Here is a 144179-nt window from a genome sequence, read left to right as displayed (position 1 = left end):
ACCTGCCTTTTAATTGCAGTATTTAGGCCACTTATATTTAATTAATTATCTGTATGCTTAGACTTAAGTCTATTATCTTACTATTTATTTTCTATTTGTCATGCTTTTCATTCATATCTCTTTTTTTTTTTTGCTTCTGCCTTTTCTTTCTTTTGCATTTACTGTATTTATATATTATATTTATTCTCCACTGTTGAATTATTAGCTATTCTATTTCTATATTTTTTAGTGATTACTCTAGAGTTTACAACAACCGTCTTTATCTTATTACTGCCTACCTTCAAACAATATCACGCTGATTTATGTATAGTAAAAAAGCTTTACAACAATATGCTTCCATTTTCCATTTTCTATCCTTGGGCTAGTATTGTCATGTTTTTGCTTCTACATGTGTTATAAACTTCAACCTACTTTTAAAATGTAAACATTCAATTATTTTTTAAAGACATTTTAATGTTTACCCACATATTCACTTTGTCCATGATTCCATCTCTTCTTACTTTTATTCTAAGAGAAAAACCTTAAATATATCTTGTAGTGCACATTTACTGACAACAAATTTTCTCAGCTTTTATTTGTTTTAAAATATTTATTTCTTCCTCATTTCTAAAAAATATTTTATTAGTGTAGAAATCTACATTATATCTTCTTGTTTCAGAACTTTAAAATGATTACTTGCTGATTCTGTCTTCAATTGTTTCTCTTAAAAGACTGTGGTTATTTTTTTCTTTACTCTCTTGAGGGTAATATGTTCAAAATTTTGGGGGGCTTTTTATTTATTAATTAATTTATTTTAAAATTGATTATGAATATTCATGAGATACAAAGCTGACTGTCACCACTCCTGCCCAGGACGTGATGGCCAGATCAATACTGGCAGCATGCTCATTACCACAAATTGTGATTATATCCAATGTCCCCACTCAATTAATCCCTGACCTCCCTCCTCATCTCCCTATCCCCCACTCCACTTTGTATCCCTAGGTGTTCCCTCTTCCTCTGCAAGCCCTGCTGCACTCTCTTTTTCACCTCTCTCCCCATGGGTGACAGGGACGCAAAGGATTATTTAAAGCCCATTTCTTCTGAGCGGTGAGAAGCCCTGAAGGAGTTAATTTCCACAAACCCATCTGGTTTCTCTCTATTTGATCTTTCCAAATTTAATAACTTTAAGTATCTCTATGATTATTATGATGATGTGGCTACTTTCATAACTTCAATAAAAATTAACAGTCTCTATAACAGAATATAATTTAAAACTTTGGTTATAAGATAGCACGTCTCTTCTAAGTTCCTGACCCCACTTCATTTGCCCTAATTTGGCCTAACTGCTGTTTCGTCTTGCTATGTCATCTTTCTCCCCCACAACGTGGGACATGACAACCTGGGAATGAGCCTTCCCAGTGCTGAGGGATCTATGCAAAGAAAAGAAAGACCTTTTCAATCAAAATATTGATCATCGATGCTTTTATGAGGAATGCTTTGATTGTAAAGGGAGAAATAATATCTTGCCTACAAAAGCAGTTCTCTAAATTTTCTCAGCCTTAAAGAGGGTGTCTATGGCTTGGATGAGACATCCTCTTTTTAAAAAATAAAATTATTTATTGAATCAAAATCAATTATATATATTTTGGGGGGTGAACACTGAGATATGTTCATCAAATCAATATTACTAGCATATATATTGTTACAAATCGTAATTATTCTTTATGCCCCTTGTCCAATCTCTCCCCATCCTCCTTTCTCTCCCCCCTTCTCCCTCTAATTGCCCTAGATTTCTTCTCTCCTTCTGAAAGAATAATGGTTACTCTGTTGATTTGTTGCCTAGATGATATGTCCAATGCTGGGAGGCGTGATCATGTCTCCTAATATTATCATAGAGCAGATGCTGCTTCTGTCACTCTGAAATGGGCTTTGTGGAGAAAGATATCCTCTTCTTTTCTTTGTCTCTGCTGGTGACTCTCCTTGTGTGAATGCATTCCAGTGGCTGGTGGACCATCTGCATGGTGGTTGTGGCATCTAGCTGCTTTCATGGCAGCCATGGTTATTGTGGTGGCTATGGTGGCCACCAAAAGGAGGTGATGTTTTTGGCATGCTCCTTGGCACTGGCAGTGTGACTGATTGTGCAGTGTGTCTGGTCCCCTTCTTCATGCCTCTGGTCCCTGAGTGGGCCACAAGGTACTGGCTCCATGTGCCTGGTTGTGGGAGGAGGGTCTGATCCTCTTCTCCATGCCCTGGGTCCCCAGGCTGGACCTGAGGTGCTGGCACAGTGTGCCTTGTTGTGGTAGGAGGATCCAGTCCCCTTCTCCATGCCTCCAGACCCTGGGTGGGCCCTGAGGTGCTGGTGTGGTGTGCCTGTTGTGGGAGGAGGGCACAGTCCCCTTCTCCATACCCTGGGTCCCCGGGTGGGCCCCGAAGTGCTGCCATGGCATGCCTGGTTGTGGGAGGGTGGTCCAGTCCCCTTCTCCATGCACTGGACCCCAGGGAAGGGCCTGAGGTCCTGGTGTGGCATGCCTGGTTGTGGGAGAGAGGTCCAGTCCCCTTCTCCATGCTTCAGGTCCCTGCATGGGCCCCAAGATGCTGGCATGGTATGCCTGGTTGTGGGACGAGGGTCTGGTATTGGCTCCATACCTCAGGTCCCTGGGAGGGAATCAAGGTGCTGGCTTGGTGTGCCTGGTTGTGGGAGAGACGTCTGGTCTCCTTCTCCATACCCTGGGTCGCCAGGCAGGCCCCAAGGTGCTGGCACCGTTTGCGTGGAATTGGGAGTGGGGTCCGGTCCCTGGATCCAAGCCTCCAGTTCCCAGGCAGGCCCCAAGGAGCTGGTGGTGTGCCTGGGCCAGAACTAATTTTTTGTTCTTTGCTTACTTCTAACATGGGGGAACTTCCTGTGGGAACCAGTACTTGAGCTGTGTGGTTGTTTAAATTGCTGCTTTGCTGCTGTTTCCCTACGGAAGGCTTTTTGTGCAGCTCAGGGTTTAATGGTTGATCTTATAGGTACTTCGGGCTCTCCAGAGACCCAGTGGATCTGTGTTCTGTGGAATCTTTGATCTGAGCCTGAGTTTTTTCATCAAACTGCACCCCATGCAATTCTGCATTCCTGACCATTATCCTCCAAGTGGTCCTGTGCTGATTGGGTTGCAGGTCTGCTGTCCTTGCTGTGTCCTAGTGTTCTCCCAGTGTGCCCGTCTCGCCCACCACCTGTGCTCCAAACACTTCCCATGGGACAGGCCCTGCACTGATCCCTTGTGATGACTCACCAGCCTCTGAATGGCTCCCTTTTTATCAGTTGTTCTGGCTCCTCGCTCCTACATGGGTCCATGGGAACCCTGTTAGTGGTCTTGCTGTCCTGGGGGCCACCAAGGCCCTCTTCTCTCCTGCTGTCTCTAAGTAACTCCATCTGAAGGGCACAGCTGCGGCTTCTGCCAGCTCCTGCTCCATGCGCTCAGCAGCTTGAGCCTTAAAGCAGTGCAGTCTGAAATGCTCTGAGCAGCTTTTTCTTTCTCTCATCGTGGCAGCTTTTTCTTTCTCTCATCGTGGCCTCTTCCACCTTCATGAACTCTGTAGGTCTCTCCTCCTCTTTCCCTGAGCTCCAGCAGCCCCAGTTTGGCTGATGTTACATTTTTATAGTTGTAAATTGGTTGATTTATGGGAGAAAGTGACACTGGGAACCATCTATTCTGCCATCTTGACCAGAACAACTACATCCTGTTTTTAGACAAAAGATTTATAATCGATCAAAAAATTTTACAAAGATTAGATGCTTTGAAAGCAGCAGTGTTCTGGATGAGTGAACACCAGCAAGCTCTCTGGACTCAAAATCAACTATTATACAGAACAGAACCCCACTCCAGAATTTGAACAACTGGCAGTTACACCCCAATTCACAGCACCAGCAATGATGCTGATACAACAGCTCTGAGAGATGATGACATCATCAGTCCCTACCTGGAATAAATTAAAAGGACTTGCCATGCTAAATGATACTAACTTTGCTTTAACAAAATGCTTTTGTCTTAACTGTGAAAACTTGATCTATAGCTCTTGCTTTTTCTTTTAATTAAATAAATAAAATGGAGGAGATGTGGAATGTACTAACATTTGTAAAGCAAATGTATTTCACAGGGCCTAGTTTCCAAAGCCATGTGGTTTCAGGTATAACCTAGCTTTTTAAAATTACATATAGAAATGTTAAGCTTGCAAAAGACAGGAAACTTTCCCCAGGCTAAAGTGTCTGTTGTAGATAAGAATTGTAACACAGCAAAATTGTTGGCTCAAAGGACAGATATCCTTGGTGCAATTAAACCTAATGATTGTTGCCATGACAATTATCTTACTGTTCTTTTTGTAAACACCTATGTTCCTTTTCTGTGTCTGTAATTTTCTGTCTTGGAGAATAAATACTGAGAGAAGACCCCAGTTCATTGTTAATTTTCCAAGGAATGCCTCTCTCTTGAGGGTTCATGGAAATTAACCCCTTCTGGGCTTCTCACTGCTCAGAAGAAATGGGCTTTGAGTAATCCTTTACATCTCCATCACCCAGGGGAAGAGAGGTGACAAACAGAGTGAAACAAAGCCCAATGCACCACCATGGTCTTTCTTTCCTTCCTTCTTTCTCTCTTACTTTCCATTTATGAGTAAGTACATGTGGTATTTTTCCCTCTGTGCCTGGCTTATTTCACTCAAATTATGTTTCTCCAAGCTTATCCATATTGTTGCAAATGGGAGAATTTCATTCTTTTTTATGGCAGAGTAGTATTCCATGGTGTATATGTACCACAATTTCCTCATCTGATCGTCCATCAATGGACATTTAAGTTGGTTCCATATTTTGGCTATTGTGAACAGAGTTGCCATGAACGTGGGAGTGCAGGTATCCCTTTGACATGATGATTTCCATTCCTTTGGGTATATACCCAGAAGTGGGATTGCTGGATCATAGGGAAGATCTATCTAGTTGTTTGAGAAAACTCCATACTATTCTCCATAGTGGTTGTACTAATTTATAGTCCCACCAACAGTGTAGAAGTGATCTATTCTCTCCATATCCTCAACAGCATTTGTTATTCTCATTTTTAAGGATTATAGCCAGTCTAACTGGGGTGAGATGGTATCTCAATGTGGTTTTAATTTGCATTTCCCTGATGACTAGTGATGTTGAGCATTTTTTCATGTACCTGTTGGCCATTTGAATGTCTTTCTTTGAAAAACATCTGTTCAGCTCATTCGCCCATTTTTTAATTGGGTTATTTGTTTTTTACTGTGTAATTGCTTGAGTTCCTTGTTTATTATGGATATTAATCCCTTGTCAGATGCATAGTTAGCAAATATTTTCTCCCATTCACTAGGTTGTCATTTCATTCTGTTGATTGTTTCCCTTGCTGTGCAGAAGCTTTTTAGTTTGATATAGTCCCATTTTGTTTTTCTTTTGTTGCTTGTGCTTTTGGCTCATGTTCATAAAGTCTGTGCCCAGATCTAGTTCCTGAAGTGTTTCACCTATATTTTCCCTTAGTAATTTCACAGTTGCAGGTCTTATACTTTTGTCTTTAATCCATTTTGAGTTGATTTTAGTACATGGTGAGAGGTGCATGTCTAGTTTCTTTCTTCTGTGTATGGATATACAGTATTCCCAGCACCACTTATTGAAGAGGCCGTCTTTTCCCCAGTGTAGGTTTTTGTTGCCTTTCTCAAATATCAGATGGTTGTAAGCCTGAGGGGTGATGTCTTGGTTCTCTATTCTGCTCTCCTGGTGCGAGTGTCTATTTTTATGCCAGTACCATGCTGTTTTGGTTACTATAGCTGTGTGGTATAATTTGAAGTCAGGTAGTGTTATGCCTCTGGCTTTATTTATTTATTTATTTATTGCTCAGAATTTACTTTGGCTATTCAGGGCCTTTTGTTGTTCCATATGAATGCTGAGATTGTTTTTTTCCATTTCTGCAGAGAATGTCATTGGTATTTTAATGGGGATTACGTTGATTCTGTGGATCGCTTTGGGTAGTATAGACATTTTCACAATGTTAATTATTCCAATCCAAGAGCATGGAATGTCTTTCCATCTTTTTGTGTCTTCTTTAATTTCTTTCACTTTGTGGTTTGTAGTTTTCATTATGGAGATCTTTCACCTCCTTGGTTAAATTGATTTCTAGGTATTTTATTTTTGTGTGTGTGACTATTGTAAATGGGCTTACTTTCTTGATTTGTTATTCTGTTAGCTCATTATTGAAAAATATAAATGCAATTGATTTGGGGGCATTTATTTTGTATTCTGCAAAATTCCTGAAATTATTAACCTGCTCTAAGAGATTTTTGATGGAAACTATGTTTTTAAAGATTTTCTCTCATCTCTAGTTTTCAGCTTTTTGATTATGATGTGACTTGTTTATTCTGATTATAATCTTTGAGACTATCTAGCCTCTTGGATATGTAAACTTGTGGTCATTATTTCTTCAAAAGATATTTTTTCAATCCCACTTTCCTGGATTTCCTTGTTATACCCCTTAATATGTTGTCACAGGTCATTGCAGCTTGATTAACTTATTTACGATCTGTTTCTCTATGTCCTTCAAATTGAAATTTTTCTCTTGTCAAGTCTTCAGTTCTAGTTTTTTGTTTCCTTTTCCAATGTATGATCTATTAAGCCCATCTATGTAATTTTTCATTTCAGAATTTTATTTTTCACCTCTAGGAATTCCTTTAATTAACTAAAAATTACCTTCCATTTCTCTTTTTATTTGAATTTTTCCCTCTAAATCCTTAAGCATGTTGTAATATTGTGATATAATAAGAAATATTATATTTCTTCCCCAATTTCCTAACAACAGGCTCCTACAATGCTTGTAGATAAGAGTGGTAGGAGAATCATTGGTTCTAATATTTGGTCTTTTATCCCAGTTCCAGATACAGACCTCTTAATACCTTTGTAATCTCCTGAGTGGCATCAGTGTCTGACACAGAGTTCCTAAATCTCTTGGAATTTCATGGGTGATAGAAGCATCTTTTGTTCTAATAAGGTAACCATCGGTAGTCTTCTGGGTAGCCTTAGGATGGAGGCTGGTTGCCAGAGAACCAACAATGTGTCTTATAAACCCTCTAACGGGTTGGAACTTTCAGCCAGCCCCCACCTCTGGGAAAGAGAGGAGGACTGAAGATTGAGTTGATCATCAATGGCCAATTATGTAATCAATAACACATAAGTAATAAAATCTCCATAAAATCCCAAAATAACAGGTTTGGGGAGGTTCCAGATAGCTGAGAACATGAAGGTACCTGAATGGTGGCATATCTGGAGATGGCATGGAAGCTTCATGTCCCTTCCCACATACCTTGTTCTGTGCATCTCTTCCATCTAGCTGTTCATCTGTATGCTTTATAATATTCATTATAATAAACCAGCAAGTGTAAGTAAAGTGTTTCCCTCGGTTTTGTGAGCTGCTCTAGCAAATTAATCAAACCCAAGGAGGGGGTCATTGGAACACTTGATTTATAGGCGGTCAGTCAGAAACACAGGTCACAACCTGGGACTTGCTATTGGCACTTGAAGTAGGGGTCAGTGTTATAGGACTGAGCCCTTAAACTGTGAGAACTGACACTATCTCCAGGAACATAGTGTCAGAATTGAATCAAACTATAGGACACCCAGCTGGTGTCCACTAAAGAACTGATTGCTTGATGGTGAGAAGAAATACCCTTACACATTATAGTGACCAGTTGAGAAGTATTGAGTAGTAAGTGGTATGTGAGAGTAGAAAAAATTGTTTTTTCCCTTTTACATGTGTACAATAGCTGCTTTGAAGTCCTTATCTTCTACTTTCATTGTCTCTGAACCTGTTTTTATTGATTGATTTTTCTCAAGTTATGGTTTATATTTTCCTTTATCTTTGCATGTCTAGAAATTTTTGATTAGTAATACAATAGTGAGAATTTGAATTTTTTGGTCTTTCTTTAAAGGGTGTTGAGTTTTGTTTTGCAGGCAGATGAGTGCTTTTCAGCAAAAATCAGGAAGAATTGTAGGATTTACTTCATTTGTTCCTCTTTTCTTAGGTATTACAGTCCCATACTATTCATTGTCCAATATCTAAAAACAGCCTTTTTTGTATGCATTTTCCAGTTTTCTAGTTGCTTATTGTGGGAAGGCAAGTCCTGTACCAATCATTTTGCCATAGTCAGAAGTCAAAGTCCTAAATTCATAACTGAATTACGGTCTGGCTAAATAAAACCAATCTTAATAGTCTGGCTTAATATTACATATACTCTGAAATTTGACCATGCTGCTTTATGACTATTTTTTATCTGTGTTACCATGAGAATTAAAAGTTGCATTTGTGTTTAGTGGAATCTTCATTTAATCAGCTATCCAGCAACTGTGGCATAATGGTTAAGCACATCCATTTGGAGCCAAAGCATCATGGTTAAAAACCCATTTCAGCCCTTATTATCTTGTGTAAGTTATTTATTCTCTATGCCCTAGTTTCCCATCTGTTGACTTGGGATAATCATAGTACATACTTCAAACAATTGCTTTGAGAATTAGCCTTTTTTCCCCCTACTTTTTGTCTTCTTATTTTTTAATTTTTATGTAATTTGCTTTCTAAAAACTTAGATTTAATCTTTTAGCTTATTAACTCACTCCTCAGTGGTATCCATTCCACTTTTCCAACTCTTTGGTGCTTTTGTATAATTTGACTCCACACTCACATACATACTTCTAAACTCAAACGTGGACGGGTAGTGGTGCCCAAGGTCCAGACTGAATGATCCACCTCTCAAAAGATTGCATTAAGTCAGAGGACCAGACCGACATACTTTCCTATTCTCTCTTCATTGTCTTTCTGTTACATATTCCCTTGTACCTATTATATATTACCAAAATAATGTTGCATAGCAAATAACCAAAATATCTCAGTGGGATACAACAATAAATATTTATTGTTCACCTTTACCTAGACTTTTGTCTTGAAGTAAGCTAGGCTGTCAGTTGAAACACCTGTGGGAACATGGCTCTCTTTTGCATGTTTCTCATCTCCAAGTTCTCATAGCACTGTTAGAGATACAAGAGAGGATAAGCCCAGTCACTTGAGGACTTTCCACTTATCTCTATTGTGTCTGCTACTACCTTACTGATCAAAGCAACTCACAGGCATAAGTGAGGGGAATACACTGCAAAGTTATATTGTAGAGGACATGAATATAAATGTGGCCATGGATATTATTGTTATCAATCTACCATCACCCCAACAAGCAAGTTCAAACTACCAAAGAAAGAAGAGGGCAAACCTTTAATTGGCTGTTTTTCTAAAACTGAATAAAACCCTGCCAAAAGGAAAAGGAAACAAAAGTGAGAAATTTAATTCACTTACAAAAAAGTTAATGTAATTAATTTCTTGAACATCTTGATATAAATATGGAGAAAGACATACCTGTTCCTGTTAAATATGTATAGCTCTTCTCTATAGAGCATGTCAGTTAAAAGCATGGGCTATATAATCAGAATGCCTGATTTCAAATCCAAAATTAGCCACTTCTCGTTTGTGTGACATTAAGAACTTAAATTATTTAATATTTTAAGCTACATTCTTTTATCTACAAAATGTGGATAATATGTTAGTTACATCAATGGACAATGATGATAATTAACTGCAATAATGTTTATAAAGGGCTTACTTCCACTATGGCCTATGGGTCATGATTTGCCCACCCATTGTTTAATTAGTGTATCCATCGCCTCCACTTTCATTTTAAGTTCCAGAAGTTCAGGAACTTTGTATCATTGTATGTCTGAAAATGTATATTTTTGTATCTCTTAGCCCGTGCCTGGCATATATTAGCCACCTATTAAGTGATTTTTAAAAAGTAAGTATTTATTGAACTCCTACCAAAGCACCAGTAAAATGCCTGTACATATTTTGAGGTCATCTCTGCCTACTCTTGCTTTTCTATTCAAAAAGTCAAAAAGAAATGCTACCTAAGAGTTAGGAAAGAATGAGCCTGATCTAATATAAACAATCCTTCTGCTATTAAGCTGTATTTTCTCAGTGATGGGATCATTTATGTTTCCTTTGCACCTTGCAGAAGTACTTTAAGTTATTCACAGTACCACCAGGCCACTTTTTAATCTTAATTATCTGGCCAAATTCTCACAGGACATTACAAGTTTCCTTGCATGATCATTTTACTTTGAACCTAATGGAAGGGTGGGTTCAGTTTATGGTCCTCTAAGTGTTTGAACCAGGACAATTTGTATGACTCTGCTACACTAATGATGAGGAAAGCAATGTATAATATTTGATGAAGAGGATATCCTGCCCTGCCCTATCCCCATCCCTGCCTTCACACACCCATCACGCAACTCTGCTTACCTCAATAAATATACCCTGATGGGATTTGTGTTCCTGAGGTTCATCCTTTATTATAGGGTTCTATTAACTTCTTCACCAGGACATTTTAGAGGGCAGAGTAGAAATTCATTCTCACCTTTAACTCTTTTTACAGAGCAAATAAAATAATTATAATCTTATAAAATGATCATTTTTAATCCAAGAGAAACAGGGTGCCAACACAAAATACCAACCTAGTTCTATTGCTATTCTTGCCAATAAAGCAAAGATTTTTACACCCATAAAAATCTTCTGTGCGTGTTTCTTTAGAAAAAAAAAATAGATCATTATAGTTTGCTGCATCACAAACGCTAAAGGCCCAGCATCTATAAGTGTGTCTTTGTGTGTATGCTTAAGCATGAGAGAGTGAAAAACTGTACTATAAACACATTAAAAACCACTAGATCTTCATGGAGGCAGGGTTGGCCCCACTTAACTGATCTGGGACACGGGGTAAAAATTACTAGTTGCCTTGTTTAAAATCAGAGCTTCCTATGTTGGCTGCAGATGCAAATTCCACCCAGAGAAGCAAAAACAATGACCCGATAGCTAAGACATTAGGGATGGGTGTTGATGAAAAGATTTCCTTGTATTATTTTCATCAAGTTTCCTGCTTGCCTCATCAATGCTTAATAGATTTTGGTGCCAAAAAGGAAAGATTACTTTTATGGAGCATCTTGTGGATTTATTTCCTCTAAAACATGATGATATTTCACCTCAGTGACATAACAGAGCATCAGCATCATCTTTACTGCAATTATCAACAGATGGACCCCGACGTGCGTAATCACACAATGCCCGAGGGAAACTAGCTTGAGGCAAGCTGAGATAAGCTCTCATCCATCTGTGCTAATCATCCTCTGAGTTCACACACGATGCCACCCACCACTATGTTGATATTCCTGTTATCACTGTTCCTGGAGATAGTAATCTTTTTTCCAATATGTGAACGGGACATTATTTCTATTTTATATTGGTAGCCCCTGTCTTCAAGTTCAGTCTGTTGTAGCAAGGCTTTTCTCCCTTGGCTTCCTTCTAACACTTGAGCAGCTCCATTTGTGTACACTAGGACTTTCAACCTCAGCATTTTTGACATTTTCAGCCAGATAATTCTTTGTTGGGAATAGTGGCAGTTATACTGTGCATTGTAGCAGGTTTAGTAGCATCACTGGCCTCTACCAACTAGATACCAGTCAGTAGAACCACTTTTCCTGAATTGTGGCAGCCAAAAATGTCTCCAGACATTGCCAAATATCACCTGGTAGGAAGTGGGGGCACGAAATCACCCCTGATTGAGAACTTACTGCCATATACCAAGTTGATTTTCTACCAATGGTGTCCATAGCCATGATCAATTCGGCCATATTTTATAATTTCTCATGTGCTTAAATAAGCATTTTTTCAATACACAATTTTATACATAAGGAAATGGAGATCCAAGGTGAAGAATCCAGTAGCCAGGATGACATAACTCATTGACGACAAAGTCAGGCTAGACCTTATTTCATCACAATGCTTCCAATAGGACCCTGCTCCCATTTACTCCATCATAGGAGTTGATGGAAAAAGCTGCTACATTTTCTACTTTTTGCTACACAAGAAACCCCCCATTAAGTAGCTAAGTATTCTGGTTTTCCATTCATTCATGCACTGAACAAATACCTGAATGGCCTCTTTGTACCATACACTGTTGTTGGCTCAGAAGATACAGGAACATTCAAATAAACCAGACTAAATCTCTGCCATCTTTGAAGACATATAAAATAGGTCAGGTGGTGATCAGTGCTGTAGAGAAATTCTAATCTGCAAAGAGAGATTGGGAATCATGAAGGGGCTGGGATTCTATGCAGTGTGGATAGGGAAGGCTTCTCTCATAAGACATTTGAGCAGAGAAATCAAAAGGCAATTTATCTGGATATTGGGAGAAGAGCATTCCAGGCACAGGTAACAGCACGTACAAAAGCCTTGATGTGAAAGTGTGCTTGGCAAATTCGAGAACTAGCAAGGAGACTATTAGGACATGAACAAAATGATCCACGAAGGGAAGGGGAGGTGTAAGGTTAGAATGTGGCCAGATGGTGGGTCATATGGGGCCATAGAGACAGGTGGTGATGTTGATTGATTCTGATAATAACTCTGAAGTGGAAAGACATTGTTAGCTTCAAATCCCAGCTCTGCCACCTCCTGTTATAAAACCTTGGGAAGTTACATTAAGTAACTCTCTGTGTTTCAGTTTCCTCATCTGTAACATTAGGACATTTAATGGCACTACTTGATAGGGTTATGCAAGGATTAAAAAAGTTAACATATTTAAAGTATTTAGAATAGTTCTTACAAGTACTTCAAAAAGCTATCAGTTTTACTATTGACTTAAAATTGTTATTCTTCCTGCTGAGTGTGGAATAGATTGGGAAGGGCTGAGCAATGGTAGAACAGGGAAAATAGGAACCTATTACAATAATCCAGGATTTTGGACCAGAGTGTTATAAAAGAGGTTTGGAGAAATGGCCTAGGATTCTAGATATAGTTTGATGGTAACAGCAATAAAAGTATGCATAGTTTGGACATGGGGTTTAAGAGAAAAATGAGAAGTCGAGGATGTCAGCAAGTTCTTTAACCCATTCTGCTAGTTAAGAACAAAGTTGTCAGTTATTAAGATAAGAAAGACTGGAGAAGTAATTTGTTTAGGTAAGAGGGTTAGAAGTTCAGTTTGGGGCACATTAAGTATGAATGTTTATTTGACATCCAAATAAAAATGTTGAATAGTCAATTTGGCTCATAAATCTGGAGGTCTGAAGAGAAAATTGAGCTGGACATGCAAATTTGGAAGTTGTCAGCATATAGAAGCTCTTTGAAGCCATGAGACTAGACGTAAACACCTTAAAGAGTATGTGTGGATAGAGAAGGAGACTGAGGAATGAGCTTGGTCCCCTTCAGCATTTGTAAGCTAGAAAGATAAGGGGACAGCAAAGAAGAGGGAGAAGAGGGTGGGAAATAAAATAAGAGTTTTTAAAAAGTGAAAGTGCTGCTCTGGAATCTAATAGAAGACAGGGTTCCAAGGCCTGCAAGGATTTCCCATTCTAGTAACGGCAGGCCAAATATATAAATTAGACCAACCTTACCTCTAAGAAAGACTCTAAAAGCTAGACAAAAGATAAAAACTATCTTCTTGAAGGTATCAGAGATCTAAAAAGAAAGGGAGAATGTTTAATTCTAAATAAATACTTGGAGTCACATTGTACTCTTCTATTTAATTTGAATGTTTGAATCTCTTTTGCAAAAATTACTGAACCATGTTGTAGGAAGAAACAAAAACCCCAAATTATGAGCCCAAGAGCTGAGACTTCTTCTGCCCTTCTTATCTGCTGATTCCCGATAAGCTGGCTGAGAGGTTGGGAAGCTGAATAGAATAAAGCTTTACAGGCCTATTAAGACACAAACTGGAGTTCCGAGCCCTCCAAATGCAGATGGGTGTGCAGATAGAACCTATGTGCTTAACGTGGCACCCCGCTGAGCTACATGCTAAGAGTTATGACAAACCCTTCCTCCTTCAGGGAATCTTCTCACTTTTTAGGACTACTCTCAATTTATTGCAGTAATTTTTAATACCATATTTGGCAGCTAGGGGGGAAAAAAAAGCAATTTACCATCAAAGGAGCAAGAGTTAAACTGATAGCTGATTTATCAGAAGACACAATGAAAGCCAGAGGAAGAGGCAATGCTGAAATCAAATGACTTACAAACTATAATTTTTCCAGCGAAGATATCCTTCAAGGATGAGGATAAAATAAAAATATTCAAATTAATTATAACAGGGAATTTATCAGCAGTGGAAGTTCATTAAAGAAATACTAAAGTGAGTTGATCAGAAAAAAAAATTTCACAGAAGCAATGAGGAAATGCAAGAGGAATACAGAGCAATGCAAAGAATAATTATGTGTTAAATAACTGAATATTTTTGTATAAAATAATAGCTGTCATATGTTGTAGGATTTTAAACAAGTACCATTAAAATACTCCAAAAAATAAAAATGTACAATTTGGAAGAAGTTAAATGAAATCAAAGACACCAAAGGTCCTTGCCCTATTCACGAAAGGGGCAAAAACACAAGTAAAATTTCACTTCGATTAGTCAAGAATGCATCTCATAATCTCTAGATGACCTTAAAAATAACAAAAATTATGTAAGTATGAGATTTTACCTAGTGTAAATATTTAAAACGAACTATTCTCCTCAATTCCCCCATTCTCCATTCCCTACTCAATTCTCACCCAAGATCTCCACTAATAAAAGTGTTTAAAAAAAAAAAACAAAAAACAGCATGTGATCAACTGTTTTAAATGAGGCACCTGGTTTGAGAAGATAAAGATTGAGAAATGACCATTGGATTTGATAATTTAGAGCTCACTGACAAGAAATGTTTAATGGGGTAGAGAGTGGTAAAATTTTAATTGGAAAGTGTTCAAGAGAGAGTGGAAAGAAATAAAAAACACAGCAAATACAGACAACTTTTGGGGGTATTTTTAGAAAAGGGGGACAGAACATGGAAAGATAGCTAGAATTGAAAGCATGATCAATGAAGTTATTTTTTACTGTGGTGGATAGTGTAGGGTCTGTGTGTTAATGGAAATGATCCCACAGAAAAAAACACTTAATTAGGTGGAGAAGATGGGGGTCATTTCTGGATCAATGATTTTGATTATGAACAAAGTGATAGAATTCAGTGCACAAGGAAAGGGACTGGCCTTAGATAGGAAGAGACAACTCAACCACCAAAACAGGAGTGAAGGCAGATGGCTGCAGAGGCAAATAGGCTGGTAGTAGTGGGTGGGGATATAGGTGTTCTTTTCTGATTTTATTTTTGCAGTAAAATAGGAAGGAAATGAAGTAGAATTGCCAGCTAGCACTAAAGGATCATCAGTATTAAGTAAGACTAGCTAACAGTGTTGCATGTTTTTCTTCAACATCTTAGGTGCAGTGTAGCAGAAACGTGGAGTTCAGCTAGTTTGGAATTACTTCAGATGAAAGAGAGGGAAGGGAATGGCTACACCATGCAATGTAAACAAGAAGAGAAGTGAGAACATCAGAGTGGTGAGGGACGATGAAAAGCCGGTAGAACCAATAGATAATAAATCCTGATAAAACCAAAGAATCACTAGGTAGCATTCAGGTACTTGAAGTAGTGACCTGGAAACATAGGAGTTGATGGGAGAGTGGGATCCTTCATATAAAACTACAGCAGGGATATAGCTAACCATATTGCTAGAGGTAGGGTATGGTCACAGGAATCAGTAAGTAATCTAATCAATCAATCAATCTTAGAATAAATCAACTAATATTTACTTAACAGGTTTTAAAAATCATTCTAAAATTCAAACCTCATCAATGCCATTATTGAAAATCCTTTAAAGACTACTCCTCCCAATCCTGACACTAACTTTCATGATAAATTCAACAAGAGGATGGCGTGAAAATCCTTTCATTATCTGATTTCTTGCTACTGTTCTGACAACAGAAATAACTTGGTCATCCACTCTTATCAAAGTGCATCTCAGATGCTACTTTTTCTGAGACACAGGCCTGACAACCACACCCCATTAAGTGGGCTTGGATGTAACATCTGAGTTTAAACACTATGTCTGGCATTACACTTACATATCATTTTCACTGTTTAATGGCTTCCCACAAATTGAAAGCTCCTTGAAGACATGAAGTTATTAATCTGTAATTCCTCCTCCCCCACTATCACTTTCATGTATTTGTGGATGAGTTTAATTAATAAATAAATGAATTAATAAATGCACATCCAATTTGGGGCAGGATACCGCAGTTAGAAATAAATACATAGATGTGCCTGGTGAGGAGTCTGTAGGGAAAAGCATGACAGTTGTAGGAAGAAAGTAACTTATCAACGCATCCTACTTTTTCAAAACATAGTAAATAACATGTTAATAACCCAAACCCAGTGGATTTAATTGGAAATTTATGAGTTAATTCCAAAACCTGAGTTGTCTTTCAAGTTAAAAGAGAAACTGGAGGACAGTTTCAGGATGGAGATTCTGTACAAACACCAGATAGGTATGTCAATAAATTGATTATTCAATATTTCTGTTAATTTTTTCCCTAATCTTAAAATGCCTGTATTATAATCTCAATTGTTTATATAAAATAGGCAATAAATATTTGGCATAAAGTGGACATAACAACACTCAATTGTACCTTTATTCAATTCTGTTAAACATCTTTTGTTTTTATGTACATCTGTTTATTGGCAAATAGGTAGTTATCTAATTAGCAACTTGTTTCATAAAGTCATTTATTACTGTCATGATAGCCATAATCAAGGGCATAGTACAAATAAAGTATGAAAAAGATTAAAATTAATTCATCAGCCAAATATGAGCTTTTACACAGCGGAGACATTTAATTGTTTCAGTTCTGGTATTGAGATTAGCCTCATTGACTTTCTGGCTTTGATTCAATAATCTATTATCTTATTTTGAAATAAAATTAATCTGGTGAGAAATAGTTATTGTATCATTTGTTTTGCAGGTACAATCAAGGAAAGGTATATTTATTTACCTACCACAGCCCCTGGCAAAATGAATGACCTTAAAGCAACATAGAATGTACTATAGTTTCTAGTCATTATGCTTTATTCCGTACTACATTTCTGTGTTGCTCTAAGTTTTAGGAGGACCAGGGTTCTGGGTTGTCTGATCATGTTATTTAGACAGAAAGTGGTTTCCTTTACATTATGGCTTATCTCAACAAACCATGATGCTTCAGAAAATGCTTACCTGCAAATTGCAGGAGAAAAAGATTTACCCTTTTGGTTGTTTGTTTGTTTTTTCAGAAAATAGAAAAAGGAGGCCGGCCCGTGGCTCACTCGGTAGAGTGCGGTGCTGATAACACCAAGGCCACGGGTTCGGATCCTATATAGGGATGGCCGGTTTGCTCACTGGCTGAGCGTGGTGCTGACAACACCAAGCCAAGGGTTGAGATCCCCTTACCGGTCATCTTTTAAAAAAAAAAAAAAAAGAAAATAGAAAAAGGGAGAAATGTATATTGAAAAATAATTAAAATATTACACAGTTTCATAAATGTTTTACAGACTGAAATTGATATATTAAACATATGACCATAAGGTGTACCTTGAAATAACGTGAGCTTTAGCAAATAATTTTAAAGTTAATGCAAAGTTATTTCTACTTCTTTGGCTCCCAGTTGCCTGCAAGATAAAGTTTGATCTCCTTACCTTGGCACTTGTGCCTGTGTTTTTCCTCTCTGACACTTCTCAATATTTCCCCCCCGGTTCTGGCATCCCAAACACTTCAAACCCTCCATCCTGTGTCAGGCTCCTTCCACTAAGACTGGCTTCTACTGTTGCTACTCAAAATATGAGTTATTTTTATTAAGGAGAAAATGTCTTTCCTAAGGAAAAAAAGAGTATGAGTGAAAGAGGAAACAACTGGGAAGTAGAAACACATGTGGTGAGAGGACGACCATAAATTGGAAATTAAACAGCAAAACTCAAAGGAATTTGATTTTAGCAAATTTTATTTCATGTGGTTTTAATTAATCAGAAGTACTTGATATCTGGAAACACAATGTTATACAAACTAAATTACATAGCATAATGTAAGGCTCTATAAACTCAAAGTGATCTTTTTGCACATAGAAAACTTTAGTTTTTTAATCAATTGGAAATGTGGGTGAACAATTAAATGTTCACACCAGATATCACTAAATCAATTTGCTAAATTAAGTATAACTAATGTCACTCGTAGGAGATGACTGGGTTTTCCTAGCAGTAACTTTTAGGAAACTGTTAGACAGAGGTAGTAGGAGAACAAATGATTGAGCTGACAGTTTTCAGTCTTGGGCTTTTATCTTCTGGTAATGGCCTTAAAACATGTAGACTATTGAGCAAATTCTGTCAGGAAAATGATGTGGTAGATTATACTTTTACATGGTGTGTTTGTATAACATGATCATGCAAAGCGGCTTTGAAAAGAAGGCGGCTCACCATTCTCTCTCTAGACCATTTCAACCATGTTCAAAACTCAAGGAACTGGATTTTAATCTAAAGATAGAATGTGTTGTCAAAATATTCTCATTATTTTATTCAGATATATTGTTATATGACAATTTAGTAGTTGAGGATAGGCAGACCCATGTTTTTCCTTAAGAAACTATTGAATAAAATGGGAAAAGAAATGGACTTTTTAATTTGACTTTTAAATATAATACAGTTTCTTTCACAGTCACTTAAGATTTCATTGATACTCACAAGCTGAGAAAACCACCCCAAAGTAAGTATTTCAGAGCTTCGCTGCAGAAGTATTTCCATTCAATTCAACTAGAATTTATTGAGTAAATGTGCTGGGCCCAGAAATGGATACTCTGAGAGAATACAAGAGAATTATAAGCATGGCTCCCACTCTCAAGGTTTATTTTCTAACTACAAAGACATGAATGATTATGTTTTACAAATGTTTGTGTTTAGCACCATGTACAGTGCTATAACGTAGATTAATGTAATGGCATGTTTGAGTGGACATTAAATGGACAGGAATTTATTTAAACCCGGGGGAAATCCTAATAGAAAAAAAGTGAATATGATTATTGAAAATATAAAGCATAAAAATTCTATTGTCCAAAATTATAAGAGATTAGATATCAAAAACAAACAAAAATAGCCAAGGAAATGTCGCAGCAGCTCCAGAAATCAAGAATAGGCCATTAAAATAAATTTGTATATGCCAATAGGTAAAATTATGGGTATAACAAAATTATGTAATACCAATCTTGAAATAGGTACATATAAAAAACAGGTAAGTTTTAAATAACTTATAGAAAAAAATACTGTGAAAAAGAAAATATGGAGGGATGCTTAATTTTGACTATCCTATGACCCCCTCTCATAAAACATGCTGAAAAAATGTGCCTTCTCTAAAAGAACTTCATTATTTCCACCCACCAAGTGAGAATATCATATTTCAGCAACTTAGTTTGGAGAGTTGAAATGAAATTTTTGTCCTATAAATGATCACTCTCAGGAAAAGCAGTTGAAAGAAAACTCAGAGATTCTGTTTAGAGAGTTAAAAAGGTGCTTCCTAAGGGAGAGGAATATATGTCCAAATGCAAACTTATTAAATTAGAAAACTTAGCTTTCGATTTAGACTCACGGGTATAAAAATAATAATGTCTACCAGGAATATATACATAATTTTAATATATATCCTATTGTATAGCTATTATATCTTATTTAAATAATATATATTTTTATTATAGGTCTTATGTCGGGGTAATTTCAAAGATTAAATAAATTAATATATATTTAATTATAAACACTATTATATTAGCATTATATATTAATATATTTATTTAATTCATAATATATTATTTTATTATTATATTACATATATATTATCCAGAAAGTAATTCTCTGGGGTAAGTTTTACAATTATCCTTCTTTCCAGTGAGGAAAGTGAAGCCTGGAGATAAAAGTAAAGTGCCCAAAATCACACAGCTGGGAAGTGGTAGAGCTGGAACTTCAATACAGGCAATCTGGTTCCAGAGAATGTGCTTTTAACAAGTATGTTTTCTCTCTATATAGCAAACAGTCTCTGATAAAATTTCTATTCCCACTAGTTTGCACCATGGAATCATTAATATTCATGCTATTCCCTTTACCTGAAATGTGCATTCCAGCCCCCTTTTATCACTAGTCAACACTTACTCATTTTTCAGATCTCAGGTCAAGTTTCACATCAAGCATTCCCCCAACGCTTAATCTAAGTCTGTTTCCTCTGTCATATTTCACATGGCTGATTATTTTTCCTCAGGTCACATATCAGTTCATATTAAGTAATGTGATGATTTGATTGAAGTCCATCTCCCTCACAAGATTGCATGATCCATTAGTGAAGTACCTATCACCATAACTGAGGAATAGTAGGAATTCCCAGTTTGAATAAATTAATGGAGAAATGAATGAATGAATAAATAAAGTAACTAATTAGGCATGTTTAAGTTCACCCATTCTTTAAAAATTTTATAAAATCTCCAAGAAGCCCTCTATGGTTTCCCCAGTTGGAATTGATTGTGTAATCTCTTCTCCTGTGATCTCATTGGCCTTGTACGTATACTTTCGTTGTTATCAGGGTCTGTTTTCTACTACCTTTAATTCATCCATGTCCATCTCCCTCTTTATAATGTAAACCTCTGGAAATCATGAATGGTGTCTTATTTGCCTTTTCATTCTCCACAGTATCTACTCAGTATATCAAACACCAGAGGTACTGAGTTTTTCACTGAACTGAATTAGATAAGATGATAGTAAACTTCATGCTAATCTATCCCTTTTTGGACCCCAAACTTGGAAGGAAGCATGCTGGAGGGCCTACATGCTTTGTTACAGCTAATTTGAAATGATGAAGTTCCGCAGGTACCTTGTCTGCACATGCTGTTCTACCACGTCAAAAGTCCCATTTAACAGGGAAACTCTCTAAGGAAAAAAATGGTCAAATATGCAGACTAAATACATTGTCTTATGTCTTTAAAACACAAACCACATGTTTTTTTATGTTCTAACAGACTCTGGACTCCATCAGCAACTTTCAATACCATGAACTTACAGTACCCCCAGTTTTGGAATTTCAAGTGCATTGTTCATATACGTCTTGATCCATGCTAGGAATTCTGACTCCTTTTGCAGAAGTGATGATGGGGTTTCATGATTAGCCTACACTTTCTCACCTCATCCCTTTGGGAGCCGAAACATCTGGGAGATAAAAATTCAGCTGGGCTCGTACCCTGAGGCTATGGAACAAAAGCACCATCTACTGCCCCACATGGAGGCAGAGGCCAAACCTACCAAGTGTGTTTCATTAGAACCATGTCTTTACCACCTGGGCCAACCCACACACACTTAACTCATTCTGCTATCCACAGGAAATATCATATTAGAAAACCAGCTCTTCGAAATCCCAAAGAGGGGCTGAAAATTTTTGGCAGACTCTAGTTTAAAACCAGAATTTGGAATTATGGAATTAAGATAGCAAATGCTATGCCACATGCAGTTAAAAGTACCGTTTTCAAATGATAACTGTTTAATATCATTATTACCTAATAGCACAATGTCAAAAAATAGAAGAGACTTGGTCACTGAATGCCTGCTGTTCAAGGAGCCAAGGACCAAAGAGACACTGGCCCACAGCCTGCACTGTATCCTTTGTTGTTTCAGAATCTATTGGTGCTGGGGGATTGCTCCTCAAGGGCTGTGACCGAGAAAATTTCATCCCATTTCTTTTACTGGGGCTTGTGATCCTGTGTTTTTACCTCCATCCCAAGGTTTAACAGATAAAAGTCTGCTGAACAAGGGGATGGAGTTAATCTGAAAGCATCTAATCTAACTTCCCATCCAGAACTAGCTCCCTTCCCCTATCCTGTACATTAAGACCCCCATAAACTCCCACAAGAGGCCCTGCCTTAACTAAAGGCTATAGCTTTACTTGTTCTTCATAAAGGGTGAGAGATATGATTTTCAAATTCTGAGAAAGGAACATTCCAATACTGGTTCTACTCCAAAAATAAATAAATGGATGGTTTCCTGTCATTTTAAGAAACAGATTTAAAGACCCAGCAATAATTATAACAGGTGTTATATGTACCTCAAATGATGCGTTATATAAGATAGAATTGGCATTTTATAGAGAAGGGAGGAATCTTAGATACTAGCCAGTACAATCACCTCATTTTACAGACTAAGGAATCAAGACTTAAAAAATTTGGTAGAAATTTCCACAGCTAGCTGCAAAACCTAAACTGAAGTCCATGTATGAGAGATTACCAAACCCATTCCCTTTCCACAGCCCTAAACTATCATGTTCTTTAATAGACTCTGAAAGAGGCACACAGCGGATTCAATCCGATGGCAGGTACTGGGCACATCACTTCCATTCATGAGAATAAGGCCTGTGAAATGGGAAACAGAGAAGCAGAAAGGCCAAGTGACATGCACAACGTAAAAAGGTAATTTGTATCAGAACTGCGACTACAATCCAAGCCTATTGGATACTGAGTTAAGAGCTCCTCCTGGTATGTTTAGAGATGGATATCTGAATTCCAACTGAAAATTATGACAAAATTTCTGAAGCCCAGAAAGGACAGCCAGTCAGGTAAGCCAGGAAGCTTTACTCAGTGAGGTTTTTAAAAGGCTTTTTTCTGCTTGGTGTGACACATGCTGTACAAACTCCTTTCATTATAAATATTAGAATCTGTAGTCTGATGTCAAGCAGAATAATCCTTCCAGTACAATCCTTCCAGTACCATGCATCACTCCCTACCTCAGTTCCATCTGTAGATGGCATTGAAAGTGCTTATCCCTGCTTTACACCTCAAATTGTGAGTCCTTCCCAGCAATCTAATAAAATTGTAGGATAATAGAAACTGCATAATGTTATTATAACAAGCGAGACGTAGCAGTATCTAGAGTATCATCTCTTTCCAACCAAGTACAAGAACCTCGCTTTTCAGCACTGATAATATCCTAAAAGCCAACCTGAATTGAGCTCCTTCATTTCCCAGTGCTCTGAGAACTGATAGAGATTACTGACTATGTTATTATGTGATTTATCTATATTTGGTTCCATAAATAGATTTTCTCAAGAAAACAAGAGTAATTGTGCATAATGGTGGTATCTCCCATTATAAATGTTTAATGAAAAATTCTAGAGAGTATTGGCTGAAAAACAAAGAAAAATTAAAGGGTGCTTTATATTTTATACCTTGTCACACATTAAAAAGCATTTTAAACTTAAAGAAAATACTACACAGATTTTAATATTATGAAGTTAGAAATAAATACTTAAAGTTCTCTCAGTTCAGGAACAAAAGTGTATAATAATGTTATACAAGAATACTCCATGGTACAAACATAACTAAATATTTTACTTTTAAATTTAAAATTTTTACATTTGAATGCTAATGACCCTGAAAAAAAATTTCCTAATAAAGTTGATATAGTTCCTGATATAGTTAACTCAAAATAATGTGAATCATTTTAATCTCTCCACTTGCAAATTACCAAGATTTAAAATGATTAGTAGCTATTGAGTTGTAGGAGTTTCTTATATAATTTTGGAATTAACCCCTTATGAGATACATGGTTTGCAAATATTTTCTTCCATTCAGTAGGTTGCTTTTTCATTCTGTTGATTGTTTCCTTTGCAGTACAGGTTTTTCATTTGATATAGTCCCTCTTGTCTATTTTTGCTTTTGTTGCCTGTGATTTCAGTGTCATATCCAAGGAATTATTGTGAAGAAGCTTTTCTCCTGTGTTTTAACCTGTTAGTTTTACAGTTTCAAGTCTTAATTTAAGTCTTTAACCCATTTTGAGTTAATTTTTGTGTATGGTATAAGGTAGAGGTGTAATTGTATTTTTTTTTATATGACATAGGACTTAAACAGACATTTCTCTAAAGAAGACATGCAAATGGGCAACATGTATGTGAAAGAATACTCAACATCACTAATCATCAGGGAAATGCAAATCAAAACTACAGTGAGATATCACCCCAAATCTGTTAGGATGGCTATTACCAAAAAAGAAGATAAGTATTGGCAAGGATATGGAAAAACTGGGAGCCTTGTACACTGTTGGTGAGAGTTTAAAATGGTGCAGCAGCAATGGAAAACAGTATGGAGGTTCCTCCAAAAATTAAAAATAGAGCTACCATATGATCCATCAACCCCACTTCTGAGCATATATCCAAAAGAATTGAAACCAGTGTCTCAAAAAAATATCTGCACTCCCATGTTCTTTGCAGTATTATTCACAATTACCAGATATGGAAACAACCTAAATGCCTGTCAGCAGATGAATGGATAAAGAAAATATGGTATATACATGCAGTGGAATATTACTGAGCTTTGAAATGAATATCCTACCATTTGCAATAACATAGATTAATCTGGAGGACATTATGCTAACTGAAATAAGCCAGTCACAGAAGGACAAATACTGCATTGTTTCACTTACATGAAGTATCTATAATAGTCATAATCATAGAAGCAGAGAATACAATGGTGGTTGACAGGGACTGAGGGTGTGGGGGAAATGGGTGTTGTCATTTAATGTGTCCAAAGTTTCTGTTATGCTAGATGAATGAGTTCTAGAGATCTGCTATACAACGTAGTGCCTACAGTTAACAATACACTATTGTACACTTCAAAATTGGTTAAAAGGATAGATTTCATGTTAAGTGTTCTTAACACACACACACACACACATATGAAAAAAAAAGAAAAGAAAAGAGGGAGACATCAGGCAACATTGGGGGGTGCTGGATATGTTTATTACATTGATTGTGATGATGGTATCACAGGTTCTGTGTGTGTTCAAACTCATCAAATTGTACACATTAAGTATGTGCAAATCTGTATTTCAATTATACATCAACAAAAAATTAAAATTAAAATAAATTAAAATTAAATTATTAGAATAGTAGCATCAAATTTTTGAGCAAGGTTTATCTTTAGATTTAAAGGTTTTAGATTTATGTTATCAGACCTCAGATGAATTGGATACAATGTTTTGATACTGCTTGCAGAAGAAAAAAAAGTGTGGCAAAAATATCTACTTTTAAAATTTAAAAGTATTGGTCATATTTAAATAATTTTCTTTCACTTTACATTAATTACATTTATATTATTTGCAATGCGGAATTGCCATTATGAAGTCCTGGTTCTACATACAAAAGGAATCAAAGTTACATTTTTAATTCCCACACTTACCAGTCATTATTTTCTATTGGAGAAATACCTTTAGCTACACTTGCTCAGGTAGGCAAGTGAATAGTATTCTGTAATTGTCATTGAGTACAAACCACATTCACACCAGTAGCTTCATAAATTTGATTTGGATCATGCTCATAGAAACAGGAATTTTTTGTTGGGGATGAAGTGTTGATGCATAATCTTCTCATTCATGAAAATAATGCATGGAAAATTAAAACAATAAAATAAAACAAGGGAAATAAATAAAAAGCAACGAATAATTTCTTATAGCTCCTGAAATTTCCAAATTTTATTCTTGTGAATTCCAGGCAGTGATAAGTACTTACAGAAGCTCATAACTGTCTCATGGGTCTGTTCTGAGAATTAAATACAATAATACATTAAGGCACATAGAAAATATATGGCACATAATAAGTACTGAATAAATGATAATAACAATTTTCATTATTTTTGTTATTATTTCTAATATTTTACAGCAGATACATTTTGTTAAATAGCCAGAAAGAAGGTCAAAAGAGGGGTTGATCTGTCTGTCGGAGAATTACTATTTACCGTTGCTCTTATGTAGTAAGCTTTTCTTTTTTTAATTAAAGCTCTGCCTTTCTGGATTATAAACACAATCATTTATACACACAAACCACTAAACTTCATATCAATACTGATTATGAGTAGTCATCAAGGAAATGTGTAACGAGAAAGAATAACTTAGAAAACTTAAAGTAACAACCAGAATTTTTAACAACAGCAATACCCCATCTCTTCTATGGTGTCTTTCAGTTTATCAAGCACATGCCCGAATACGTAACTATCTAATTTCGTCCGGTTAAAAAGCCAGTGAGGTCAGCAGGCCTGGCTGCAATACTTTCACTCAGATGCATGAAAGAAGGTTCACGGTATGTGTACAGACTCAGGATTCATCTAAATCTAGCAGGTAACAAGTGGGAGACCCAGGCTCAGAACTCAGATTTTCTCATTCCTGGATTCCCCGTTAAACCTATGCTGCCCGTTAGAAAGTACTTACATAAATAACTGTCTAGCAAATTAGAAAATAGATAGTAAATAAATGGTGAACTTCTAAGCATTTATAAATAGACAGAAAGATGTGTTGTTTTCAGCAGACTTTATAATTGGTGAAAGACAAACTTCTGCAAGGCTCAAACCTATCTCTTTATTGCCATGTGCAACATTCTTACTCTCTTGGTAGAAGGAAACTACCAAAGAGGTCTCCATTTTTCCCCCTTTTCTTTAAGAACGGAAGTTGTAAAAGAATAAGAGAGAATAAAGAAGTTTTGAAGAAAAATGTGAAGACATATATTTAGTAATTTAGAAAATCCTTTTCAAGGATTTTCTACTTTCTATTCAGCCTTCTCTCTTTTTTCTAAGGTTCTATGGTATGCTCATTTAACTTTTCCCCTTTTTTGTAAAACTCATGAAGTAAGTCTACTAAAGGTAAAACGAAAAACACTTAAATTATGATGAGGACATAGAATACAATACATAAATTTATCTGTGCCCATTCTCTTTTTTTAATCAAACATAAGTGGAGAAGGTAGTCTGTGTTTTCACAACAGTAGCATAACTTCTCCAAAGTGACTATTTTAATCCTGTCATTCATATAATACAAACAAATAGTCTGGTTGTTATTTTTAATATCACTAGTGAATTTGCTTGTGTTCTCGATATATTTTTCTGTAGGTCAGAAATTTGCTTGTGTTCTCCTTATATTTCTCTATAGGTATACATAATTAAGCTGTCACTACTTTAAAATGTTGAAATTACTTTTTTATTATATTATTCTTTCTGGGGTTTACTTTATCTTTACTTGGCTACATAACTTCTCTCTCTTATTTCAAATTCCTCCCCCAAATGTAATGCTACTTATAACATAAATAGAGTTTCTTCTATTTGGCTATTTCACTGTGGCTAAATCAGGCAAAAATATTCTGTCAATAATTCATGTCTGTCTGTGATCTATTTTGGAAAAAATCATATTACTTAGAAGAAACTGCTAGGCATTATCACTTTGGTGAAAAATTCAACCAATCAAGAAATTGCTTCTCTCACATGATAGTTTCTTTAACCTTTTAATCCAGTTCATTACATGAACAAAATCTACTTATAAAACATCCAACATCTGAGGATACTTCTTTTTCTTTTGTGTCTTGAGAGAGACAAAAGTAACCAAACTGCTTTGAGTTTTAAAAAAGAAAAAGAAAACCATGTCAGTAAATTCAGATAGTGAAAGTAATTAGTCACAAATTGTAACTCTGCAATGGGGCATAAAGATGAGACTTGAAATCCTTTGTAAACACTCTATGAACACGTTCCTCGGAACTTTTCAAGCTTTGCTGATCACACTGCTGTTTAAAATAAAACTGCTCTTAACACTAACTCAGAGGTCTAAAAAAAAGACACAATTCTTCATAACACCAAATCATCTTTATTTTTAAAACAAAATTTGCTATTGTGATTTCTCCTTAAGTAATGCGAGCAGAGATAACACTGAAAATCTTTTCCAAAGAAATGAGATTTCCTCTTATTGTGAAGATGAAAACACTCCCTCTTAGTCACAGTGAGTAGGGGAAAAAAATCAGTCATTTGATTGTTCCTTGGTTTTAGGTGTGCCTTTTAAATTGGATGACATTCACAGACACTCAGGATACAAGACAAGGACTTCCCTACACAGATCCTAAATACTAAAAAAATATAGATGTCAGAATCTACCTTTGGTCTTACTTAGTTAAAAAATATGTATTAAAGAGTAAATAGCATTTAAAATGGCTCCTGATTGCTCATAACAAAAATTAGCTATTTAAATTAGTCCCAAAGAACCAAACTGAATTTTAGTATTCTAAGCTAGGTGACATTGTCATTAAACTAGCATTTGGGTTATAAAGTATGGGGAAAGGTATCTTTGCAGTAGAAAAAAGCTTGCACGAATAAGTGCTCTAATGCAGTAGAGAATTATCTCAATTTTAAAGAGCAAATGATACAAGTATTATTTTCTAAGCATAAAACTCTAGTTTTCCTTCTCGGACAAATCACAGAATATGCTTGAAAAGTGTCTAATCTTAGACTTCTATTCATTTGATGGTTAAGATGAAATGAGAAGAGGAGATGCTTCTGCTTCAAACTCCAAAAAACACTAGAAAACCAGAGAAAGTTCAAATATGTATTTTGTTTTCCCAAAATAACAATCTTTTATTTTTTGCCAAATGACAAAATTAAACAGTGTAAATTTGTTTAAAATAATGCCTATTTATAAACAGCAGCATATATTTTTAGTGATCGATTTTAAATAGTAACATGTATTTAATAATTCATTTTAAAATAATTATATTCTCCACAGTTTTTGAAAGGCAGCCTGGAGCTGTTGAAAAATACCAGTCTATGAGTCAGAAGAGCTGAGTCCTGAGTGTGGCTCTCCTGGCTATTAGCTGTGTTACCTTGGGCAAGTCAGTAACAACTCAGGGTCGATCTACTGAGCAATGGATCTAATTACACGTGTCTTTGTGCACACTTGTTCTCAGAAACAAATGAAATATGTGTGAAACATTTTTGAGCTAGGGCCAACCTCACAGGTTCACCCAGGCTCAAAGATTGGTGAAAATAATAACTTAAGTTGGTCTAAGTTACATTTTGATTTACAATCAAGCAGGAAACCAACAAATCTAGGGTGACAAGAAGATCAAGAATGCACAGTGGTGTGATGGGATTCAGCAGGATCTTAGCAGCCTTCATGGAATAAGAGATCTACCATGTCAGAGAATCAGAGCTGTGGACTGGAACCAGGAGGATGACAGAGGTAAAAAGCGATATATCAATATTCAAGGATTTACCTTAAAACCATTAAAGGAATTTTCTGCTGTTTCATTATTCACCATGTTTTATTTCTCTCAGTACAGTTAAGCCCACTCACTGTTTCAGTACAGTAGAGCTGATGACTAACCCAGCATTGTATTAGTCATCATGGCATAAAACTTCCCAGTAAATTGGGTTGGAAACAAGATTTGCATTTTACCAATGACTAATTGTAAGCCTCTTCTCAAGTATGTTTTGGCTATTTGTATATCTGTTGAAAAAGTGTCTATTCAAATCATTTGCCTGTTTTTAAAGGTGAATTGTTTGTTTTTGTTTTATTTATTTTTGAGTTGTGAGAGTTCTTTATATATTCTGGATGCACATCTTTAATCAGTTGCATGATTTGCAAATATTTTCTCCCAATTTGTGGGTTGCAACGTCATTTTCTTGATAATGTCATTTGAAGCACAAAAGTTTTTAATTTTAATTAAGTTCAGTTAACTATTGTTGTCTTTTGTTACTTGTGTTTTGGGTGTCATATCTAAGAAACCATTGCCATATCCAAGATCGTGAAGATTTATGTGTGTCTTCTAAGAGTTTTATACTTTTAGCTCTTATATTTAGGTCTTTTGAGTTAATTTTTGTATGTGGTCTGAGACAGGGGCTGAACTTGATTCTTTTACAGTTGTGGTATATCCAGCTGTTCCAACACTATTTGTTGAATAGCCTATTATTTCCCCATTGAACGATCTTGCCTCTCTTCAAAAATCAGTTGACCACAAATGTATAGGTTTATTTCCAATCTCTCAACTCTGTTCCACTGATACATACCTAGCCTTATGCTAGTGCTATACAGTATTGATCTACTTAGCTTTGCAGTCAAGTTTTAAGTCAGGAAGTATGATTCTTCCAATCTTGTGCTTCCTTTTGGATATTGTTTTGGTTATTGTAGATCACCTGCATTCTGATATAAATTTAGGAGCAGTTTATCAATTTCTGCAAAAAAGGCAGCTGAAATCTTGATATATATTACATTAAACGTGAGATCAATTTGTAGAGGATTGCTCACTTAACAATATCATCTTCTAATCCATGAACACAAATGTCTTTCTATTTATTTGTCTTCTGTAATTTCCTTAAACGAGCTTTGTATTTTTCACTGTGTCTTGCACTTCTTTTGATATATTTCTTTCCCTAATTATTTCATCATTTTTGATAGTATTTTAAGGAGAAAAGTTTGTTTAATTTTATTTTTGGATTGTTCATGGCTAGTGTATAGAAATACAATTGCTTTTTAATATTGATCTTGTATACCGCAAACTTAATTGAACTCATTTATTAGGTTTCATAAATTTGAGCGGATTCCTTAAGATTGTCTATATACAAGACAGTGGTCCCTAAAAATAGAGATAATTTTACTTCTTTCCTTCCAGTCTGAAAGCTTTTTATCTTCTTTTTCTTGCTAAGTTTCCTGGCTAAAACCTCTGGCATAGTGTTGAATAAGTGATGAGTGGTCATCTTTGTCATATTCCTGGTCTTAGGGTAAAAGCATTTAGTCTTTTGCCAGTAAGTATAATATTAGTTGTGGATTTCTATCAGACGTTTTTATCAGTTTGAGGAAGTTCCCTTTTGTTCCTAGTTTGATGAATGTTTTCATCATAAAAAGTGTTGGCTTTTGTCAAATGATTTTTTTGCATCGATGGAGATAATCATATGGGTTTTTTTTCCCCTTTACATTCCTGGGATAAATGTCACTTGGTCAATGTATGTAATCCTTCTTATATGTTGTTGGAGTCAGTTTGATAGTATTTTGGAAAGGATGATTGTATCTATATTTGTAAGGGATGATAGTCTGTAGTTTCTTTTCTTGTGATTGGATCAGGGTAATAATAGCACCTTCATAGAATAAGTTGGGAAGAATTTTCTACTCTTTTCTTTTTTGAAAGTGTTTGTGATGAATTGATGTTAATTCTTCTTAAACACTTGTAGAATTCACCTGTTAAGTCCTCTGATCCCTCCCAGGCTTTTCTGTATAGGGATTTATTTATTTATTTATTTATCCATTAGTTCAATCTCTTTACTTGTTTTATATCTATTCAGATTTTCTACCTTTTCTTGAGTCAATTTTGGTAGCTTGCATTTTCCTAAGAATTTGTCCATTTCACCTAGATTATCTAATCTTTTGGCATGCAGTTGTTTGTAGTATTCTCTTAAAGTCTATTTTATTTCTATAAGGTCAGTAGAAATATCCCCTTTTTCATTCCTGATTTTAGTAATTTGAGTTTTCTCTCTTTTTTTACTAATCTAGCTGAAAGTTTGTCAATTTTGTTGATCTTTTCAAAGTACTAACTTTTGGGGTCATTGGTCTTTGCTATTATTTTTCTATTCTCTATATCATTAATTTCTTCTCTAATCTTTATTATTTTCTTCCCTGAGTTTAATTTGTTCTTCCTATTCTAGATTTTTAAGGTTAAAGTTTAGGTTATTGATTTGAGACTTTTCTTCTTTTTTATATAAATACTTACAGATATATGAGGGGACTTTAAAAAGTTCATGGAAAATTGGAATTAAAAGACAAAAATAAAAACCATAAACTTTTATTTCTCAACATAAACTCCATCAAGTTCAAGACATTTTTGCAAATGATGATACCAGCCATTTAGTCCATCCCTAAAGAATTGTGGGACCTGGGAATTTAACCATGTGAATGCAGACTTTTTTGCATCATTAAATGAAGAAAAATGGGTGCCCTTTAAAAGTTTTTTAAGATTAGCAAACAAAAAGAAGTCAGAAAGAGCCAATTCAGGATGGTAAAGTGGATGTCTAATGATTTCCCATCGAGACCATTACAAAATTGCCCTTGTTTGATGAGAGGCATAAACAGGAGCATTGTCATGGTAGAGAAGGACTCTCTGGTGAAGCTTTCCCAGGCATTTTTCTGCTAACGCTTTGGCTAACTTTCTCCAAACACTCTCTTAATAAGTAGATATTATTTTCCTTTGGCTGTCCAGAAACTCAAGCAAAGTGCCTTGAGCATCCCAAAAAACGGTTGGCCTGACCTTTGCTTTTGACTAGTCTGCTCTTGCTTTGACTGGACCACTTCCACAGCTTCAATTGTGCTTTGTCTTCAGGACTGTTCCAGTAAAGCCATGTTTCATTTCCTGTTAGAAGTCTTTGAAGAACTGCCTCAGGACCTTTATCCCACTGCTTTAAAATTTCCATGGAAATCCCTGCTCTCGTCCACAGCTGATAAGGGAGCAGCACTTTTGACACCCACAGAGCAGAAAGCTTGCTCAACAGCAGTTTTCTAGGCAGAATTGTGTAAGCTGAACCAGTTGAGACGTCTATAATGTTGGTTATTGCTTCTCCTGCTGATTGTTGGTCTTCCTTCAATTAGGGCATAAACATAAAGATTAATTTTTTCACCACAAATTGATGTGCATGGTCTGCCACTGAAGGCTTCATCTTCAACATTATCTTGTATCTTCTTAAAATCACTTATCCATTTCTAACCTGCTGATTTCTTTACGGCATTGTCCCCATAAACTTTTCACAAAGTATCAGTGATTTCACCATTCTTCCACCCAAGCTTCACCATAAATTTGATGTTTATTCTTGCTTCAGCTTTGGCAGAATTCATGTTGCTCTGACAGGGCTCTTCTCAAACTGATGTCTTATCCTTCTTAGTGTCTCAAAACAGATCCTACTACTCAGATGTGTTATTACAAGTTAGGAGAAGTTTATTTTGGTCCAAAAAATAAAAGGCACTCTCTGCCGTTTCTTTAAAAAGCTCTTTAACAAATTAGGAATAGAAACATATTTGCTTATATTGATATTTCAGAACTTGTGGTCAGTGCTGTAAATTGGCTCACTTAGCACCCATTCAAATCCATTCCAGTAGAATTCTTGAACTATCAAGGTCAGAAAGCTAAAGACTACATTTTTTATACTTTTATTACAGCTAGGATTCTATGTGGGATCTGGCTTCTGCCAAATATACATATTTGCATAAGACCTGGAGATAAGATGGGAGAGGGACTGACTTCTGTGAGTAGAGGTCTGGTTCTTCTGGGGAAACTGAGGCAGATGTCAGATCATCTGGTCCCAAAAGACATGGGTCTGAGCAGCAGGCAGCAACCACAGTGCTCTTCCACTAGAACAGTGCTGTGGTATGGTTAGATGTTTCCCGCTGCTCATCTATTCCTGATTATGCAGTATCCAAGTACAAGTGTCTGACTTTGTTGGAGATAATATCTTCTACTAAATCCTTTTTAAAAAATTTAGCTAGAGTAGAATCTATGATCTGCCACAGAGAACTATAAATGACACTGTTATAAATCAAGAACTTCAGTAAACATCATAATTATGGAGAAATACTAGACTCAGCCTATTTTAAAATTAGATGTATACTAAGCAACATTAGAAAACATAACTCTGAATGGAAAAAGTGAAAAGTAAATTTAAATTGTGAAAAGTTGATAAAGATTTGTGGTCATTTATGTAAATCAGAAATTCATACCCACACACATGCCAAGACAATTTCATCGTGACACATACATTCAGTAGCATGTATCAAATATGTAGTCAACTAAAGGAGGAGGGGAGAGTGTGACTTCACGAGCATAAAGACACATAGAAGAGAGAGACAGATAGATGAGAGAAAGAAAGACAGAGAAGGTTTCGCTCACCTCAGATCCTTGGGGGCTTCTGGTCCCTGTTCTGCCCTAGCTGCTGCTGCAGAGTCCAACTACATGAGACTCTGACCTATGTCACAAGACACTACCTGATGGCCCCTCACATCGTGTCCATTCTGCACATCTCTCAATTCCTGGCAACACAGAACTATACAAAATGTTGCAAAATTCGACCCCGTATCACACAAACAGGTATAATCAGAAAGGGGAATCCTCCTACACTATTGGTGGGACTGTAAATTAGTGCAGCCATTATGGAATACAGTATACACAGAACTGCCATATAATCCAGCAATCCCACTCCTGGGTATATACCCAAAGGAATGGAAATCATGTCAAAGGGATACCTGCACTCTCATGTTTATTGCATTTCTTTTTACAGTTGCCAAGTGTTGGAGCCAGCCTAAATGTCCATCAGCAGATGACTGGATAAGGAAAATATGGTATATATACTCAATGGAATACTACTCTGCCATAAGAAAGAATGAAATTCTGCCAGTTGCAGCAACATGGATAAACCTAGAGAAAATTATGTTAAACAAAATAAGCCAGGCACAGAACGAGAAATCTGCATGTCTTCACTCGTAAGTGGGAGCAAAAATAGAAAGAAGGAAGGAAGGAAGGAAGGAAAGAATCACAATAATACATTGAACTTTCAAAAAAGAGAGAACAGAACTGTGGTATTAGAGGTGGGAAAGGAAGAGAGGGAGGGGGTTAGTAAGAAATTAGTTGAGTTAAAAAGATTAATTACACTTTATAAACATGAGTATACTAATTACCCTGATTTGATCACCACATATTGTACATATGTATTGATATTCAATTCTGTACCCCACAAATGTATATAATCAATTAGGTTTCAATAAAAAAACTGTCAAAGATAATAAAAAAGTGAAAAAAATAAATAAAATGTCAAGAATCATAAAAAGAAACAGAAAAGTTGAACTCAAAATAATTATTAAGGAAATTGAATTCGAAATAAAAAAACTTCAGCTATTTACACACACCCCAACAAAGAACTCTAATCCTAGATGTGAGTTCTAATTAACTGGTAAGTTCTAGAAAATATTAGAAAACAAATAATCCTTAACTTATAGAAACAAAATATGGGGGAGACTTCCTTATACTAATCTATGAAGCCACTATAAATTTGGTAACCATGCAGATGGTATGAACACCCAAAAAATACATAATTTATTTTATATGCATTGAATATAATAAATCCTAAATAAATTCTTAACTATGTAATTTAAATAATATTTTAATGAATTATATTAATTTATGGATTATTATAAAAAACAAAGATGATTTAGTAGCAGAAAGTTTATCAGTGCAATCCACCACCGAACTGACTAAATGAGATCGACTATGTTATCATCTAAGTAGTGAAAACAAAAGCATGTGAGAAAACTCAGTACCCACTTATGGTACGAATTCTAACAAAATATAAACAGAAGAGATCTTTCTTTACTTGATGTAGACTATTTGTAAATAAATTATAAAATATTCCCATATTTAATGGATAAGTTTTAAATTCTTTCTCCTTAATGTCAAGATCAAGTCACAAATACCAGTTATCAACGCTATTGCTCAATACATTACTGGATATTTTGGATAATGATTGAGAGATAGGAACCAAAGAGAATTGTGGCTTAATTTTAACAGAATGAGATCAAATTGTCCCTATTTCGAGTGACATTATCCTACCAAAGAAATTCTATGACACTCATGTGAGTTTTTCAACACATAAACTTTCAGATTTAACTAGTGTAATAAATAAAAAATAATAATTAGTGTAATAAAGAATCTAACTCTTATTTTTTTTTTCATGTTTGAGTGCTGAAAACTTCTTCAGTTTTATTTTTAATTGATAAATAATGATTGTATATATTCATAAGAACGGATTACAATGTAATGTTTTAATACATGTTTACAATGTGGAATGATTAAGTCAGGCTAATTAACAAATCTGTCACTTGATGTACTTAACATTTTGCCTAATCCCTGCCTCTTCTCTTGTTCCCCACATCTGGGCAAGCTAGTACAAAAGCCCTGTGCTCCCTCTTCAGGTGCTGGTGGGAGATTCAAACCAAGAAAGCCTCTGCCCATGCTCATGAATATTCACCCCAATCCCACCACCAACCACAATTTTAAAAACACTAGCCAGCCTTTTTTCCTTGATTTTTCACACCGTACTGAATCTACTCGAGAGGTCTGTTCTGCTCTCGCCAGAGACCTCAATCTCATACCTTCTTGGTGTGTGCAGCATTATCAGTCTCAACACTGAACCGCATTTAGGGTGGGGATCCATCCTGCATCTTCAGCGTGGTCACTACAATAAACAAAGTTGATAAATACAAGACCATTATAGAAAAACCAATAGTGTTCCTTTGCACCAGCAACTACAAATAATGAAACAGAAAATAAGATATTAACAAGAACAAAAAAAGGTATATCTACCAATTAAATTTAAAAGAATGCATACAATCTTTGAAGGGAATATTAAAATTATTTTTAAAAATATAAAAGCCTATGGTAAATGGGTAAGTACTTAGTGTTTGGTACCATTCTATTACCTAACTCCAGCAGATGCCACTCCTACCAAATGCAATGCAAATGTTGCTCCTAGACTATCATTATGTGTGTTTTGATCCTGTTCATAGATAAGATTAAAGATGTCAATTCTCAATAAATCGAAAACCTAACTGCAATTCACATAAAACCCCCTGAAGGATTTTAAGAAGAGATATAATGAAATGATCCTAAATTCAACATGGGAGAATAAAAATGCAAATAAAAGTCTGTATAAAATAGGACATTGCCATTATAATTAAAACAGCATAAGAGCTCTTTCCCATTGGGTAAAGATGGAATAACAGAGACCAGATTTAACTTCCTGCCTAACACTGGTTAAAAAAAAAGGCAAAGTATATGACATAATGGTTTTCATATCACGGGACATCAAGCATCAAAGAAGAGTGATCTCTAAGAGTTGGGAACAACTTCAGTGAACAATGCGATTTCTCCAGCTTACTGTACTGAGAATTTTCAGTCCGTAATACAGGAAAGGGGAACCTAGGCCAAGCTCAGCATTCTCCAATATAATGAAATGATAAAAGTAACATAGATATGCCTCGAATTTAAACATAAATCCTCTCCCAATTATCAAATTTTAAAGAAAAAATATATGTCAAAAAAATGAAATTACTTTTCAAGATATACAAGAAATGCATAGTATAAAAATAAAGTAAAAATAGAAAAGCCTGAAATCAATATTTTTAACCTCATGAGTTAAAGTTTAAAAAAACTAAAATCCAAAATTCATCCCTCTTGATTTCATTGTGCTCTGTCTCAGCCAGAGAGGTTCTCAGCAGAGCTGTCATTTCTTCAGTAAACACAGCCTGGAAAGCCTCTCACTGGAGTGAATGGTACTCCTTTGGCACTTCAGAAGTTGTAGGATTAGTTCAGTTTCAAAATTGCTCACTTTTAAAGGATCTAAGGTTTTTTAGAAATCACATGATTACCCACAAGGTTATCATAACCGTCACATCATACCCATAAAACTTAGAAAATAAGAATCCTTAGACTCAGAAGCAATTATCCAAAGAAAAATCATATTCCCAGAACCCAGGAAGTTTCACTGATAAACATCATGTCAGAATCCCCTAGCAAGGACTATAGCCAAGACCACTCTGGGGGATCTGTGTAATGGAAGGTATATGGAGAACATTTCAGCTTTAGTTTTTCCAGGAGGCTAATCATTCCAGGTCAACTGCCCAGAATCCATGATCTGTGAACTTTAATTTTATTGGGAGGAATCTCTGAGCAAGAGGCAAACTTTGGTAGTCTATCTTTACCATTTCCCAGGTTAAAATGAACAGAGTTCTGAAATTTCCTCTCCAAGGGAAGGAAGGCATACTGCTATCCTGAACAGCTGAAAAATTCGCAAAGCAGGTAGTACAGTCACCAGTTCTTATTTGAGGTGCCTTTCTTTTTCACTTATTACATTAAAACTTGCTTAATTTCCATTTCCCTCTGAGTTCAATGTTTCTGGCACCCTGGTGGTATTAGCATCCGCAACCTTGTTGCAATGTTTTTCAGACCTGTGTAGCAGAGTCTGTTTGCACTGCCTCAGGCTGTTATTACTCAGGCCTAGGAAAGCTGGCTTAGGGATGATTACTCCCTCACATGTAATTCAACATCTATATTTAATTTTAGAGCACACAGTGGGGCCTGATTCTAGAGCCACTGCATACAGCCTTGCGACAATGCTGTTTTCTTCCTCATAGCCCCATCCTTGACCTGCATGCAGGATGGATTTTGCTATAGCTGACCTGGCACTTCTCACCTAAGCCTGGCACTAGTAATTTAAAACTCAAACCTCTCTAAGGCTCTGTTCTGGGAAGGTCTGGTTTCTGAAGCCCTGTCTCTATAAAAACAGCCACTGTCCTGTGGACAAAGCTGTCATAAACTGTAGTCACCAGCTAAGATGAAAATCTCACATGGCTTCAGAATTAAAACCATCCACCCCAGCCTCTGTATATAAGGAGCCTATCTCAGGACTGTAGATACATTTACATAGACAAAATTCATTGCAAAAAAATGCACTCTTACACAGAGCCAAGGTCAAAACTCACAGACGGGCCCACACAGAGTCCAGGCCAAAGCCAGAGTACTTTCCTCCCATCTATTTCTCAAGGTCTCCTGTCCTAAATGCAGGAAATCCTATCAGTTTCCTGAATTGAATATACCACTCAAAAAGCTATAAGCTCACCAAAAGTGTATATCACTGTGAAGCTCACTGCCTAGAGAAGCAGTGCAGGACCTAGAAAGCAAGAATGCAAAAATATTTAAGTGATCTCAAGTAGGAAGATATTTCTTAGAAATGCTCCAGGCTGTAGCCTGAAGGAAGTGAGAAGAAAATTTAAGGAGAGAGAAAAAAGAGTGAAAGGACCACATCTTTTTTCCCCTCAACTTTATTGAGGTATAGATGACAATTAAGAATTGTATATATTCAAGGTATACAATATGATGTTTTGATATTTGGGTACATTGTGAAATGATCACCACAATCAAGCCAATTATCATACCCATCTTCTCATGTAGTTACCATGTGCATACGCATATGAGAACACTCATGATCTACCTTCTTAGCAAATTTCAGGTGTATAAAACAATATTAACTATAGTCACGTTGTTGTGCATTAGATTGCCAGAGGTTATTTATCTTGCATAACTGAAACTTTGTATCCCTAGACCAATATTACCCCACATCCCCCTACCCCCAGCCCCTGATAACTACCATTCTACTATATGTTTCTATGGGTTTGTAGTTTTTAGATTCTTCATGCAAGTGAGATCACGTAGCATTTGTCTTTCTATATCTGGCTTGTTTCACTCAGCACAGTGTCCTCTAGGTTCATTCATGCTGCCTCAAATAGCAAGATTGCCTTCTTTTTTAAAGCTGAGTAATATTCCATTGCGTGTACGTATATATGTGTATGTACATACCCACAGAATTTAGGTTGTTTCCATATCTTAGCGATTGTGAAAAGTGAAATGAACATGAGAAAGCAGATATCTCTTTGAGAAACTGATTTCATTTCCTTTGGATATATACCCAGAAGAGGGATTAACGGAAATATGGCAGTTCTACTTACAGGGAATAGTTTTTAGTTCCATAATGTTTTTCACAGATGTACCAATTTACTTTTCTACGGACAGTATACAAGAGATCCTTTTACTCTACATCCTCAACACTTATCTCTTGTCTTTCTGATAATAGCCATCTTAAGAAGTGCAAGGTAATATCTCACTGTAGTATTTATTTGCATTTCCTTGATGATTAGTGAAACTGAGTATCTTTTCATATACCTGTTGGCCATATGTATGTCTTCTTTTGAAAAATGTCTATTCAGGTCTTTTGCCCATTTTTTTATTGGGTCATTTTTATTTTACTATGGAGTTGTATAAATTGCTTATACGTTTTGCATAACAACCCTTTATCAGATATATGGTTTGCTAAATGTTTGTTCACTCCATATACGCCTTTACATTCTGTTGATTATTTCCTTTGCTGTACAGAAGCTTTCTAGCTTGTTGAAATCCTATTGGTCTATTTTTGCTTTTGTTGCCTATGTTTTTTGGTATCGTATCCAAAAAATTATGGCCCAGACCACTGTCAAAAATATTTTTATATTTTGTTTTATTTGCTTTATGATTTCAGGTTTTACATTTAAGTGTTTAATCCATTTTGAGTTGATATTTATATATGATGTGAAATAAGGGTTCTGTTTTATTCTTCTGCATGTGGACATCCAGTTTTCCCAACACCATTTAATGGAAACTATCCTTCCTTCTTGTGTGTTCTTGGCACCTTGTTGATGATTAGTTGACCATAGATGTGTGGATTATTTCTGTGTTCTCTATTATGTTCCATTGGTCTATGCATCTGTGTTTATGCCTTTACCATGCTGTTTTGAATATTGTAGCTGGGTAATGTATTTTAAAATCAGGGAGTATGATATCTCTAGCTTTATTCTTCTTGCTCAATTTTAGGATTGTTTTTTCTATTACTGTAGAAAATGTCATCCAGATTTTGAGAGAGATTGCATCAGATTGGGCAGAACAGACATTTTAACAATATTAATTCTCTCAATTCATAAACATGGTACATCTTTCCATTTATCTGTGTCTTCTTTAATTTCTTTCATCAATGTTTTATAATTTTTAGTGTAAAAGTCTTTTACCTCTTTGGTTAAGTTTATGCCTAAATATTTTATTTTTTTGTTATTGCTATTGTGAATAGTACTGTCTTCTTGATTTCCTTTTTTGGACAGTTTGTTGTTTGTGTATAGAAATGCAATAGATTTTTGTATGTTGATTTTGTATCCAGCAATTTTACTGAATTCATTTATCTGTTCTGATAGTTTCGTTGTTGTTGTTGAGTCTTTTGGATTTTATATGTATATGGGGGATCCTCAAAGAGTTCATGAAAAGATTTGTATTATCTTTTTTTTTCCTATTGGTTATGAGTATTCATGAGATGCAAAGCTGATTGTTAACCCTTGTGCCCAAGGTGTGAAGGCCAGATTCATACTGGTACCATGCCCACTACCACAAATTGTGTTTGTACCCCATGTCCCCGCACCTGATTATCTGCAACCTCCCTCTCCTTCCCCCCACCCCACCGACTCCACTTTGTAAACCAAGGTATGTTCTCTCCCTCTGCAAGTCCAACGTACCACTGTGGTCTTACTTTCCTTTCTTCTTTCTCTCTTAGCTCCCACTTATGAATAAGCACATGCAGTATTTATCCCTCTGTGCTTTGCTTATTTCACTCAATGTAAATTTCTCCAGGCTCATCCATGTTGTTGTGAATGGGAGAATTTCATTCTTTTCTATGGCAGAGTAGCATTCCATGGTGTATATATACCACAGTTTCCTTATCCAATCATCCATCAATGGACATTTAGATAGGTTCCATATCTTGGCTGTTGTAAACAGAGCTGTGATGAATGTAGGAGTGCAGGTATCCCTTCAACATGATGGTTTCCATTACTCTGGGTATATACCCAGAACTGGCATTGCTGGATTGTAGGGAAGATTTATCTCTAGTTGTTTGAGCAACCTCCATACTGTTTTTCATAGTGGTTGTACTAATTTACAATCCTCCTAACAGTACAGGAGTGTCCCTTCTCTCCACACCCTTGACAGCATTTGTTATTCACTATCAATTTGATTATAACCAGTCTAACTGCAGTGAGGTGGTATTTCAATGTAGTTTTAATTTGCATTTCCCTGATGACTAGTGATGTAGAGCACTTTTTCATGTACCTGTTTGCCATTTGTATGTCTTGCTTTGAAAAATGACTATCCAGGTCCTTTGCCCATTTTTTAATTGGGTTATTTATTTTTTTACTGTGCAATTGCTTGAGTTCCTTGTTTATTGTGGATATTAGTCCCTTGTGGGATGCATAGTTAGCAAAAATTTTCTCCCATTCTGCAGGTTGTCATTTCACTCTGTTGATTGTTTCCTTTGCTGTGCAGATGCTTTTTAGTTTGATATAGTCCCATTATTTTTCTTTTGCTGCTGTGCTTTCAGGCTCATGTTCATAAAGCCTGTGCCCAGACCTAGTTCCTGAAGTGTTACACCTATATTTTCCCTTAGTAATTTTACAGTTTCAGGTCTTATACTTAAGTCTTTAATCCATTTTGAGTTGATTTTAGTATATAGTGAGAGGTGCATGTCTAGTTTCATTCCTCTACATATGGATATCCAATTTCCCCAGCACACTTGTTGAAGAGGCAGTCTTTTCCCAGTGTAGAATTTTGTTGCCTTTGTATGGCTGTAAGCTGAAGGGTGCTTTCTAGGTCCTCTATTCTACTCCACTGGTCTGAGTGACTATTATTATGCCAGTATCATGCTGTTGTGGTTACAATAGCTTTGTAGTACAATTTGAAGTCAGGTAGTGTTATGCTTCTGGCTTTTTTTTTTTTTTTGCTCAGGATTGCTTTGGCTATTAGGAGTCTTTGGTTGTTCCGTATGAAAGTTGATTGTTTTTTCCATTTCTGTGAAGAATGTCATTGGTATTTTGATGGGAATTGCATTGAATTTGCAGATCACTTTGGGTAGTATAGACATTTTCACAGTGTTAATTCTTCCAATTCATGAGCATGGAATATCTTTCCATCTTATTGTGTCTTCTTTAATTTCTTTCAGAAGTGGTTTGTAGTTCTCATTGTAGCGATTTTTCACCTCCTTGGTTAAATTGATCCTTAGGTATTTTATTTTTCTCTTGACAATTGTAAATGGGCTTGCTTACTTTCTTTATTTCTCTATCTGTTAGTTCATTATTTGAGTATATAAGTGCAACTGATTTGGGGGCATTTTGTATCCAGCAACATTACTGAAGTTATCAACCAGCTCTAGGAGTTTTTTGATAGAGTCTTTAGGTTTTTCTATATATAATATCATGTTATCTGCAAATAGAGACAGTTTGACTTTGTCTTTTCCAATGTGGATTCCCTTTATTTCTTTTTCTTGCCTCATTGCTCTGGCTAGTACCTCCAGCACTATGTTAAATAGAAGTGGAGAGAGTGGGCATCCTTGTCTTGTTCCTGTTCTTAAGAAAAAGGCCCTCAGTTTTTCCCCATTCAGAGTGATACTCGCGGTGGGTTTGTCATAAATGGCTTTTATTGTGCTGAGATGCTTTCCTTCTATACCTAATTTGGTGAGAGTCTTTATCATGAAGGGGTGTTGAATTTTGTCTAATGCTTTTTCAGCATCTATTGAAATAATCATATGGTCTTTGTCCTTCAGTTTGTTGATGTGATGTATCGCATTTATTGGCTTTCGTATGTTGAACCATCCTTGCATCCCTGGGATGAAGCCCACTTGATCATGGCGTATAATTTTTTTTAATGTTGCTGTATTCTGATTGCTAATATTTTGTTGAGGATTTTTGCATCTATGTTCATCAAGAATATTGGCCTGTAATTTTATTTTTTGTTGTAGTTGTTGTGTCTTTATCTGGTATTGGTATCAGAGTTATGTTGGCCTCATAGAATGAGTTTGGGAGAGTAGTTTCTGTTTCAATTTTTTGGAATAGTTTGAGGAGAATTGGTATTAATTCCTCTTGAGAAGTTTGATAGAATTCAGCTGTAAGGCCATCCAGACCTGAACTTTTCTTTGTTGGAAGATTGCTGATTACTGATTCAATCTCCTTGCTTGTTATTGGTCTGTTCAGGTTTTCTATCTCTTTTTGGTTCAGTCTTGGTAGTTTGTATGTGTCTAGAAACTTATCCATATCTTCCCGGTTTTCATATTTGTTGTCATACAGTTGTTTGTAATAGTCTCTAATGATTCCTCATATTTCTGTGGTATCGATTGTAATGTCTCTCTTTTCATTTCTGATTTTTGTTATTTGGGTCTTCTTTCTTTTTTTTTTTTTTTTTTGTTAACCTAGCTAATAGATTACCTATTTTAGTTATATTCCCAAAAAACCAACTTTTTGTTTTGTTGATCTTTTCTATTGTTTTTTGGGTCTCTATTTCATTTAGTTCTGCTCTGATCTTAATTATTTTCTTTCTGACTACTACATTTAGATTTGGATTGTTGTTGTTTTTCAAGTTCTCTGAGGTGTAGTGTTAGGTTGTTTATTTGAAGTCTTTCTATTCTTTTGATTTAAGTATTTATTGCAATAAATTTGCCTCTTAGTCCTGCTTTTGCAGCATCCCAGATGTTTTGGTATGATATATCTTTATTTTCATTAACTCCAAGAATTTTTTTATTTCCTGTTTAATTTCTTCTTGGACCCATAGGTCATTTAGGAGCCTACTGTTTAGTTTCCATGTATTTGTATAGTTTCCAGCATTTTGCTTATTATTAATTTCCAGTTTTAGTCCATTGTGGTCTGAGAAGATATTTGGAATGATTTTAATTTTTTAAAATTTGCTCAGACTAGATTTGTGTCCTAATATGTGCTCTATCCTGGAAAATGTTCCATGAGCTGATGAGAAGAAAGTATATCCTTTAGTTGTTGGGTGAAATGTTCTGTATATATTTGCCAAGTCCAAGTTGGTATAAGGTGTAGATTAAATTCTGTGTCTCTTTGTTGATTTGTTGCCTGGAAAATCTGTCCTTTACTGAGAGAGGGGTGTTCAGATCACCCACTATTAATGTGTGAGGGCCTATTTCTTTGTTTAGGTCTAAGAGTGTTTGCTTTATATATCTGGGTGCTCCAGTATTGGGTGCATATATATTTATAATTGCTATGTCTTCTAAGCTGGATAGATCCTTTTTTCATTATAGTGGCCTTCTTTGTCTCTTTTTATGTTTTTGGTTTAAAGTCTATTTTGTCTGATATAAGAATAACTACTCCTGCTTGTATTTGGTTTCCATTTTCATAGTATATTATTTTCCATCCCTTCACTTTTAGTCTGTATGTGTCTCTACAGGTGAGATGCGTATCTTGAAGTCAGCATATATTTGGGTCTAGCTTTTTAATCCAAACAATCAGTCTGTGTCTTTTGAATGGGGATTTTAATCCATTCACATTTAGGATAGCTATTGACAAGTATTGTTTTATTACTGTCATTTAATTGCTTCTTATTTAGATGTTTTAATTATCTTTTGATCATTACTTCTCCTTTTATTCCTCTTCTTCAATGTTAGCTGGAAATTTAAGGTGGCATGGTTTAGCTTCTTTCTCTTTCCTACTGGCATTTTTGTTTTAACAGTGGGTTTTGCTCTTTCTTGTGTATTTGTGATAGTGATCATCATTATTCAGATTCCAGATGAAGGACTCCCTTGAAAATTTCTTGCAGGGCTGGTCATGTGCTGGTGAACTCCCACAATTTTTGTTTATCTGGGAAATACATTATTTCTCCCTCATTTCTGAAGGAGAGCCTTGCTGGGTAAAGAATTCTTGGCTGGCAATTTTTTTTCTTTTAGTATTTGAATATATCATTCCACTTTCTTCTGGCCTGTAGGGTTTCAGTTGAGAAGTCTGCTGATAGTATGATGGGGGCTCCCCTTTAGGTTACTTGATGCATTTCTCTTGCTGCTTTTAGCATTCTCGCTTTGTCTTTGAGTTTTGCAAATTTGACTATAATGTGTCCTGGGGAGGATCTTTTTGGATTCAATCTGTTTAGGGACCTTTGAGCTTCCTGAATCTGAAGGTCTGTATCTCTTCCTACTCCCGGGAAGTTTTCTGTTATTATTTTCTTGAATAAGTTTTCAATACCTTTTCCTTTCTCCTTCCCTTCTGGAATACCCACAATTCAGATGTTAGAGCATTTGAGGTTGTCTGCTATCTCTCTTAGATTTTCCTCATTATCTTAAATTCTCTTTTCCTTTTTTTTTCCTGCCAGGGTTACTTTAAAAGACCATCTTCAAGATCTGAAATTCTTTCTTCTGCTTGCTCTACCCTGCTGCTCAAGCTCTCTATTGTGTTTTTTATTTCATTAAGTGAATCTTTCATTTCTAGGAGTTCTGCTGCACTCTTTCTAAAGGTATTAATCTCTTTGTAAATTTCCTCTTTCAAATTCTGGATATATTTTCTTGTTTCATTATGTTTTATAATTGAGTCTTCTTTTATTTCTTTGAGTTTTCTTAAGATCATTGCTCAGAATTCTTTTTCAGACATTTCAAGGATTCCTTGTTCCATGGAGTCTGAAATTTGGGCATTAATGTATTCCTTTGATGGTCTCATATCTTCTTGTTTATTTGTAGTTCTTGTACTTTTTCACTGAGGTTTAGTCATTTGGTAGAGGGTTTGCTTCTTCTGTTACACTGAGGTTGGCTATCAGGATAAAGGTTTCTTCCTCTATTTGCAAGCTTTACTGGTGACTCTTCTTGTATCAGTGTAGTTGAGTGAGCAGTAGGTTACCTGTGGAGTGGCCCTGGCTGCTACTGTGGTGGTGAATTGTCTTTACTTTGACAGTAGGTGGGGTAGTGGCTATATTACACCATCTTGGGTCCTGTTCCAGAATCTGTGGCTATAGAATGAGCCCCAGTACCATGCAGGTCTCCTCAGCTCACCACAGCAGGGTGTGCCACGGGGGCTGGCACTTCTGTATAGGTCCAAGGAGGGAGGGGTCACCTGTGCCACTTGTGTCTCCTCAGCTCACCTTAGCCTACATTATCTTTTAATTCCGTTTTTCCACGAAGTTTTTGTAGTACTGTTGTATGATGATGTTATCTACAAATAGAGGTAATTTGACTTCTTCCTTTCTGATTTTGTTGTCTTTTATTTCTTTTTCTTGTCTGGTTGCTCTGGCTAAAACTTCCAGTCCTATGTTGAAAAGAAATGGTGAGAGTTGATGTCCTTGACTTTTATGGAATCTTAGAGGGAAAGCTTTCAATTTTTTTCCCATTGAATATGTTAGATGTATGTTTGTCATATATGGCCATTATTGGGCTGAGATTAGTTCCTTTTATACCTATTTTGTTGAGAGTTTTAATTATAAATATATTTCTAACTTTGTCAAATGCATTTTCTGTATTTATTGAAATATCCACGTGTTGGTTTTTTTTTTATTATGCATGTTATTAAGACAACAGTAAAGTTGTTAATGTAAGTTTTGAAAAATGCAGACATAGTAAGCTTACTTGGAGGAAGTATAATTAAAATATCTAAATATTTTCAGCTTACTGATCAAATGATTAAAGCATAAAAGAATGAACTATCTTCTGTTGATTGGAAAATGAGAATCAGAGTTCAATTGGCTTTATATGGGCTTCAGTTACTGCAAAAATGAAGAAATAACCTAGATGAGAAAGACTGGCTTGAACTCTACCATTTCTCTGAGATAAAGAAGGGCAAGAGTAGTTGTCAGGTGTCAATTGACCAGAAGTAGATAAAGCAGAAAATAATTTACAAGTCACAGAGAGAGAAAAAAATAAAATACTGGTATCTTTAGGGTTTGGAAAAAGAAAGACAGCTACACTGCAAAATTTCAAAATTTAGAGAATTCCTTAATAGTCTAAAGATAGATTTTTTTCCCTCATTTAACTAAATTTCAACCAATTTAAAACTGTTTCTTACAGGGCTTTGCTACAGGGTTTATAGGCAGCTTTGTATGGGGCAGTCTTACATCATCTAAAGCAACAAGTATATGCATGAGCATTTTCTATAAAGCAGCTGTAGAATATGCAATGGGTACAGCAATTGTAATAATAAAAATACTTTACTTAAGCCTTTTTCATAGCATAGATTTTGAAATGTTATTAAGCTCTCAACACAGAATAAAAATTAGAAAATCTTTGTCACTTTTTCAATGAGAAAAAAATTAATTTTAGAACTTATTTCACTGGATTAAATAACTGAAACAAAATATTTAATTGGTTGATACCATAAACTGTGATATCTTGAGGATTAATCCACAGATGCTTTATTTTATTTTTTCATTTCTTATTGCTGTACGTTAGTGATCAATTGTCAGTGTATATGAGCTAGAATGAATAAATGCCCTGAACTGGATGGCTTTGAAGCCTGTACGCTTGGTACTGTTTGTCTTTTAAGCTTTTATACTACCTAGCATGTAAGGTGAAAGGAGATACAATAAATACTCTAGAAAGGGAGCAACTGATAGGATGGGAAGCTGGATTAAGCAAGAAATAGAGTTGAAACAATTGACTGCTAATAAGGAAATAAAAACCAAAATCCCTCCATTACACCATACACAAAATAAACTTCAGAGAGACTAAAGACTTAAATGTGAAAAGCAAATGTTAAATTTTTAAAACTAAAATATAAGAGAGTACTTTCACACTTTCAGGAGAAAGTTTATTAGAAAAGGCACAACATTCTAAACAAAAAGGGAAGGTAATAGATTTGATTAAAAGTTTTTAAAATTGCCACACATAGAGCAGACAGAAGATTGATAAATAGGATTATAAAGAATCCTAAAATTCAATTTAAAAATACAAATAAAAAAAAGAAAACTGCTAAATGATACAAACAAGGAAGTCATAGAAGAGGAAGCCCAAATGACCAATAAACATATTTTTAAAATGCTGAAATCTTGAAAATACCAAATACTGGCAAAGGAAGAAGAAAAGGACCTCACAGACAACTGCTGAAGTGTAAATTGGTACAACTGTTTTTGGAGGCCAGCTATTAATACTTTTATTTACAATTTAAAAATTTTCATCCAGTAAAGTTGAAGAAGTATGCCTCCTGGAACTCTGAAACACATTTTTAGTATACACTCTAAAGAAACTTAGACATATGTGCCCAAGGAAACATTTATTAAAGTGTTCAACGCAGCATAATTTTAGTGGAAAAAATTGGGAAAAAATTAAATGCCCATTGATACGAGAATGGATAAATACACATGTATTTATACAGTGCTCCTCTCTATAGCTATGAAAATTAATAAGTTAATTTTTACAAATAATCTTAGTTTATTTTCTGTTGCTTATAACAGAATACCTGGAACTGGGCAATTTATAAAGAACTGAAATCTATTTCTTACAGTTCTGGAGGCTCAGAAATGCAAGGTTTAGGAGCCATTTCAAGTGAGGGCGTTATTGCTAGTGGGGACTCTCTGCAGAGGCTTGAGTCAGCACAGTGTATAACATGGTGATGGGGGCTGCACATGCTAGCTCATATGTCCCTTCCTCTTTCTATAAAGCCACCAGTTCCACTCACGTGATGCATCATTAATTCATTAATCCATGAACAGATTAATCCATTCATGAGGCTGCCTTCATGAGACTCAATCACTTCTTAAAGGACTCACCTCTCAGTACTGCCACATTGGGGATTAAGTTTCAACGTGAGTTTTAGAGGGTGCGAACATTCAAACCATAGCACAGAGCAACATGGCTAAATTTTTCTTGAATAGTGTTGAGTAAGAAAAAAAAATTCAAGATGAAATATACAGTATAATATGAAGAATATTAACTTTACAATAGTTATTTCTGTTGAGGAAGAAATAAAAATGTAATTTGAGAGGAGTTCAAAGAAGCGTTCATCTAATCAGTGAACTATTTTAAAAAGAATGATTTAAAACTAACAAGATGTTAATAATTGATAAATATGGGTGTTAAATATATGTATGTTTATTATACACCCTAATTTTCTATGAATTTTTAAATTCTCATACAAAAACATGGATGTTGAATTTCTAACAATTGTACTAATTAATCTTAATGGAAAAATGCAGGACATTGAGTATATTGTACGATCTCAGCAATATAAAATAGCAATGGTAAACTGGCCTTGCACAGTATGATAAGGACCCCAGCCTGTTTTGTTTGGCCCTGCCGTAAAGTTGGCCCATATAGTGTTTAAAAAAAAAGGGGGGGGGGAATATTTCCCAACATTTAAAAATTGGGAGATATAAAAATCCTGATTTATGACTTTTCTTGCAAAATCAGGAGATGTGGCAATGTGAGGGGTCCCAGTCCTGCAGGGCAGGATCGATGGCGCTCAGTGGCTGCTGGTTTCTTTGAATGAATCAAGTAGTATCTGGCTCCTGCCTACAGCACTGCCCACTGAGAAACTGCATCAGAGTGCCAGCTGTCATTTACCATTGATAATGCCCTTTCCTCTTACACAGAAGAGAAAAGCAAAGTATTTCACTTGGGCTATTTCATTCGTTTTCGTTACCTGTATGTTCCCTATACGCATCTAAGTTTGTAACCCCTGTTTTAAAAAAAAAAAAATCATCGAAGAATTGGAAGAAAATAAAACAAATATTTTTCACTGCTGCCTGTGGGTTATTGGATGGCCAGTTTTCAAAGGTTAAAAAGAATTGCATAAAACTGTGAAAACAGCCAAACTAAAAATTTCTCCCCTATTACTGCTTCAGGTCATAGCCGAGCACTCAACTAGCCTTCTAGGATCATATTTTGCTCCACACTTTGACCACTTTCAGCTTTTATCACAGGAAAGTTTCTACCATACTTCCCAAGCACATCAAACCTTTTAAGATCCAGAACTTTCTCTTCCCAGCCATTCCGTAAAAAAAAAAAAAAAAAGTCCTTCCTTTCATTTCTGTATTTCAGGCTCCTATTCACCTTACAAAGATCTTGTTCATGTATTAGTCTGTTTCAGTTGCTTATAACAAAATATCTGGAACTGGGTAATTTGCAAGGAGGTGAAATTTATTGCTTACAGTTTCAGAGGCTCGGAAGTCCAAAGTCCATGGAATATATCTGGTGAGAGTCTTCTTTGGTGGTGGCTTTACAGCAGTGAAAGAGTCTCACATGGCAGAAAATGGCAGAGCAGAGAGAGACTCTCATATACTCTCCTTTTAAAGCCCTTAGAACCATGCTCCTGACCACTGTTATTAATCCATTCACTATGACATGGTCCCTACAATCTAATCACAGCTTCAATGTCCCACCTTTCAATTACCATAATAGGATTCCCCACCCTCAACAGTTACAGTGGAGGCCAAGTTTCCAATACCTGGAACTCTGGGGGACACAACTCAAATTTCAATGAGTTTAGAGGAGAGGCATTCAATCCACAGCATTCTGTCCCTGGCCCCTCAAAATTCATGTCCTTTTTACATACAAATACATTCACTTCATTCTGAAAGTCTTAACTTGTTTCAATTCAAAAGCCCAAAGTTAAAAGTCCCGTCTGTGAAATCAAAACAAGCTATCTACTTCCAAGATACAATGGTGGGACAAGCATAGGGTACATATTCCTGATGACAAAGGGAGAAATAGGCCAAAAGAAAGGTGTGACAGTCCCAAACAAGTCTGAAACCCACCAGGACAGGCATTAAATCTCAAAGCTGGTGAATCATGTACCTTGAGTCCATGTTCAATGTCCTCTGCACCCTAGTGTGGGAGTTGGGTCCCCAGCTCCTTGAGCAGCTCCACTTCTATGTTTTTCCTGGTCTCCAGCTGTGATTTAGTTCTCACAAGCAGGTGTTGCACACTGGTAGCTCCACAAATCTGGGGTCTCCATAGTGGTCCCGTTCCCATGGCTCCACTAGGCATGGCCTCGGTAGTTCTTTTCTGATGCAACTCTGACATTAACATTTCTCTTGGCATCATTCTAGTGAAAATTCTATGTGGTGACTCCAGCCCTCTGACAGATCTCTCCCTGGGTCCCCAGGCTTTTTGATATATCCTTTGAAATCAGGGTGGAGGCTCCCAAGCCTCCACAGCTCTGGCATTCTCGGAGCCTATAGACTTAACACAATGTGGTCACCACCAAGGCTCATGTTTTCCAAAGCTGCAGGTGCAGCCACATTTGGGGCCAATTTAGACACAGCTGGAGCAGCCAAAGCAGCCAGGGTGCTAGTGTGAGGAGCAGCATCCCATGGTAGCCCTGGGCAGTGATCCCATGGAGGGCCTGTTGGGCCTGTTCCTCAAGACCATTCTGTCTCTTTAGGCCTCTGAACCCGTAATGGAAGATGAAGCCTCCAAAATCTCTAAAATGCCTTTTAAGTCTTTTTTCCTTTCTCCTGATAATCCTTTCCTTCTATGCTAATCTCCTTAACAAACGGTCACTGAGCTACACCGTTGTATTTTTCTCCTGTAAATACTCTCCGCTTCTCTACCACATGGCCAGGCTGCACATTTTCTAAATCTTTATGCTCTGCTTCACTTTCGAATCCTGGCTTTATGTCATGGCTTTGCTACCATAACTCAGCATAGGCTGTTACAAGTAGCCATGCAGCTTCCCGCATGCTTTCCTGCTTAGAAATCTCTTCCACCAAATACCGCTGTTCAGCACTTTTAAATTCCACATTCCATAAAACTTTTGGGCATGAACAGAATTCAGTCAAGTTTCTTGCCAGTTCATAGCAAGGGTGATCTTTGCCCCAGTTTCCAATAAATTTATTTCTATCTCAGATCTCCTTAGTATGGCCTTCACTGTCTATATTTCTATCAACATTCTGTTCACCATCATTTAACCAGTCTTTAAAAAGTTCTAAACTTTCCCTGGTTTTCTTATCTTCTAAGTTCCCCAGCAGCTAGGCTTCTTCTAGCCTCCTCCTCTAAATTCTTCCCGCTCCTCTTCAACACCCAGTTGCATAGCCACTTCCACATTTTTAAGTATTTATTATAAGAAACACTCCATTTCTCTGGTACCAATTTTTTGTATTAGTCCATTTCTGTTGCTTATAAGAAAATATCTGAAACTAGGTAATTTATAAGAAGATGAAATGTATTGCTTGCCGTTTCAGAGGCTGGGAAGTCCAAAGTCTATGGAACATATCTGGTGAGAGTCTATTTTGGTGGTGGCTTTATAGCAATGAAGGAGTCTCACATGGCAGAGAGAGAGAGACTCTTATACGCTCTCCTTTTAAAGACCTCAGGATCACACTGTGACCACCATTATTAATCTATTCACTATAGCATGGTTTTACAGTTTAATCACCTCTTCAAGGCCCCACTTTTTAATTACCATAATAGGGTTCCCCACCCTCAACAGTTACAGTGGGGACCAAGTTTCCAATACCTGTAACTTAGGGGGACACAATTTAAACTTCAATGAGTTTGGGAGGACGGTCAATCCATAGAACTCATAAATAAATTGAAAACACAAGTCCTCTGTGAATCATTTCCTGATTTCCTCTGATTATGGAAGTTTTCTCTTTGTTCACACACCCAGCAGTTCTTTCTGTCACTTGTAGCACTTGCCACTGGACACATACAGTATCTATTTTTCTGTTAGAAAGGAAGTATCTAGAAAATATTTGACATTCAAAAATATTAAATAAAATAGAATGTAATCAGCATTATAGATACAATATATTTAGTAAATACAGGAAATTAAGTTTAACCTATACTTTGCTTCCTATGATATATCATGAAAGTTGCTTTTTTGATTAAACAATAACATGCATTTGTTTATCCTATGAATGCAGGAAATGTAAAAAATAAGATTATAGTGAAATAAACATGTAAACATTTTTATTCTATAGTTTCTAGATAAGTGAAATTTATTTCATTCTATTGCATTTTCAATCTAGAAAGGGATATTTATTCTAATTTCTTCAAATTCTCATTAAGGGCTTCTAAATCTATAAAGGTAAATTGGACATACTACTGAGTAAAAATTAGATTACTTCTAACCCATCACATTCAGAGAGTTTTAAGAAAACTCCCCAAGTAAAATATGTGGCTGTATATATTCCAACACCTATGGTTTTTACCAAATCACTTTTGGAAGCAATTTAAAGGATTGATTTCTGTAAATATATCTGCCAGGAGACAGTTTCTCCTGAAAACCCTTCACAGAAATTAAAGAGTTCTGTTTTTTTTTTTTTTCACTTCCTCAACCTGTTATGAGTTTTCTTTCTATCCAATACTAGTGCCTGATGTCTCTACTAACTTCTCCATAATAGCTGAGTTGTTTGAGTTTTCTCAAGACACACTTTACATAGAGTTTATCTGTTTAGCGATGTGATTAATACAGAATAGAAGAATAGGTAAAAGCTAGTAAGAACAACAACTGTATATTTGACTCCACAGGAATAACGGTAGTTTTCTCTCTCATACCATGATATCAGAGATGTGACAGACATATACTCTACCTTTCAATTAAAAATTTTTATAAATACTTAGAATTTAGTACTAAGCACACTTCATAACTTTTGCTTTAAAGTTGGCAAAATATAAAAATAAAGAATATAAATAAATGGAAGGCTATTTAATTCTCAGTATATGCCTACCTGGGTAAAGAAAGACATTTTGGTCACATTTTGCAGCTCTCAAAAATTCCCTGTAAAGCAGCCTTTCTTGAACATGACAGACATCTTGTTAATGAACATTCTTTCCTGAAAGTGGAGTCCAAATGTATAAATATAGCAGGCAAGAAGAATGTGATGCATGACCTCAAAAGCCAAAGATTATCATGATGTGGGCCAGAAGCAGTAAAAATAGCATTTACATTGAATGAACAAGAGCGTGGTCCCTGGCAATCATCCCAGGGTAAAATTCTCTACCATGACCAGAGTCAAAACCTAAAGTAACTCAAAACCTAAAGCACTTGTTATTAAAGAAGGGAAAAACTCATTTCACCAAATGTGGCAGTAGCACTGATGAATGATTTACACTCAAAACACCTCGTCATCTGAAATACCACGCTGCATACCAACGACTGAGGAAAAAAGAGCAGTAATCAGGGATCACTCTTGCAAGTTACTCACTTTTAAATAACATGTCTGGTACACAGACAACACTGATTCAGAATTTTTAAACTATTATTTTTTGGTATTTTCTTTTCTTTTTCATCTTTATTGAGGTATAATTGACACATAAAAAATTGTGTATGTTCTAGATGTACAACGTGATGGTTTGATATATGTAGACACTGTATAATGATTACCACAATCAAATTAATTAACACATTCATCACCCCCGTATTTACTGTGTGTTTATGTATGTGTGTATGTGTGTGCATGTGTAATGAAGACACTTAAAAATTGTTCTCTGATCAAATTTCAAGTAAAGAATGTAGTATTATTAACTATAGTCATGAGGCTGTACATTAGCTCCCAAGAACTTATTCACCTTATAACTGAAAGTATTACAATGCTTTTTGAAAGTATTGTAGTTCTTAAGTGCCCTCTAAAAAGAGGGTACTACTACAGCTACTTAAAAGTTATATAAAATATTATATAGCTTGTATAGTTTTTACATTGGCAGAGTTCTCTTGTCTTCTGTTTCATATACTTGGGCAGAAGCACCTAGTTAACAAATATATATTCACAAGTGATATGAACCATAAAACTTATCTAAAAACTGAGAGGATAGTGTTCCTGGAGTATTCAGAGGAGTGTAATGACTAACAGCAAAGTTCTGGAACCAGTTTCCATATTTTGATAATTATGAATTAAGCTGCTTTAAACATCTACATGCAGGTTTTTGAGAGCACATGCATTTTCACATCAGTTGGATAAATATCTAGGGACTTGTTGCTGGATATATGGTAAGACTATGTTTGTTTACCTGTGTAAGACTCTGTCCACCTGTCTTCCAGAGAGTCTATACCATTTTGCATTCCTACCAGCAATGAATAATAGTTGTTGCTGCTCCACAATCTCACCAGCAATTGCTATTGTCAGGTGTTTGGTTTTAGCCCTACTAACAGGTGTGTGGGGCATCTCATTGTTGTTTTAATTCATGATTCTCTAAGAAGAAATGATGTTTAGCACATTTCCAGGTCCTTATTTTCCATCTGTATATTTTCCTTGATGAGCTGTCTTTTCAGGTCATTTGCCCACTTGTTAATTGAGTTGTTTGTTTTCTTTTTGTTCAGTTTTAAGAGTTCTTTGTATATTTTGGATACAAATCTTTTGTCAGATATGTGTTTTGCAAATATTTTCTCCTAATCTCTGGCTTTTCTTTTCATTCTTCTAACAATTTCTTTAACAGAGAAAAGATTTCTTTAATTTTAATGAAGTCCAACATAATTTTTTCTTTCGTGGATCTTGATTTTGGTGTCATATCTGAAAAATCATCTCCAGATGCAAGGTCATGTAGAATTTGCCATATTTTCTTATAGCAATTTTATACTCTTGCATTTTAAACTTAGGTCTGTGATATATTTTCAGTTAATTTTCTAAAAATGTTTAAGGTCTCTGTCTAGGCTTGTTTTTTATTGGACTTCCAATTGTTCCAGCACCATTTGTTAAAAATTCTTTTTTTTCCACTTCATTGACCTTTCCTCTTTGTCAAAAAAATCACTTTCCTTTGTTTTATTGATCAATTGTCCATTCTTTCACCAAAACCACACTGTCTTGATTACTGTTGATTTATAGTAAGTCTTGAAATTGTGACGTGTGTCTTCCAACTTTGTCCTTTTCTTTTCAGCACAGATTATCCCCAACTCACAATGGTTCAACTTACGATTTTCAGACTTGACGATGATGCAAAAGCGATATGCATTCAATAGAAACTGTACTTCAAAATTTGAATTTTGACCTCTTATCGGGCTAACAATATGTGGTACAACACTCCTTTGGGATGCTGGGCGGCAACAGTGAGCCACAGCTGCCAGTCAGCCAGGCGAACATGAGGGTAAATAATTGATACCGACAGTGTACCCTATTGCCAGTGGTTTTATGTTTTTGTTTTTTTTTTTAATATCGTGTTTTGTATTTTCACATCCATCATGTCGACGAACCACCCATTTTTGAGTTACTATATTTTCAACTTAATGGGTTTACTGGGAAGTAACCTCACCGTATGTTGAGGAGCATCTGTATTGTGTTGGCTATTCTAGGTCTTTTGACTTTCCATAGAAACTTTAGAATGAGTTTGTTAATACCCACAAAATAGCTTGCTGGGTTTCTGATTGGGATTGAATTGAATCTCTTTGTCAATTTTAGAAGAATCTAAGTCTTAACAGTTTGGCTCTCCTAATCCCTGAACATAGAATATCATCCCATTTATTTATTTATTTTTTATTTCTTTCTTTAGAGATTTGTAGTTTTCCACATACAGATACTCTAACATATTTTACTAGATTTATATCGACGTACTTCATTTTGGGGGGTCATATTGTAAAGTGTATTGTTTTTCATTTCAAATTCCGATTGTTCACTGCTGGTATATAGGGAAAAAATTGACTTTTGTGTATTAACCTTGTATCCTGTGATCTTACTATTTGCATTCAGTTTGAAGATATTTTTAATTTGTTGATTCTTTGGGATTTTCTACATAGACAATTATGCCATCTGTGAATGAAAACAGCTTTTTCTTCCTTTCCAATCTACTTAAGTTTAGTTTTCTTTCCTTGTTGAATTATAATAGCTGGCATTTCCAGTATGATGTAGATTAGCAGTAATGAGAAAGGACATCCTTGTCTTATTCCTAGTCTTAGGAGAAAGCGTCTAGTTTTTCAACGTATTTTTCAAGCTGAGAGATTTTACCATAAATGAGTGTTGGAATTTCTTCAAATGCTTTTTCTGCTTCAATTGATATGATTGTATGCTTTTTCTACTTTAGCCTATTGATGTGGTGAATTACAGGACTGATTTCAAATTTTAAATTAGTCTTGCATACCTGGAATAAATTCCACTTACTTGTGGTGAATAATTATATTTATACATTCTTGAATTTGATTTGCTAATATTTTATTGAAGATTTTTGCATCTATGTTAATAAGAAATATTTGTCTTTAGTTTTCCTTTCTTTTAATGTCTTTATCTGATTTGGTTATAGGGAAATGCTCTTCTCATAGCATTTCAGGTCAACTATATCCTTACCTATTTTCTGCATTTATGATCTATCAATTGCTGAAAGAGAGGTTTAAAGTCTCCAGCTATAATAGTGGATTTGTCTATTATTCTTTCACTTCTATCAATTTTTTCTTATGTATTTTGACACTTTATTGTAGGTGAAAACACTTTAAGGATTTTTATGTCTTCTTGGAAAATTAATCCCTCTATCATTGCGTAATGTGACTCTTTATCCTTTGATAACTTTTCTTCTTCTGAAGTCTGCTTTGTGTGAAATTAATACAGTTACTTCATCTTTCTTTTGATTAGTGTTAGCACAATATATCTTTTTGCCTTCTTTTTAACTGATCTGAGTTTTTATATTGAAATGGGTTTCCTGTATAAAAAATATAATTGGGTCTTTTTTAAAATTCACTATGACGATCTGTCTTTTAATTGGTATACTCCAATTTAAACCATTCACATTAAAAGTGATTATTAAAATAGTTGGCTTAATATCTACCATGTTTGTAACTATTTCTTATTTCGTGCATTGTTTTCTTTTTAAGTTAACTAATTTTTTAATGACATATATTAATCATACATATTTATGGAGTACAGAGTTATGTTTCAATACATGTATACAATGTGTGATGATCAAATCAGGGTAATCAGCATATTCATCATAGCAAAAATTGATATTTCTTTGTGATGAGAATATTTGAGCTCTCTTCTAGCCACTTGAGAATATACACTAAATTATTGTTAAATACGGATTCCTAGCATTACTGTATACCACTAGAACTTATTTTTCCTATCTAGATGTAATTTTGTGTCCATTAACCAACCTCTCCCTATCCTTCTTTCCCTTCTCATTTCCATCTGCTTGTAACCACAATTCTAATTTGTACTTCTAAAGACTCGGCTTTTTTTTTTTTTAGCTCCCACATATAAGTGAGAACATGTGGCATTTATCTCTCTGGGCCTAACTCCTTGCATTTTCTTTTTTTCTCTTTTCCTGCCTTCTGTGGTTTTAATTGAACATCTTATAAGATTCCATTTTATATCATCTCTCAGCATATCAGTTATACTTCTTTTGTTAAGTATTGTTAGTGGTTGCCCTACAGTTTCCAATATACATTTTTAATTAATCTAAGTCAATCTTAAAATAACACTCTACATAGTATTTCTAATTCCTCCCTTCTGTCCCTTAGCACATTCCTGTCATTTATTTTATTACCTATAATTTATAATCACCCAGTACATTGTTACCATTATTACTTCATATAAACATTTTTCTTTTAGATCAATTGAGAATAAGAAAATAAAAGATTTAATTTTACCTTTATTTCTTCTCTAATTCTCTTTCTTTATGTAGATATAAGTTTCTAATTTACATCATTTTTCTTCCTCTGAAGAACTTCTTTTAATATTTCTTTAAGGGAAGTTCTTCTGGCAAAGTTTTTAGTCTATTGTTTTGTTTCGGTTTTGTCAGAGAAAGTCTTTATTCCCCTTCATTTTTGAAGGATAATTTCACTGGATATTAAATTCTAGGTTTGTGAGTTTTTTCTTTCAACACTTTAAATATTTCTCCCCACTCCCCTCTTGCTTGCACAGTTTCTGACAGAATTCTACTGAAAATACTCTTCTTATTCCTGTAAAACATGTGATCCCCCACCCACACTCCCAGCTTCTCTCAAGATTTTCTCTCTGTCTTTGGTTTTTGCTCTTTGAATATGTTATCCCCAGGTGTAGTCGTTTTTGTTGTTGTTGTTGTTTATCTTGCTTTGTGTTCTCTGTGCTTCCTGGATCTGTGGTTTGATAACTGTCATTAATTTTGAAAAATTCTTGCCTTTATTGTTTCAGATATTTCTACCGCTATTTTCTTCTCCTTCCAGTGTGCCAGTTACACCTGTATTACAAGTTTTCTGATTGTCCCAGAGTTCTGTTTTTCTCATTATTTTTTCTTGTGAATATTAGTTTGGAATATTTCTACTGACCTATGGTCTATTGAGCTCAGTAATTCTTTACTCAGCTGTGTCCAATCTACTGATGAGCCTTTCAAAGGTATTCTTCAATTCTTTTACAGTGATTTTTTTTTTATTTCTAGTATTTTCTTTTATTTTTTTTAGAATTGTCTTTTCTTCTTACATTAGAGCCCCTCATTTATTAACCAGAATTATGTAAACTTTCTTGCCTGATAATTCCAACACCTGTGTTCTATCTGAGTCTAGTTCCAATGATTACTTAATTTTTTTAGATGGTGGGTTTTTTTTTCTCTTACCTTTTATCATGCCTTATAATATGATATATTAGTTAATAATAACTAAGCCTTTAATGTAAATATTTACATTACTCTGGCTAGAAGGTGAGTTTTGTTTAATGTTTGCTGTTGTTGTAAGTGCCAGAGGTTGTAGCTGTTGTACTTGTTTTAGTCTGCTCTCTTGGCTTTGGGCTTCTCTAAGAACTTCTCAGGAAGAATCTGTATCTTCCAACTCTTTCAGCTTTATTTCACTTTTTTGATTCATTGTTATATTATGTTGCGGCAGTGGTCAGGTGTGTTGAGGAGAAGCATTCTATAATCTTATGATTACATCTCAGTCTTTTAGACTGCTTATACCTTTGGGCTGTGACTTTCACAAATATTTTTCCAGTGTTATACCTTTTTTCCCACGTTTCATGAGATGGGAAATCTCGACCCCTCTAGTATTCTTCATACCTCCTTGTAAAAGGAATGTCCTTCTTTGACTGCGAGATGGCCCTGGTAAAATCTTTTCTCTTGCAGAGTATCTTTGTTGTACAGAATACTCTGAGAATATTTCACAATGATTATTCTTCCTCTCCCCCTGCTGAAACTAGCAAGGGAATTTTGTAGGATAATCAACATGAGAACATGGTAAAATTTCTGGAAGTAAACCTAGGAATGTTTGGGAGTCTCCTAAGATTGTAGCCCCCAGGAGTTTCTCACTCTCAAACTATTCTACTCTCAGCCTCCAGCAATTCATCAGAGGTATCATTTCAATGTTCCTACCAGTTTATGTATCCAGCTGCTTCTGCTCTATGTAAATAGGCCTCAGCTGTGACTCTTTGGATTCACCTGTCTCTCTGGTTTTCAGAGTGCCAATTTGCCTTGCAAACTCAGTTCTCTACTAGGTCCAAGAAAAGCCATAGATTTTTCAGTTTGTTCATTTTTTCTTGTTGTAAGTATGGAAGTGACAACTTCTTAGTTCTTTAAATGTCAGAACTGAAACCAGAGCCTCTGCTGAATGTATAAGAGAAAATTTTCAAAACCAACCTGACCAACATCCTCTTAACCTGTAGTCCATGAATCACCTGAAAATGCATGCAAATTTGTTTGTTTGTGTTTTTCTCGCTGGCAGCTAAGGGAATCAAACCCCTGAACTTGGTATTACAAGGCTGTGCTCTAACTAACTGAGCTAAAGCGGCCATCTGTGCATACAAATTTGTGCAGCATACATATGTATACTTTTATAGCTGTTTAGAGCTTTTATTAGATTCTCAAAGGGTTCTATGACTTGCAAAAGCAAAAACTACATGATAGAAAATAATTATTTTTATATCTGTATGTAAATACAACTCAGATCCCAAGACAGAAATAATAAGAAAACATAAAATACAAACATCACTTTTGCTTTCACTTGAGTATCTTTGAGTAATGAATGTAAATAAATTCCAAATTAAAAGGCAGTATCTCCCTTACATGTTCAGTTTGTGAAAAGTTACCTTGCTTCAATAGTTCATCAAATAATTTTGACAATATAATTTGCAAGTTGGCTTTAAATAAATTTTTCAAAACACAAGGCAAAATATGTTTTCTTAAGATATCGTATTTGAAAAGCAGATTTGTCTACATGCGAGACTAAGGCAAAATTGCAACAAGGCAAAGAACATATTCTGATGTTTTTTAACTTTTCTAAGAGACAAAGACTTAGCCTCATTTGTTTATATAACAGAATATGTTAACAAACCCATATTCAATCTTGGAAGTATCTCTCCAAGATTCTTTCAAGTATCTCTCATGCTATGTTATATGAACACTATTAGCAATAAAGCATCAAGACAAAATATTACTTTTAATTTTATACCACTGTGTAAATCATCGTACTTATTTTCAAGGCTGATTAGATGGCATCATGAGAGAAGGTGGAAAAGGAGCCTACGTGTGAGCATTAATGTAACTTTATACGAAAAGAACATTATGGTGGCAATAACAAATCCCCAACTGTTCTCTGTCATCTCTACCAGATAAAAAGGAAAAGCAGCCCCACTGTTTATAGGGAGAAGATCCTGTGGATGGGTAGTCCACTATTTTGCTTTTGCTCAGTATTTTATATTATCATCAGACTTCCTGACAGTAGTCTCTGAGAGATGAAAGTGGACTCTCACTGAGAATTCCACACAAATGGATTAATTTGCTTTGCCATTTTTGGCATGTTGCCATGGATACAGCCATCTGAAGGCCTCAGTGCAGCTGTGAATTGATTGACGGTCCATTCATAGTGCGAGTCTTTACAAAACCAGTAACATGAAAGGACACTCATTAGTAGACAAAAGCCTTACATACACATATGGATGAAGCTTCAAAGGCCGAATGTTACCTCTCAGTTACTCTGACCTTCGTGGTATCACTAATAAAAGCTACAATTATACCATGAAAAAATACATTCAAAAATGTAGTTAACATATTTCTTTGATACCCAGATTTATTTTGCTTTCATTCAAATCTAGCTAAAAGGCAGTGGAATGAAAACACAAAGAGAAAAGAGTTTGTGTTATAAATCCCATATTTTCTTTAAAACATATATCAAAGAACAAAACATTATTTCTCATTGTAAACTTATAGGCCGATACATACTTGGATTAATAAAGAGAAAATTTCTGCCATCTACTATGGAATGAGAAAAAAGAACAGTTTTCATACTTCTTTCTGCTTTCCACATGGCATAGGACATTGTGAAATACAATATTGACATTTTACATTGTCAAACACCGCATGTGAAAAGACAGAACTTTTTCTGTACTTAAACTTAGCTCACGAGACCCTTGGTAATGAAATACCCTCCTCTTGTATTCAAGGTAATTCTATCAACAATGATTGAACAGTACGAGGTTTCTACTCTGTTGATTCAGGATGCTTCCTGCCTCACACCCCAATTTTTTTCTCCCTGGGTGTGATCTGGGTTCCTGAGGTGGCTTATACATTGACTTGTTGTAAAAGGAGAGGAGACTGTCATCAACGCTTACCCCTGGCCTCCCCAGCCGTGCAGACCTGTCCCTCTGGCCCTGAGCACTGGCCCCTGTCTTGCCGCATCTTCTGGTAGTGACATCTCTCCATGGCATCCTCTGTGCTATGCCAGCCCCTTTTTATGCTCGGCCACTGCCCTCTCTGCCCTCTCCTCTTCAGGGTGCTCAGAAATGCCTGCCTGCTGTCCCCATGTCACAGGAAGGTGCCAGAGACTCTGGGAGGCTGACCTCAGACCTGACTGCAGAGACATCCCAGTACCTGAGACACAGAGAAAATTTGGCACAGAGAAATTCTGTCAAAGCCCACTGTACCATGACTAGCTTTAAGTCTTCACATTGTGTCTTATCAGATGAGTAAACTACATATGAAGTTGATTTTGACACTTTGATGTTTTTTAGCTGTGTCTCCCTTTACTTCTATCAAAAGGCCAGAAATAACAACTCCTTCAGGACTTTCAGCATTCAAGATTCCCACTGTTTTCCTTGAATCAGAATCAAAAGACATCATTTGGCACATAACCCATGTAATATAAGCTAATCCATCAACCCGACAGCATAAATGAAACTGAGACCCTACTGTTCTCTCCATTGCTGATGGATTAGGTAGGATTTACTATTCTGCTCTCTCTTTTTTGGTTAAATTAAGCAGAAAAACCAAATCAAAATCAACTTTTTGGAACTGCCTACTTACAAATATTTCGCGTGAATTAAAATTTTAGCACCTAAATGAATCAGAACACTAATGAACTGTGGAATGAGGGAATATTTGCACACATCTGTACAGGTGCATCCTAAGTGGAAATATTCTTTGTTAAAACTGTATGATTATTCTAAAGCAGTGGAAGTGGGTAAAAATAACGTGAATCACATATGGGAATAAGTCGTGTAGGTACAATGTGAGGCTGTATAGGACAGTGTCATAAAATACATCATCACATAAAAGATTTACACTTTATGACTTCTTTCTGTGTGGCTGTTTATAAACTATCCAAGCCCATTACTCTGTGGTACAGAAAAACACTGGGAATAAAGGGGGAAGCAGTCAAGGAATCTAAGCCACATGATGCGAAGGAAAGGCAATTAATAAGAAAAAAAAATCTTTTGAGAGAGAGAACCTCATATGGCAAAATAAAGAGTACAAGGTACGTTTCCAAAAGAAAGAAATTGTTAGACAGTTTACAGAAATACAGAACTTAGTTTTAAAGTCTGCTTTGTATTTGTTATAAAGGCTTTTTAGTTTTCTACTTCCTTTTGGGTCATAATGATAACAGATCTATTTCTTTTTCCTATATTTGTGTTTGAAATTCAATGGTCGTTAATTTTGAGATGGTACTTTGATCAGGAGGAAATAAGAGAGAGCCTTTGTATTCAGTTTTCTGTGAAACCTCAATCCCAAATCTTTGAAAATGAAAAGTAGTCAGAGAAAGGTCAAAATTCCCAGTCCTTAAAAATATTAAATAACACTATATAAAGGAAAGATTGAACAGACAACCATTTTCTAATCACTGTTATGGGTGGAGAGATAGTGGATATAGGGTTTCTTGGGCCTGATTTTGCAAATATATGCAATTAGAGAACAGGAACAAATAAACAATTTATCCTTAGAAAAGAACTAAGCAGAGCCTTCAAGTAACCCACAGTTGGTAAATCTCTGTGTGTATCTTTAAAAAGTCTTAGTTCATTTTTCTGTATATAAAATCTCTTAGGTGTCAAAAGTACTTCAAGCAAAATAATAATTGAAAAACATAAAGCCCTGGAGAAAAAGTTACAAATTAAAGATAGAAATACATTGATTTAGGTCATTGTAAGAATTTTGGTAAAAAGCTATGGAATGACATTACATCTGGAAATTTCTGACTGTTTTGACCTTTTGTAAAGCAGGATTTTAGTAATTTTGCTTTAAAATCTATTTTGCCATATGACAATTATGAAATCTCTTTGTTTAAGGCCTTGCAGGTCATTTATCAAAATAAAACATATTGGTGTCTATTTGCAATACCAATCTTGACTTTGTAGTGTCATTAATTTACTAAAATAAATATGTCTATATTACTGTCTGTAGTTATTATAATTTTAGAGATAATTATAAAAGAAATATTAATGAGTAGATGCCAATACACTCAGCAATAAACAGTCAGGAAGCCTAAAAATTTGTGTCAATAATACAATAGAACATAAATTACATAATGCAACTTGATAATGACCTATTTTTATAAAAAATATTTTCAGTTAAAAAATTGAAAGTAGAGATTTTAAAATTCTTTGCAGCTATTGAAGTTTTATGGCAAAAGAAGCACATTTACCATCTCGGAAATAGCAATGGTAAAGAAAGAAGAGTAATTCAGAATGTGTGGCTCTAGCATTAACTTTGTCAGCTGAGAGCAGGTGTGGGAATTGACAGTTTGAATTGTTAACTGCAACTGTGTCATTAGTGTGCCTCACTTCCTTTAACTACAAAATTAAGAACAACAAAATCTCAGAAATGCCAAATTTATGTTTCGGAGTACATAAGTATATATATAACATAATTGAGTGGAAATTTTGACATTGATTATTTAAATGTAATTATCTGTAAATAATTTCAACCCATATCTTAGAGTTTATGTTCTATATTTAATTCTATTCTCTGCCCACAATTTGCTCTTAATTAAAAACTTGGCTTTATAACTTTGGATTTCACAGCCCCATTTTACTTCTTATAGATACACTAAAAAAAGAGAGGAAAAAAAACTGTATTTAGTCCAAAGATAGAAATAAGATAACTTTTTCTTCATAATTAGCATGTGCCAGGCACTCTGCTACGTGATTTATATACTTTATCTCATTTAAACCTCACAGCATATCTATAAACAGGCACTGTTATTATCATTTTACATATAAGTAAACTGAAGCATACAGAGGTTAAATAATTTGCCCAATGTCTCAAAGCTAATAAATGATAGAGCAAAAGACATGAATTTAATTTTGATTACACTTACGACTTTCAGACAATATTCTTCAATGTCCTTAGATCCTGTTGTATTTTTTTATTATATTAATATGGGTCTATTACTTTACTGATAAAGAAGTTTTCATAAATTTGATTTGGGCTAAACTAAGTGTGATTGATTTAGGCTAAACTAAATATGGAAATTGTTTTTTAATCAATTGTGATCAAAAGGCAGCAAAGAGAATTTTTTTTTAAGATGTCTAATATCTAGGAGCCGAAATTTGAAACAATATGTGTACAACACTTTGGCTAAAAGTGAACTAAATGGCAATAAAGATGTAAGTCATGAGAATGCAAAGTTCTTGAGTTCCCATCCTTCATACTGAGGTGGGGTGGAGTGTAGGACAATCTCATGATCTTATAGTCACCTCTTGTTTCAACTTCCTATTCCTGGTGAATTCTGGATCACACTTACATCTTGCCTTGGATGTTATCTTGTCTACTGCATTGACCCAAAAAAAGAACACAGTGTTTTCTCCTTACTCCCCCAAGCAATATCCAAGCCCATTGTGTGTAATAAAATTTACCTGAACATTGGAGAGAAACAGAGAGTCCACAGAGTAAGATAATATTTTTAAAGTGAAAATGATGACTTCTTCTGATTTAAACCTTCTGCATTTCCAAATTCTTTTTAATTCCTTAATATCCCGGAGAACTATGAGTGCCTCAATGAGTTTTCCATACTGAAAACTAGTCCTGGAGATTTCTTTTCACCTTTAACCTTCTCAGACCACAAGTTATCGACTGCCTCACATTGTTGCAATCTTGCATAATGCTCATAACAACCCTCATATAGGTAACTCCATGACAATCTGCCTTAAGAAAACAGACACAAAAATCATAAAATGTCAGCCAATACAATGTAGTAAAATATTTGAAATCATAATAACAAAAAAAGAGAATATTCTAGAAATGAAAAGATCCTTCAATATAATAATCTAATTTTTAAAGAATAACCATCAAAATTAAGTGGAGAAAAACTAGAGGACCACCTCCATAGATTACACAAAATAAGCATTTGATAAAATGTGGTATTTTCTTATAAAAACTATTAGTAAACAAAAAATAGAAAAAAAATTCTGAACATGATAAAGAATATCTTTCTCAAAGCAACAGAACCATCTATCTTCCTTGGCAATGAACCATCACTATCACTTTAAATTACTCTAAATTTGCAAGCCAATCTAGAGATGGGAAAAATAAGAGTGACATAAATATTTAAAAGGAAATAATAAATAGCATCATCGTTTGCATATGATAGTATTTTCTGTAGGAAAACTCAAGATAATCAATTGAAAAACTTTCATAATGAACTAAAGAGATTAGAGACCAACAAAAATATTACATAGAAGTCAATAGTTTAATGCTAATTTATAGAAAAATTGTTTTAAAATATAATGGGAAATAGTCCAAATAAAAGTAGTGTCTTAGTCTGTTCAGGCTGCTATGACAAAATACCTTAGACTGGGTAATTTATGGGCCGACCCCATGGCTCACTCGGGAGACTGGGTAATTTATAAACAACAGAATTTATTGCTCACAGTTCTGGATGCTGGGACTTCCAAGATCAAGGTGCCAGCAGATTCAGTGTATGCTGAGGGTCCATTCCTTGCAGATGGCACCTTCTATGTGTCCTCACAAAGAAGCTCCCTCAGCCTTCTTTTATAAAGACATGAGTTCCATTCATGAGAGTTTTGCCCTCTTGACCTAGTCACTTCTCAAAGGTCCCACCTCTTAAAACCAACACATTGGGGATTAGATTTCAATGTATGAATTTTGGAGGAACACACACATTAGAATCATAGCAAGTTGCAACAAGAGACATGAAATACCTAAGCAGAAATGTGTATGAGTTAGATGAAGAAAATTAACTTTATGGAGGAACAAAAAAATGCATTGAATAAACAACAATATCATGTCTATAAAGAGACAGATCATGTTTATGCATGAAAATAGACGCCCTCAGTAGTAGGAAAATGTCCATTCTCTCTCCCTCCAAGACTCTAGAATTGTAATGCAATATCAATCAAACATCAACCTGAGAGATTTTTTTGGTGTTTTTGTTTGCTTTCTTTTTTTATGCCAATTAAAACAATTTGCTAATTCACGTGTAAGAAATAACTATATATTTGTGTGAACTTCTATGCAAGACACTGGTAAAATAATAAACAAAAAAGAAACATCCCAACTCCATTATGGGGTTTTTATTTATAGTGTGAGAGACAAAAAGTTAAAAATACACACACAAAAAAAATACAACATGTCATGCATAATCAGGTTTTGTAATAGCAGGCTAGACATAAATAGACAAGGCCTCTCTGAGGAGTAACCTTTAAGCTATAACAAAGAACATCTAGAGACATATGCACACAAATATCTACAAAGACTGAAAATCTACATACTGTAAGCCGTGAAAGTTATTGATAATTTTTTCTTTAATCTACACATATTATTTAAAATTCCTGTAATAAATGTAAAAATTTCTTTTTAAAAAAAGACACTAAATTAGTTTGTGAAGTAACTTAAAATTAAGAACTATAGCTTAAACGGTAGTGAGCTTTTCTAGAGTGCCCTTTATGTATTTAAGCCTTTGGCTTAAAAACCTGTGTATTTCTCTAGTGTATTTCATATTTAAAAACTTATTTAGTTAGTGAATATATGTAAATAAAGATAATTGAAACATATTTTCTCATAGTCTATGGTTAATGTTCCCTTTGTTCTTTGTTCACAAACTTATTTAGAGTACTCTGAGCACTAAAATACGTGCAAGCTTTATTTCAGCAATTTATATAATCATTTTTATTTATAAATTTGATTAAAAATGCAAAATATTACTACTTATCTGATTTTCAGAAAATATTCTATAGGATTTCTTTTTATTTATTTATTTACTTATTTTAATTGACACATTGCAATTATACATGCTTATGGGGTACAATCTGCTGGGAGGGTTTTTGCTTCTTTCTCGTTTTTCTTTAATTTTCTTTATATTTATTTTTATGGGATGCAGTGTGCTGTTTCAATACATGCATATACTGCACAATGATTCACTTAGGGAAGATAGCATAGTTTTGCACCCATTCGTCCAGACCTTCTCGTCTCTCCACTACTCTCCCCTCTAATCTGATGTTTTGGTATATATATATATATATATATGTTGTAAAATCATCAGGTAAAGGTAGTTAATGTAGTCATCACCTCATGCATTTATCCTTTCCTTGTGGCAAAAACATTCAAAAGCCTCTCCTCCAGCTATTACGTAATATACAAAACTTAATGGTTAACCAGAGTCATCCTACTGGGCCATGGAACACCAGAATTTATTCCTCTTATCAATTTCTTGATGTTATTCCAAAAATAATCTCTGATTCAGTTTACCACTGGAAGAAACTAGTCAAATTGATCTGTTATAATTATTGGTATTTATTTCAGGAAGGTATGGCCAATGGAACAACATTTCAAAATTAGAATAGATTGACAATTAGTATTTATTTCTAATATCTTTGGCCAATATAAGCCTATTTGTCTATTTGTTTCCTTCAAAATATGGAGAATAGAGTTGAACATATTATAATGTAAGATATGAAGATAATTTTTAATAAGGGTTTCGATACCTACATAAACTGCTTTACTTTAAAGCTTGTCACTGGGTAGTCTTAAAGTCAGTATAACTATTGACAGATATTTGTTATAATTCACATAAGTCACAAAAATATCCTAAATCTGAAAAACAAACATTTTATGCCTTTGAAAAAATGCAGTTAAATTATCATTTTTAAAAATGGTGAATTATTTACATCTTCACATTATACTAACAGCTCTTAAAATATAATCATCCATTAAATAGCCAAAGATGTTTTCAAATAAATTCAGTGGGTAAGATCTATGACACAATACAGTTCAAATAAATTTCAGAATTAAAAATGCATGAACTCATCAAAGTTCTACTTTAAGGACTGTTCTTGAGAGCTTAATTGGCAAGTGCTATGAAACAGTCAATTACAAGTTTCCATGAGCAACTAGGGGCCAGAGCATTGTGGTCTTGGCTCAAAGATACCCTAGTGGAATGTTCATTACAATCCATCATGAGCAGAGTCCACTTTGTTTTACATGACACTTGTATACTTCATCAAGGGAAGTGCTAATCAACATGCAATCACTTTTATTTCAACATTTAATGCTTATAAAGGATAAGTCACTGGTAGCTCTTCCAAATGATCTCCAGGACAGGAAAAGAGAAGCCAGAATAAGCAATACAAACCTGTTGCCCCACCAATGACCTTTATCTTGAGCTAGAGTTACTTCCTGATGTAGATGTTGGAGACAGTTCAGTTTGTATGTGGCTTTAATCCAAACCAGCTCCCTAAAACAAGGTAGAGATGAAACTTTAGATTCCAAAGAACCAAAGGAGAGGTAAGATATGATGTGTGATACTGCTAAACATGGTTCTCTAGTATCTTTGGTAGGATTTTAGTTTTCTCCTCTTGTATAATATGGGCTCACCTTCTGAGAGTAAAGCAGAGGAAAAGAGTACGTGCCGTTTTTACCCAAACTTAATTATTTTCAATTCACATTTGCAGTAAAAAAAGCCAAACGAGATGCAACTATTTCAAGAGACAACAGAAGAATTCTATAATGAGAGACTTTCTGCCAGTAGTTATCCTTTAAGGTATGGAACAAAATGTGTCTTTCAAAATCCTTGTGCCAAATAGGAGAAATTAGCTGACAAAATGAGGTCACAAGCATAGAAGAACTTACTTGGGGTGTGCTATTAAACGTATTGCTACCTTAGGTTGTATATGATATATGGAAACCAGCTAGCCTATCCTGGCCGGATTCCAAGGAAATAGATCCTCTGATGGTCCTGACTTACAACATGTACCTCATCTACCTAAGCTTTCCAGAAAACAAGGAAATTCAACACCAAGCCCTCAACCACAAAGCTTCATACCAGGTATGAACATGATAGTCACTGCATTGGTGTTTGTGCAGTAAATGTGGATCCAAGTTTACTCCCATTCTATTTTTTATTTCCTCAAAGACTTGATGAAAAAAAGAAAAGGAAGAGAAAAAAAATCTCTAGGGTATTATTCATTTTAATCATCAAAAATTTAAGATAATAGAGAAAAAAAGGAAAATGTATAAATATATATATATCATTCTCATTTTTTAGAGAAGGAAAGCTTTATCTGAGCCGATTTATGAAGTGTCATATTTAAAGAAACTATATTCTCTTCCTATCACACATCAAACACAACTACATATAAAAGATAATGAAAGAAGGAAATGCTTTACAAATATGGTAAATAAGGTTTTGTAAGCCTGAGAGAAGGTATAAATACAGGAAGTGGGTGCTTTCCAAAAGGAGTCAATGAATTGATTTTGATGGGGGAGGGATAGACAAGATGTGGACAAGAGTGACAATATAGTACAGAGCTTGAGGAAATTTTAGAAAAATTGAGAAGCTCTTTAGCAAATAATGTAACAGTAAGCAATATTAGTGTACGGGGGAATTTGAACAATCAATACATTCTCTTAAAGATGACTGAATAATAAAACTAGACTGATATTTGTTGGTCACTTTCCATATACCAGTTGCTCTGCTAGTCATGTCCGTTCCCAAGAAGTACAGGTTAACTATAAACCCATCCCATGATGTATGGATTCAATTCTCACAACCTCACTGTGACGTACGAATTTCACCTCCATTTTACATGTGGGGAGACCAATATTTGGAGTCAGTACCTTGCCAAAAGTCACATCGTTATTAAAGAGTATGTTGAGGGCTGACCCCGTGGAGCATCGGGAGAGGGCGGCGCTGGGAGCGCTGCAGCGCTCCCGCCGCGGGTTCGGATCCTATATAGGGATGGCCGGTGCGCTCGGTGCGGCCGGTCACAAAAAACATAAATAAATAAATAAATAAATAAAAGAGTATGTTGACAACAATGGCGGTTAATGACCAGTTAAAGAAAGGAAGGTCAAGAGAAGTCTGAAGTAACAGAAGCGACAGAAGAATTTGAATTAAATTAAGGAGGTAGGCTCCAACTCGAGTCACACTGAACTACTTTCCTTCTCAGGAAAACATTGTGTTCTCTGGCCTCTGGATGCTTCCTCGGGATTGCTCATGCTGCCTGAAAAACCCCCTTCATCTTGCCACTTTCTCCCACACAGTTCTCTTTGCCTGAGAACTCATACTCAGCCCTTCCTTTAGAAGGCCTAGGCTGGTGCCCCTGGTGAGGTGGTTCTGCCCTGGGCTCTGCCAGCTCTCTCTGTGCTGGTCTCAATCACCACACTCACCACCCCAGGGCTTCATGTCTCCTGAGCTTCTCAAGAGCCTGAGTCATCTTTTTTACCCTCTTAACCATGGAGCCTAACTCAATGCCTGGAATATAGTGTGAGTTCTGCACATGTTGTTGTTGAAAAAAGGTTGATATTAAAGTGAATAAGGAGAAACATAAAGAAATATGATCAAGGTAAAGAAGCAGATGAGGTTTAGAAAGAAGAGTAAGGACACATTTCATCTGGCTTTGCTCTTTGAAGGGGAATGGAAAAGCATGAAGGACCAGCAGTTCAGGGGAGTCACACTCAGAGTGCTTGGTGACACAGTGACGTGAAGGAGTTTTTGAAATCCTGACTGATTGTGCCTCTTAGTTCTTTACTCTTTCTGAAGAGACTTTCCATTGCACTTGGAAATGAAATTTGTTTCTTACGGTCTCTACCTGGCCCCACGTGATCCAGCCCCTGCCTGTCTCTCCAGTCTCATCTCCTATTTCTCTTCCTCTCCTTGTCTGTGTTCCAAACCCAGAGGCCTTCTGACTCTTTGTGGAACATGCCAAGTGTATTCCTCCCTCAGGCCTTTACGGGGCTGGCTCCATTTTACTATTCAAGTTATCACTTCTTTCAAGAGGACTTCAACAATGACAGTATGTGAAATGTCTTCTGCCCCACCCCCAAGTATTTTCATGCTTTCAGTGCTTATTAGTCTCAAAATTTATATTATTTCCTTGTTTACTCATTTCCCATACTCGTTGAGTAAGAAACCTTTTTCTTACTCATTAACAGTTACTTGTTTTTCTTCTATCTCAGCACTGGAATTTTAAGTTCCATGATGACTGATACTTGATCTTTTCTCTTTTGAATCCTCAATGTCTGGCACATAGTAAATATTTGTGAATAAATGAATGAATTGATCAACCACCCTGCCATTCCACTATGGCGTTATCAGTGAATTAACATATATTAGTTTACTATATTCTGGGCACTGTTCTAAGTGCTTACTGTATATTAATATGTTTAATATTCAGAAAAACCATTGTTATAATTATGCACATGAAAAACTAAGGCACTGAGAGTTTATGGAGTACAGTACAGCATATAGTACAATATAGTTTCAATATAATTTAAGATACGTGAAATGAAACCATCTGGTTTTCTAACTTCTCATCTAGGATGTGATGTGGTTCTTAAAATTCATCACTTCTACTTCTTTTGACCCTCCCATTTTGGAGGGAATTCTTACTCCTCCTTCAGGATTTAGTGCACATCTTGCAACCACTGCATAGTTTTTATCTAAGTTGCCACCTGCAGCATGAGACATGCCAACCTCTTTGCTCCCACAGAGCCTTCTACATAATTGTGTTAAAGCTCATAGCACATTTAAATTGAAAATATGTATTTATCTGACTGTCTCTTTGATTAGACAGACTCTTTGAGAACAGAGATATTGTCTTTTGCTCCACTATCATCGGTGCCTGTCATAGCACCCAAGACAGACTCAATTCTCAGAAAGTGTTTATTAAATTAATTTCTACCATTGTTCATAAGGTAAAATTTTTTTAAAATTCTTTGTTCCTCCAAACTTAAGAATCCAACTATTCACCAATTAAATAAGTTTTTTTAAAAATAATTGATCTTGAAATGACTAGAGTTTGATAAAAAAAAGTTTTGCTTTTTATTATTGAATAATCAGATTAATTCAGACACAGTTTTCATATTTTAATCATGTCAAAGACAGTCAATCCTGCAAAATATATACTCCCCCTAAAGATGTACATAAACTTGTTTGCCATACTCCTTAGCCATGTTATTAAAAAGTATAACCGTAGGGTTTTAGATTCCCTTCCCATGTAAGGAGTAGCTCATTTGGCTACTCCTTCAGGTCACTGGATAATATACACTTAGTTCACTGTAGATAAGAAAACCTCCAGCAGTTGAGCACTGGGATTTAGTTAAGCAGATAATCTAAAACACTGGATGTTTTCTTAAGTCTTATCTGAATAATCCAAACCTCTGGAGTCTACTATATTGGGCTAGAAATCTTAGAAGGAGAGGTATTCTCATAATATTTTTCAACACAATTTCTTTCTGGTTTTAGCCAAAAATAATGTAAAAGAGATCTGTCGACACATTAAGGCCCAACCTCAGAATTATAAAAAAAAAGAGACTTGGTGGAAAAAAATGTCTTTGAAAATTTAAAAAGTTTCATTCTTGCTTGCAGTGAAAACAACAACAACAATAAAACCACAACAAAAGTGGTAAACACACTGGACATTCATCTTTTATTTTAGTAGATTATGGTGTGGTTTCCATTCAGATATGAACAGGATCCATTCAGTTTTCCCTGCCTCTGGCAAATTCACCTCCACTAAAAGGACTAAGAGATGATGAAAAGATAAGAACTCTAAGGAGGGCAGCCTATAATAAGAAACACAATAACAGGAAATAGGTGGTGGTCACACAAGCATTAAAATGTGCCTTAAGTGTGAACTTGGGGGGTGGGGGAAAGTGAAAACAAAGCAATGGCTGAGGCCAAGAAGCAAAGTATTTCTTTAGCTATGGAAGAAAGCTTCGCCTGCATGTTTAGAATACGTTGATTTTTCGCTGTCAGGCAACTTTAATGGAATCTATGTTCTAGGATAGACTATACGTATTATAGTATAATATATATATATGTGGTACCACCTGGGCTTGAATTTAGAATCTAGTCTGCACACCTGAAGATAATTTAGCATTTCCAAAAGCATTTTAAAGTTTTAATTTACTAATGCAGAAGGTATTGTTTTCAGTGTTCTGCAAAGGAAAAGCACAATTTAATTATCTTAACTATATTTGATATAATTAAATACTTGTCTGAAGTGGACTAGAATTCCAGGAACCTTGTGAGACCCAGCTCCAGCTTCACTATTTAAATACCTAATTCTGGGCAAAGTAGAGCATAAACAAAACCACAGGACACAGAACCTGTGTGAGAGAAGAAAGAGCATACCAATTGAGTCAATCTCTTAAAAGAGTCATTTTGCAAGGTTGCAGGATTTATTAGCCCACAGATGCTGCAATGGAAAATCCTGTGGAGACAATCTTTTACATTTCCTTTTATTTATTAAGCTAAATTGGTATCACCTGCTATAATCATCTACCTTATTCATTTAGCATTTTCCTTTGGACTGATCCCTAAGTTTAAAGTCTACCCTCAAAGAACAAATTTCTATCATCACAGAAAATATTTGAACTCTAGAAGTGATTTTTTAAATAGAACTCAAAATCACCTGAATAGAACAAAATAACATGATATTCCAAGGAAGGGAGAGAGAGTGAATTAACTTTAGAGTGTTGTTAGTGGTGGTGTTTTTATTTTTATTTTTCTTAATCCTCCATATTCATATCCTAATTATAAGGTTGTGTTTACCCCCCCATTTCTAAATAACTTATTTTTCATAGTTCCTAAAAATATTTCGTGAAACCGAATACAGTTACAAAATGTGCATCTGTACAACTAACTGGCCCATTTGTGAAATATGGTGCTCATTACTGATAGCAGAATTGGTGGGGAATTTGAAACCCATTTAGAAATGTTAGGAATTATCTCAGGAGGAGTAAGAACCTTATTTGGACTAAAGCTGCCTGCAAAAATATGAAAAGAAAAGCTCAAAGGCCAGGCTGCTTTTTGTGCATGTTAATGCACTCCAGTCTCAGCACAGTTGGGTGGAAATGGCTCGTTCTCTTCTCACTGAGGGGAACAAGGGAAAGTTAATTGAGAACAGTGCAGAAATGTTCTACCAGCTGCCTGCCTTTCTTTACCAGAGAAGCAGAGAAGGTTAAAAAGCCTGTTTATGGTTGAAAGATTTCTTCCCAAGCACATTGTACATATCATTATGAATCACACAAAACAGTTGGCTGCCATCTTCTTTTCTGAGTTCTTTTGAGTCCTGGGAGAGTTGGAAACAAGAATGAAAGAAAATTGCAGTGAGGAATTTCAGAGAGATGGCGCTGCATGGAGCTCCTTTTGAAAATGTTGAGATCTCTTATTTAAACCACAGTGACAACTAGGGTTTGGGGGCTGCCTGAGAGTCCAACCCGCCATCACACCAAACCCATGGAAAGCAGAAATGTTTCTGTAGTGAATTTAATCTGAGCCACACATAGGAACAGGTCAAGCCAGATTACTTTGGCAACCTGTCTAAGCCACATTGGGATGTGAGGCGTACACTATTTTCTGATTCTAGCAACAGTTTGGGGATTCCCAGATAAGGAAATATGTCATTACAGTCTTGTGGTGTAGACAGAGGTTTAGGATGACATGACTAATCCATAGAAATCTTTGGAGTTTTCCTCTGGGAAGCCTTTCTCGATGACTGTGGTTGGTAATCCTCACAGCTAACAGTGACCACTCCTTTCTCTGAACTTCTGCATTCACTGTGCTTCCCTGGGGATACACTAGTAAGCAAAATCAAGCAAGACCTGAACCAAGGGGATGTGAAAGAAAGATGAAAGAAAAAAAAAAGATAAGATGTTAAACAGGTAACATCCAAGTAATTATTTTAATTACAATTGCAATAAAAGCTATGAAGGAAAACAGGATGCTGGGAAGACACAGATTGTATATTTTCCACCTCTCATTCAACACTTAGCAATCAACACTTGAGTGTTTTCTGTGGGCAGTACAGTTCCCTGGTCCTGGTAGGTCTCCCTAACCTTTCTGGGTAGAATGTAAGCTCATGTTAGGCGAGGGCTTGACTTGAGAGAACACTTATCTAGCAGAGATTCTTATCAATAACCATTTGAAAACACATGATAGTTTACTTTTATTAACTTAATCATATTAAAGAACATATTTATGTAGCAAAGAGGACGGAGAGATTATTTGTAGCCGAGTTCACTGTAGCTGCTGCCTGAGTTGGGTGGGGTTGTCAAGAAAAGGAAATTCCTAAGTCTCTGTACCCTTCTAAGCTACTATCTGAAATACTAAACTTTCAAATTCATCACTTCTACACCTCTACTAAATAGGGACCTGTTGACAGCCATTGTTAAGCAGAGATCATTCATGAACCTTCAGAGATGCAGAGGTAGCAGTGAAACCTAGTGGGGGTGGATGGTTAAATTTTTCTGCAAAATAAAGTGAAAAGAATTAAATTGGGGTGAAGGAATATTGAAGATGTAGAGAAAAAAGACTTAGCACCCCCAATTCTCTGTGCTAAATGTTGAATGTACATGATGCTTTGAAGAAAAATCAAGGAAAACAGGATGTACTTAACATGTAGGGAGTTTTCGTAAGAGAAAAACACCCAATGGTACGATGACTGTGTACACTCATTACTCCAGTAGAAGCAGGAGCTGAGTCAATGCTGAAGCCATCCCACTGTCATGCACCCATCCTCCCATGTGGCCCTCATCACCTGCTTCACTGGAACTTCCCACTTAGTCTGGATCCTGGCCCAGCCTTGTTTTCTCAACCAAAACTGACCTCTGTGAGTTCCATTCATTCAGGATCCTACTTTCTGTGGCTTTATTTGATGACTATTGCTAAGGTAGCCGTGCCTAATACAGATAACTCATTTTCATATTAATAGGAGCATAAAAGATCTTAGAGGAATGACTGTAATGTGACAGACACTTGAGGTGAGGTATTTGATTATGAGTTGTAGACCTTTTCAAATTATATCATACAGGCCAACACCACCTGCTCCAACTATTAAATGCTAGATTTGACTACTTCATTCACCAAAACTCTGCATCACTTTTCCAGGTTCATGCTGAGCACATATTGGCAAAGCCCCAAATAGTATCTTAAATCCATGAGCCATCTTCCAGCTGCTAGAAATAATACTTCTCTTCTCCTGCAGGATAAAGAAAATTTAGTTCAGAAATCACTGTCAATGAATATTCAAACTTCATGCAAATCAGCCAAATTTATTGTGTGCTTTGCTGCTTCTTCAAAAAACATAACAACCACCACAAAAATTTTCCATAATACTGCCTACAAAGCTCTCCAGAAATAGAGTATCTATTAAGTTGGCTTTCAGAATGTAATATTAGAAAGATCAAGTCTTTTTAAAACCACAAAAAGAATAAAGTTGCAGAGTTTGGTATTGTCGGGGCAGAGCTCCAGACTCCCCACAAGGTTCAGCCCTGTAGTAATAGCTGTTCTCCTTTTCCAACTTGGCTCCAAACTACTAAGACCTTTGCTGAAAACATAATGTTTATCGTTTTTCTCCCCTACTGTTATTCATGATTGAAACTGCTCTAGCAGGCAGGTGTGGGAAATGAAATATTATTGAAATATAAGGTGATGATAACCATTAAATTTCAAGCTAAATTTTCTAACCAAGACTTAAATCATTTAAACTTCACATAATTTCAGAGACTGTCTTTTTTCTTAAGAGAAAATAAAACACCTGGTACATTATTTGGTGGATTCAAATAGAAAGAACCAGAGGAAATTACCTTTGATTGGCAGAAAAGATAAGTGGTTATATATTTTAATAGTAGAAAGCAGCTATTCCTTGTAAATCCTGAATGGAAACTTCCCTTTTCTCCCCCTCCTGTTTTGATTTTTTTTTTTTTAATGAGAAATCAGAATATATTTTAGTTCTAGCTTAACTTGCTTAAATGTCAAACAGAAGGTGCAATGTTTCTTTGATATAGCACCATTGCATTAAATAAAATCAGAACAATCTGGTTGCGCAAAATAAAGGTGGCTTTGGGGGCATCAGTGCCCTCTCTAGTGAGATAAAAATGAACCTGAACACAAAAGAAAAATTGAGGCCATGAAAGGCAAAGACTTCTTTAGAGTAAGAACGTGATTCATTTGCCTATTTTTTCTCAAAGTGAACCACCAGCTAGAAAGCAAATAAATGTGAGTGTAATGGGAAGATCCTGTACACCAAGTACCTGACTGTTGCTTTGCCTCCCATGGATTTGTCACCCATGGGTGACAGAGCTGCAAAAGATTACTCAAAGCCCATCTCTTCTGAGCAGTGCAGATTAACCCCAAAAGGGGTTAATCTCTCAGAACCCTCAAGAGAGAGGCATTCCTTCCTTTTGGGAAATTAACCACGAATTGGGGTTCTCTTCCCCTATTTATTCTCCAGAACAGGAAGTTACAGGAAGAGAACATAGGTGGGGTTTTTGTTAAGTACAGTTTAACAAGCTTAACAATAGAAGCTGTAACGTTCAGTGAAACAAGCAAGGTGACCTTTTTGCAAGAAGGTATGTGGATTCACCAACAAAATCTTGATTTTAGCAAACATTCTCTCTCCTTATAGCAATTTCCAAGTATCTTAACATATCAATCAGTAGCCTGTCTGTCCTTTGAGCCAGCAACCTTGCTGTGTTACAATTCTTTATCTTACAACAGAGACTAGCTGGGGGGCGGGGGGGGGGGGGGGATTTCCTGTCTTTTGCAAGGTTAACATTTTATATGTACTTTTAAGAGGTCAGGCCAAACATGAAACTGCAAGGCCTTGGAAAACCAGGCCCTATGAAATACATTTGCTTTATGTATACTCCATACCTGACTATGGCAATCCTTAGTACATTTGTGATGGTAACTAATTAGTGTGCACCCTCTCTTTGTTTGTGGAACCATAGATTATTAGAAAAACAATGGAAATCTCAGTGGTTTTCAAACTGTTCTCTAGTAAGACCACCAGGTTCAGGGCATAGTCCGAGAAGACAGGACTCTTGCTCCTCAGTCCTGTTTCCACCACATCATCATCTACTTGATTCTATTTTACGTTTCATGTCCCAGCATCTTTAACAGTGCCCAGCCTATAGTTGGTATTCAATACATATTTGTTGAATGGGAGAAAAAAATAAGCATTTCTTAAAAATTGAGATTCTGCTTAAGATTACACATTTAAAGAACCACTGCTTTAAAAAACAAAAAAATTTTAAAAAGGAAGGAAGGAAGAAAGAGAGAAAGAAAGAAAGAGAAAGGAGCAAAATTAAAAGTTTGAAAGACCATCATTTAGTTCAACACCAGGAGAAGTGAAATATCTTGCCCAAGGTGTACAAGAGGTAACTGTTTAGACCAACTTCCCAGTCTCTGGATCCCTAGCTTTTTACAGCATACCCATATACTTCATCTTCTTGTCATACGTTTATAACTCATACAATTATGACACCTTTGTTCTGCTGAAGAAGCTCCAGATATGCCTATCTCGAAATCTTCCAAACCTTCTCTCCAGCACTATGTAATGAAATTACAGTTAGTAGAATGTTAGTAGGCAAAGAAAATATCTAAATACAGTTTTTTATATATGGTTGATGAAGGACTGCTGAGGATTGAATGTCCTCCCCAAACATAATCCCCACTGTGACAGCATTAAGAAGGTGGGAAATCCTGTTATGGTAATTGAAAGGTTGGGCCTTGAAGTGGTGATTAGGTTAGAGGTGTGCATTCTCTCTCTCTCTCTCTCTCTCTCTCTCTCTCTCTGTCTTGGTCCTCTCTCTTGCTTCTTCTCGCCGTGTGATCTGCTTGTAACCGCCGGCTGCCTGCCATTTTCCGCCATGAGTAGAAGCAGCCTGAGGCCTGTGCCAGATGCAGCTGCCCCAAAAGCATGAGCAATTAAACCTCTGTTCTTTATATATTACCCAGTTGCAGGTATTCTGCTATAGCAACTCAAAAACGGGCTAATACAATGACCACAATCCATAAATAAGTCTTCAGCTTAAATGAAACAAGAAGTTGTGAAAAATTAAAATCATGGTTTGACTTCTTTTCTCTTGTTTCAGCTTCTTTTATCCCTTGGTTCTCTGAGTTGTGGAAGCAGAGAACGAAATGCCCTAAAACAGAGCCTGTTAGTGATATTTCCATTCTAACTCAAATAGGAAATACCACAAAGATCGTGAGGGGGCTGATCCCTGAGAGATTTCTAGCACAGGCTGTATAACCCAGAGATTGAAATGTGTTGGATAATACTCAGATCAAAAATAATGCTAAATTATAGGGTTTTACCCAAATAAACTCCTTTCAAATTAGCCCATTACTAATATTTGGATTTCAGCTAAAAACTATTTGCTTTAAACCCTGTATCTTCTATTCTTCTATCCTATTTTTCTTTAAATACATCTTAGTCTTGATTAGAAATTATTTCTTATTAAGTGTTCTTAAAGTGATTACCATTATGCCAATGTAATATTAAACAGTAATCTGCCTGAATGGCTAGTGGTATGATTAGTAACCCCTATTGAACATGCTTTTGCTTGCTTATATCTCCTTACAATGCCAATGCAATTATTAGGAAACAATCAACTTTAATGACTCTTGGACGATCTGTAAGTGTTAAAAAGAAAAAGCTGCCATGACTTTCTTAAAATTAGAAATTAAGCATTTTTTTTAGATGCTAGGAGTTTTAAATGCACCATTATTTCATCACAAATGTAATTTTTTTTTAAAGTTTATTTATAAAGAAATACCGGTTTTAAATAGTGCTTCCCAGATTTCTAAATAGTCTATAATCAGAAAATTAGCCTAGTCTACAGTTTAAATTATATAATATTAACATAAAATAAAAATAATGGTAAATATAATTGGGAACCTAAAGGAAACAAGCTTTTGGTATTTGAGGACACGGGAAAACAAGTCATTTTCCAGGTACACTCTTCACTAGTGTTCTCACCAAATTACTCTTGTTCATCGATTGTGTATCTTGGCTCAACAACTTTTGAGAAAAGGAAACTCCACTTTACCTCTGGATCCAATTTTCCTGTATAATGTGTTAGTACAAAGTATACCAATGTTGACCTCACCCAGTGCCAGGAAGTTAAAATTATGCTATTAAGTCTCCAGCAGAAAAATTTGAAATTGCTTAGCAGAGGATTCACTTGTTTCTTTCTTTTTTTTTTTTTTCTCAGCAGGTGTGAGTACTGTTTTTTGCAAGCTATTCTCTGAGTTTTTATTAAATAGCAACAGAAGTACAACAATATGAGACAGAACTTCAAACATAAGCACTGCTGTTAAGTAGAATAACAGGAACAACCCAGGAGTGAGACTAATGGTTCCTGTGCCAGATCATCAAGTAATCTTGATGCAGAGCAGACTGCATGAAAATCAGGATGCTCACCTCACTGAAAATGAATATGTTCTTCCTCTTTAACCCCCATCTCCCACCCCACACAGACACAAGCATACACACACACGCATACACACACACGCATACACACACGCACACACACACACACGCATACACACACACACACACTTTGCTTGGTTTTCATTGGATTATATGAATTGAAGGAATTATAAATCCATCCGCAGTGAGAAGTTTCTAATATGGTTTAGCCGAAGCATGCATCAAACAGGCCTCCTGCTAAGTGCTGTAGATATAATAGTCAACAAGGCAGAGTCCAACCCTCATTTTACCATGTGTGGATGAAGTGAGGCTCAAGGGAAGGGGATGTAGACTTAATAGTAAATGGGTAATTCTGGTAAAAGAACCAAATTATCTAGTTCCGTTTCTAAGAAAAGAGATGGGTACATGGTAGCAGGGAGTGGAACATTCCACAGGAATGTAACTGCATAAGAGACGGTCTAAGGTTAAGAGAGAGCATAGAATTGAAAATAGTTTGATATGACTATAGTTAGAAGTGTGTGTGTGTGTGTGTGTGTGTGTGTGTGTGTGTGTGTGTGTGTGTGTGTGTGTGTGTGTTGGGAGGGGGAGAAAAAAAGCAGGAGGAAGGATACTAAAAATACTGAATTTGGAATCAGAGAGCTACATCAGTGAGAGCTTTGTACATTACGTCGAGAGAATATAAACTTTTTCTTCAGGACAATGAGGTCATTGAAAGGATTTAAGTAAGAAAGAAGGATGGCCATATCTGTGTTTGGAAAGGTAATTGTAGAGGCAGTGTAAGGAATGATTTTCCTTGGCTAGGAGGCCAGTTAGGGAACAGTCAGAAGAGAGACAATGGTATAAATAAAGTAAAGTAGCGATAGAGGAATATATTAAGAATGGGCCAATTTAAGGTATAACAAATATGCATACAACTGATAGGATTTCAGATTATCTTGACATATGGATAATAAAGAAAGAAGACTCAAGGATAACACTTTATTCTGTTTCCTGGGCTACCATGCAGATCTTGGTGCCATTCAGTGAGACAGTGAATACAGGAGGAAGAGTGAACTTGTAGGACAGGAAGTTGATCAAGTGATCCAAAAAGCAATAGAAAGTGAGACTTTTAGAAGGATAACTGACACCTTTAGAAAATATGGATGATATTTAGAGAAACTGCTAAGTCTTTATTGTTGTTAGAGCATATATTAGTCTGGTTCTGTTGCTTGTAACAGAAATACCTGAAACTGGAAAATTTGTAAAGAAACAATATTTAATGCTTACACTCCTGGAGGCTGGGAAGACCAAAGTCCAGGGAGCACAAATAGTGAGGGCCTTGTTCTCACTTGTGGTGACTCTGAACAGCCACACAGGGTATTACACGGAGAAAATGACTAAGCAGAGACAGAGAGTAACCTCTTCACTTGTTCTCCTTTTAAAGCCATGAGAACCAGGCCCATGACCATCATTAAATTATCAATGGATTAATCCATTCACCAGGGCATAGTCCTCACAATCTAATCACTTCTTCGAAGTCCCAACTTTCAATTACCATAAGAGGATTTCCCACAGTAGGGACTAAGTCTATATGAGCTTTGGTAGGAACATACAATCCACAATAGAGCAGAACACATTAGTACTTAAGTATAATTATTATAACTATTCATTGTAGCCAATTTCTCAAGAACAAAATTTTATTTATAATAAATATTGTTTCCTTGTCTTCACTTTTTGCTTATTTCTAGTAATCTCAATACTAATCACTCATTATGTTGATTTTTTCCATCATTCCATGATGCTTTAAAATTCTCAAAACTCTAACAAAATCTCCTGTTTAGATAAAAAGAAAAGCATCATGTATTTTAGCATCTAAAGTGTTTTAAAGAATTACATTTATGCAAATATGAATGGACTGTTCAACAATTTTCTTTTTTTATGTCTTTGCATCCTATGGAATCTTTTGGCCTCAGTAGTTAACAGTAGACTACTGATGACAGAAACAGAGGGCCTATTGAATAAGGGTTTAAGAAGAAACCAAATCCTGTTAACTTCAGTCATTACTAGCAGCATGAATAAGCATAGTGCTAGATTCTCTGGTAAAAACAAGGCATGAAAAGTGGTTCCTAAATAATCAGTGTCCACCATCTTTCTATGGATCAAGACAAATGTGGATATATAGAGATACATATCAAAAATAAACAATGCAAGTTAGAAGCTTTTTCAGTGCTAACATGTTATATGACTATACAAGGGTACTTCAAAAAGTTCATAGAAAAATAGAATTAAAAGATAATATGAATCTTTCCATGAATTTTTTGAGGTACCCTTATATTTAAAATGTATCTCATGGAATTAGAGAGGAACAAGCAATCTCTTCTTAGGAGAGTTTTTTTCACCCTGCCACCCACACTAATAAATTTAAATGTATACATATAAACATATATAAAGAATGTATTCAATTTAAATAGTATACATATTCAAAATGTTTATTATGCAACAAAGATTCTTCAGAGAATAAGACAAGGAAGAGACATGATTCTTATATCCATTAAAAATCTGGTTCATCTGGTAATAACAGGTGCCCAACTACAGTTTGATATCTCATGCAAAAGTAGTTGAGAGGTCAGCTTCCCAGAGCTGACATAGCTCTCAAAAAAAAAAAAAAAAAATCATCCATATCCCAGACTCTTTCTATACCTCTTCTTCCATCCCTAAAGTCATTAGTTTTCTGCTGGAGCTACATCCCTAACATATGAGTTCCAGGCAGGAATAAGAAGGGACAGTGACAAATGTGACACTTTACACAGCTGAGTCTTCTTTTGAGAGCTTCATGAGGCTTAAGGAACATGATTCAACTATTTCTGCTTACTTCTCACCTACCATGCTTATCTGCAATAACTACAGAGGCAAACAGGCAGTGGAATAACATTTCTGAAGTGATTTACAAAAAGAAGCACCAGCTCAGAATTCTAAAATTAGCCAAAATATTCTTTAGACATTTTCAGATAAAGGAAAACTAAGAGATTCTGTCACCAGCAGACTTGCTGTAAAAGAAATGGTAAAGGAATTTCTTCAGACAGAAGGGAAATGATAACAGAGGGTAACTTTGACCTTCAGGAATCGTCTCAGTCTGTTCAGGCTACTATAACAAAACACCATGGACTGGGTGGCTTATAAACAACAGAAATTTATTTCTCATACTTCTGGAGACTGGGAAGTCAAAGATTAAGGTGCCAGCAGGTTCAGTGTCTGCTGAAGGCTCACTTGCTGTTTCATAGAAGGCATCTTCTCACTGTGCCCTCACCTGAAAGAAGTTCAAGTCAAGGCAGTTCTCTGGGGCCTCTTTTATAAGGGCTCTCATCCCATCTCTGAGGACACCACCCTCATGACCTAACCACCTCCTGAAGTTCCCATCTCCTAACAACATCACACTGGGGATTAGGTTTCAAATTATGACTTTGGGGGGGGGGATAAAAACAATCAGACCATAGCAAAAAAACCACAGAAATGGCAAACCTCTACATAAATATAAAACACTGTTTTTCTTTTTAAGTTCTTTAAAATATGTATGATGATTGAAAGTAAAAACTACAACTTTGTCTGATGGGGATTTCAATGTATGTAGATGTAACACATTTGACAACTACAACATGAAGGAGGGAGAGTAAAGGAACTTTTATACTGTGTAAGATTTCTGTACTCCAAATGCTAAAATATTAATCTTAAATAGATTGTGAAAAGTGAAGTATGTATAACCCCAGTAGCAATCACTAAGAGTAAAAAACCTAATAGGTAAAATAAAGCTTTGAAAATTATTCAGACAAGTTTTTACACATTCTCTTAAAATATTTGGTAAAATTATTTGTATTCTCTAGTGTCTGGTTATATTTGGTTCTTAAGCTGAAGAAAGGTAGTTTAACCTTTGTTACACTTCTCAGTGTGTAACGGAGATGAAAAAAGGATTACTCAAAGCACCATGAATACGATGAGAACCCCGAAGGGTCTGTACCCCAGCAACTCCTCTGTTAGAAGGAGAAAACTGGGTGCAGCCCTGATTCAAAGTTAGCTTCTGGGGCTTTTTTTATTGTAAAGACAGGGAAGTTTCACAAGAAAAATCAGTTGATTCAATTATTACAAAAGGACACAAGAACATGGGCAGTGTTACAAAAGTTATCTATGGCTAAGTATAGCTTAAACAATGAAAATTAGTAACATCAGTAAAATTAACAATGTGACATTCCAAAGTACAATTTGTGAAAAGCTAAGTTGGTCAAACTGGCTCATTATCTAAAGTATAAACTCTCCTTAAGCAAAAGTTACATTCTTATGATAAAATCTAAGTATAATTATTTCTAAAGTTTCCCCCAACAGACAGCTTGCCCCTAGCAAACATTTATTTCACATCTCTCCCTACAGCAATTCCTAAAATCTCTTAACAGGATAGGTATGACCACCACCTGTTAACTCTAAAATCATTAAATCACACTATCCTATACCTAGTGATTAGAGTTGATTAGATGGGCTGTCGCCCCCTGGCTGCAGGCTGTGGCCTCCTACCCGAGCATTTTTACCCCATATATGTATTTACCTAGAAACCCTATTCTAAAAATCAAATGAGAACCCTCCACAAACCTCTACTTAAATAAGTTCAAAGTCGGTCATGCACACAGCAGAGAAGTTGACAGTGTTCAAGGGCTCATTCCTTATAACTAAGATTTACAACCTCTGTTACCCACAACTGGATCCATGTTTCTGCCTATTTTCGTAATGGCTTTAGTAAATAAAATATGACTGATACATTTGGCTTATTAGTTTTCTTATGGCCTAGCTCTACACAAAAACAATTTTACATAATTTTTGGAATTATAAACACTAAGCCTATTACTGATGAAATAATCTTAATAAGCTCCAGAGAATCTGTTCGATTAAATTTTCCATCGTCTAAAATTCCTTCTCCAAGCCATCCCCCTTCCCATGGCTGGCTCAGTTTCATCCTTTAAGTCTCAGTTAAAATTTAAAATCCTCAGTGAGACTTTCCTAACTCTACCCCAATATTGTGGCCCTTTGTTGATGGAATTTATCCTTACTGCTAATTGTAATTATTGTGTTTATTTTTCTACATTCTTGATTTTAATCTGACTCAATTCCGAGAATACAAGATCCATAAGAACAGGAATGACTTCTTCCCTCTTATACTTAACACAGAATGTAGCACTTAGTAATATATTTGTTGAAAGAAGTTTGTTTCATTGAATGTTGACAGCAAAATAAAGACTTGACATTCTTCCACATGCAATTATTGTTATTATTCCATATAAATTACTATGCTTTTAGCTTGTTATAAATTAATTTGGTATTTTCACTAATAAGGCAGTTCTATCTTCAACAAAACAATAAATATATTGCTTCTGTGATTTTTCAAAAAAATTTTTTTGAACTCTAGAATCTTCAGTGGCATGAATTGTATTCTGTTTGTCTCTATTTTTTCAAAGCTGATACATTACCTGACACAATTTAGGTATGCAATAAATATTTAAAAAGAGAAAAACAAGAAAGACAGCTAGGATGATTTTTACTTGTACTTCATTTAACAGGGATTGTTTTAGTCTGTTTTGTGTTGGTATGACAGAATTACCTGAGACTGGGTAATTTATAAGGAAAAGAGGTTTATTTGGCTTATGATTCTGGGACAGCTATATCTGGCACGGGCCTCAGGCTGCTTCTACTCATGGCAGAAAGTGGCAGGCAGCCGGCGGGTACAAGCAGATCACATGGCAAGAGGAAGCAAGAGAGAGGAAGCAAGAGAGAGAGAAGGTGCCAGGGTCTTTTTAAGCAACGAGCTCTCGTGGGATCTAATAGAGCGAGAACTCACTCATTAATCCCCCCTCCCCCAGGGAGAGCATTAATCCATTCATGAGGGATCCACCCCGTGACTCAATCAGTTTCCAACACTGCCACATTGGAGATCAAATTTCCACATGAGTTTTGGAGGGGACAACACATCCAAACTCCATCAGGGATATATCATTAGAGAAAAAATATTTTTACTTAAGTGACTGTTTATTATTAAAAAGTTAATCATTAAAAATACCACTTTAATGACCAACTAATATTTTGCTTATAGTAGATTTTTTTAAAATCATAAACACATATTTAGAAGGGAAAAATGTGTTTGTGTGCTAAGAGATTATGAAAAAAAAGTGTTGATATGTCTCACAATCAAATAAAAGGGGACCTCGTAGAAAATAGTGTTCTGCTTTCTCTTATTTCATTCTGGAAGAAGTGACACTTCTAGTATCTAAATGCCTGTCATATTATTTTCAGAACCTCCTAAAACTTACGTAATGTTTATCCTCAGTCCTTTATAACTTTTTGCCATTGAGCTATTTAAAATCATTTTAGATGCTGATAGTTAATCCGGCTCTCACATGCTAATACCTACAGTGTCAAACCATAACTTGAAAGTGAGATATCAAATAAGAATATCAGTCTGACGTATCATCAGGTCTAGTAAATTGTCTGCACCTTATGTGAAATCAGGCTGAATATATCAAAGTTAGCATATGCAGTAAGAAGAGATTTTAGGGAAACAACAATTTCATTAATCTAAACCCTTAGAACCCCAAAATAACAGTAACAATCATGAAACAATTAACATAGATACATTTATGGCATAATAAATGACAGAAAGTCCACTTTTCTGATGCTTTAAATTAAGGATTTCAAAGGAATTCACCAAAATCTACAGTAATAGACAGTTTACCAAGTGTAACATTTTTAAATGGAAAGTTGCGTAGACTGTTCCTATTTTAATGAAGTTATGTGGGCAAAAGGCTTTGTAAACTGTAAGTCAAAGTACATTTTATAGTTATCATTTTTTAATATTCTTTGAGTTTGGAAGACAAAATCAAGTATATACGTCATTACATATCTGCAGAATTTTAGTTTATAATATACTATAATTTCAAATGGTATTCTAGAAGCTGATTAAGTGAAGAAATGATATATTCTAAATATGACAAATAACAGTTCATTACATTTATTTCTTGTGAAAAAAATATGTAAATCAACAAACAAATTAATAATTGGTTATTTTTAACTAAGAATATATTTTGGTTGGCAACTGTATTCAAATCAATCTAGTAGCTTAATGATAGCTTGAATTGAAACAAATTACAGTAATTTTGTTGGTGTGAGTAGGGATAGGATAGGTACAAGCTGGTGAGGTGAACATGTTTCTTGGGTGAAAGAGGAGACTTTTTTCTTCTTAAATAATGATTTCAGTCCAACATCAACAGAGAGGAGTAAATCCAGAATGGTAACTCATAAGAGATATACCACAAAATATTAGAACATTGTTTCACAGATAGCAAACAGAAGCTTGGAAATGAAACTATTTCCCCAAAACCACACCAAGTGGAAACAAACTGCTGGAGCTCCTTGCCTCAGTTTCTCTTTCCTTTGGGGATACTCAAGTACAGGTACGAGGGAGATCCTTCTGAGGGCCATCAGAGAGGAGTAATCAATAGATTTGATCTAATACTTTCTTCTAGGTTAGTGCAGCTTTTACTGAGGATACAAATCCCCTGGGGATCTTGTCACTGTGCGGATTCTGATCCAGTAAGTCTCAGGTGAAGTCTTAGATATTGCATTTGGGGGAAGCTCCCAGATGAGGCAGATGCTGCTGCTCTGTGGAACACACATGGAGGGCAAGGTTCAAGAGGAAAAGAAGGGGAAATTCTGTTCCCTCTTTCACATATTTCCTTCAATCCCCCAACTCCTTCTCACTAACTCAGAGCAGCAGATTTCAGTAAAGGCAAAATATCACAATAGCCTGAACACAGGAAAACTTCTGAAAAGGAAGAATTAGATTGACTTCAAGGTCTTTATTTTAAAGAACAAAGCACACTCATTGAGACTGAAATTAAAAAGGACATCCAAACTTTTCAGTCAAAAGTTCTGCCTAACAAAAAATAACCACTAAATCTTTCAGAAGGAAACACAAGACTGCACTCAGGTTTAAACTTAATCCTCTTACTTTTCCATAAAGTCCATTTCGGAGAAATATTATAAAGAAAGTTCATGCCTGAACCCCCCTGCATCCCCTTCCCTAAATGTTTATATTAACCCCTTTTTAGCATCTAAATTTGGATTGTCTAATATGTGCACTTTCTGCAAAGGGAATTCTATTCTATGATAAGTTAAGATTAAAAGTTTACTTAGGAGTGGAACACGCCAAGATGAAACATAGTTTGAACAAATCCTTCCCCGCAGTTGTTTCCAAGTAGGAACAATTATCAGTAACATTTAATGCACATATTTTCCATTGGGTGGCATTTTCAGATTTCTTGCTACTTGAAATACAAAAGTAATATTCATTAGGTTCCATTATTCCTTAAATGTGTTCTTAAAATCAATTGTCACACCCTCTCCGAGCCTGTACGTGCAGGTGTTGGGTTTCTTGCATCTAAACAGCCGTATAGTAAAGTTATAAGGTAAATAATTTAATTGAGGATTAATGAAACATGAGTCTATTTCCTCAAACAAGAGGAAAATCTGATGTTCTATTAACAATCTAATCTGATGTTCTATTAAATGTGAATACCTTCATTTAAATAATTGTAGTGAAAGCAAATTGCCTATAACGGAAAAAGAAATTGCAGACTTGAACTGTGCTCATAAACTTTATGAAAAAGAGTTTTTATTGTTGTTTCATTATCTCATCAAGTCTATATTTTTAACAGGGGAAAAATGACATAAATTTCTCTCTACATTGGTTTTTTCATTTTACATGAACAGTATTCAAAATTCAGAAGAATACCAGGAAATACTAATAGATTTAGCATTTGGTGTGTAGGAAACAAGACACACTTGGTAATTATTCTGATGTACCTTAATGTCTGAGCAAGCATTAGAAGATGTTTACTTTTTCAGTCAAGTAATTAAAAATCTATTGCATTAGGGCATTTTAGAAATGGGAAATTAAGAATCGTTTTCTTTGTAAGTGGTGGTAAAAGGCAGAAAGTTGATTAAAGAATCCATAATGAGTTTTTTCCCCTTCTTCCAAAATGTCGCTTTTTTCTCAAAGAGGTATTGCAGACAACAAGAGCAAAGAATGCCACTTGGTAGACTTGAACTTACAAAATGAATTTGATACATTTACAGGCAACAAGTATTTAAAAAAAAAAAAAACTGACCCCATAAAAACAATACTGATTCCATTAACTTAAATGTCAAACTTGATAATCACAAATTCAAAAGAATCATTCAGTCTGTACTTTCTAATATTATACAGTGTCCCAAAAAATTGAAGTAGACTAAAAATTACCACATTGTCTGTTCTAAGATGTTCTGTTCAGACATAACTATCTATAGAGAAAATGTAAAATGAATATGATCTATTGTCTCAGTTGTCAATTGTTACATAACAAAGCACCATAAAATCAAGTGGTTTAGAGAAACAATCATTTTATTTGCTCAGAATTATGTGGGTCTGTAATTTGGACTGGCTCAAGTGGTGGTTTTTCTGCTGTTCTCACCTGGGTTTACTTAACTAGCTACTGTGATCTGGCTGCTTAGCTGGGTCTAAGATCGCCTCCTCGTCCTGTCTGGTGTAGATGGTGACTATTATCTCGGTCTCTCTCTCCACATGGTGTCTCATCCTCAAGAAAAGTATCCTAGGTTTCTTGTATTGTGGCCTCAGAGTTCAAAAAGTGCAAAAGCAGAAGTTGCAAGCTTTCCTAAATCCTAAGCTTAGAAGTGAAAAAATTTTGCCACGTTCTCTTGATCATAGCAAATCACAAGACCAGCACAGATTCAAAGGGTGGGGAAATGTAATTCACCTCTTGACAAAAGGGGGGGCAACATCACATTCACTGCAAAGGGGCATGCATCCAGGGATGAGAGATGTTATCACGTTTATCTTTGCATATAATCTAGCATGTATTCAAGCACACAGACATCACACAAGAAAGTAACAAATGTTCACTTGTGCAAAGGTATCTGTGTGTATATATATCTTGTAAATGATAATTTGTGATGTATGAACTGTATGAAAAGGGAAAAAAACATATATGTGATAGGGGATTAGCAAAGCAATGTAGGACCACTCCATAAATTTTACTTAGACCATGGCTCTTTGGTTTGTGTTTGAGAATACAAGTGAGAACAGAATTCTGTTGTACACTCTATTAGAGCCTCAGGTATTTCATTTTAATAAAGTAATAAATGTCTCGCTAAAAAATCATATTACTCTTTACTAATGCAGACACACACACAAATACATACACACATGCATGTGCATACATACACACACACACACAGCCTTTGAAAGACAGGAAGAGAGAAGATGCCTAGTAAATGCTTATGGGCTAACCCCCTGCCCCTTCTCATAATGTACTCCCTCCCTTTCCACTCCAATGGCTATTAATTTTCCTCTTTTGGTATCACATATTAAAAGTAGATTCAGACACAGGTATTGATATTCAATGTTGTACCCCACAGATATGTACAATCAACTGTTTCAATAAAAGAAAAAAAGTAGATGTGGAACAATAACCAAGTAAGATCAACAAATCCTTTCTTTCAAAAGCAACTATAATGCTAGAGAAAACTAAGCAAAGGTATACAACAGAGAAGCATTTATGCTTGCAAAATTGCTGAACTTCAGATAAAAAGAGTAGAGCTCTGTGGCATTCTGTCCTGGGGCTTCTCCCATCTTAGTTGGTGCAGAGTTTCCACCAGGATGGGGAAGGCCCTGAGTGCCAGCAGCCTCTCTGCTGTTGAAGAGCCTCCTTCAATATGAAACACAGCAACACTGTTGACAGAAGTGACTTCTTGGAGGCAGATGAGTCGGGACAAGCCAAGAATGCTTAGCCCAAGGTTGCAGTTGAAGTTAGGGCAAGCATACTCCTAGTTGCAAAGTGAAAGGCCGCAAGCTATTCACTCATGAACTACCTCATCTTTAAATCCACACTCCCACACTCAGCCCCAGGCAAGTACTGATCTGCTTTCTGTCTCTACACATTTGCCTTTTCTAGACTTTTCATGTAAATGGAATAATATAATATATAATCTCTCATGTCTGGTTTCTTTCACTTAGTATACAATGTTTTTGAGGTTTTTCCATGTTGTACCGTGTACGTTATTAATTCCTTTGAATCATTAAATGGTTTTCCATTTTACAGATATACTGCATTTATTTTTTATTTATTCTCCAGTTGATGTACATTGGAATGTTTCCAGTTTTTTTTTTTTTACTATTATTAATAATGATCCCATCAAAATTCACACGTAAGTCTTTATATGGACATATGTTTGCATTTTTCCTTGTTAGATATTTAGGAGTGGAATTCCCAAGTCATATAGTAATTCTGTGTAATTCATTTTGAGCAACTGTCAAACTCTTATTCAAAGTGATTGTACGTTTTTAAATTTCCACAGCAACATGTGAAGATTCCAAGTTCTTCACATCCTTGACAACACTTGTTATTTTACAACATTTGTTCCATTGTAATGGGTGTGTATCTCATTGTGGTTTTAATTTTGGTTTTCCTAAAAATGAATGATGCTGGGCATTTTTTCATGTGCTTGTTAGTCACTTGTACTGTATATCTTGTTTGATGAAATATCTATTCAAATCTTTCACCCCTTAAAAATGTTTTGTCTTATAATTTAGTTGTGTTTTTATATATTTTAGATAACATTTTATATATTTGATTTGATATTTTCTTCTACTCTGATGTTTGCCTTTCATTTTCTTATCATGGTCTTTTGAAGTGTGAAAGTTTTACATTTTTATTAAGTCCAATTTATGTAAGTTTTTTAAAAAGTGAATTGTGCTTTTCATATTGTGTCTTAGAATTCTTTGCTCAGCCAAAAGTCATAAAGATTTTCTCTTCTGTTTTCCTCTTGAAATTTTATAGTTTTAATTCTTACATTAAGGCTTATGGTTCATTTAGAGTTGATTTTTGTGTATGCTATGAGGTAAGGGCTTATTGTTTTTTTGCATGTGAACATACAATTATTCCAGCACTGTTTGTTGAATAGACTACCTTTTCTTTATTGAATTATTTTGACCACGTTGTAAAAAAAGAAAAATTGACTATTAATATAAGGATTTATTTCTAGTTTCTCATTATGTTCATTTGAGTCAACTGATTTTTATGCCTATATTTGTGCCAATATTACACTGTCTTGATTCCTGTTGTCTTGTAATGAGTTTAAAACTCAAGTAGTAGTCTTCCACATCTTTTCTTCTTTCTAAAAATTGTCTTGGCTATGCCAGGTCCTTTGGATTTTTATATTACACATCTATGTCATACTTAATAATTTCCCACAAGTCTCCAAGAGTCTGTTTATTTTTCCTCAATCTTTTCTCTTTGCGTCCTTCAAACTAGATCATTTCCATTGACCTGTCTCCAAGTTCCCTCATTCTTTCATCTGCCTTCTTGAATCTTTGGTTGAACACTACTGGTGAAATTTTAATAGATAAATTTTGACACACATACATGTACACATATGTATACATTTACTTATTGTGTGTTTTACCCAGACTACATTTCACTTTTTATATCTCTTCTTATTATCGTCATTCCACATGTTTATTTCATGTAGCAGATCCTTTTCCAACTTTTTTCATAATCTCCATTGTTCATGAAGCAAAACCCTTTTCTTTATAGTACCTAAAGCTTTTTTCATGAGATTCTTTTCCAATAAACTTGTATTATTTTGTTTTGCTCTTTATTGCATGTAATTAAAGTGTACAACATGATGTTTTGATATTTATACATAATAAAATGGTCTACAATCAAGTAAATTAACAAAGCCATCATCTACCCCAATTTCTTTATCCATTCATCCATTGATGGACACTAAGGTTATTTCCATATGTTGGCTATCTTGAGAAATTCTGCAATGAACGTGGGAGTGCTGATACCACTACAAGGTGCTAATTTCATTTCCTTTGGATATATATCCAGAAGAAGGATTGATGGGTCATATAGTAATTCTATTTTTAATTTTTTGAGGAACTTTCGTACTGTTTTCCATAATTGCTGCACCAGCTTACATTCAAAACAATATGGTATTGGCATAAAAACAGATAGTAGACCAATGGAACAGAATAGTAAGTCCAGAAAAAAAAAACTCAAGCATATACAGTAAACTAATTTTTCACAGGGACACCAAGAAGACACAATGGGGGAAGGATAATCTCTTCAATAAATGATGTTGGAAAAACTGGGTGTCCACATGCAAAATAATGAAATTGGACCCTTATGTTACACAATACACATAAATCAACTCAAAATGGATTAAAGACCTAAGCATGAAACTTGAGATTGTAAAATTCCTAGAAGAAATCAAAGCTCCTTGCCATTGTCCTTGGAAATCAAGATATCACACCAAAAAGTTAGGCAACAGAAGGAATAACAAACAAATTGAGTTACATCAAACTAAAAATCTTCTGCACAGCAAGGAAAATAATCTACAAAATAAAAAGGCAGCCTACTGATTGGAATAAAATATTTGCAGACCATGTATCTAATAGGTTAATATACAAATATAGAAGGAATTCATGCAGCTCAATAGCAGGGAAAAAAAACAAAGAAACCAAAAACCTGTTTAAAAATGAGCAAAAGATCTGAGTAGACGTTTCAGAGAAGACCAAAAAAATGCCAACAGGTATATGGAAATGTATTCAACATCGCTAATTATCAGGGAAATGTAAATCAAAACCACGAGATATCACCGCACACCAGTTAGGATGGCTTTTATCCAAAACATAAGAGATAAGAAGTGTCATGGAGGATGTAAAGAAAGTGGAACCTTGGTGAACTATTTTTTAAAAATAGTACATTTGACATCAAATTTTTAAAGACAAAGAAAAATGTTATGTATGGCATTAATTTGATAAAATTAAATTTATTGTTTTATTGCACACAGCTTAGTCAGACATATGTATGACATTTTAAAATTAGATTAAAATCTATTCCTAAGTGAAACTTGTTATAATTTAAAAGTGGAAGTTAAAATAATATTAAATACCATCTCAAGAACATGTTATACACTGGCCCTCTTAGACTCAATAACTTTAAAATTAGCTTTTTTTTAAAGTTCATATTGGCAAACATTGTCATCTATGATTTTATTTATTTATTTATTTATTTTTGCTTATTACCTGTTTTTTACTGAAACATAGTTGATTATACGTATATGTGGAGTACAGAGTTGAATATCATTACCTGTGTGCAATATGTGACACTCAAATCAGGATAATTAGTATATTTCACATTATACAGTGTAATCATTTTTTGTGGCCCTTTATCAATTCCTCCCTTACTCCACCCACCCTTCCCACCTCTGGTGACCTCAGTTCTCTACTTTCTTTTGAAAGTTCAACATATTATTGTGGCTGCTGCATGTCTCTTTCTTTTTTTTTTTTTTTTCCTTATTTATTCGTTCATTTTTTTAGCTCCCAATTATGAGTGAGGACATGCAGTATTTCTCTTTCTGTGCCTGGCTTATTTCACTTAACATAATTTTCTCTAAGTTCATCTATATTGCTGCAATGGTAGAATTTCATTCTTTTCTATGGCACAGTAGTATTCCATTGAATAAATATACCACATTTTCCTTATCCAGTAATCCAGTGATAGACATTTAGGTAGTTTCCAACTGTTGGCTAGTGTAAATACAGCTGTAATAAACATGGGAGTGCAGGTAGCCTTTCAACATGATGGTTTCCATTCCTTTGGGTATATACCCAGCAGTGGAATTGTTGGATTGTATTAGCAGTTCTGGATGTAGTTCTTGGAGGAACCTCCATACCATTTTCCATAAAGGCTGCACCAATTTATAGTCCCACCAACAGTGTAGGAGGGTACCCCTTTCTCTATATCCTCACCAGCATTTGTTATTCTCTGTCTTTTTGTTAATAGCCAGTCTAACTGGGGTGAGATGATATCTCAATGTCGTTTTGATATGCATTTCCATGATGCTGAGTGATGTTGAGCATGTTTTCATGTGTTTCTTGGCCACTTGTATATCTTCCTTTGAGAAATGCCTATTCAGCTCCTTTGCCCATTTTTGAATCAGGTTACTTGGTTTTTTACTGTTGTTTGAGTTCTTTGTATATTCTGGACATTAATCCCTTGTTAGATGTATATTTCACAAATATTTTCTGCTACTTTGTATGTTGTGTTTTCACTCTGTTTATTGTTTCTTTGGCTGTGCAGAGATTTTTAGTTTGATATAATTACATTTGTTTAATTTTGCTTTTGTTACCTGTGTTTTGGGGATCCTATTCATAAAGTCTTTGCCCAGTCCTACATCTCGGAGCACTTGCCATATGTATTCTTTTAGGAGTTTTACAGTTTGAGGTCTTATATTAAGTCTTCAATACAGTTTGAGTTTATTTTGGTATATGGAGAGAGGTACAGGTCTAGTTTCATTCTTCTATATATGGATGTCCAGTTTTCCCAGTACCATTTATTGAAGAGGAAGTCTTTTCCCCAATACCTGTTCCTGGTGCCTTTGTCAGAGATCAGTTGACTATAAGTATGTAGGTCGATTTCTGGGTTCTCTATTCTGTTCCATAGGTCCAAGTGTCTGTTTTTATGTCAGTAGCATGCTGTTTGGTTACTATAGCTTTGTAGTATAATTTGAAGTCAGGTAGTGTTTTGCCTCTGGCTTTATTTTACTTTTATTTTTTGCTCAGGATTGCTTTGGCTATACGGGGTCTTTTGTCATTCCATATGAATTTTTATTTCTGTGAAGAATGTCATTGGTATTCTGACAGGGATTTCATTGAATCTGTAAATCACTTTGGGTAGTACGGACATTTTCACAATGTTAATTATTCTAATCCAAGATCATGGAATGTCTTTCCTTCTTTTTGTGTCCTCTTTAATTTCTTTCAACAGTGATTTGTAGTTCTCATTATAGAGATTTTTTAACTTCCTTGGTTAAATTTATTTCTAGGTATTTTATTTTTTCTGTGACTATTGTAAATGGGCTAGCTTTCTTGATTTCTTTTTCTGCTCATTTGTTGTTGGAGTATAAAAACACTACTGATTTTTGCATGTTGATTTTGCATCCTGAAACTTTATGGAAATCGTTTATCAACTCTAAGAGTTTTTTTTGTAGAGTCTTTAGACATCTATATATAGGATCATGGCATATGCAAACAGGGACAATTTGACTTGGTCTTTTCATATCTGGATGTCCTTTGTTTATTTCTCTAGCCTAACTGCTCTGGCTAGTCCTTCCAATACTATGTTGAATAGGAGTGGTGAGAGTGGGCATCCTTGTCTTCTTCCTGTTCTCAAGGGAAAAGCTTTAGCTTTTCCCCATTCAGAATTATATTGGTGGTGGGTTTGTCATACATGGTTTTTATTATGTTGAAATACTTTCCTTGTACACCTAATTTGCTGAGAGTCTTTGTCATGAAGGGGTGTTGAATTTTATCAAATGCTTTTTCTGTGTGCATTGAGATAATCATATGGTTTTTGTTCTTCATTTTGTTGATGTGGTGTATCACATTTATTGACTTGCATATGTTGAACCATCCTTGCATCTCTGGGACAAATCCCACTTGATTATGGTGTTTAATTTTTTTGATGTATTATTCATTGTTCAGGAAAAAAACTGCCAATTTGTAGCAAATTGTTTTTATTCATATACCTTGATCTCGTGTAAACCATTACCTATCTGATTTTAGCAAATGTGGGCAAATTAGAACACAAAGCCCAAGTTTTTTAGAATAAAAATCAGCAATGGAGAAATTCTGAAAGTATTTAATTGTTACTACACTGAAAAAATACTGAATATAAACTATATACTTAGTTGCATATCTTTATAAGTTTGTCAATCAGACAGAAATTACTGTTCTTTGCATTTTATACCCTTTTATCACATAGCACTACCTTAAAAAATCCCTATGTTAAACAATAGCAAATTATACCATTTCCTACTTTGTCCAGTAATTATTACCTAACTTCAAGCCAGAAATAACCCAAAACAGACACTAATGCTGAGTACACTGTTTCCATTTTATCATCAAAATCAAAGAGAGATGGCATTATACTTGGAAAGCTAGATCTCAGTAGAGAAACTCATGCTATGCCACAGAAACTACAACTAACAAAAGAACAAAATATATGAAATATAACCCTTTATTATAAGGTACATTTTCTTTGCAGTACATAAAGAGCTGAGTACTGTGAGAAACTACAAATGATCTAAATTTGGGGCTTAATTTTGTGTATTCCTAGATTCTTGGCACAATGATTCTGCACAAGTATGGTCCAGCTCTGGTGAGAGTCCTCTTCAGGGTTGTAGACCACCATCTTCTTGTATCCTGAATTAGCTTAAAGAGAGATAGCTAGCTCTCTGGCCTCTCCTTATAAGGGCACTAATCCCATTCATGAAATCCAATCATGACTTAATTACTGCCCAAGGGCCCCACATTGTAATACCATCACAGTAGGATTAGGGTGTCAACATATGAATTTTGAGTAGTCACAGACATTCAGTCTATTGCAGAGGGATTTTTGCCTTTACATGAAGGGAAGAAAAAAAACAGATTCTGTTGTAGAGAGGTTTGTGGATTTGGTAGCAGGAAAGGTGAGGAAGTTGCTGCCTGATGCTTTCTGTTCTCTGAGCGTTTTTGTTTCTTCACACTTTCTGTTTTCTAACACTGTTTTGGTTTCAGCGAAGTATGAAGGGAAGCCATTGTATGAAAATATGAGTTGGAGAAGGTTTCAAGAGAGGAAAGATTACATAAAAAGTCGTCTTTGATAGTGGCAGGGGAGTATAAGAGAGACACAAAGTTGAAAACAAGGTTTTTCTGCAGTGTTAAGGGCTCTTTCAAAGTTTGTGTTTATGAATGTCTAAGACTTCCATAGACTCACATCCACCTGGACCCCATATCAATCAGGAGTGACTGTGGATGCCATCAGTGACTCACACAGTTTCTATAAGGAGCAGGAGAGGAGACTGACATATAGAAAAGAAAGTGGGATGCCCTTGAGAGATTTGCCGGACTATTTTAGAGAGGTAAGAGAGAGGTGTCTACAAGTTTACAGGTTGGAATTGAGCCAAAGAGAATTATTTTACTATTTTACTATTGATACTCTGTCATATTCCACAGGCTGGGGTGGACTTGAGAAGAGGGAGGGGTGAGTGTATCATCTTATTTGATATTTAATAATGTGAAGAATGTGAAATTATTGGTATAGTTGAGAAAATTAATCATCAGAAAGTGATCCATGAGTCCAAGACTGGAATACATGGCTTCTACGGAACTTCTGTTGAAGAGGCAAAACCTTACCTCTACTCTCAGGATTTTTGGCTGGGCCTGAGAATTAAATTGACATAAGACAGATTAACAGAAGAAAAGCATACAAATTTATATGAGTTTTATGTGACATGGGAGCCTTTATAAGGAAATGAAGACCTGAAGAAGTAGCAAAATCTAAATGCTTTTAATCTAGGTTGAACAAAGAAAGGGAATTGTGGAAAAATAACCAAACTTTTATTTTGGCAAAAGCAGGATAAAAATTATTTTAACAAAAGTCTTTTTTTTACGCAGAATTCTCTTGGCTATGACTGTTGAAGATTTTTTTTTCTCCCGTAGCAAGGAGGGCATCTTTCACATGTAAAGTTTTGACTCCTGCTCTTAGGAAGAAAAGGGGAGATTAGAATCTCCCCTTCTTACATCTTACATTTTTCAAACCTTTAATTCAAAATAATCCTTCCACCAACAATGTATGAGAGTTCCTTTTTCTCTGCAACCTCACCAGCATTTATCATTCAGAGTCTTTTGGATTTTAGCCATCCTAACTGGGGTTAGATGGTATCTCAAAGTGGTTTTGATTTGCATTTCACGGATGCTGAGTGATGTTGAGCATTTTTTCATATGTCTGTTGGCCATTTGTATATCTTCCTTAGAGAAATGCCTACTTAGCTCTTTTGCCCATTTTTTAATTGGGTTGCTTGTTTTTTTCTTGTAAAGTTGTTTGAGTTCCTTATATATTCTGGATATTAATCCTTTATCAGATGTATATTTTGCAAATATTTTCTCCCACTCTGTTGGTTGTCTTTTAACTCTGTTAATTGTTTCTTTTGCTGTGCAGAAGCTTTTTAGTTTGATATAATCCCATTTGTTTATTTTTCCTTTGGTTGCTCGTGCTTTTGGGGTCGTATTCATGAAGTCTGTGCCCAGTCCTATTTCCTGAAGTGTTTCTCCTATGTTTTCTTTAAGAAGTTTTATTGTTTCAGGGTGTATATTTAAATCCTTAATCCATTTTGAGTTGATTTTAGTATATGGTGAGAGGTATGGATCTAGTTTCATTCTCCTGCATATGGATATCCAGTTATCCCAGCACCATTTGCTGAAGAGGCAGTCCCTTCCCCAGTGAATAGGCTTGGTGCCTTTGTCAAAGATCAGATGGAAGTAAGTGTGTGGGTTGATTTCTGGATTCTCTATTCTATTCCATTGGTGAGTGTGTCTGTTTTTATGCCAGTACCATACTGTTTTGGTTATTATAGCTTTGTAGTATAGCTTAAAGTCAGGTAGTGTTATGCCTCCAGCTTTATTTTTTTTGCTCAGCATTGCTTTGGCTATGTGTGGTCTTTTATTGTTCCATATAAATGACTGGATAGTTTTTTCCATTTCTGAGAAAAATGTCTTTGGAATTTTGATGGGGATTGCATTGAATTTGTATATCACTTTGGGTAGTATGGACATTTTCACTATGTTGATTCTTCCAATCCAATAGCATGGGATATCTTTCCATCTTCTTGTATCCTCTCTAATTTCTCTCAGCAGTGGTTTGTAGTTCTCATTATAGAGATATACTTGTTCCCCCAATGTTCATCGCAGCACTCTTTACAATAGCCAAGAGTTGGAACCAGCCCAAATGTCCATCATCAGATGAGTGGATACGGAAAATGTGGTACATCTACACAATGGAATACTACTCAGCTATAAAAACGAATGAAATACTGCCATTTGCAACAACATGGATAGACCTTGAGAGAATTATATTAAGTGAAACAAGTCAGGCACAGAAAGAGAAATACCACATGTTCTCACTTATTGGTGGGAGCTAAAAATTAATACATAAATTCACACAGACACACACACACACACAAAACCGGGGGGGGGGGAGAAGATATAACAACCACAATTACTTGAAGTTGATACAACAAGCAAACAGAAAGGACATTGTTGGGGGGGAGGGGGGAGGGAGAAGGGAGGGAGGTTTTGGTGATGGGGAGCAATAATCAGCCACAATGTATATCGAGAAAAAAAATAAAAATAAAAATAATCCTTCCACCAAAATGTCATATTTTGGGATGTCATATTCTGCTACCTTTCACTTCCAATTTATAGTTTTATTTTGTTTTGTTTTATTGTGACATACTGCTTCAATTTTAGTACAGAGTCATTTAAATGGATTGTATCTTTAACTTTTGCTGTTCCTTTTGAAATAAATCCTAAATGTCTACCAACTTTAGCAACGAAGAAGCAATATATGGTACTGATTTCAGATACTCTAACCTAAATTAAATGTAACTTGGGAAATTCTATGCTCCCTATAATAGATGAAGAATTATCTTATTCAGCTTCACCCACATAGTAAGTAAAAAAACCTTAGAAAGAAAAAGCATATATTTTTAAAATCAATTTTTCTAAATCTAAATTGCAAAAAACTTTTTTTAACCTAGACATTTTCCCTCCTGGCTCTACCTTTAGTTAAATTGTGCCACTTTCTATGCTAAGGACAATCTATTAAAGCTCTATCCTTGAAAGAGTTGACATATTCCAGAAGAAGGAGCAGATCATTTTATTGGTACTTAAATATTTAGTTCAATGCTCCAAAGCCTTGAAGGATTGTCTCAGGAAAATATTAAAACTTGAAACCTAAGGTTTGCTTTGAATATTATTTGTCTACTGGGAAAGAATTTTCTATAAACTCTAAAGATTCTTGAAGTTTAATTTGGTCAAGAAAGACTTATCAACTGCGGTGATGAGGACACCTGATCAACATAGCACACTACAGCCCGGAACTCCTGTGCTCAAGCAATCCTCCAGCCTCAGCCTCCCAAGTAGCTGGGACTACAGGCATGCACCACTGTGCCTGGCAAAAAGCTTTTTCTGTAAAGGGGCACACACATAAATATTTTAGGCTTATTGACCATATGATCTCTGTCGCAACTATTCAACTCTGCTATTGTCACCAAAAAGACACAGATGACACATAACCAATAAGCCTAGCCATTGTTCCAATAAAAGTTTGCTTATGAATTTCAAACAATTTTCACATATTGTGTAATATTACTCTTTTGATTTATATTCTAACAATTAAAAGTGTAAAAACTATCTTTAGCTAACAGACCTACAGAAACAAGTTGCAGACCTGGTGCAGTGCAAGGAACATTACATAAAGCAAGCCACACCTCTGAGTTTGTGCTCTCCACTCTGTTGCTGAGTGAAGTTACCTCCTTGGGCCTTAGTTTTCTCATCTATAAAACGAGGGAGGTGAAAAGCCTTTTTCAGTTTTAACAGCTAATGATTTTACTGAGATTATAACCCCATAGTTGATATTTGAATAACTATTAGTAAGATATGTAATGGTGTTTTGTAGTTTGCAAAGTGTATTTGCATATTATCCTATTTAATTCTCAAATTTTTCTGTAAGATGGTAAAATTTTGCCAAGTTTATTGATAAGGAAGATGAGGAACTGTCTCTTTTAGAAATAATCCTGAGGTCATACGACTAGCTACAACAAACTCTCATCCTGAACCCAGATCATCAGACCATATCAAGTTCTCATCACATTTCTAATACTTTGAGCACATGATCCTTAAAAATGACTCCTTAAAATATTTAACATTCATGTTTTTAATATTTTGATCACCTTGGGAAACTAATTGAAAAGCTTTCAACCAAAATTACTATACTTGTCTTATCTTTACTAAGATACAGACTATAATTCTGAGAAGAAGCTAATGATACCTAAGGAAAGAAAGGGAAAATTAACTGGAATAGGTAATGGAACATCTGTGTCTCTTTTACATATCTTGCAAAATTGAGAAACTGGTAGCTGACACTTACATTTCAAGGTAATAAGCATTGCACTTAATTTTATACCCTCATAAATGCAATACCTATTTTCAATTTGCCTACCAACATAATGGGCTATATTCTTTATGTAAAGATGATATCATCACTAAACAGAAATACCAAGTCTCAAAGAATATTTTACTCAGTTGACTAATGAAAGTCTTTATTTGAGACATTTTCTTTGTCCTTAATGAGTTCTTTGATCTTCAATAAGTTACAAATATTCTGTGGGCCTTGGTTTAGTCACTAAATTTTAAGAACAAAATAAATTAATAAAGAAATTATTTTAATTTTTGGGGGTAAGGATCTAGAACAAATTGAAGGAAAGTAAACCAATATGTCTTAATTTCTTCATGATATGAGGAATGGGATTATCTCACTTCTATCAAATTATGTATGTTCATTCGGAAATTATTTTGAGTGACTATTGTGTGCCAAATACTTTTATAGTCCTTAGGGATATGACACTGAATAAAACACAACTTCTTCTCTTGTGAAATTTATGTTTTGTTGGGGGAAATGGATAAACAAAATACACAAATGAATGTATGATTTTTCTAGGTGATAATAAGGGAAATTAAGTGAAACAAAGTAGAATAAGGGGTAAAGGACTGATACAGGGAGTGCTTGAACAAGAGATCAGAGAGAAGAGCATTTTGAAGGGCCTGAGGCACAGTATGCTTAGCAGGTTCAAGGCATAGCAAAGAGGCCCATATGACAGGAGTAAAGAGGCAAGTAATAGTAAAGGAGTTCAGACAGGTTTCATCCTGCTTGAGGTGGACAGCCTTGAAGTCTTTTCTGTAGAGGAGGGTCATGATCTGACATATTTTAAAAGGATCATTCTGGTTGTGTGTGAAGAATACATTATAAAGGGCAAGACAAGATGCAAGGATAATAAGAAACAATTGCAAACATCCAAATAAAAATATGGTGAGTTGGGAAAGGGTTATAGTGGTGGAAGTAATAAGTGGCAGTCAAACTCTTCTAGACGTATGTCAAAGCACGAGCTGTCAGAGTTTACTGACGGTTTAGCTGTGAAGAGAGAGGGGAACCAAGAACAACTCTGAGAATTTTGGCCTGAGAAACTACAAGATGAATTTGCCTTTCAATAAGACAAGGAGAGGGTGAGTGTACCATATTGGTGGGGCTGGGGGAGTGTGCAAACCAAAGAGTTCCATTTTGGACATGTTAAATTTGCAAAGCCCATTAAATACGCAGATGGATATTAATTAAGCAGTTGGATGTGTGAGATCTGAGTTCGGCAGAGTCTGGAGGTATAATTTGTTATAATGATGAGTCTACCTAAGATGTAGGGGTAGCTAGAGAAAAGATACAAAGGTTAAATCCTGTGGATTCCACAAATGTTGGGAAGGTAAAAAGAAAAGCAAAAGAGAATGAAATAAAACAGCCAAGGAGACAGGAAGAGGACTGAGAGAAAGAAGTATTCTGAATACCAGGTGAAAGAAACATTTTAAGAAGGATATGAGTGATGGCAAATGCTGCTTATAGGTTGAGTAAGATGAGGACTAAAAAAACACTGACCACAGGGTTGGCAATGCAAAAGTCTCTGATAACCTTAATATGAGCTGTTTCAGTGCAGTGATAAACAAGAACCTCATTGGAATTGGTTCAAGAGAAAAGAGGAGTAAAGGAAGTGGAGACCATGAATATAGTTAACATTTTTGAGGAGATTTGCTAAGAAAACAGCAGAGAATTGGGGTAGAAGGTAGAAGGGATTGAGACATCAAGGGAGGGTTTTTCATTGATGGGAGTGATTATAATGGGTAAAGGAAAAATTGTTAATGCAGGAGCAAGGGGTTCAAGAGAGTGAACCTAGAGCAGATGATAGAGAATAGAGTACAATGCATAAGAAAAGAGTTGCCTTAGTAAAGATGACAGACAGTTCAATCATGGTAATAAGAAGGAAGACAATAAGGTACTGATAGAGATTGGTAGAAGTCATGGTGAGAACACGTGAAAGATCTCTTCTAATTGCTTTAATTTTTCAGGGAAATAGGGAGTAAGATCATCCATCAAGAATAATTGGGGAAGAGGCTTGGAAGTTTGGGGGAGATAAGTTGTGAAATAATGGCCTAACATAATGGAAGGACAAAGGAATTACAGATTTGTAACTTGTTTCCTGGCACCCCTGAGTCCATTTGAGATTAGTGGTTGTTAAAAGTCTTTTTAAAAAGTAGTCATGATTGTATACTTTCCTCTAGCTATGGTCAGCTTCCTGGGCACAAGAATATTCAGAGAGTAAGTTGTACTGAAGAGTTGAGGGTTTTCTGGGAAAGCACTATAGAGGTGGCAGGGTCAATGAATTAGAGGTGCCAATGAGGTCAAAGAGTTGTTTGGTGTCATAGACATTCAGAGGAAATGAATGGGAAAGATCAGATGTAGTTTTCAGACAATGAGATACTTGATGTTGAGATTATAGAGAGTGACAAAGATGTTGGCAATGATAAATTCAAGGGTATGACCATGAAAGTGGGTGAGTGAGGAGGTGTGGAGAAACAAATTTCAGGAGATAAAAAACTGAGAGTCCATTTCTCTTAAGTTATACATAGGGTAGTGCCAAGGCTAGAAGAGAGCAATAAGAATCTGTGGAATCTTTGGGTGTCCTAATAATTGTATGAAAACCTACAGAAAATGTTATTATAGGGAGCTCCTCTTCTGTTATGAGAGTAGCAGATTCAGACACTTTAAAACTTGTGGACACTTCCTGGCAGCTATGACAGTGGGAGTAAATCTACAGTAAAATCAGAAAAATGCACTGCATCCTAATTATATGACAATTTTATGCTATTAAGATAGCCCAAAAGATTGTCTACTCTGGCTCACTTACTGACCTTTCTCAGAGAAGAACTATAGCATTCATTGTGGTCATCAAGGACACAGAATCTTGTCAGAAGAGCAATAACTACCATTATGAATACACAAGAAAGAGCAAAACTCACAAGTAGAGCAGATACACAAATGAAAAAGAGAAAGAAACTGCATCTTACCACCACAAAAAAACTCCAAAAACAAACAAACAAAAAACCCAAACAGCAAAGACAAACAATAAAAGGGAAAGAAACAAAAGAAATATAAAACAACCTTAAGAAAACTAATAAAATGGCAGGAGTAAGGCAATACCTTTCAATAACAACCTTGAATGTAAGTGGATTAAATTCACCAATTAAAAAATATAACTGGCTGAATGGATTAAAAAAGTGGACCCAACTATATGCTGCCTGCAAGAAACTCACTTCACCAGTAAAGACACACATAGGCTAATAATGAATGATGGAAAAAGATATTACATGCAAATGGAAACCTAAAATGAGCAGGAATAACTATAGTTATATCAAATAAAATAGACTTTAAACCAAAAACTATAAAAACAAACCAAGAAGCACATTATATAATGATAAAGGGATCAACTCAGCAAGAGAATATAACAATTCTAAATATATATGCACCCAACATAAGAACATCCAGATATATAAAGCAATTATTATTGGATTGAAAGGGACAGATAGACCCCCCCCGATGTAACAATAGTTGGAGAGTTCAACACCCCTTTCTCAGCATTGCATATATCATCAAGACAAAAAAAATTAGCAGAGAAAAATTATATTTAAGCTCTTTAGACCAAATGGACTTGACAGACATTTACAGAACATGTCATCCAACAACTGCAGAATATACATTCCTCTCATCTGCACATGGATTATTATCCAGGATAGACCACATGTTAGGTCATAAATCAAGTCTCAACAAATTTAAAACTATTGAAATCATATAAAGTATATTTTCAGACCACAATGGAATAAAACTAGAAGTCAATAACAAGCAAAACTTTGGAAACTATAGAAATACATGGAAATTAAACAATATGCTCCTGGAAGACCAATGGGTCATACAAGAAATAAAGCAGAAAATTTTTAAAAAATTTTTTTGAAAAAAGGAAAGTAAAAACACATCATACCAAAACCTATGGGATACTGCAAAAACAGTACTAAGAGGGAAATTTATGGCAATAAATATTTATATCAAAAAAGTTGAAAGATCTCAAGTAAATAACCCAACATTACACCTCAAGGAACCAGAAAAACAAGAACAATTCAATCCCCAAATTAGTAGGTGGAAAGAAATAGTAAAGATCAGAGCAGAACTAAATGAAATACAGACCAAAAAAACAAAAAAATTGTACAAAAGTTCGATGAAACATAAAGTTGGTTTTTTGAGAAGATAAAATTGACAAACCATTATCTAGACTAACCAAGAAAAGAAGACAGAAGACCCAAATAACAAAAATCAAAAATGAAAAAAGAGATATTACAACTAATTCCACAGAAATACAAAGAATTATAAGAGACTATTATGAACAAATATATGGCAACAAATTTGAAAATTTATAGGAAATGGATAAATCTGGGCACATACAACCTACCAACTGAACCAAGAAGAAATAGAAAACCTGAACAGATGAATAATGAGCAACAAGGCTGAATCGGTAATCAACAATCTCTCAACAAAGAAAAGCCCAGGACTGAAAAACTTCACAGCTGAATTCTACCAAACTTCTAAAGAACATTTTTTACCAATTCTTTTCAAATGATTTGAAGAAATGAAAGCAGAGAGTATTCTCCCAAACTCATTCTGTAAGGCCAGCATCACCCTGATACCAAAACTAGACAAAGTCACAATAAAGAAAGAAAACTACAGGCCAATATTCTTGATGAACATAGATGCAAAAATTCTCAACAAAGTACTAGCAAACAGAATCCAATGGTACATCAAAAAGATTATTCACCATGATCAAGTGGGATTCACCCCAGCAATGCAAGGATGGTTCAACACATGCAAATCAGTAAATGTGAAACACCACATCAACAAAATGAAGACCAAAAACCATGTGATCATCTCAATAGATGCAGAAAATCTTTTGATGAAATTCAACATCCCATCATGATAAAAACTCTCAGAAAAATAAGTATAGAAGGAAGGTATCTCAACACAATAAAAGCTATATATGACAAACACACAGCTAACGTTATCCTTAACAGAGAAAAGTTGAAAGATTTTCCTTTAAGAACAGGAACAAGACAAGTACGCCCGTGCTTACCACTCCTACCTAACATAGTACTGGAAGTTCTAGCCAGAGCAATTGGGCAGGAGAAAAGAACAAAGTGCAGCCAAACCGGAAAAGATGAAGTCAAATTATGTATGTACTTATGTAGAGAGAGAGAGAAAAAAAAAGAGAGACCCCATTAAAATGGTTAATATATATATACACACACACCCAAGTGTACTTCAAAGAGTTTGTGGAAAATGGAATTAAAAGATAATATAAATCTTTCCACGAATTTTTTGAAGACCTCTCATGTACGTATACATATGTGTTTGTACGTATTTATGTGTGTGTGTATGTGTGTATAGCCAAATTTGCTCTCCAGTGAGACTGTAGCACTAACAAAATCTCATCAGCAATATATAGGGAATGTCTCTTCACTATTTTGATATACCCTTACCAGCAACAAATATTAAATTTAAAAGATACCTTATGATTTTAAGAACTTAAAATATACATATATATATGTTGAGTGGAAAGTTAGAGGATGTCAATAATTATATATCCATTAGAAAGTAATAAAGTTATAGGAGAAAGCAAAATATTAGTGTCCATTTGGGTAAAGCTAAAAGAAGGGAGAAACAGACAATAAAACTGACACAGTATTAACATATAACAGTGATGGGAAACTCCGTCCATTAAAAGAGCTGACAAAGACTCATTAGCTCAAAGTAGAACATCTGTCAAAGTATGATCTTGCTGATATTTTTATTGATCTGAAATCGGAAGCATGGAAGGAGATGGCCACACCAGAATTAATTTCAAACAACAGGGAGAAATACATTGGCTATGAAAAAATTATCATGAGAAAAAAATAGGTAAGTCATTTCAGAGGAATGGGGAAAGCTTCCTTTGTATAATTATTTGAGGCAGACCTGGAATATAAAGGAAAGGATTTGATTCTAACTTCTGGGTCTCTCTTAAGAAAATGGATTAAGAGAGTCTGAAAGCTTTAAAAATGTAATTATCTAGGCCATAATTAATTATTCCAATGAGGTAGAAGATTGAGGGTAAATGAAGAAATAAATGAGTGTTTCTAAAGTGTTCTCAGAGAATTAAGATGTGTACAACAGCAGAAAGAATGAACACACAGCCAAGGATAGATGTAAGATGCTGACTTGGATGAATTATGAAGGTGAGATCCTCTAGTCAGCTAAAGGCTTAGACCAATAAATGGTTAAGGAAAAACCAAACAAACAAGAAAGGGTTAGGCCCTGTTTGAGATAGATGTTTGAATGTTAATGGATAGTGGAAAGAAACAAAAACACCTCCTAGATTTTTATTTTATTCACTTGTTCTCTCACCTCGATAATGACATTCAGATTAAAAAGAACAAAATATTTAGAAAAAAGAATCAGTTTATTCAAGCAATTCATGTTAAAAGCATTAGGTTGAGAGGTGCTGGGGAACAGGATATTGCAAAGTGCCAAGTGTTACCCACAGATTACTTACCAACTAGAAAGGGGAAAATAAACATTTATATTGAAGAGATCTGGTGGTCCTACCTTCACAAAGAGGCCAATCTTTGCCTTGTTGGACATCCTGATATTACATGTCTCTTTCTTTATATAATATGATTTGACATAAATTATTCTTATCAACAGTGTTTAACCTAAATCCAAATAAGCTTTTAGACCTAATTTCCAATTAACAAAAAATCCTAGTGTTAGATAATCAGATATACCTGAAATTTAGGATATTCTACCAAAAAAAGTCCTGATATCCCCCAAAATTATTGTCACAAAGGATTTTAAAAGGGAGAGGGGTATTCTAGATTAAATGAGACATAACAACCAAAAGTAATACATAAACTTTAATTGGATACTTGTTCATAGAATAACCTTAGATGCAAGATGGCAGAGTAGGAAACTCTAGGAGTCATTCCCTCCACTGAAGCAACCATTCAGCTGAAAAGACCAATTAGAGTCAATTAGTTTGGAACTCTAAAACCTAATTGGACACTTACAGAAATCAGGACAGTCCTTGATGAAAAGAAAAGCTGCTAAATTTTCCTAAAAGTGGGCTTCATGTGTAAACCAATTGCCACACTCCCTTCCTCAGCCCCACTACAGATATGGGAATATGGGGATAGCAACTCATGTTCCTGGAGTTGTCTGGTGCCAGGGTGAGCAATGGGTATCTTGTCCTCTAAAAATTTTGTGTAATGTGTTTTGGATGGTAAGGTAGTGCCCTAAAGAACCAGTGTACATGCTTGCTTTGGTTTCAGTTCTCTCAGCAGCAATGGCTTTGACTGAAAGATTTAGAGACAAACCCTGTTTTCCCCCATATTGGAGCCAGACATTTAATAAAGTCTTTGTCAGCTTACTGGCTGACTGAAGAGATGGAACAGAAACTTAATGACCACACACAACAAGGAATATACACTTTGCAAAAATATTTGAAAAAGTCATAAATGTATGGTTTCAAACCTCAAAAAGCAAAAGTCAGTAATTGCTGAGGAATCAGATTTCCAAAGTTACCACATAATAACACTCAGAATGTCAGGTTCTCAACAACAACAACAAAAAATACCTATAAAACATATGAAGAAACAGGAAAGGATAGCCTGTTCACGGGAAAAAGAAATTTGATAAAAACTATCCCTGAGAAAGCCCAGATACTGGAAATACTAGTCAAAGATATTAAATCAACTGTCTTGAATATGCTCAATGAGCCACAAAAAAAAAAAAAATATCACTGACATAGAGCTAAATAAAATCAAGGAAACAAAATGAATAAACCAAATGAAAACATCAATAAAAAAGCTATAAATGATAAAAAGGAACCACACAGAAATTCCAGAGCTGAAAAGGATGGTAACTTAAAGAGAAAATTCACTGAGAGATTCAACAGCAGATTTGAGCAGGCCGATGAATAAAACGTGTTTTATATATATATATATATATATATATATATATATATAGTGTGTGTGTGTGTGTGTGTGTGTGTGTGTGTGTGTGTGTGTATTATTCAGGCATGAAAAGAAAAAGAGCTCTGATACATACTATGACTGGAAGAACCTTGAAAAATTATGCTAAGCGAAAACAGGCAGACACCAAAGGACAAATATTGCATGATTCCCCATATATGAGGTATCCGGAATAGGTAAATTCTTAGAATCAGGAAGTAGAATAGAGGAAACCAGGGATGTGGGGAGGGAGAAATGCAAAGTTTCTGCTTAAGTGGTTTGGAGTTCTGTTCAGGATGATGAAAAGGTTCTGGAAATATATAGTGGTGATGGTCGAACAACATTGTGAATGTACTTAATACCAATAAATTGTACACTTTAAAATGGTTAAAATAGAAAATTTTGCATTGTGTATATTTTGTCACAATAGAAAATAAAAACAAGTAATTTTAAAAATATTATGGAATGATATTTTTGATATTTTTGAAAATTGACTACATATTAGGGCATATTAAAGAATTCTGATACTATTCTTAGTATAATCATTATAATTTAGTCAAGAAGGAAAATGACCTTAATTGTGAAGAGTAATGAGCTTCCAACTTACTTTCAAATGGTTCAAGCAAAAACACATACATACATATGTACACAAACAGAGATATAAAGACAAATCAAATATAGAAAAATGTGAACACCCATGAAATATAGGTAGTGGGTCTATCTGAAGGTTTCATAATAAAAAGTCAGAGAAAAATAAGTGAAATCCAAAATAAATAAAATAATACTATGCAACTTATTTATTAAACTTATCAAGTCCTCTCATTCAAATGGATTAGAACTTAATATGTTCACAGAACAACTAGTGTTCTTTGAAGAATCAAGGAAAATGGCAAGGAAAGATAAAACTTGGGATGTGTAGTTTCATTTGCCCAAAAATGAGGGGGTGAAGGAGGAGTTAATGTCTATAAATCATGTACTAGCAAGCTGGATATTGATCTTAGTCACGTCACAAAATGAATGACAAAGGGTAAAATAGAAGTACTTTAAAGAGGAAGTGATGATGACCAGGACTCAACAAGATTTACCAAAAAGAGTTGTGTTAAATCAATCATTTTTCATTTTTTACAGATTAATAGATTATGAAGTTGATCAAAGGGGTTCCGTAGGCATACTATGTTTGAATTTAAGTAGGAAATTTGATAAGATTTATCATTCTAATTTTGTTGTGCAGAGGGTGGTAAACTACACTATGAGAGCTAAATCCAGCCTGCCACCTGTTTTTGAAAATAAATTTTATTGGAACACTACATGTTCATTTATTTACATATTGTTTATGACTACCTTTTTGCTATAACAGTAGAGTTGAGTAGTTGCAACAGAGACTAAAATATTTACCATTTGGCCCTTTATGGAAAAATTCACCCATCCCTGTTGTAGCCAAATAGGAAAAAGATAGTATACACTTAAGTGTCTCAATAATTAATTTGCCATAAAATGTATACCTTTTTGATAATGATAGCATCTCAAATGAAAATATATCATTTATATCATGGAAATCAGTATTTAATGCTGTACAAGATGACATGTCTATCAATCATTTTGGAAGATGTATTACAGTAGGAAAATTTATCAAAATTGTAGTTATGATAAATCTGTAAGTGATAAAAAAGTAAATTGATTCAGAAAACAAGGAAAAAGACGCACAAGTTCATTAATAAACAAGAAAATGAAAATCTAAGATATTTAAAAACCACAAATTGGCAAAATTTAAAAGCCTAAAAATGCACAATACTGGCAAGGATATAAATCAATAGAAACTTATAAAGTAAAGTGAGAGTCTAAATTGTTATGAACATTCTGGCAAACAATTTTTCTCTAGTAAAATTAAAGATGTGCATGCCCTAAGTCACAACAATTCCACACCTTAGAAAACCTTACAAAAACTTGTAACCACAATATTTGTCCAAGAATATTCACAGTAACATTGTCCATAAGAATACACAGAGAATAGAAGTCAAGGACAGAGTCTTGGGATACTCTAGCATTGAGAAATCCAACAGAAGAGGAGGTGCCAGTAAAGGAATCTATCTATTAAGGAATATTTTATGAATTAAAAGAAAAATAGGAGTAAAATATGTCATGGAATTGTAAAGAAACAAAGAATTTCAAGCAGGAAAAAGTGAACAGTTATGTCGAATGATCCTGAGAAGACTGGTAAGATGAAAATAGAGTTCAATCAACAGGACTTTGCAAGACGGCAGTCATTGGTTACCTTAATATAAGCCTTTTCAGCAGAGGGGTTAGATCAATTGACCAAAGGTAATGGCTTGAGGTGAGACTAGAAAGGAAAGTGGAAAAGTAGAGATAACAAATATAAATAACTTTTAAGCATTCACCTACACACATGAACGAAGAGTTGGGAGAGGACTTTTTTTTTTGCATATTGGTTATTTATTTATTTATTTATTTTTGGTTGAGTGATCTTGAAGAATGTTAGCATACTAGTGGAAATGAAAATGTTTCATTAGGGACAGAGAAATCGATGCTGGAGCATAGAAAAGGAATAAATGTAGCAGCAAAATCCACATAAACCAAGAGAGAAGGGGATGCACAGCGTGAATAAAGAAGTAAATATAAATACCAATTGCACCAAGAAGGAATGCACAGTATGAGGTAAGAGGCATATTAGGGTACTTCAAAAAGTTCATGGAAAGATTCATATTATCTTTCAATTCTATTTTTTCCACAAACGTTTTGAAGTACTCTCATATGTATTTTGGTGGATTTGATAATCGGAAGATGGGGTACCTTTTTTACTGCATTTACTTTGTAAATAAGCATAAATGTAGGTCATTAGTTGAAAATGGGGAAAGAGGGTTGAAGAAATTGAATATAAGAAGAGGGAAAAGGAGTTTTGTGAAATAATTAGCTCAGAGAATGGGAAAGCTAATTTAGTAGGTAAATATAATGATATTGTTCACTGCCTATTTGAAATTTTTCATCACATATTTAAGTTAAGACATGGCAGTGCAGATATGTAATTTCCTTTCAGCATCCTTTCTTTCAACAAACAACTACTGATAATTACCTCCCATGTTCCAGTCACTATTGTGAGTCCTGGAAATACAACAATGAACAAAACAGATAATAATCCTTGTTCTCATGGAGCTCTTATTTCAGTGGAAAAAGAAACAACAAGCAAAATTAAACTATATAGTATATAAGAAGTGTATAAGTGCTAAAGAGAAAAAGTAAGGCAGGGTAGGGGATACAAAGCATTTCTGGGGTGAAGATCATGCATATAATTATAAGTAGGGAAAGCAGCACAGTCCTCACTTAGTGTATTTGAGCAGAGACTCGAAGGTGAGAAAGCCACATGGATAGCGAGGAAGTGTATACAGTCCTGGAAGAGGGCAAATCCAGCATAAATATCATGGGAGTAGGAATAAGTCTAGTGTGTTTAAGGAACAATGCAGAGGTCAGTGTAGCAGAAGCAGAGCAAGTAAAACGACAATTAGGAAAAGATGAGTGACTTCAGTGCTGGAGCAGCATACACAAATCTTTAACCAGGTACTTTGGTGACAAGAAGTGAGTGGCAGATGGAAACGAGTTAAATACTGAGCCTTGGAATCTGAGCATGTAAGGACCAGGGTGATAACATCATGGAACTGAGATACAGTAAAACAGCGGTTGGAACAAAGAATTGGAGACGCCTGTAGGGTTGAAGTATAGCTTGGTTGGTGTATCAGAATAAATGAATGGGAAGGATAAGAATTAACAGACAAGTAGTAGAATGTTTAAAATTGAGAGTTTGGAGGTGGTGCAGTTAGTGTTGACAATGTCTGCAAAAGAACCATGGAAATGAGTCATTAACATGAGGTGTAGGAAAAGATTGTTAGAGCTGAGGAATTCAGGTACTAAAAAGGTAGGAAGAATAATATGTATGGATGTTGACAATATCGAGGACAATGACAGGAGGAGTTGATGAAGAAAAGGAGTGAGCTGGATGTTAAAGTTATAAAAGAGTATGAAGTTATAAAAGATTTATTGTTTTTTATAAGAAGATGTATAAAAAGCATTTATAAAATTATAAACGGCAGTGTCAGAGACGTTCCACTTCTGGCCTTGATGGAGTAACACGTACCTGACTAGCCTTCCTGCCATAAGGAATTTTGAAACTAGACAAGATACCTGAGGCAACTGGGTTCAAGCATTGGACGACAGGCATGCAAAACTGAAATTGCGGCGAAAAGGGAAATCCATGAGGTAAGTCTCACAATTACCCCTGCTCTTTGACTGAGGACAGTTTCTCAACCAGGTAGTTTGGTGACAAGAACAATGAAAACAGCAGCAGATGGAAGTGGGTTAAGTACTGAGCCATGGAATTAAGCATGTAAGGAGCAGGGACTCCAGAGCAAGAAGATCACAGTGGTCCCACAGAACTGAGAAGGCAAAGATGCATGTTTGGGACTGCTAAACCAGCTTGAATTTACAGAAAAGTGCACTAGAGAGGACAGGGCTGCACAGAGGAGCTCCTCAGAAGTCTGTGGAGGCGGATGGGAGGAGGGGGTTCCCTGTAGGTCTTTGGCCAAGAGCTGGGTTGCACATACACAAAGCAAGTATATGCAAGACTTGTGGCTTCTGTAGAGTTGAAAATGGAACAAAGATACCAAAGATTGAGCATGGCTGAGAATGTTGGAGTTGTGGCCAGCCAGAGAGAGAGACTTTGTTAATGCCACAGGCATCCAGCTAAAAAAAAGAAAAAGAAAAAAAAAATCCATGCCACTTAGAAATAAGAACCATGCTTAAGAGCAAAACCTACTCTAGACTGCTGTAACAATACCTAAAACCACACATTGACAATATCAGCAGGGGAGACAGAGGCTGGGTCATGTCAAGGTAGTGGGGCTTAAGGCATTCCACACCTCTGCCCTTAAATACTACAAAATCAAGCCTAAAACAGAAGTTTAAGGTGATGAGCCCAGTAACTGAACTGTTTATAGAAACAAAACTAACATTTCAAAGGTAAATAACAAAACTCAGTCTTGACAACATATCATTTAAAGTGTTCAATATATCATCAAAAATTCCCAAGAAGGAAAGGAAACAGAAAAGTATGACTTATAGTTTGGAAAAACAGCAATCAATAGAAGCCAATCCTGAGATGGTTCAGATGTTGTATTTATCAGACAGACTTCAAAGCAGTTTTTATAAATATGCTGAAAGACACAAAGTCAAATATAATCTTAATGAATGAACAGGTATCTCAGGAGGGAAATGGAAACTATTAAAAGAAAGAAAAGAACCAAGTGGAAATTCTAGAACTGAAAAGTACAATAACTGAAATGAAAAAAATTCTGAATGGGCTTAATAGCAGAAGCCCATGGTCATGGTGACGACAGAAGATAGGATCGGCAAACTTGAAGATGAATAATCAGGAAAACAGAAAAAATAAATGAAGAAAAATGAAAATACCCTCACTGATCTGTGGGACAATATCACACTGTCTAACGTATGGGTAATTGAAATTCCAGAGGGAGAGAAGAATGAACATGGAGAAGAAAAAGCTATTTAAAGAAATAATAATCAAGACTTTCCAAATTTGACCCCCAAAATGTGATTTACCAAAATAAGAAGTTCAGTAAAACCCAAGCAAGAAAAGTACAAAGAAAACCACACCTACGCACACTACTGTCAAGAGGCTAAAAGCAAAATGTAGAGATATCTCAAAAGCATCCAGACAGGATGGGGAGGGGAGGAACAAATAGCAGCACAGGAATTTAAATGATGGGTGACTTCTCATCAGAAACAATGGAAGACAGAAGACAATGTAATATCATTACTGTGTTAAAAATGAAAACTGTCAACCTCAAATTCTGGATCAAGCAAAAATACCTTCATATGCAGGGTAAAATAAAATACAGATAAGCAAAAGTTGGGAGAATCTATTGCCAGCTCTCCTCCACTGCATGATATGCCAAAAGATGTTTTTCAGGCTGAGGGGAGATGATACTAGATGGACTGGGTCTAGATGCTAGAGAAAGGACTGATGGTCACACGAAATGGTAAATAAATGAGTAAACACAAAAGATTACTTTTTTCCTTCTTCAGTTTTTTGAAGGACACAACTGTTTACAACAAAGGCACCATCTGGAAGGTAGCAAGATCATGGATGATAAAGATTGATGACATTAGTGTCAAAGAAACTGGGTTTGAAAGAGGAAGGGAAAAAATGACTTGGGATCAGCAACAGGGGAAAAGAAAAGTAGCTCTCTATCTATTTTTCCAATAAAAAGATTTATTGGTGGAGGTGGGTGTTTTCATGAATGTTATAAAAACATTATTATATTATAAGGCACCAAGTAAATATAGCAAAGTCCCAAATTTACAACTGATACAGGCTTCATCACCAAATACAATTCAATAAAACTAGAAACATATATAATACATAATCAACAAAATCCTAACCTTAGATATTTAAATGACATAGGATTAGAGAAAATAGACATGAAAATTATGAACTTTTAAAGTAAATTTTATATAATATAGTATGGGAATTGTTATTTTACTTAAATTTGGAAAGAATTTAACTTAAATTCACTAGCCATAGAGTCATTTTTTATGACTTTTCCCACCTAAATTTTCCAATTTATTTTATGGTTATCATTTTGCGCACATTGTTTCTTTGTCTTTAGTCAATGTTAGTAATTTATATTTTTTCTCTAAAATCTATTATCTATTGAATCAAGATTTTAAATGGATTACACTCAACTTCATGGCACCTTCTTTCAAATTTTGTTTTATTTCTGGTTTTCTCCTTTTTGCTTTTCTATTAGATATTCCTATTTACTTTTTCACAAACTTGCTTCTTATTTAGATATCCTTGATTTGCTTTTTCAAAGACTTTGATATTAAATTGAAATAAATTCTGCTTAGAAAGAACCTTCCAATTTTTTCATTTTTTTCTTTAATATTTTCCTTCTTGTGATTTTGAGATGTTTTTGTTTTGTTCTTTCTTTGCAGTTTTTTATTCCAATGTTTACTTCATTTACTTTGTTCTCATTTACTATTAAATGCACTTACGGTGATAAATTTGCTTCTTAACAAAGCTATGGCAATATTTCATCCATTTTCAGGTATACCCCAGAAATATTGTGGGTTCTGTTAAAGACCACTGCAACAAAGTATTGCTATGAAATGAGTCAGTTCTACTGGATTTCTTGAGGACTATGACTTTTGAATTATGATTTTCCTTTCTTAAGATCCTTCTTGGTGATTTCCACATCCATGTGAATGACCCAAAACCTCAGTGTCAAACTTCCTTGGCCTCTACATTGGCTCCCATTATTTCCATGCTCCTCACACATCACATAGTAAACCATGTCTTCTTCAGCACCTCCATCTACAATGCCATGTCCTGAAATTACATCCTTTAAAAATGACTTCTTCTACTTCTAATTCTTGCACCTTGTTCTTGCTAAAGTTGCTCTTGAACCTCCCATGACCTTAAGCTCTTTAATGCTTTCCTATTCTCTCAAGAGATCAATCTCTGCTTTCCATTCCATTCTTCATTCACTCTAGAAAACACAGCCCATTATTTCAAGTATACACTCAAGCAATATTATTTTGCTCTTGAATGAGCCATTATCTTTTGATATGATCAAATAAAAATTTCATCATGTTATTTATCTAAATGAAATGTCTTTCTTCTTCACCTGACAAACAGCAATTTTAAGTTTAACCAACTCAAGAAAAGTATTATTTGACTATATGAACAAGATTTTTTTAAAAGCTTGGTTTTAACTAAATTTTTTAATACATCATAATTTTTATCAAGCAATAGTTTTATGGGTTAAATATCAAGAAAACCAATATGTGACTAATTTTTTCCTTAAAATACATTAGAGATGTAAAATCATAGCTAACAATTAATATTCAGTGTTAATGGGTTAACTTAAAATGTTTTAAAATTTTTAATTTAAAAAATGCAATCATGCAGATTTAAATATTTTTCTAATTTTTCTCTCAGTTTTCACATTCTTTGGGGGGGAAGGGGATACAAACTTGTATTTTAATACATGTATACAATATTAATGATCAAATCAGGGTGGTTAGCAAATTTATCATCACAATTAACTAAATCTTGACTAGTGAGTCTAAGATGTCAAAAGAAAAGATTAAAATGAATTTTATGTTGCCTTTTTATTTGTTTTTCTTGAGAATTCATACTTATTCTAGAGAATTTCTTGAGAATTCTTAATTATTCTTGAGAATTTTGTAGGGGTGATGTAATATATTTAACTGTAAATATTGTCTGGCATTCTCCACTTTTTTAATATAAAGAAATAATAAATCAGAATAATCACAGAATTAAAATCAAAGACTTTAAGACACGATAAGAAACTTACCCTTGTGGTTGGATGGATTAATCTCGGATATTAAAATTAAAACAACTAATTAGACTCTAAAATAAAAGTGTCAGCTTTTATCAGTGTTTATTGGGCACATCCTTAGGTTGAGTACAGCAATTAAATCTTAATCTTGGCATATTTGTAGGTTATATTTTATGTTATTCACATAAATTTATGGCATCAGTGCTTTTTGGCTAGTGGAGGAAAATGTGTATGAATATATTGTATCCCATAGGGTACAGATTATACTGGAAATTAAAATAAAGGATTGAATTTTCCCCTTTGGTCGGGGGTATCTGAAAATTAGATCATATATACAGAGTATTAGGTCATATGAGTGAGCCTAATTTAAAGATTACTGAAAACTAATAAGGCTCTGCTTTTGGTAACTGCACAGAAACAATGAAACAAATTCTTCTAAAAGGATTTGATAAATTAATTAAAGGTGACTTGAGGATTACAAAAATCTCAAGACTGCTAAATTTCACAAACAGCTTAAAACAAAATATAATTTAAGTTTTATAAAGCTTTAGCAATAACAGTTTTCAGCATGGTTTTGATCAAAGATACCACTGTTTCTTCAGTTAAGTAATCCAAATTAAGAAATGACTCCCTGTAAACCTTGCATTGCCTTTCATGTATGCTTACTGTAATCTGCATTTGATCCATGGATTGTATATAATGTTACAGCAGCCAAAGATGAAGATGTAGCTTATTTTTTGCTCTGCAGAAAAAATGTGAAATTTGATCTCTAGAGTTATGACTCATCAATTTGCCTCTATAGGGGCATATAAACTAATAACAACAGAAGTAGTATAGCAGGTGTGCATCTTTCAGGGTGACTAGGCCAAGTTAATCTCTGCATCAGTTTTTTCATATGTAAAATCACAGTTAGCTTATAAATTGTGCATATTTAATGAGTTAATACATTGTAAAGTGTTCAGATCAATACCCAGCATGTAGAAAAGTGCTCTATAGATCTTAGCTAAAAGAAATGACATAGGCTCAAGGACAAATATGTCACATCACACACATGGGACCTTAGCTTCATTGTTAGGAACAACTGCTCTTAAAACAGTCCAGGTTCAAATGCTGACACTGCCATTTACTGGCTATGTGACCTTGAACATGACATTCAATCTTTCTAAGCCTCATTTTTCTCATGTGTAAATGGTATTTACTTCATAGGATTGTGGTGGTGATTAACTGAGAAAATACCTGTACAGTGCCTTGTATGGAACTTGGAACATAATAATTTCTCAATGAATAATAGTATGAGTGGTAGTACTATTGTTATCACCAATGTATCAGAAAGAAATCATCAGCCTGATCAATTGCTTTTAATATGGCAGCCACTGAACATTTCTAAGCTCTAAACTGGTTAAGTCTTCCTTAAGTTTTATGTAAGTTACATACTCATAAGGCATAGTAAACAGGACCTGAAAATAAGACACTAGAAAATTGATCTTGCTGTAGAAGTAAGGGGATATGATTACTAAGAGGATTACTAAGAAATTATTACATATAATAACAAGATTTGGGTCACAGTGATAGTACTTATAAGAAAAAAGATGCCCACAAATCTGTCTGGCAGGAGGAAAATTGTAAAGTTGTAACAGAACATAAATGTGTAGGTTTCTTGTAATAGGGCTTTCATTTTCTCCACTTTGAACAGGAAGTACAAACATATACTGTAACTATATATTCACTTTACAATAATTAGACAAATAAATTAATTCAGTCAAAGAAATAATGGACTTTATGAAGAATAATCAGTCACTCCAATCATTTAACAGGCCATTTCAGTAAAAATTGCTTAAAAAAATTGCTTAAGCAATTTTTCTACCCCAATAATATCATAGTCACACATGTAAATGCATAGTGTACATATGTATTAGATTTAATATGTTTGATATTTAAAGCACATAAATTTAGACTTCTAATTTTGTCCATTTCAGTGAGAAATCTAACCCATCAATAATTTTAAAAGTTATTCTATGATACACCAAGATTTTTGAACCACAGAATTGTATGAATCATGGTCTTTAAAAACAGTAGCACTACACTGACTGCCAAAAAGTTCATGTTGTGATACATACCCGTAGGGAAAGAGTTGGAACAGCTTTCCACAGTTATACTAACCTATTGAATTCAGTCACAGTTGTTAAACCAACAATTTAGCTTTACATTAGACATGGGACATGGGGGAGGTACTTGGAAAGACTAAGTTACTTTTCAGGATTATTACAAGAAGGAGCCTGAGCTAAGCAGAAAGTAAAGAAAAGTGCACAGGACCCATTTAAATTATAAAAATCATTTAATTACATGAAATAGTTAATTAACTTTGCCTTTTCTTCATATCTTTTTTTCCCTTCCATAATACTTTGTACACTAACTTGTACCTATAGTACTCTCAAAAATATTTGAAAAAATGTTATACCAAGAATTGCATTTTTGTGCACTCAGAGCAAGTCCACTTAAAGAATTATATGGAATATATTTTTAATGTATTTCAATATGGGAAAAGATAAAAGTCCAAACAGACCCAAACATGGAAGTTCCTCCAGATACTATCTGAATTTGGGGATTCAAATAAACAGAAGTGGTGCACTAAGAAGATATACTGAGGCAGCAAAAACATGGCACACTTTCTTCATAGTTACTGGATCAAAGGAGATGTAATCTCCATATCAGCCAAAGGCTTTTTTCTTTCCCTGCTAGTGCAAGTTTGGCTTCCAGACTACAACCAAGACTCTCAACATTTAGAATTAAATAGTTCCCATACACATGAGCTGCACATCATTAAAGTTATCTTCCATTATTAATGACAAATGATCACATTAGTAAGAAACCTCCTAATACTCCTATTTTCCTATTTAAAGTTTGCCAATCTACCTCTCCTCCATCTCTTACACAATGAAAACCAAATTCTTTAGCTGGGTATGTATGGCCCCCCACAGTTCGGCCCACATTTTCCAAGACTCCCTAACATTCACTCTAGTCCCAATCTCCTTTCAATATTACCTGTCCCTTCTTCCGACACTTTGCCTATTGTTCCCTCTGTCTGAAATTGCTTTGTCTACCCATGCTTCCTTCAAGTTCAACTTACCCATTGCTGCTGATGTGAAAGCTTTCCTTACCTGCCTGTCTTGTCTCCCTTTTATGGTATAGTCACTAATAATAATTGTTCTAATGATGTACTGAGCTGTTACAATGTGTTGTGAAATGTGCTTTTTCTTAGAAGGAAGAATAGGATAGTGGCTACAATTAGGGATGCTGGAGTCAAACTACTTGGGTTGTCATCTTGGCTTCATGATTCACTAGCTGTGTAAACTTGGTCCCTTTACCTCTCTATGCTTTGAGTTTCTTCCTCTGTACTATGGACCTAATAATAGTACTTCATAAGGTTGCTGTAATATATACAAATGCTTGGCACATGGTAAGAACTACATTTATACATATGTTTCCTCATCACAATCCATTTCATAGAAATTAAGCCTTATGATTAAGTAACTTAAGCTAGTTTAGGTGGTAAAACTGGGAATTAAACAAAGGGATATTTAAATCCAAAGTCCATCCATTTAACCATTGCATTATCCTGCCTCCAGGAATTGGTTAAATCTCTTCAAATTCTAAAGTCTCTTAAACATTTCTTTATTAACACTTACATATACCATCATAATTGTCTCCTTAAATATTGAGCATGTTGAGGATGGGATCTATACTTTATCTCTATAGTAGTAGTCATATGTGGATTGCCCAGCCCCAAGCACAATGTCTGGAACTATTCATGCTCAATAATTATGTGCTGAACAAATGACTGAATTGCTATTAAGGATATAGAAGCAATATCTAAGAAGATTCTCTTTGTATACCAGAGTCTCAAAAACAGTAATTTATTGGAAAGCTGGAAATGTTACAAAGATGGGACTGATATTAGAGACAGGATATCTGGCTCCTAAATAACATCATTCATGTAGCTAGTTATTATATCTATCCCATTTATATCCCCAAATTAAATGTAAATTTAAGTAGTACCCTTACTTTATGGTTGTTGCTTTGTTATTGTATATTCCCAACTATTCTCAACACAGATTTTTATAAAATCTATGCAACAATGATTTGAATAACCGGTACTCTGTCCTGGATCATGTGTTTCTCTGGCTGTGTCTTCACAACTGAAGGGAACATGTGACCAAGGGGACCTCATCCATTCCCCCCACCAAGCCTATACTAACCCTTCAAGACTATCCTTCAGATACATCAGTCCCCCAAGCCCCTGCCCTTATGGCCCCAAGCCTGTTTCTAGGATTTGTTTGGACTTCTTCCCCACAAGGGTGAATGTGACATTGGTGTCTACAATCCTAAGTTCTAGGTGTGGTCAAGGGGCAGCTGTTTGTTGGATGAGGGAGGTATGGATGAAGCTTAGAAATGCATCTGCACTGAAGTGTCTACACCTGTGCATGTGAGGCTTCTCATGGTGGGGAACAGAGCGAAGGGTGGGAAGGGAAAATGGCAAGTCATAAGCCAGAGGCCAGTTCCAACCTCCAACCCCTGCCATCACTTTCCAGCTCAGAATGTGGAATGATCCAAGAATTTTAAATTCAAGCCTGCACTTCCAAGCCACGAAGCAAAATTTGTTAAGGTAGAAAAATAGGACATATTTTACTTAACTAGCTGTTAGCTTGATTTATAATTCTACATAGTTAGCCAAATATTATGGGGTCCTACATTTGTACTCTTTCCCCAGACCCTGCTAATGCTAGAGCAGGCTTGCAAGCAATAATATACTTACAGTTAAAGTTGAATCATTTCTCTCTTTTCCTAAAAAGAATTTAGGAGATTAGTAAGAAAGCAGTGACATATTAACAGGAGATTGGCTGGGTAGATCTGTATCCTTCTTGACGGTAGATTTAACCAGTATAGATAGGCAGCCTTGCTTATAAATCTTTGTAATCACTAAAATATGACTAACATGAAATTTTTAAGAACAGTACTTTTTAGGATGACAGTTACCATATTTATTAGAAAGTCAATGTGTCCAATACTGTGCTTTTTTCTAATGAGATCCATATGCAGAAAGGAGAGAAGATTAGCAACAGAAAAAATAAATCTATTTGTCAAGGTCCACGTTCCCAAGAAGAAAGCCTGTTTTCATTTTATAGTACAGGGAAGTTTTCACTTTATCATCAGTAGAAATACTTGTTAGCCAGATTGCAATTTCAGAGATTCCATGGTGGAGAGCCTTGGTAAACAGAGGGTGCAGCTGTGTTTCCACACCAATAAGGAAAAGCCACTTGCCAGTGTAAACTTGGGCTACATTGTTTTAAAGCAGCGGCTGCTTCTCTTATCAGAAATGTGCAAGTCAAAAAAGAAAGTGGGGAGGTCTTAAAAACCCACCTCTGTTCAGCAAAGCAAATGCCGTATCAGATTGGTTCCTGTTGTAAGGATGGACATCTCGATTTATAATACATCTGAACAGTACTTTTGGAAAGGAAAAGGAACTGTGGGACCTTGTAGAAAAGGAAATTGCCAGTGAATCCAATCTACACAGAAATCAATTTCACACGGCCATAATTCAAGGAAATGGGGCAGTATGTAATGACGTGGATATTCATTTTGCTTTTTAAAATCTGAACTTTCTTCTTGGCTACTATAACACTTTTAAAAACAACTTAGATTTTTTTTTCTCTCATCTCCCTTTACAAGCATTTTTGCTGAACATGGGAATCTGAAACAGAGTCACATTGTGACTCATTACTATTGTTTCCTTTAACTTTTCTCACCATCTCATCCTGCATCATTTCCCTTTTCTCAAGACTGGAAATCAGTAATGGGAAAAAGCAATGTTTTAAAACATGTACTGAACATATAGTGAGAAATACACTAACATAAATTTACTAATTTTGCTTTGGTTTTCGACTAGTACATACATTGAAGTTCAGGCACAAGTCAGGTTCAAGTACGTAATGATATTACTCACATAGTAACATAATTAGTAAATGTCCATTTCTTTTTCTCCTCTTGTTGGACTAGGGACAGGGGGCTATCATTTTGTTCTTATATCTACTTCTACTGAATGTATGACCTTGAATATTTTTGTATTGTATCTGCTATGAATATAACATTTAACTCATTTTAAATAACAATGGCAATGATATATTTTTTAAAAATTCAGACATGAAGAGATGGCAAGCTCCATATACCTGCTTATTTGACTCCACAAATTATGACAGCTATGATTTTAAGAATGATTGATAAACAAATAAGAATGCTTAGGTTAAATATTTAAATAAATATATACTTTAATGGCACCCTTTAAGAGAAATTCAGGGGCCAAGATGTGGCACTTTAATTAGATGATGGGAAACAGAAAAATGTCTAGCAGAAGAATGACAACTTGTTGGAATGTTGATATATAGAGGTTATATTAGGAAGAGAGCATTGTGTACATTTTTATAAGACAAATTCAGAGTGCAGTAATCCAAAAAATAGTATAAAATATTACCCATGGAATAAACATCAGATATTAGTGATTAATCTTCTCATCTGACAAACGAGAAAACCAAGGCCCAAAGCTTGTGGCAACTTAACCAGTGTCAAGCCAAAAGGGCACAGTTTGGATGAAATCACAAGACTTTTGATTCCAAATACAAAGTCTTGTGCCTCTGTGATTCATTGACTTTAAGGTTAATAATACCTCCATTTAAGTGTCAATTTTTTAAATAATAAAACCTCAGAATAACTTTATCAATGACACTGAATAGATACACTTTTCTTCTTAAGGCAGAAAATATATAAACACAAATTAGCATTACATCTCATTCATTTATTCTGTCACTATTGTGTTTCTATTATAATGGCAGCATCTTGTAGAAGAAAAAAGTATGGACATTGGAGCAAGAAAGATCTCACAACTGTCAATTTACCAGTCTTTTATGCGTAACAAGTTACCCAAACTTTCTGAGATGCAGTTTTATGTTGCCAAAATCATGATAAAAATGACCTGACTTGCAGTCCTTTGTGAAAATTAAATTTGATGACATAAATGGAAATACTGAGCATTGTGCTTGCCCCTTAGGAGACACGCAAGTATAACACCTGACTAAGAGGGGGATATAGTATCTGAAATTTAGATGAAAACATAATTTAACTTTTAAAAAAAATAATCAACTATAGAATAATTCGAAGCTGTTTGTTAAACAAGTGTTCATATTTTAGTAGTGTGGTAAAATGATGCAAATGGGGGCTGAAGAATTCATGAAACAGCAATTACAACAACAAAACGAATAAGTGGGAAGGGCAAGGTGATGACTTCATGGAAAAGATGTCTTTGGCTGAGTTGTAAAAGAAATAGAGTGCATTGATTGGTGGAATTGGCAGGCAAAGATGTCCCAAGCATGTTGGAAAGACGGTAGCTGAGAAGAAATAGTCACATAAAAAACATACAGAACATCTTAGGCCGAAGAGAATCAGAGGAGACTTTCTGGGAAGTAATAAAATATGGAATTAGATGAATAAATTGAAGCCAGTCAGACAAAGGGCTAAGTGGTTTGGATTTGACATAACAATATATACTAGATTCCAAAGCAGAGGAATGATGGGGTAGGAAAATGTGACATATATACACAATGGAATACTACTCAGCCATAAAAAGGAATGAAATTCTGCCATTTGCAGCAGCATGGATGAGCCTGGAGAAAATCATGTTAAGTGAAATAAGCCAGGCACAGAAAGAGAAATACTACATGACCTCAATCCTAAGCAGGAGCTATGACAGAAAAAAGAAATATAGACCACAATAAAATGTTGAGCTTTCAGAAGGAGAAAACAGACCTATAGTTACTAGAGGTGGGAAAGGTGGGGGGAGTGTTAGGGAGTAATTGGGTAAGGGACACAAGGAATAATTACAATTTGTAATGATGAGCATGCTAATAATATTGATTTGATCATCACATACTGTACACAAATACTGATAGTCAACTCTGTAAACCATAAATATGTATAATCAATTATATTTCAATAAAAAATAATTAATAAAATTATTAAAAACAAAAGAGTAGTGGTTCAGAAGCAAGCAATCTGGCAATTGAGGGTATGATGGATCATGTTAGCAAAAAAAAAAAAAATCTTCAGGCAGACAGAAAGCATGGATAAAGTCAATTCCAATAATCCCCAAATGAGGCGACGTAGGCCTGAAAGAGGATGGTGGTGAGGAGATCCTAGTTCAACTCCTAGCCAAAAACCTATGTATGATCTTTGAAGCCCCCATAGGTAGTTACAAAGACTACCTAGCAGGCTTCACAAGGGAAAGCTGACTCCCCACCCCAGGCTTGATGGAGAGCCAGTGCACTGCAGTCTCTGGAGGGAACTGCAGTCAAGGACTTGAGTCCCCCTGGCCAGCCATGCTCTTATACATATCTGTATTTCTAGCCCCACACTCCCACCCTGCACCCCCGCCTAGGGCGCTTCCATTCAGAGGTCTCTTTGTCCAGGATCTTCCACTGACGCCTTCCTCTGGCACCTCTGTGGAGGCCTCCTGACTGAGGAGGAAGCATGAAGAAACTTTTTTGCACTCTGACTCAAAATTCGTACTTTTCCACACCTAGTCCTTCCCACACTAGCTGACCCACCAGCCCCACCCCTGGGTCCAAAATGAGAGGAGCCCATTTGAGGATCCCGTGGTAGTGAAACAATTTCTCCCATGTGCACTAACATATCTGACCCTCATCCAGTGCTGTCCTGTGGGGAAAAATGGAACATTAAGGGAGTTGGAGCTTTTCCCTCTTGCTTATACTCACAAAGTCATTAAAGGCTTGACTGCTACTTTCATTGTGGTATGTTGTCTTAACTGACCACTCCAGCAACTGGTAGCTCTGGTCTCTCCAGCTCAGCTCAGCTCTTGACAGGTGGCAGAGGGAATTTTTTAAAATGTGGAACCTAGAAGAGACCTTGGTTCTGATCACCATTCTTGTCTTAAGCAAATCTCCTACAGTCTCACACCTCAGAAATACAAACTATATCTGCAAAACATTTGGAGGAAAAAACCTTATTAATATTTAAAAACTAGTTTAAATTCTTCAAACAAAGATCATGGCAGTGCTTCAATTTCAAGTTTTTATACAATATACTAAAAGCCCATATTTCATGGTGAAGACTAATTTGGACAAAACTTTCATATCACTAGAATTTGTAATGTAAATCCAAGAGTCAAGAGATCTCTAAATTATTGCATTTCAAAAACATTACTGAAAATAATAAACTATTGGGACCTAAAGTCATATAAAACTATGACAATGATTAAATACCTGACAACTCTTTAAAAATAGGGATGTGGGAAAATTGGACAAAGAGGATTTATTTACCTCCATTGTACTCATCTCTAACATTGAATATTCAAGTTCATGCAAAAAGCAGTGTGTTTATTTTACTGTGCATCGATACTGTGATAACCGTTGTGACTTCTCATGGGAATATTGCTGAATAGCAATTGCCAGAGAGGCTCATCAATCACTGTTTCTCAAATGCTAGCAGCTCGTTAGTACAACCTCCACCCAGGGAACACATACAGCTCCCTACTCTGCTTTATCTTGCAATTTTCATCATGTCCCTGAACCACCATTACTGTTCATATAATCTTTCTCTTACCTTTTTCTTTATCTTATCATCTTCTCACTTTCCCACATGCCCTAAAAGTTGGATACCTGAGTACTTGGTCACTTAGATACCTGAGTACTCAGTCACTTCTAAAGTGGATAATGTGTGAAAAATGAAGGACAAGAGCAGTGCTCTCTTCCTTTACCTTGTAAATTCTTATGTATGAATTGATAATGCAACTAATTACAATAGTCCCTGAGGAAAAGGTCGAGTACAAAAATGTTTTAAAATCTATTCTAGATACTACTGTTATGTTATAAAACTCTTTGCATATAAGATTTTCAAAATTTAATAACAGCATATTTTCCTACTCAACTATAAACTGCACCATTTTTCATAAAGTTATTAAATAGTTGTTTGACACGGAACTCTGTTTCTTCTGTTCCTAATTTTTCCCTAGTTTGGCATCTTTTTGATACTGATTATTTCTGTATGTTTCCTGATGAATAACTAAAACTGGCTTTTGTATTTAAGAGCTGTGTAAATTATATTAGGAGACAAAATATCCTCAATAAATAAAATGAAGAGAAACTAGGAAATTCTTATTTTGCCTGGTTGCAAATGGCTTATAGACACTAGGGATCTCTGAAAGGGCAGAAGCAGGTTAAGGTGAAGTCCCCTGAGAAGCATTCTTGCTCAGCATGTCTCCATCAGGAAAAGCCACTGGATATGAGCATAAATTCCTATATTGAAATATAACATTCAGCCAAACTGTTTCAATAAACTAATTTAAAGTACAAGAATCACAAAACAGGCTTGCACAGAGATTATCAGTTTTCCCACAATAAATTTAGGATTTGCTGAGAAAGGAAGACTGGCAATATTGCTCCCTTTTAATGAACATGCTCTTTGAAGATAAACTGCTAATCCCTTTTAAAGGGAGAAACTAGATTTAAAACCCAAAGATAGTTTGAGCAACATCTAAGGATAAATTGACTTTTCCATTTTCTATATTTTCTTTTAAAGAGGCACTTCCTCACTCTTAGAAACTGAACAAAACTCACCTCATATAAATTAAGCTTGTTTTACTCTGGTTATATAAAATCTGCCCTTAGCTAACAAGCCCTATGCTAGGATCAATGGCTAGATATACTGTAATGACTGTTTGCTATTGTAGCAGGAATGATTAAAAAGCACATTGTTTCACACACATCTGCACAAATATATACCACAAACCACATTACTGTTTTTATTCTAAACTATAAAATGAAATCATAACCTTGCATTGACATCAAGCAGTGATTTGTCTTCTCACATGCAAGTACAATATATTTTACCACAAATGCAAATTTAGATTCCCTGCTTGTCTTCCCTATTTTCTCATTTATTTCTCTTACATATTTTAGAAACTGAGATGGAGAATTTTTTTAAAAATTAAATGAGAAAATAAAAATTCATCACAGCTTAAGTGCAAAATGCCACAAGTCCCTGGTAGGTTAATAGGGAGCATTATTATTGTTACAGTTCAACAAACATGTCACTTGACATAACTAAAGGTGATTTCTCTTCATCTGGTTACAGGCAGGTAAGAACAAATGTAGATTATTGAAAGAGAATGACTGACATCTGCTGGAATATAAGAGGAATGGAAAGTGGAAAATTCAAGTAAATAAGCGTTCACAGTTAACAGTTTTAAAATCTAGCAGTGTCTGCAATCTGTAATATAATTTTAGTATAAATCCTCAGGAATAGAAGGGCAATGGGGTGTAATGGAAAGAAGCACAATGTGTAATTCTGTGCTGCTCTTTTCACTGTACAATCCTATTCAAGGGACATGGAATTTTTTTAATCTTCCAGGGTCAATACCACTTCATGCCACTTTTTAACTGCACAACTTTTATTAAGGTTAATAGGGATTGTCCACAGACACTTTCTGAAGACTCTGATTCTGTGACGATGATCTGGTCCTACTTTTGGACACTCTCTGTAAGCAAGTGCTTGGTAAAGACCTGCAGACCAGTAAGAGAGTATTCCAGAGAGTCAAGAGAATACTTTGCTTCCTTTTTCAGGTACAGTTTAAAATGTGGGCCAGGTCCTCAGTTTCTTCATTAGCACAGTGACAGAGATGCATTAGACAATTCCCAGGATCTCTTCCAGCTGTGCCTCTAGTTAGGAATACAGCTAAGGAAAACAGACTGAGTTGTTTGGTTCATTATTATTCTGCAATAACATACTCACAGTATCAGTGTAATTAGTTATGTATTGTACTCATCATTCACTAATTGAAAGAAGTGGTATTTATTTTTTACAACTTTTGTTTTTATTTATAATTGAAATTGAAGTGAAAATGTGTACTCAAAGGTAATTTATTTTTATAACCACTCAAGAGGTTATTTTACCTGATAAAACATTTGAAAAAAATTTAGCTTCGTGTCATTTTCTCCTTCTCTTTCAATAGCCTGAGATGAAATCTATAATTTGCCTGAAAAGAAAAATAGCTATAATCAGATATTAAAACACATACAAAAATTATCAAAAACTGTGTTTTATAATAAAAGGTCACTTCTACAAATTATAATACATAATATCAGATACCATACCAGCTTTTTAAGAAGTTAACAGTGTTTTCAAATTTCCGAAGTAAAATAATCATGTAAGTAAAATAATCAAAACTTGTAATCTGAATCTGAATAAATATAATCTATATACTATTTTAAATATTAAACTAGAGGGAAAAAGTAACAAAATATAAAGGTCTTCTATAATTAGTTGAATTCCTGCATTAAAAAATACAGCAGGTCGAATCTTGAGCTCAATAGTACCATCTAGTGGAAATCAACCAGAAATGTTGTAGGTTGACCGCACATTTAGTAAATAGTTAACGCTAGTTTTCTTGCTCTTCTTCCCAGTGCCTAGCAATAACTAATCCAGCATTCAAAAGACTGGTGAGAACTTGCTTGAAATAAGTATTCCTTGGCAACAAAAATGTTATTTGCTTGAGAATAATGTGAACACATTTAATGGAATATAATGAACAATCTAACTAATTATAAAACTATAAAGTACAATGGGTCCTTTGTACCTGTGGATTCCACATTCATGGATTCAACCAACCACAGACCAAGAATTTTTGGGAAAATATTGCATCTGTACTTAACATGTATATACTTTTTTTCCCTTGTCATTATTCCTAATGGGCTTTTTCTTGACAACTCCCTCATGATACACGATGTTGATAAATGTTCTTTGGCTAAGTGGCCTAGATGAAATAATAGCTCTCATTGTAAAAGAGAAAAAACGTGGGCTGTAGAATTAAACTGACCTGGATTAGCATATCAGCCCCATAACTTACTAGCCAAGGGATACTAGGTTTCAGTTCTCTCATTTGAAATATGAAATAGCACTTAATTTGGGAGAGTTCCTGTAAGGGGCTGAGTGTGTGTGTGTGTGTGTGTGTGTGTGTGTGTGTGTGACATATCCACTCATTTATTAGCAATCATTCTTTATTTATAGTTCCTTTATTTTCTGCTTCTGCTGCTGTGTGTTTATCCACAGTACTCTTGCATAAATTCCTATAGTCTGCTTAATCTTCTGTTGATGGACACTAAACTCCAGTGTTACACCAATTTTCCCTTTCTTGCTTTTTCTATTATTGTGGCTTCCTAAGTTACCCCTGGCTACCTGGCTCTTGGTGTACTCATTTCTATATGGACCTATTCTTGCTGCAGTATTGAAAAGATGTCCCTTCTGAGGCACAGTACTTTTAAACTAATTCTGGGTAGTGATAAACCAAGTTAGTGAAGGTAAATAACTGGCTTTTTAATAAAGTGCCACCAGAAGGAACAGCCTCTCCTGATGGCAATGATAGTAAAGAAAAAAGAGAATATACAGTTATGGGGGTTTCATAAGTGAAAGATAGCTGATAATTCTGTACTTTTATTATTGTATAGATTACAAATAATCCTTCTACTCAAAGATGGTCTGAAAGACTCGCATTGCCTGCACTATATCCCCTCTGCATCTCCCCCACCTTATTTTCCAACTTCAGAAGTCCTGGACTTTCGTGCTGAGATTGAGTCTCCAGCTGCCTAAGTCAAGCCTTTGATGACAAAGATCAGAGGCCCTACTACACTCTTAGATATCTATCATGAGTGAAAAATAGACATGTATTGTTATTAAGCCACTGAAATTTGGAGATTATTTATATTGGCAGCATAACTTAGCCAATCCTGATAAAAACAAATGATTAGTTAAATGTAAAATATAGAAGGCAACTCATAAATCCATTTAACTAGGTGAACAGAAATATTTTAATATGCTGAAAGTAAGTAACTGAGGGTATTATCCAGTCCCACTATGTGGTGCAATTGCCACATTCCCTGTGTCTGTCTTAGGTGACCTGTGACTTGCTGATACATTAACTGAACAAAGGCCCCAGAGCCAAGGGATTTTTAACCTCTGACTGCAATTGCTTCATCTGTAAATGATGCTAATAATACCCTTACTTGCCAAAAAGTAAGCAGAATGACCATGGGGGTTCTTTCTAATCCTAAAATTTATAATTCTGTAGACAAAGTGGTAGGTAAACATCCTCAGTATTAATGCACTGCCATGTATGGAGTTTTCTCTCTGTGACGGAAGGCACATAAAGTGGGTTCTCAGGAAGAGGAAACCATCTAGGATATCAATAGCTAAAGAAATGGGGTACTAGGGTTAAAACCTGATTTGATTGTTCTAAACTGTTTGTAGTACAGAAACCACTTAATTTCAATCTTTTCAGTGACTTTCTCCTAAATTCCTTGTTAGTTTTCTTTTTACTTTTTTTGTCTCAATAGCTCCCAACTCCACAGGCCAAATGTGAGTGGTAACTTACTGCAGTTCCCCAAGCATTTAGCTACAGTCATGGGGTATAGGAAAGCAAAGTATAAAGGGACAAAAGGAAACATTAGTTGGACAGCTGTTAATATAAGAGACACTCTGATAGAAAATGTAAATATATTATCTCACTTAATCTTCACAATAACATTGTGTAGTGGGTATTATCGTAAAAATAGGAAAACTGAGACTAAGAATGATTAATACACAAAAAGTACGTGCAAAAGACCATATTTTCCACCATATGATGGATAAAGGAACAATTTAATTTTTTTTAACTTTTAAAAAAATCTTAAATCACAAGATGACATTAGCAGAAGATATGATGAAGCAATTCACCAAAGAAGAAATATAAATAGAAAAGAATTAAATTAATTAATAAATAATTAAATTATTTCAATCTCACAATAATCAAACACAAATTTTTTAATTCGGTGAATTTTTCACTAATAAATTGGCAATTTTTAAAAAATAATAAAATCTAGTGTCGGCAAGTGTGCAAAGAAATGGGAACCCCATAAATTGTCAGGTGACTTAAAAATTGCCACAATCTCTCTGGAAGGCATCTTGGTAATATGTAATATCAACAAAATCTAAAATATTTTTAATCTCCTAATCAAGCAAGTCCCTGTCTAGGGATTTATTCTAGGGAAATAATTATAAATATGTAATCATATGCAAATGCTGTAGACTAGGATATTCATTTAAACGTTTTTAATATTAGAATTCAAAAATCCTAAATGTCAAATAATAGATTGATTTAGATCATCTTGGTAATCTATATAAATCGATGTTGCAGAACAATATTTAATGACATAGTAAAATTTTCATTATATAGTAAATGAAATGCAGGTTGGAAAATAGCAAATGTAAAAATACCATTTTTATAAATATATCACATTTATAATATTTATTTTAAAATTTAAACGTACATTTTATGTCAGTGTAAACGATAGCATAACATATTTTTCAAATGCACAGGTGTGTATTATATGTGTGTATTCAAATGATAAATTTTCCCTTCTCTTTGACAATTTTCAGGGGATGGCATGGAACCATATGTCGCCCATGCAGGATCGACTGTTTGACTTCTCTTTCGGGTTGCATGGAGGCTACCACTTCCTTTATTTCTGGTCACAGCCAGGTACTCATGAACTTCTAAATAAGGTTACTTGTAAAACAAGGTTCTCAAGAATATGAAAGGAGTCTCATTTTTCTCAATCTCAATCCCTCAGTCTTAATTAAGAGTATTTGTCAGTATCTGTGCATACTCATACAAGATTGGCCAGTGTTTGTTTGTTTTTATTTATTTACTTGTTTGTTTGTTTGTTTGTTTGTTTGTTTGTTTCAAACAATATAGTCCTCTGTAGTTTAGGCAGAAAATGATTATAAAAGGTTATCTAGATAGTTCAAAGAACTGGCAGAAGAGCTGAAGGAATGGTCTTCAGGCCAAATTTGCAGAAACAATTTCCCAAACAACACAATGAAACTGGGCAGAAAATGAGGTTTCTGTCTCTGCCGTGGTCAGAATGCACTACATCTTAATTTGCTGACATAATTTGTGTCTGCTAAGTGGGTGCCCTACACTTTGCCTCTCTTCTCTGTGACTCAGTTCTGAATCAGTCTCACATGAGTGATTCTGTTTCGTAGAACCGAAATTACTAGGTGCAGTGAACACTAGCTACAACTGTCTGCAAAATGTAATTTTACTTCTGTAGTCTCTGCACACTAGAAAGTTGTAAGAATGGGTGTTGGCATAGCCAATCCATAGTTTCCTTGGCAGCAGTTCATCCTTTGACAACACAACATCCATACATATTATTTACATTAAAAAAAAATTTTTTTTCCCTAACATGAGACTCTCCCTCATACAAACAAAAATATGCTCACTCTGTCCCTGAAAAAAGAGCCTGGAAGTCACATCAGTGATTGCATCCATCATTTATCCTCCAATTAAGTTATACTCGCACTTTAATATTGTGTATGTTATGAACTGAAAGAGTAAAATTAACCAAAAGCAACAAATAGAAAAGGGAAATTAGGTAAATACATACCTAATCATGCAGGGAAAAAAATATATTGGTAGCTACTACAATACTTATTTTTGCAACTAGTCATGAAGATTTAATTAGAATTTACAATTTCCTTCCTCCACTACCCATTTGCACCTCAACTGGTTGGGGTTCTTTAATCTGTGAGGTGACCCAGTGCTTCATTCCTTATTGTCCCAAGCTGGTCCTTGGGCATTTCTATATTCTTTTGTTGACTTTTACCACAAGCACTTGGAGGCACCTCAGTCTCCTGATTTCTAGACATATTCCATGTGTCTATAACCATATTTCTCCTTGATAATTAAGACAAATATTCTCCGTCAAAGGGGCTCATAGAAAAGTTGGGTGGAGATGAAGGGGAGAGACCTGGAACTCCCATGTTAACCCCAGGCCCTTAAAAACATCTAATAAGTTTCCAGGTCAGAACAACAAACTGGGTCTAGGCAGAAGCAAATGCAAAATCCTCAAAGGAAATTCACCAGTTTAGGTACTCAGCATTTTTAGAGTAAATTCTACCAGATATGTGCTCATAATTTTTTTTAAAAATCATCAATATGCAAGAAATAAACTACTGTAAGTAAGAGTCAGCAGGAGAAAAAAAGATCTTCAGAGATTAGAATTCTCAGATACAAAATTAAAAATGACAATGTACAAAATATTCAAAAATAAAAGATGGAATTAAATAAATGAGCAACAACCAAGAAACTCAAAAACGTGTCATGGAAATTTTAAAAGAACAAAGCAGAATTTTAATAAAAATAATAATTCCACAGGTGGGTTAAATAGCAGATTAGACATAGCTAGAAAGAGAAGTAGTGGCCTGATACAGATCTGAAGAAAATACACAAAATGAAACAAGAGAAGACAAAAAGAACAAAATATGAAATAAAAGTGAAAGTCATGAAAGATAAAGTGAGGTGTAACATACATCTAATTAGAATCCTATAAGGAGAGAAAAGAAAGAAGAGAGGCAGCATTTGAAGAGATAATTAGTGAGAATTTTCCCGAATGCACGAAAGAAAGGAATCCATGAACACAGAAAATACAACTCACATCAAAAAGGAAAGAAAAGACCTCATAAGCAGCCACAGAGAACATGCAGAATGAGAGACAATTAGACTGAAGGATACATTCTCAGAACCTAAAGCATAAGGCAGAAGACAGAGAATATCTTTAAAGTGTTGAAAGAGACAATCTAGCATGAAGTATGAAGCAAGGTTTTTCAAAAACATGGCCAAAAATATACCTTTCGATAAACAAAAACTGAGAGTATTATCAATGTCAGTCCTTCAAAAGAACTCTTCTGACAGACAGACTTTTAAAAAGATGCAAAAAACAAGAAGTACTGGTGAGTTAAGAAAATGGTAAGTATGGAAGTAAATCTAAACAAAGATTTCTGTAATGATATTTCAAAAGATGTCAAATTTGTGTTATTCAGTTTAAGAGAAAAAAAGAAAAAGCTAAAATAATGCACAACAGCAGCATGTAGGTCAGGAGCAGGTGAGCACGGTTAACATGTTCTAAGCTCTGTGTGTTGCCTGGAACTTTTCTAGTTGCTGAGAATATAGCAGTGGACAAAGACAAAAATCTCAGCTCTCATGGAGCTTAAATTCTTAATACTGTACATGTTTCAAGTATTAACTTAAGAATCATTAACTTAAGAATTTGTTACATATGCATAGTAAAATCTCAAGGTTAACAATAAATTTTTTAAAATCGATGAATGAAAAATAAAAGAAAAATAAAAAACAAAAAGGTTCAATTAATTCAAAATAAACAAGAAAAAAAACCATAGAAATACATCATATATAAAGTGTAAAGTGAGAAGGGAGAAACAAGCCCAAATACATTGATAATCCCTATAACCACCAATTAAAAAACAGAGTTTATCAGATTGGATTTTAAAGTTCCAGGTAAAGAGACATACCTCAAACATACGGACAAGGAAAGGATGAAAGTAAAAATGATGGAAAACTATACACTGCCAGGCCATACCATTCACTGGTGTCAATCGGTTTGTAGTACAGATTCCCCAGAAAAATGCTATTTTTTCTTACTGTCGGTGGATTATTTTGTTTTTAATCTGATTTTCAATGACTCTTTTAAATTTACTTGCTTTATTTCAGTGATAGGGGATTTATTGTCAATGTGCACACAATAGTAATAAGACTGATTTATTATGTTAGCCTTATTCTTAAAGATCTCAGCTTATGGGGTTAGACATTGCTTTCTCTTTAATAATCTCAAAGCTTTCAGCAATTTTTATGTGAGGCAAGACTAAACAAACTGACAAGTGCCCATTCTTGTGGGTAATTTTTCTTTATGCTTTTCAGTGTTGTAAATTGTACATATTGGATGGCAAGAGAGAAGTATATAGATAGAACTATTGTTTGTTTTTACCAGCTATATCAGCAGAGGGCTCCAAAGTACCAGTTATCAGCAAGAGATAAGCATTTTGAGCAAAATACCACCACAGTGATTGCACTGTTTTTTCCAGCCTTTTATACAATAACATTATCTGGCCAGTGTGAAGAATTTCTACTTCATGAAGGTAAAATGAAATACAAGGGCTTAAGGTATAGGGCATGTGCCATAACAAAAGCTCTTTGATACTACCATTTTATATTGTAAAGAAACAAATTTTAAAATCAAGAAACTAGGAAAATGGCATTGCTGAAAATTATTCCCTCTCTAGTGATTTTATGAACTACATTGAATGAAAAATATTTCATTTATAGATAAAATGATTCTCCTATGCTATTTCATTAATCATTTAACTAATCGAAAAAGTGATGCACTGGACAATCTGCCTCTTACTCCTATTAATCTCTATAAAGCGTATTGGGCCTGAGTGTCTTTCTTGTATTGACAAGTTCCTTTTTAATATGCTTTCTAGCCAGAGCTACCTGAAAATATGTTAAGTGGCCATCAAATATTTAGAGGAAGAGGCTGGATAACGACACATAATAGGTAAGCAGTAACTAGTATATGTCATCCTTTGGAGTCAGTTAGACCTGTGTTCAGAACTCCTTACAGGCTGACCAGGAGCTAAATCTCCTGAGTCTGTTCTTCACACCTCTGTCCTGTCTCTTGAATGCTCCAAGAATTTTCTCACCTGAGTCTGGCTCTTGCTATTGCCTTGGCCAAGATTTCCCTTCTATCCGATATCCACACAACTCCATCTCTCATCTCCTTCAGGTATCACCTTGTGAAAGAAGCCTTCTCTGACTACACCCCAATACTCCTTGTCCCCTTCTCTGATTATTTCTCTCCATAGTACTTGTAACATCATGACATAAAACATCTACTTTCTCAGGTGTTTCTTAGAGATTTTCCCCACTAGACTGTAAGTTCCATGAAAGCAGGAAATTTTTTTCTGCTTTGGTCACTGCTGTTTCTGGAAACTAGAATGGTATCTAGCAAATGGCAGCACAATAAACATTTGTTGAATAATGAGCGAATCTCAAGAATTTTATGATGGATCATGTTGTTTGTAAATCACCTACAACATAATAGGTAGCCAGGAAATTGTAGTTGTTATTATGAATTTTTATTAGGTTCTTAATTTCTCAATTCCTATTAGTGTTTAAACAAGGGGTCTTAAAATATGATTTACTAAATGACCACCCATTTTTTAAAAATCTTATGGAAGGCTAAATGAGCATATCCCATAGCCCAAGTATTACTTTGTGAAATACTAAATGAAACATTAAGTGTGTGATATGTCACAAAAGCACAAAAGTACTGAAATAGATCTAACATTTTTCACAGGTTCTCCTGGAGATCTTTTACCTCTCACAGAATGGGTCTTCTTTGCTGGAAGGGAAAGGACCAACACAGGATTTAGATTTGTAAGAATTAGTCTCTCTGGGCTCGTTTAGCAATCCCAACCAGGTAATGCAGCTCACCAGTCTCACTTTATAAGAACTTTGCTGACATCCCTCAAAACTTAGCACTTAACGAAGCCCCAAAAATATTTTACAGAAAGAAACAGCTAACATCATTTGTTTGTTGGACAAGATCATTTGCTGTAGCAGCAAACTGTGGACATCTTTTATGTTTATCTTGTAGTATGAGCAATTTACCAGTTCACGGGTCACACAATGGCCAATAGCATTCTACACGAACAGCTACCTGAGCCTGAACCAAGTACACAAGTTACCTACGCAAATGAAGTTCCTTAGTGTTTTCATTCAGTGCAAGGATTCTCAGCCATCTAGAAACTTAAACTTCCTAACCCACTGCACCCATCATGAGAATTTTGTCTAGGTGATTCAACGTGACAAGTGACATGTTATTCCCCTGCCTATTTCTTGACTCTCAAAGAACTGGAGAAATCTTAAAGGCAGGGATTAGAACTCCCCACTTTCCTACAAAACAAAAAACCTCCCCCCAAAATGTAAACGATTTGGGGGCACTGTCTGTATTACCACACCCCACCCCAAAGTATAAACACAAGATCTGGCCCATTAAAGATGCTGAGTCGCACACAAATGAGTAATGTAAAACTGATGAAACCTGAATAAAGCCTACGGATTGTACCAATGTCAATTTCCATGTTTTGATACTGAACTATAGTTATGTAAGATGTTTCCATGAGGGAAAACTAGGTGAAGGGTAGAAGGGACCTCTTTGTGCTATTTTTGCACCTTCTAGTGATCCTTTAATAATTTTTTAAAAGGATAAATAAAGGTCTTTAAACAATATATTTAGTCTCCTTCCCATCCACCACTTTTTCAAAGCTGAAATTATTGCTAAATTACTTAGCAGAAATGTATTTCTAATTAATAGGGATGAGGAGACAAGGGAAAAACTTTAGAGCCTGTTAATAGTCTTACAGGAATATTTCACTACTGGAAATGTTATCAAGGATTGCTAAGTAGACAAATAACCAATGGAGAGAAGTAACAATATAATGCACTGTTTTTAAGGAAAATACTTAGAACTTGGTAGGGGAAAAAAAAAAAAAAAAAAGATTCTGCATAAAGAATTTAATTGAATTTCTTGATTTAAAATCAAATGTAAAGAGCTGGTGGTCAGTGAACTACCAATCTTCAAGTTAAAAGTTACAAATCATTTGAGATAGATTCTTTATTCCTTAGGTTCCTCGTCTCTTTGGAATGCTTAGTCTCCTGATTACGTTTATGATATATTACATTGACCACTGTTAACTTCCTGGATACTGACCCATGGCCTTGCTGTTACACTAGAGGATTCTGCATTTTTCTTAGCTCTCCTAATACCAATGACAATGCTGAATATTTTCTGAGCCCAGTGCTCCCAGGAAAAAGCAATGGTTAAAAAATCTTGCACCTTTTAAGTTCCGAGAAACAGGTAACATCAAGGGACCACCTCCCGTGGCATATCCAAGAACTAACCCCATCTACCCTTCCTCATGGCTCAGTTAAGGCTTGCTGTCCACCCATTCTCATAACTCCTTTACCTGCTTCTATAAAACCCTAAGCCTCCTTCCTTGAGATATTCTTCTGCAGAAGTGAATGTTCTCCCTATTGAAATAGACAGAATAAAATCATCTCCTCCACTGTCTGGTGCATTTTGTCTTTCACACTCAATTCCTGTCAAAGTTTTATTATTTCCTGTTTTTCTCTGGCCCTTGTTACACCAGATGGTTACAATGAGGGTAAAATTTTTCCATTCTTTACAGGATCGTTAATCCACACAATTGAGCTAAGAGATGGATTTTTTTTTCCATTCTTACCAAAAAACCTAAGTATGCTGTTGAGAGAACATCCCTCTCCCACATTAATTTACAGACACTGGAACAAAACATTGTTTTGCAAAATGTGAAACAATTATACACCTTGCGCTGTAATTATTTGTAAAAGAAAAAATTATCTTTGTCAAGAGAATTTAAAGTTTGTGTCCTGTTTAGTTGTTTTCTCAACTACATGCCCTACATTTCACAGAAATAATAAAAACCTGCTATGTACCAAGAATGCTGGGAGGTCTTTTCCCATACATATTTATTTCTCAAAGCATTTCTGAAAGAAGGGTATGATAATTCTCATGTTTCTGAGAAAACAGCACAGCCTGAATGCAGAAGAGTTCAGCCTCTGGTGCAGAGGTCAGGGTTTGAAATGTTGGTTGGCTTTACCGCTAACTACACTGGTGATCTTGATCAAGTTACTCACCTATCTTTATCTCAGAATGCTCTTCTTTAAAATGAAAATGATAATAGTACCTACCTCATAGGGTTGTTGTATTAAACGAGTTAAGTATATGCAAAGCACGCATAATAATGTCAGGCACATACAACTCACTCCCAAACACAATGCTTGGGCAAGTCACTCTCTGTTATGATACTAAATATAACTTACCAAAGCTCACATGGCTAGAAAGTAGCAGTACCAGAATCCCAACCCAGATATTTCTGACTTCAAAGCTGATCTCCTTTCTGTTACATAATACCACATAAGCTGGAAGAATAGTTAAAAGAGCACTAACCAATAACAGAAAGACCTGATAAGTTTGATTATATTACGAACTTTGGCTGGCCAGTTGCTCACTTGGTTAGAGCATTGTGGTGATAACACCAAGGTCAAGGGGTTTGGATCCCCATACTGGACAGTCGCAAAAAAAAAAAAAAAAAAAAAAAAGAATTTTGATTTATCAATAGGCATGTAATTAACAAAGGACTCAAATTGAGAGTAGATAAAGAAATCCTGCAAATCAATAAGACCAACAATAGAAAATGAGCAAAACTTGAACAGGCACTTTAAAAAAAAACAACGTAAATGAGCAATTAAATCCAAATGTAGGAAAGGTATAAACAAAGAAAACTCACCATGGAAAAACCACCTTGGCAAAGTTTGGCAATACATAGTAAAGATGGTAATATGAATTCCCCAAGAGTTAAAAATTTCCAATCTTATTTATATATGCTAAAGCAGTAGTCTTCAGTTAGGAGGAAATGAAACTTTGTACATGGGGACAGGCTGCTTTATGGAAATCAGCTCTGCTCTCCTACGTACTCTTCTAAATTGATCTGACTGATAATGCACCCAGGCTTGAGGCCTCCCCCGACCCTCTTCCTTTTCATAATCACTCTTCACAGAAGAAAGGCATACCTAATACAGAATCTTACTAAGGTGTATTGCTAAAAGTTATGAAACCTTGGGGACAAAGAGATAATATAACAATTCCCTTAGTAAAAGCA

Source organism: Cynocephalus volans, chromosome 13 (genome assembly GCF_027409185.1).
Source record: "Cynocephalus volans isolate mCynVol1 chromosome 13, mCynVol1.pri, whole genome shotgun sequence".
NCBI lineage: Eukaryota > Metazoa > Chordata > Mammalia > Dermoptera > Cynocephalidae > Cynocephalus > Cynocephalus volans.
The sequence above is the reverse complement of the archived record's forward strand: the minus strand, read 5'-3'. Positions refer to the sequence as shown.